The sequence below is a fragment of the Megascapheus bottae genome, chromosome 1, assembly GCF_031878675.1.
Source record: "Megascapheus bottae isolate mThoBot1 chromosome 1, mThoBot2.hap1, whole genome shotgun sequence".
NCBI classification, from domain to species: Eukaryota; Metazoa; Chordata; class Mammalia; order Rodentia; family Geomyidae; genus Megascapheus; species Megascapheus bottae.
This window is the reverse complement of record NC_143509.1, coordinates 67,821,729-67,943,624: the sequence shown is the minus strand read 5'-3', so window position 1 is coordinate 67,943,624 and position 121,896 is coordinate 67,821,729. Positions and strand designations below refer to the sequence as shown.

Below are 121,896 nucleotides of genomic sequence, written 5' to 3'. Positions count from 1 at the left end.
ATACTAATTCAATGCCCATTGTTAGTATTAATTTACCATATTTATGATAACATTTGCTTTATATCTTGTTCTAGTTAATTATATCTCTTTTCTTTTTTTTAATTGTAATTAATAAAAGGGTTACATGATATTTGCCAGATAGAAGGTGCATTAATTCACATACATTGATACCCTTTCACATGTCTTGGTACCCATTACCCTCCCCATCTCTTTTCTTTTTTAACTGAATTATTTTTTTGGTCTAGCTTTGGAGGATTATGTTTTATACTTAGTATTTCTTCATAGTCTCAGCATTAATTGCCAAGGGGATCAACAACAAATTCACTATTTTCAAATGAACAAGTTAAGAACTGAAAAACCCAGAATAACAATGACTTAAATAGGACAGAACTTTATTTTTATGAAGTCTAGAAGGAATAAATCCAGGGCTCTTATGTATATCCTGGTATAAAGGATCAGGTGTCTTCTATCTGACCATCTGCTATTTGTGGCTTCCCATTCCCTAGATGAAGTTATGACACAAATTCTCTTAGCCAGCCAGCCATGTTATTCATGCACAATCAGGAATAGAGAAAGGTGAAAAGAAACATGCCTTGTTTAATGGTCTTTTTCCCCCCAAACATTTTCTTTCTTTGCATTTATATTGAATTTATGGTAACTACATGGCATAGCTTCATCTCATTATAAAGGATGTTTATATCTCCCTGGTCAATAGAAACATTCTCAGTTCCGGAGAGCCTTGCACCTAGCTAAAAACTGAGGAATCAGAAGCTGCATAAAATTTATAGTGTTGCTGCAAGACAGCTTCCAAACAATTAGCTGAGATATTTTGTGTCTAATGAATTTTGAAGAAAATGTAACTTTGTATGAACACTAATAGTGCTACTCTAAACAAGATAAAAGATGGAGTCACTTTTACTACTTTTTTTTCCAGAACTGGTTTACTTCTAATGTCCCTCCTCCAGTGGAAGAACTTCCCTATTATCATTTTCTGCTATAGCTGGGCAGGCACAGATGTCTTAACAGACGATGTGTATTTGCTTGGGAAATTGATATCAACCTAATGTTAATAAACAGCACTGATGCAGTCAGAGGCACTTTTCTTTTCCAACCTACTGCTCAGGTTCATCAATCATTTACTGTATATGCCTCATCATTTGAACAACTGGGACATGCCCTGGAAAGTAATCAGTGAAGTAATGTACTAGGGGAAAGGAAACTCTTTCTACCTAAAAGGGTTAATGCTGGGCATTTTTCAGTGAGTGAGTGGCTAGGTTTAAGGAATAGCTTCTGTTTAAGCTATTCCTTAAGTTTCTCTCATTGCTAGCACATTTTCAAGGTTATATACTGAAAATGAATGTAATATATTCTTTTTTTTTTTTTTTTTTGCAAATCTGGAGGCTTTGAACTCATGGCCTGGGCACTGTCCTTGGATACTTTTTACCCAAGGCTAGCACTCTGCCACTTGAGCCATAGCACCACTTCTGGCTTTTTCTGTGTATGTCGTTTGGAGAAACTGAACCTAGGGTTTCATGCATGCTAATCAAACACTCTATTATTAGCTCATACTCCCGGCCCCAAATTCTGTTTTTAATAGGCAAAGATGGAGAGAAACGGGCTATGGCTTATAATGAACATGAGTTACTATAACATAATAGATGAAAAAAAAACAAAAGATAACTTTGAAAATAGATTTCATCAATGTCATCTGTAAATTGAAAATACTTTTTAAAGCAAATCATGTGTTTCTAATTTTGAATTATTTAAATTTCTGTGATTAAGGCTCTAATTTAGGCAAGCAAATCTTTTTCAGTACTACGCCTTGACCATGGCTATTTGTAATGATGAAAGAATAAAGATATAACTAGTACTAAACTAATTCTAATTCCAACACTCATAGGTGTGTAATTCAGCAAGACATCTTCCCTTAGGACTGAAACTGAACACTAGTGTATGAAGGGACCCAATAAAGCTAGACTCTTATGCAGTAGTGCTTCAGTAAACAAACTCTCCATGCAACACTCCATTTTATTAATAAAGCGAATTTATGCCACCTACAAATATTTCCAAATTATTCTTCATGTAAATCAGATGCTTGATTTTACATCTGTGAAGTATATACTGCTATGTAAAATTTCTATCTGTTCTCATTAAACAAGAAGATAAAGTTCTCAAGACAGAAATCTATTTTCCCTGTTCCAAGATTTCTTTTATAGAATAAGTGAACTCTGGGCCTGAGTGCTGTTCCTGAGCTCTTCAGTTCAAGCCTAGTGCGCTACCACTTGAGCCACAGCACCATTTTTGGTTTACTGGTAGTTGACTGGAGATTTGAGTCTCATGGACTTTCATACCCTGGTTGGCTTTGAATGGCAATTCTCAGATTTCAGCCTCCTGAATAACTAGGATTACAGGCATGAGTCACCAGTGCCTGGCTGTTTCTCTTTTTTTTTTCTTCCTCCCCTCCCCCTCTCTATCCTGCTTTAAGAACTACTTGGTTTTCCATCTCAAATAATTCTTTACCTCCAAATCTAGGAACTGTTTCATCTCTAGCAGTCTCTCAGGATTCTGGGGTCAGAGTTCTGCCTTTGGATAGGAGAGCAAGATGGGGATTTCACCATGTTGAGCTCACTGAGGACCTGACACTGATCAGTCAGTAGATACTGCATGTTTAAATCCCTTTTTGTATGAAAGACCTAAATGGCAACTTTTGGCAGGGATTCTTATTAGCTACTTTTCCTTTGTTCAGCTTAACATGCTTATGTATTATTCCCTTTCAACATTTTGGCTTCTGTCAGTTGGCCACTCCATATAAAATGTGACCAAATCCTTTTTATATGGCCTTTTCTAACACAGGGGGACTTGGTTCACTGTTCTGTCAGAATACTTTTAGCTTTAACATGGTGATTCACTGGGTATTCTACAACTTATTAGAGTAGTTAAAATTGACTGTGGGACAATTCTGCTTAACTGAACTCAAAAGTGTTATCTGTCCTAGGGTTAATCATAAATCATTGTATTTGAAGTCTAAGAAATGGATAGGGCTAGATTTTTGTCATATATTGTATTTTTTCTTTGTCCAGATTAATGAGTCATTACTCTTAAAATAATAGTGAAAGTAATATAGTGAAGATGTAGATGTTTATTACTAAATCACTGTCAAATATTCAGCTACTTACTGGAAAATTAGTTTTTAATAACATTATGAAGCTGAAACTCAATCTCCTCTGTTAACTTTTAAATGTCACTCTATATCAGACTCATAAAAAGCCCTTGTGATGCATTTCCCCTTCTCTGCCCAGCCTCCCCCATCTAACATAAAAAGAACATACAAACACTGGGTCATTGGGGAATTCGAAAACTAAAAACATCCAGCTGGAGAGGGAAGATGCTTTGCTTTATATAATGAATTTTGTAAACAAGGATTTTCTCCACAGTATTTAGGGAATGTTTTAATGAATACAAGCATAAATAAAGTAAACTTCAGTGTCTGTGAATAGGAAGAAAGTCAATACAAAATGATGGAATAAGACTGTGTAAGACAAGTTATTTCTATATTCTAAAAAACCTACAATTTTTAAATTTCATGTTTCTGCTTAATTTACCAACTATAAAATTGTCTTGAATGTAAGCACAAATTATATAACTACTTCGTTGTAACTACTTAAGGAAAGTTCAAACTGAAGTAGTTATAATGAAGTAGCTATATAATGCTTATGTTTAAGTAAATGTTAATCTTTTTCTTTTTTCACTAGTGGCAACTGAACCCAGGGCCTACCTGGGTATTTTTCTGAGCTTTATCCCCAGTCCTATTTTCATAATTGACAAGACTTACTAAAGTATGGATGTAGTATTCCACTTCTCAGGATTTATACAACTTCCCTATTAAATTAAAACTAATTAAATTTAAATAAAACAAAAAATCTAGTTGTTGGCTTGTATAGGCTACATTTCAGGTGTACAACAGTCACACATGGCATTGGACAGTATAGGACTAGAGCAGTGAAATCACTTCAGGAATTTCTAGAGAATAGAGTGGAGGAATGATTAGTATGCAAGGAGATTTAATTTGCAAACCCCCCCCCCAAAACAAAAAAAAAACCCTTCATTTTCCCTTGACCTTTTATTTATTCATTCATTTTTGTGACATTTGGATTTGAATATAGGGCCTCACGCAGGTTTTCTACCACTTATACCATATTCCCAGGCCTCCTTGGAGTATTTGGTTCTATCATTCATTTAGTACTTTATGTCTTTATTCTTTCATTGTAAAGAGGCTTCTACTCTTGAGTCCCATATGTACATGTGAAGGTTTTTCTATATTAAACTAAACACGCATGAATTTCCAAAGAGGAATAAAATGTACTCTTTCAGAACAAGTATTAATTTAAAATGTTTTACTCAGTGTAGTTTAAAAAATTTCCAGAACTGCTGGGCTTGGAGGCTCACACCTGTATTCTTAGGTACTGAGGAGGCTGAGATCAAGGATCAAAGTTCAAAGCCAGCCTGGACAAAAAAGGACCCGAGACTCTATCTCCAATTAAACACTAGAAAAGAGAAGTGGGGTTTGGTTCAAGGATAGGGCAGTAGCCTTAAGCTAAAGAGCTCAAGGACAGTGCCCAGGCCCAGAGTTCAAGCCCCATGATGCACATACATACACAAAAAAATTCCAGAAATGAACAAAATGCACATAGAAAGTCATTATAGCTTTATATTGCTTAATGTAATTAATAGAATATGAAAATATTTTTATGTTTAATTTTTAGAATAAATATAAATCTAAATTTATCAGACCAAATAGGAATATAGTAGAGAAAGCACTAAGTAAATTTAGTGGCTGCAATAGTATAGAGCAGTTAGATAAAAATGTTAATATAAAACTTTTCTTACATGAAAAGGACATTTAACTCACTCTTCAAAATTAAATGCCCTAATTAAGAACTATTTATGAACTAAGTGTACTATTATAATTAACAAACACATTTTTGAGTATGTAGTAAGGGTAGTGGAAGTGGTAACAAGTGGGACACAAAAAGGCATTTTTAAAAATAATTCCACAAATTATTAGGGATAATGCAATCATTTAACATACTAATTATTTACTAATTTTTGTACATTATTTCCTGCCAATTATTCTGTTTTTTAAACTTAGAACTTTATATCTCTTTATTTAAAATGAATACAGATCAGTTTAAATTCAGTGATAGTCTATTTTAGAGAAGAATTATCATAGCACCTCTCTTCTTACTACTAGCAATTAAAATTTATTAATATTTAAGATTATTGTATGAAGATAGATTTTAAAACAAGATAGATTTAAAGAATCTAAGCAATATAAGTAAAAATAATTTAATTATAGTTACACGCCTGATGTAATGTTTGGCCAACGACACTCCACATTTACCATGGTACCCACATAAGATAATACTGACTGGTAAAACTGTGGCTGCTTAGTTTGTGTATGGACATTCTAAGAGGTTTATACAATGACAAAATTGCTTAAGGATGTATTCATCAAAATTTAACCTTGTCATTAAGTGATGATTATAGTTACAAGTGAAAATAAATTAGACACACAAAAGGGAACATTAGAGAGATAGTAATAGTTTCTAGAGAGTAATATCTCAATATATAAGGTAAAGAAAGCTTTAAGCAATAAAGGCCAAAGACAGAAAGTAAAACTTAAAAAAAAAAAACCCTGTATATTCAAAAGAACAATAAGACATAGAGCAAATTAGGATCTTTACTAAATTAGATAATAATTCTTATTATTTTGGAGTCACAACTCATCTCCCCTTACCATCCTATCCACCACATGTTATTATTTAAATATTACAAATCAAATGTTATTAGACTACAAGTTCCAAAGTGCCATAATGTCTATATACTGAGATTCACAGTTTCTGGACTTATTTTTCCACCACTTAAACTGTGGATCATTGCTATCATGTGAGAGTGTTTGTTCAATTCTTCTTGCTGGGCTTTCATCAAAGATTCTTTCTCTTCCAAACGACCTTCTAATTGGGCCTTCTGTACCTCTAGAGAGGAAGCCTAAGGAATTAAGAAATCAGAGATTGAAAGTGAGAAGAAAGACAAAAGCATTTGTTATCATCATAGATTCACAGATATGTATTATATTAAGCCTAAATTAACTATATGATAAATTTAAGTAAAAAATAATCGAAATTGGGGATGCCTTTAAAGTCAATGCTAGCAGTTAAGAATTTGGAGAACGTATTACATAATATGATTCAGAATTACTAAAAAGAGAACATATTAATGTAGGCCCTCTAAAATATGGCATTGCTGTATGCCTCTTCCGTTACTCATGCTCTGTAATATTTCAAACTTTTTCTTTTGCCAGTCCTGGGGCTTGAACTCAGGGCCTGAGCACTGCCCTTGGGTTTTCTCAAGGCTAGAGCTCTACCACTTGAGCCACAGAGCCACTTCCGGCTTTCTTCTATGTATATGGTACTGAGGAATTGAACCTGGGTCTTTCTTCATGCTAGGCAAGCACTCTACAGCTAGGCCAAACTCCTGGCCCCAAAATTCCAGACTTTGAATCCTAGTCTGTTCTCATCTTTCTGATAGTAAATGGGTCAGAAAACACAGACTATAGCAATCACTCAAGCAATTATAATAATCTAGAAAGAGCACTGGACTCAAGATACTGGATACATGTTTATCCCTCAAACTGTTAACCATAATTTCAGACTAAGTATCTTCATTTGTAAATTAGAGCATTCATATTTAGGGATTAGTATATGTGAATGCAAAGACAATTTAAAAATATTTCAGAGAGTTACTTGAAAATTATGTATTTAAACAAATATGAAAAACTATAATTATGTTATCATCTTTATGAGCACAAATAAAGCTATATATTTTCATTAAAGAAACAGAACACTAATCTATCCAAGTTGACCCTTTCACAAAGACTTTAATTTTAATGAAAACTGAATCTGAAGTCTTACCTTAATGCTCAACTCTTTTCTTATCTGTTCTGTTCGGCTCAATTCTTTCCTAAGAATGTCAATGGCTTCATCCTTATCATTCTTTTCTTTCTCTAAGACTTTAATATTTTCTTCTTGTACTTTTGCTTTTTGAAACAAATCTTAAAACAAAAAAAGTCACTAGGTAGTCATTATACTGATATTACCATGAAAAGTTTAGGTAGGTACTGCAAAATGAAAGATAATGATGATGAAGTTTTCCAGAATTTACAAAATAAAAGTCACCATTAATCTCTTCTCTTACAATTGTAGTGCAGAAAACAATCCTCCTTACTTGGCATTTACCCAATCATCCAGAAACAAGGACACACTAAATCCATTAGCACAACGATGCTCATTGCAGCACTATTTACCATAGCAAAGATATGGAACCAACCCAGATGCTCCTCAGTTGATGAATGGATCACTAATGGAATTCTATGCTGCTGTCAGAAAGAACGACATTGCCCCATTTGTAAGGAAATGGAAAGACTTGGAGAAAGTGAAGTAAGCCAGACTCAAAGGAACATAGGCTCAATGGTTTCCCTCATTTGTCATAATCAGTAGAAACCTTGGGCTTCTATAAGGCCATATAGTATGACGCTAAATGAAAGGACCTCCAGGATATAGAAACAAAAGCCATATAATGAGTGATTGTTGCCCTTAAGGTACTATGTTATCTCTCATCTCTTTTGCTGTCCCTTGTTTATCTCATATTATTACAGTATTTCACCTTGTTATCTGATATATTGGATATATGAGTATTTGGTTATTTGAAATTTGAAATCGTATAGGGAAGCGGGGAAAACAAGATGAGGAATGGGGGTGGGGAGAGGGAAATGGGGACCAAGACATGAGAAAGAGTATCAATGTATGTGAAGTAATGCACCCTCTATCTGGTGAATATAATGTAACTCTTCTATTAATTACAATAAAAAATATATGGGAAAAACAAAACAAAACAACCCTCCATATCTTTCCATAGATCCTGTTTAAAGTATAACATACCATAGAAAGAGCAAGGGCAATTGGCAGAATTTATAAGGGTTACAAGAGCCAAAAATTGTAACAGCAATTGTAACAACAACAACAACAAAAACATTTGTGGATCACTTCACAGATACAATATTAAGAAACTAGTAAAGGGCCAGGAACTTTGGGTAGTGGTTAGAGTGCTTGCCTCACATGCACAGAGACCTGTGTTCAATTCCTTAGTACCACATACATAGAATAGCCGGAAGTGGGGTGGCTCAAGTGGTAGAGCACTAGCCCTGAGGTAAAGCCCAAGGACAGTGCTGAGGTCCTGAGTTCAGTCCCCAGGACTGGCAAAAAAGAAAAAAAAAAAAAAAGAAAAAGAAAAAGAAACTAATAAAAGCCAGGCATAATGGGTCATGCCTATTCTCCTAGCTACTCAGGAGCTAGGATAACAGTTCAAAGCCAGCCTGGGCACTACAGAGATTCTTATCTCCAATTAAACACTAGAAAATGGGAAGTGGGGCTGTGACTCAAGGGGTAGGGCAGTAGCCTGAGCTGAAGAGCTCAGGGACAGTGCAAACCCTATAATTGACAAAATAAAAAAGAAAAGAAAAGAAGCTAGTAACTACACTAGGCGCTGGTGACTCACCCCTATAATCCTAACTATTAAGGAGTATGAGATTTGAGGAGTGTGGTTTGGGTCTATGGGACTAATCAGAGTGCAGACAAATGCTAGAGATTCTTATCTCCAGTTAAGCAGCAAAAAATAGAACTAGAGGTGTGATTGAAGTGGCAGAGTAATAGCTGTGGGCTGTGAGCGGAAAAAAAAAAGATAAGGAGAGTTCAAAGCCTCAAAATCAAGGCCCCATGCTTGTGTACACGTACACACACACACATACACAGACACACATGTACAAACACGAGTGCGCGCATAACAAACTAGTAACTAAAAGTTACTTAGCACTGCCACCTGCTGCTGCTATGTTCCTTAAGTACTTTTTACTCTATATTTCACCTAGATTTCAGAGGATTACCTTTTCAAATTGTTTAATTGAATTTTTAAAAACTGCTCTTGTAAAGTGTTATAATATAAAAAAGGAAGTTGTTTAGGAAATAATTTAAAGTTTACAGAGCTGAGAAGTAAAAAAATAAAAAATGAAAATAAATGAATCATGTTCTGATTTTCTTTAAAATAACATATGCTAAACATAGACAATATCTAACAAAGGCTACTTACTTGCCAATTTACATTCTCTATCTACTAACTGGTTCTGAACTTCTTTTCTCTGTTCTTCTTTCTCTATCAACTGGGCAATAGTTCTGAAGAAAGAAAAAAAAAACCAAACAGAACACTGAGTCACATCATTTGTGGCTTTTTGTCCCTAATAAATTATTTTTAAAGTGAAACAATCAGAATTATAACTACCTGTAAAATCTACCCAATGATGTTTTACCTAACATAATTTACAAATTTTAGCAATAAGGACAATATACTAAATAGAAACCCATTTTTATACCCCAAGTAATTGGAATAAAGAATTAAGAGAGGCCAGGAGTATAATCTAGTGGTAGCGGCTCGCCTAGCATGTAAGAAGCCCTGGGTTGATTCCCTGGAACCACATACACAGAAAAAGTTGCATGTGGAGCTATGGCTTAAATGGCAGAATGCTAGACTTAACCAACAAGTACCCAAGGACAGTGCACAGGCCCTGAGTTCAAGCCCCAGGACTGGTGAGGGTTGGAGAGAATGAAGAGATTTTACTTTTCATTTTGTTGCTTGAGTGACTCATTCAACTTCTTCACTGTCTCAATTTGTTTATTCAGAGAATCACAGGTAATCTCTAAGTCTTCATTTTTCTTTTCAGTAGCTTCATTTCTAAAAGGACAAGGGAATGAACTGGCATTATTTAATGCACAAAAACATAGTGGAGAAAAGAAGAAAATAACAGTGTTAAAGAACAGCAAAGTCCCAAGTTTTGGTTGGCTGATGGGATTAAAAGTTATCAAGTAGGGCCGAGAGTTTGGCCTAGTGGTAGAGTGCTTACCTAGCACGCACGAAGACTCAGGTTCGATTCCTCGGTACCACATACATAGAAAAAAGCTGGAAGTGGTGCTGAAGCTGAAGTGGTAGAGCTCTAGCCTTGAGTAAGTCCAAGGATAGTGCTCAGGCCTTGAGCTCAAACCCAGGAGTGGCAAAAAAAAAAAAAAAAAAAAAGTTATCCCCAGGAGTTTGGCCTAATTGTAGAGTGCTAGCCTAACATTCACAATGACCCGGGTTCAATTCCTCAGTACCACATACATAAAAAAAAAGCTGGAAATGGTGTTGTGAGAAAGCCCAAGGATAGCACTTAGGCCCTAAGTTCAAGTCCAGGACTGGCGCAAAAAAAAAAAAAAAAAAAAAGCCAGGCACAGAAGTGGGACTGAGAAATCAAACCCAGAGTTTCAGGCATGTTAGGCAAGCATTCTATCACTAGGCCACACTTGCAGCCTCCTTGGCTGGTTTTAAAGATCCCTACCTTCAGGGAACCTAGAATTACACTTTTGAGCCATTGCTCTTAGCTTCTAAAAATTTTTTTTTTAAAATTGTTACCATACCATTCACTAAATGGGCAAGAGAACTAAAGAGAGACTTATCAAAAGAAGAGATTAAAATGGCAGAAAAACATATGAGAAAATGTTCATCATCTGTGGTCATAAAGGAAATGCAAATAAAAACAACCCTAAGATACCACCTTACCCCAACAAGAATGGCCAAGATATTGAACTCAGACAATGACATTTGCTGGCAGGGTTGTGGAGAAAAAGGAACCCTACTACACTGCTGGTGGGATTGCAAACTAGTTCAGCCACTCTGGAAAGCAATGTGGAGGTTTCTTAAAGAACTGAAAATTGACCTTCCCTACGATCCCGCCATACCACTTCTGAGCATCTACCCTGAACATCATATCCCAAGATATGATAAGGACACCTGCTCAGCTATGTTCATCTCTGCACTATTCACAATAGCCAGGTGATGGAAACAATCCAGAAGCCCTACTGCAGATGAATGGATACAGAAAATGTGGTATGTATGTGTGCATACCAAAAAAGCAGAAGTGGAGTAAAAGCAGAAGTGGTAAAGCACTGGTCTTGGGCAAAAGAACTCAGGAACAGCACCGAGACCCCAAGTTCAAGCCATAGTACCATCACAAAAAAAGGGACTTGAAAGTCATGAAAACAAAGAAAAAGACCCTTCCTTGGAGGGTTTACATCACAGGAGACAAATGATTCTATTATAAATAAATAAAAAAAGTCAACTGAAAAGACCTTTTGATTTCCAACTTTCCTAATGTGCTTGAAGAACAGTGCATTTTACTATGACAAATTTCTTTCCTTCTTTCTTTTTTTTTTTTTTTATGTCGGTCATGAGGATTGAACTCTGGACCTGGGTGCTGTCCCTGAGCTCTTCAGCTCAAGGCTACTGCCCTACCTCTGAAGCCACGGCCCCATTTCCCCTTTACTAGGGGTTAATTGGAGGTAGGAGTCTCACGGTCTTTAGTGCTGGACTGGCTTTGAACGGCAAGCCTCAGATCTCAGCCTCCTGAGTAGCTAGGATTACAGGTGTGAGCCATCAGTGCCTGGCTTAAATTTCTTTCTATTTAAAACAGCAGATTTCACCAGAAAATATTACTCCCATGTTTTTTGTTTTTGTTTTATTAATAAAAGGACTTCAGGGCCAGAGAGAAGAAATGCAATGTGTTCACAATAAGGTCTACCCTTACACAGAAACTTTATTTACCTTTGAAGAAGTTCCATGTATGATTTTGTAAGTATTTCATGTTCTTCAGCCACAGATTCTAATTTTCTATTATGTTGAAAGAGATGTTCAATATCATTCTGTGCTCTTTCTGATTCAAGCTGTTGTGACTTCAGTAAAACACTAAGTTCTTCATTTTTTCTCTCAACTTCTCTAAGCATACCAGCAAGTGTTCGTGCCTAAAGAAAGAAAAAAGCAGCACACTGACTTTCCTATTATTATTTATATGCAGATATGTACCATATAACAATATTTTGGCCAACAACAGATTGTATATTTGATGGTGGTCTCCTATGATTATTGCCTAGTTATATTAAAATTTGCATACCTGATGGTGGTCTCCTAAAATTGTTGCCTAATTATATTAAAATTATCTTACAGATTCAATGATGCCCTCAGAATAATAAAAATTTGCAAGACTATATTCTACAATTTAAAAGGTTTAGCAAATGTTCAATAGTTTAGTATCTACTGGGTTATACATTTTCAATAGTTTAGTATATACTGGATTATAGAAAACAGTATTAGTCATCTATATCTATTATTTGATTGTCTAATAAAACCTAATGCAGGTTAAGTAGTCATTTTTCCAAATGCTGGAAACAAAACGTTTGTTAAGATGATGAGACCAAGGAAAAAAGGTGAACCAATGTAACAGAGATATTCACAAGACAAAATGTTGGAAATGAACTTTACAACTTGGGAAGGGGAGAGGGGAGGGAAAGTAGGAGAAAAACATGGGAAGGAGTAATAATGTTCAAGAATTAATGTGCTTACTACCTTTCCAATGAAACTGTTACCCCTCTATATATCCTCCCCAATGATAAAATTTTAAAAACAAAAACAATAGTGGCCAAGAATTTGGACTAGTGGTAGAATGCTTGCGTAGTACTAACATGCATGAAGACCTGGATTCGATTCCTTGGTACCACATATATAGAAAATGCCAGAAGTGGTGCTGCAGCTCAAGTGGTAGAGCTCTAGCCTTGAGAAAGCCCAAGGACAGTGCTGAAGCCCAAGTTCAAGCCCCAGGAACGGCAAAAACAAAACAAAACAAAATAAAAACAACCCAATAACAAAAACAAAACAACAAGAAAAACAATAAAAATAAAATACAAATTTTGTTAAATTCTTCATGATTTTGGAACATTTCAATGGACTTATCAGTAACAAGGCATCTTGGGAATGGTACATGCATTGAAATACAAAATTCATTTGTTTCCTAAATATGTTAAACAAATACTTTAAATATAGTTTCTTTCTTTCTTTCTTCTCCTTTTTTTTTTGGTTAGTCGTGGGGCTTGAACTCGGCCTGGGCCTTGTCCCCTGTCCCTTGTCTCTTAAGCTCAACGCTAGCACTCTACCACTTTGAGGCACCGTGCCACTTCCAGTTTTCTGGTAGTTAATTTGGAGATAAGAATCTCATGGATTTTCATGCTCAGGATGCTTTGAACCGAGAGAGCCTCATATCTCAGCCTCCTGAGTAGCTAGGATTGTAGGTGTGAACCACAGGCACCTGACTTAAATACAGTTTTATATAATACTTCTAACAATGTTGTGAATAAATAAAAGGGTCATGATGTGGAACTTTCTACTTATGGTGTCATGTCTGTGCTCAAAAAGTTCCAGATGTTGAAGCATTTTCAGTTAGGGACATCAAACTGTGCAATTGTAATTTAATAAATTGTCAACCTAAGGAACGAAACTATACAATAAAGTAGCTCTATATCTATAAAAAAATATTTAACTAAAGGGCACAGTCTTTGATGGTGGCCATTAATACTAAAATGATGTTTGCATATCCAAGTCTTCTCCTTTCAGGTAAGAATTAAAACTAAGGATGCATCTCACAGATGTTTAATCGAACAGTTAAAAAAAATCAAGCTAGCAAAACCAAGGAATATAATCTATAATTAGTGACATGAAATGTCAGACAAAAACTTAATCTTACTCTTTTTATGACATGGAAAAACATTAAATTATCTAATAGTATGTACGATATGTTCAATGTATATAATTTAGAATATTACGGTATACTCTGAGGAGAGATGAGAACAAATTATTCTAAAAATCTTTCTTGTAATATATGGTATAACAGATAAAACAAATGAGGCGTATTAAATGATTGTATATCTTTCCAGTATTTTATAAATATCTTTACTTCATAAAGATTTTAAAGGTAATTTATCATTGATTTCAAAGCCTTCCAAACGCCAGACTTCATTAAAATTAATTACAAATTAAATAATGTTGCGTAGATTTCAATTTTTATCTTCTGGGCACTCAAATTGCTGAAATAATCTTTCACCCATAAAGTACACATCATGTGTATTGAGAATCCTGTCATAAGATCAAACTTACCAAGCACCTATGCCAAAAAGTATATGCATGGAGGTACTGAAACAGTCTCTGACTTCACAACCAGGTATTAAAAATGCTATGATTTTCACACCGTTTGAGAAAGGTTATTAAGAAGCAAGCACACAGAAGAAGGATAGCCAAACTCATTTGTGAGTAAGAGAAAACCATGGTAGGTTCTGGGAAATGGTAATATTGAAACTGAAACCTAAAGATTAAGAGGGAGTAGGAAATGAAAGAAGAAAATGCGTCCTGGATATGACATAGAATGTTCTAAGATGAGAAAAAAGGACAGTATGGCAAGTTTCAGAAAATACAAATATAATCCAATATGGTTGACTGTGATGAATAAGCAGAAATGGTAGATTTGGATTGTGAAATAGTTAGGATTCTTATATACTAACTGAAAGGAAATGTACTCATTATCTGGCATATGCAACTGTAACCCTTCTGTTAATCACCCTTAAAATAGCATGAGGACCTGGGTTTGATTCCTCAGTACCTAAAAGAAAAAAGCTGGAAGTGGTGCTGAGGCTCAAGTGGTTGAGCTCTAGCCTTGAGAAAGTCCAAGGACAGTGCTCAGGCCTTGAGCTCAAGAGTAAACTGGCAAAAAAAAAAAAAAAAAAAAAAAAAAAGAAACAAACAAACAAAAAATGCTAACACAGGGACCCTGGGAATTGGAGCGAGGTAGAACAAAATTACCTTGGCAGAAATGTGTAAAATAGTTGAGAAAAGAGTACTAGAATACAAGTAAGAATAATTTATAGACTACCATGATTGGTACAAAGAAAGAAAACAATGTAACCTATTAAAATGATGGTAAGAACAAACTAGAAAGACGAAACATTTAGAAGGTAAAATTTGTTGGTGAATAAGTGTAATAGATTAATTTTTATTGTTTCTAGGTTTCTCATTTTGAAAACTAAGTAGAAAATACTTAGGAAGACATCTTTCAAAGAAGAAGAATCATTAATTCACTACTCGTTATGCTGAGGATGAAATATTTTACAGCTGTTATGGAAGGCATTTGGTGTGAAGAAAAACAGATTTGAGCTTATAAACATGGGATCATTAGAATTTTAGTAGTGGTTGAAATAATGAAATAAATAATATATGTAATATATAATTCTGAAGACCATTAACACAGAATATTTTTTTTTAAAAAAAGAATATCAGGAAGTAGAGCTGTGCCTCAAAGTGATAGAGCTGAAGAGCTCAGGGACAGTACACAGACCCAAAAACCAACCACAAAAAAAAGGAAATGAAAAAAAGAATATCAACTAGACAGCAAAAATATCAGAAGACAATGACAAAAGCAAATTAAAAAAGGAGAGTTAAAAATAGTAGTAGTAGTAGTTGTATCAAATTGCTGAAGAGAATTTAACTCAGTAAGTGTGATGAGTATGTAACTATTTTGCATGCTTTAATGACATTTATTTACATTTTCTTCTAGTCAGATATGAATTTATACATACCTCGGTCTCAGCTTGAGTTCTTTGACATCGATACTGGGCAATCAGTCTGTCAGCCTGTGCAAGAGCTAGAGCTTTTGCTTCCAAGAGATCTTGCAATCTGCTTTCTTTGGACTATAAGAAAACACACTTTAATTTTCATAGTTTTTTTTTTTTTTTTTTTTTGTGGGTCATGGGGCTTGAACTCTGGGCCTGGACACTGTCCCTGAGCTCTTCAGCTCAAGGCTACCACCCTACCCCTGGGCCTGGGCGTTGTCCCTGAGCTCTTCAGCTATGGCCCTACCCTTGAGTCAGGCCCTACTTCCCAGTTTTCTAGAGGTTAATTGGAGATAAGAGCCTCAGGTCCTTTTTTGCCTGGGCTGGCTTTGAACCTTGATCCTCAAATCTCAGCCTCCTGAGTAGCTAAGATTACAAGCATGAGCCACCGCCCGCCCAGCTTTCATGGTTTTAAGAAACATTAAAGCTTACTGAACATAATTAAAAGAAGCTTGTACTCACGGCTAATGTGGATAGCTTCATCTCATATACATCCATTATATCACATATTCTTATGTCTCTAATTTGATCCCTTACCTAGGTTTTAATAAAATTAGGAATTTGTAACAATTGCAGCTAAATCATCAAAACATACAAATAGCAACAAAAAAAGACAATAGTGTATCTGAAAGACAACATATATTCCATCATCAATTTCCCTACTACAGAACAGTATCTGGATAATATGTGATATGCAAATAATACTTTTTTTCTTTTTTTCTGTGTGTGTGTGTGTCATAGATGGAGCTTGAACTTGGACTGGGAGCTGTCCCAGAGCTCTTCAGCTCAAGGTTACCACCTAAACCCTAGGCTTGGGCACTGTCCCGGAGCTCTTCAGCTACCACCCTACCCTGGAGCCAAGCCCCACTTCTCATTTTCTAGAGGTTAATTGGAGATAAGAGTCTCAGGTCCTTGGCTGGCTTGGAACCTTGATCCTCAGATCTCAGCCTCCTGAATAGCTGGGATTATAGGCATGAGCCACCTGTCCAACATCAAATAATATATTTTAAATCATCTTCAAAGCTGGATGGGTAGGAAGAAAGGAAACTAGGGAAACAAATGAAAGCTGTTAAAAATTGAAAGAATTGGGGCTGGGAGTTTGGCCTAGTGGTAGAGTGCTTGTCCAGCATGCACAAAGACTGGGGTTCAATTCCTCAGTACCACTTACATTCTTTTCAAATTTTCCATACTATCTTGTATATCAATAGATAAAATTTCAGGATAGTATTGCCATCTAAGGGTGTTGAAACGTTATATAATCAGAGGAGACTCTTAGCTGTCTGGTTCCAAGCATAATCCCATCTATAATTGCTATTTATTACTCACCATAACTCCAGACTGAAGTTTCTCTATCAATTCCTCAATATTTAATCCAGAAACATTCTCTTTCAAAAGGGGAGGCGATATACTCTTTATTGATCCTGGATGGCTGTGATTTAATGACTGCAAAGACATTCTCCTGGGCACATGTTCTGTTTCTTGTTGTCTATATGCATTGTTTGCTGCTATACTTTCTCCAAGTCTGAAGAGGAAGTAAAAAACAAAAGAAATAATACAAAAACAAAGCAAAAGGCAGAGCAATGTAGAATTAGGGAACCTAATTCTTTTAGAATGAGTGTTTTTTTTTGGGGGGGGGGGGTGGTGGAAATAGAGCTTCAAATATTCTTGAAAACTTTGGGTCACAATGAAACATTGTTTGGGTAATATCCTAAATTTTCCAAAGTACTCTCTTTTCTACTTATAGTCCTTTAATAATGACATTTTTTTTTTTTTTTTTTTTTTTGCCAGTCCTGGGCTTGAGCTCAGGGCCTGAGCACTGTCCTTGGACTTTCTCAAGGCTAGAGCTCTACCACTTAAGCCTCAGCACCACTTCTGGCTTTTTTCTATGTATGTGGTACCGAGGAATCGAACCCGGGTCTTCATGCATGCTAGGCAAGCACTTTAACCACTAGGCCAAACTCCCGGCCTTTAATAATGACATTTCTATCTTTCGTTTAGAGCACTGTAATCTAGATTAGATTATTTGTACTAAGGACAAAACTACAAGTATTGCTTAGAACAGTTTTCTTATCATGAGGTGCATCACTTTTTCTGATCTATGCCCCTGTTTACCCTTTCCTTTCTTCACTCAGTAAGTTCTAACCAATCTGAGCTCCATTAACTTCCAAGATCAATGAATTGTGCCCATTTAAAGATAGTCTAGGTGTGGGGGGGAGGGAAATGGGGACCAACATGTGAAAGGGTATCAATGTATGTGAATTAATGCACCTTCTATCTGGCAAATATCACGGAACCCTTCTGTTAATTACAATAAAAAATATATATATAAAAAAAAAGATAGCCTAGCTTCTGCCTGGGTTTTTTTTTTTTTAACCAGAAAACATCCTCCTTAGCATTCTTCCAACCAAATCCAACAAAAGATCATCAGATCTTTTTCAAATTTTCCTTTCCTAAGAAAGTTCAATACTAAGTCCTATATAATGCTAAAATTAACCACCCTTCTCCCATAGCATAATATCTTCCTATCTCTATCTTCCTTCCTCCTTTTCTTCCTGCCCTCTTTTGTCTTATCTCTGGCTATAGGACAAATCTTACCACAGTGGATATCTAATATAATTTACTGCCACAGCAAAAAAAAAAAATACCTAGAAGCCTAATGTAGTTATATTCGGTTCTTAAAAATTTTTTGTTAAATGGAAAGACTTGATTAAAAAAAAAACATATTAAGTGAAGTAAGACAGACCCAAAGGAACATAGGCTCGATGTAATCATTAGTATATGTCTAGGATTCTCCTAGCTGAGGATTCAATACTCAAAAGCTAAGTACATATGGCCATATAAGATGAGGCTAAGAGAAATGAACTCCAGGATATGGAAACAAGAGGTTTATCTTTGTGATTGTTGTTGTTAATACTATGTGAAGTTATTTCTTTTCTCTTTGTTTTCCCCCTCATGGTTTATCTCATGTTGTTACTATATCTGACTCTGGTACCAGGTTTATCATAGACATGTTTGTTTATTTGGAATAGGGAAGGGAAGGGGGAAAACAAGATGATTAGGAGGGAATGGGTGGAGGGAAAGTAGGAGAAACATGAGAAAGGGTATCAATGTTCAAGTAATGTATGCACTAACTGACGATTGTGACTCTAGCCCCTCTATACATCACCCAGACAATAAAATACAATTTAAAAAATTGCTAAAAGTTCACTTAAAATAGGAAAGCAAATTTACATACATAAAAAAACTACATATCCATCCACTCACACAATAAATTCACTTAGTAAACTGCTGAAGACAATATCAAGTAAGGACATATAAAATAAATATTAAAGTAAACCACAGAGAAAACTGTCCACAACACATAAAGGGAAGGCTAGGACACCAAGAAAATGGTAGGAAGGCCTTACCACAGAAGCAAATGATGAGATATCCATGTTCATAGGGCTGTAGCTTTCCCTGGGAAGATTTTTTTTTTTTCATGCTAGACTAATAATTGAAGCAAGCAAACCATCACAAAATGTAGTAGCTTCATTATAAACCATAACCTGAGGTTTCTACTTATTTACCCTTTTTGTTAAAAATATTGATATGCTCATGTATTTATAAGCATCTAAAATTTTAAATTCTGAAAAGTGCGATTTGATTAAAAGCTTATATTACAACTACTCAAACCTGCCGTTTGAGAAGGAAAAGAAGCTAGACAATACAGATAATATGAAAATGAATGGGTTTGGGTTTGTTCTAAAAAACTACGAAAATATGTGCCTGTGCAATGACTTGCTTGTTGATCTCTAACACACAGTGAATACCTCACCTATTGCTTCAAGTTACTCAAATCACTTTTAAAAATTCATCCAAATAAATCATTTATATTTTAAAAAGTTAATTAAAAGTAGGCATCTAGTAAACATTTTGCTAACCATGTACTTTAAAAAATTAGATGTCTTTCAAATATTCTTTTAAGTATTCTTTATTATTTGAAATTATGATAGAATAAAAAATTTTGCCTAACCATCTTTTTTCTGATTTAAAACACAAATTTTCTTTCGAGAGCTTTTTATTTTTCAAACACAATATTCAGGTTTATGCAGTTTTCAGAGATGGTTGTCTTGGCAAATGACCCAGACCTGGTCAATGGCAATAATGTTTGATTATTATTATTTTTTTTTACTTATACCATTCAGGAAGAAAAATGCTCTCTAAGGAAAAGCTAAACACATGTTTAGGTGTCCAGAACATACATTAAAAAATGGTGGCTAAGACGAAGAGAAAAATAATACCTGGATAATATATTTAACTACTTTTTGAACTTCTTTTTCCTTGGGTAATAGATATTTGCCTTTTCAGGTACAGGAATCAAAATTTTATTTCATTGTGAAGACAAAATGAAATTTTCACTTTACCAACTTACTAAGGTATGTTGGAAATTACTGAAGAAACATAGCATAATATCCAAATATGACAATAGGTATATTGCAAATGATTACAACTCACACTAAAGCAGGAAAATCTGGAAGTGGAGCTGCTTCCAATAATATCCCCAATCCAGACTGTACTTGCTCTCTGTTATCTGATGTTAAAGCAAAAGCTAATGGAGTTATCAAACGTGGATCCTAAGGAAATCACAAACCACAAAACAAGAGGCAAAAACAATATCAAGTCTCTAGAATAAAGCAAATTCTAAAATGTTTCATGTTTGAATGTATCATTACAGTTTACCTTCTTATATACATTATGATGCGCTCAATATAAGCCATTAGCTTTAAAAATAAATCCAATATTGTCTGGTGAATATATGTACAACTTGGGAAGGAGGAAGGGAAAGTGTAAGAAAAACATGGGAAGGGGAAACAATATTCAAGACGTAATATACTCACTATTTTACGAATGTAACTGTAACCCCTCTATATATCACTCTAATAATAACATTTTTTAAAAAATCCAATAAAAGTTTTAAATATTTTCAACTACGCCTATGTTGGTGATCTTAAATAAAGAACTTATAGGTCCCTGTCAGTGAAGATTTTACACAGCACTATAAAATTGATATCATTGTCAATGAAACAGGTCTACAAATTAACATAAAGGTATCTTTGGAATCAATTCTTTGTAAACACATTCTTAACAAAGAAGGTATTAATATAATCACTTCTTTATAATTAAAATATTAAGTACCTTGTATATATGCAAATATAATTCAGTTCCACAGAACCAGAATATATTTTTGGCAGGTCTTATTTGCAGTTTGCAGTGAAAGAAACTGAAGTCCAAAAAGAGAAATCACTTGCTTAGACTTACATTCACTGGTCATTCAAACTTTGAAAAAAATGTTTTAAATATTACTCTCAAATTGAACATGTGGCTCCTGCCTAAGGGTTCGTTCAGCTTTTGTCTTCTACCTTGTTTATACATTCCTTAAAATCATCTCTGCCAACTCATTAAATGAATGTATTTCAGCAAAACTTAATGAAAATACTAGCTATAGGGCAGGTGTTGTACCTATTAACAGATATTGCTAAACAAATCCTTAACTAGGCCCTAGAAGAAGAGCTCAAACTGAAATGAAGTTATTTTGGCTATGAATCACATAACCAATCCATCTAGTTTTCCAAAAACAGTAGCAGCATAGTTTAAGTCTCCTCTGTTTCAGCCCTACAAAGAAACTGAAGTGATCAATATACTTTTCTTTCATTTCTTGTTCTTCAGCTTCTTCCCTCTCTATAAAGTCCACACCTCAGCTAACATTCTATTCCCAGATTATAGAATAGTAAATAAGGGGCTGAGGTACAGCTCAGCAGTAGAGTGTTTATATCTAGTATGCTCAAGCCATGGGCTTGTACTCTAGAATGCAGCACCTTAGAGATAATAACAACAATAATAAAAAGGACAATACAAACCATTACATCTTTAAACTAAACCTGTCAAGTTAGTCTCAATAACATCTAAGCCTCTTATTTAACAACTATTAGCAAAGTAATATGTGAGTTAGAAATGTTTAGTCTAGTCCCTCTGATCTCAGTGTTCACAATCATGTCCTTTGCTGACCTTTTCTATTTTCTTAATACATTATTTCAACTGACCAAGAAAACCTCTAAAGCAAACACTATCCTCTCCCCAACATCAACAAAATGAACAAACCTGCCAATTTAACAAGAGAACAGGAAGAGCTGGGAAAACAGTATTACCATGAACATTTTGTAATTTGGAATCAATCAGAAACATTTAACATTCAGTTTTCTGTAGCACTATGTAAAATAACAGTACAATGAAGACTTGTAACTACTGACGACAAGATAGCATGTATACACTGTCTTCTAATGAACAAATCTAAGAGAAACATCATTTAAATATAAAATATAAAAACATAATTTACTGGAAACCATTTACAAAGGAAAACTCTTCAATGTATGAAGACTTATTTAAAGCTTACTTGAAGGATTTTGTAGAAGCTTACTTCCATACCGGGAATCAACTGTTTAAGCTTGTTCATCAAGTCAAGAGTTTTCAAAATTACATCAGCAGCAAGTTTGCTATGAGAAAAATCATATTTAAATTAGATAACTCAAAAATTTATTTTTATCTACAACTCTCAAGAAAATAAAAACTACTTAGTTTTTTTAATATATTTTTATTTAAATTAATAAAAGGGTTACATGATATTTGCCAGATAGAAGGTACATTAATTCACATACATTGATACCTTTCACATATCTTGGTACCCATTACCCTCCCCCCACCCTAGTTTTAAAACTCAAGAAGACAAAATATTTCTGTGGAGGAAAAACTGCCAGTGATAAACATTCTTGGAGTTCAAGACTAAAAAGAACATACTAGCATTAACAATTATGGATTATTTTTTTTTTGTATGTGTATGCACACTTGCTGTTTCTGACCTTTGATACTGCACTTGAGCCACAACTGACTTCTAGTTTTCTTGTGTTTGTTTTTTGCTAGTCCTGGGCTTGAGCTCAGGGCCTGAGCACTGTCCTTGGGCTTTCTCAAGGCTAGAGCTCTATCAGTTGGGCCTCAGCACCACTTCCAGCTTTTTTCTATGTACGTGGTACTGAGGAATCGAACCCAGGTATTTGTGCATGCTAGGCAAGCACTCTACCACTAGGCCAAACTCCTGGCCTCAACTTCTAGTTTTTGAAGTTAATTGGAGGGGAGAGTCTCTTGAATTTGTCTATGCTGGCTTCAAACTTTGATCTTCAGATCTCAACCTCCAGAGCAGTTAAGGATTATAGGCATGGGATTCCTGAATAGTTAAAATTTATATAGTGTTCCTTTTTCTACTTTCAAACACAAATTATCTGCTTCAAATGGGTAGGTAAGAATACTGAAGTGAGTATTAAAGGATCCATTAAAACTTAGTTTTAACATTAAAATATTAACACAGACTATCATTAGGAAATAAAAACATATAACAATTAGTACATGAATCATGCTAAGTTATTTAGTATGCTTTGTACCTGAAGCAAAGTATAAAAAGGCAAGAACCCTTGTTCTTGAGAAACACAGTTACTGACAATTATGTTCTCATTAGAAGGAATTGTAGTATCCAATACTTAGCAGGCTGTCAGTGACTATTTATTAGTTGGCCTTAATAATGAGACATTTTTAATGTTTTTTGGAAATCCACCTTTTATGCTTTTTGACAATCCACCTTTATAATGCCTAGCATGCTAAGGGAACAAAATCATTACTGGTAAAATTTTGGCAGTGGAGGGATCACTACTACACTGTTGGTGGGAGTGTAAACTTGTTCACCACTATGGAAAGCAGTATAGCGGTTCCTCAAAAGACTAAACATAGAGCTCCCCTATGACCCAGCAATTCCACTAGTTGGCATTTACCCAATTGTCCAGAAACAAGGACTTACTAAATCCACTAGCACAATGATGTTCACTGTAGCATTATTTACCATCGCAAAGAAATGGAACCAATCCAGATGCTCCTCAGTTGATCAGTGGATCTACAAGATGTGGTATTTATACACAATGGAATTCTATGTTGCTGTCAGAAAGAATGACAGCACCCCATTTGTAAGGAAATGGAAAAACTTGGAAAAAAATCACATTAAGTGAAGCAAGCCAGACTCAAAGGACCATAGGCTCAATGGTTTCTCTCATTTGTCATAATTAGTAGAAACCTTGGACTCTCCTAGAAGAGGTTTACAATAGGGCAAAACCTAGATACATAAGGCCATGTAGGATGAGGCTAAAAGGCTAAATGAAAGGACCTACAAGATACAGAAACAAGAGCCATATAAGGTGTGAGTGTTGTTCTTATGTACTATGATATCTCTCATCTCTTTTGCTGTCTCTTGTTTATCTCATATTGTTATAGTATCTTACCTTGTTATCTGATATCTTGTATATATGTTTATTTGAAATAGGATAGGGAAGGGGGAAAACAAGATGAGGGTAAAGGGTGGGGGAAGGAAATGACAAAAACATGAGAAAGGGGTAGCAATGATTGTTAAGGAATGTACCTTCTATCTGGCAAATATAATGTAACCCTTCTACTAATTACAATAAAAAATTATGCTCAGGAGAAAAAGAAAAGAAAATTTTGGAAGTAATTTATTTTTTTAATAAAAATGTTTCTTCATTTAAAGATTGAAAGTGAAAGGAACAAAAAAGTAAATGACTGAGGTAATGTGACAAAAAAGTTCCCGCTAAGTGCTAGTGGCTCATGCTTATAGCCCAGCTTCTCAGGAGGATGAGATCTTCAAGGTTCAAAGCCAGCTCAGGTAGAAAGAAAAGTCTGTAAGACTCTTACCTCCAATAAGCTACTCAGAAAGCTAGAAGTGGCACTGTGGCTCAAGTGGCAAAGCATTAGTCTTGAGCACCAATAGGCAGCTCCTGATCCTGAGGTTCAAGCCCAAAGACTGGCCAAAACAAAAACAAAACAAAACAAAACACCAAAAACCAAGAAAACAAACAAAAAACAAGAACAATGCTGGGCATCTGCTGTGGCTCACAACTATACTCCTAGCTATTCAGGAAGCTTAAATCAGAGGATGGGGTTCAAGGCCAGCTTGGGCATTAAAGTACTTAGAACTCATCTCCAATTAACTAACAGAAAAGCAGAATTGGAAGGGCCCAGGGACAGCACCCTGGCCCAGAGTTCTGTCCCAAAACTGACAAGAAAATATGTAGAGATCATGTCATACACACACACACACACACACACACACACACACTAATCACACAACGAATCCTAAACAACAAATCAGTTAAAACCTTTCTTAAGCCAGGCAGGTGATTCATGCCTGTAATCCTAGCTATTCAGGAGGCTGAGATCTGAGGATCGAGGTTCATGTTCAAAGCCAGCCCAGGCACTAAAGTCCATGAGAATCTTATCTCCAAATAACAACTAGAAAATGGAAGTGGTGCTGTGGCACAAGGGGCAGGGAGGTAGCCTTGCACTGAAGTCTAGTGACAGCAGCCAGGCCCAGGGTTTAAGCCCCGTGACCAAAATCAAAACAAAAACCTTTCTTCAGAAGTACACAATCTATACAATGAATAATTCATTATGGGGCAGGAGCATGGCCTAGTAGTAGAGTGCATACTAACATAATGAATTCCTCGGATGGATTCCTCAGTACCACATACACAGAAAAAGCTAGAAGTGGTGCTATGGCTCAAGTGGTAGAGTGCTAGATGAGAATGCCCAAGGACATTGCCAGGACTGAATTCAAGCCCCAGGACTGGCCAATAAAAAAAACAAAATTCATTGTATAAAGTCTTGATTTAGATCTCTGCTATTTCTTGAGCTACTCGAATAGAACCAAAGTATTCATCTTAAAGGATGAGAATTACATTTAAAAAGTTTTCCTGCATTTAAACATCTTATAATTTAGATTTTGAATACTCACCACAATTCAGAATCTGCTACTTTGGTTCCAAACCCCAGGTCAATCTTGCCATATGTAAACTGTTGTTCTATTAGAGTGGTACACTTTATAGTAGTCAAAACTTGGGCAATATGCATTTTCAGAGTATCATCTCCACATAGAGGTAAGCTTTGTTAAGATTTACACATATAAACAGATTCTCCAAATCCTTTATGTTTGGTAGTAGTTTATAACGTTCAGGGTAATTTCATACAAATCACTCAACATGGTATTGAGTATAATTACAATAATATATACTCAATGGGGGATTCTAACACTGAAAATGAAGCATGATCAGCAATGAATCTCAAGAAATGGTCTCATACCACAACAGAAAAGATCCTATTATTAATAAAGGGCAAAATTAAGCCAGGTAGTCCATACCTATAATCTAGCTCTTTGCTAGATTATTTATTGGGGTAATGGAATGAGGCCAGCCCAGGTAAAGTGGTGGCATGTAAGTTTTATCTTAGTTCCTAGAAAGTCCAAAAAAGGATCTATCTCAAAAATAACAGGCAAAAATTAGGGTTGCAAATGTGGCTCTATAGTAAGAATATTTCATAAGATCAAGGTCCCAAATTCAAACCAGTATTGATGCCATTCAATGATCAAAGACCTAACTAAGGTCAAGCAGAAATGTCGAGCAATGGTCCTCATGATAGAATCATCTGTGTAAACAATCATATTAGCTCACACACACACAAATCATGCCAAAATTATCTTGGTTTTAAATTGCTCCAATTACTTTAGAATTTGTATAAGATTCTCGTGTTTATCTTGTTTTATTTATTCCCCAGGCCATTCTAATATCAAGCCAGGGTTATGAGTGCTGTAAAGGAAAATGAGATGAAAAAAGAGACCCTCAGAAGAGGGTACACTGGTCAACAGTGGCTCATGCCTGCAAGGCTAGCTACTTAGGAGGCTGAGACCTGAGGATCATGGTTCAAAGCAAGCCCAGGCACAAAAGTCCCTGAGATTCTTACCTCCAAATAAACACCAGCAAATGGGAAGTGGCACTATGGCTCAAGTGGCAGACCAGCAAAATAAAACAAAACAAAGGAGGAGAATTTAAAAGAATGTAGTCTGCCTATTCTTGTTTCTCTGAAATACCAGGAAAGGCAATCAGGTAAGTTTAAGAAATCTTAATGTGGCATTGTTCCATGCCTACAGAGGGACAGCAATGAAATTTTCTACGAATATTTAAATATCGGACTCCTCACAATTTGGAATTAGCAATTGAGAAAAAAAATACACATCAGGGTACATAGGCTGTGAAACTAACTGCATCAAAGTTTCTTGTGTTGATATACTTATCTTTCTTATAATCAATTATGATATTATTTCCTCTTTTAGAATAATCATAATAATCTTCCTCATTTAAAACATGAGGAAGAAAAACCAGATTAAGTCATGACAAATCTAATAACAATTTTTATTCACTGATATACGCTACCTAAAATGGGCAGGACCAATCAGTCCTGCAGTGATAGCTGGCATCAAAAGGAAAAGATTAATAAGGATAATACAAGAGGCATTTTAGAAGATGCCATCAAATGTCAAACTGACAAAAAATGGTGAAATCAGTTTAAAAAGCTTTTCTTTTTTTGGAGGAGATTCTCAGTGGTTTAGTGACTGCTGTGTTAGTTCCTGAGCTTGCTCTTCTGAACAAATCAAAGACAAAAAGAAGAAATTTTGAACGTATCTCTAATGTAGTTTTAAGTTTTACATAGAAAAAAAAAACAAGGGGGAAAAGAAGTCTAGATAACTTCCTAGAAGTTCTTCATTGAGATTTTTTTTTAAATCAAATTTCAGTTCAGTATATGTAACAGATATATATTAAATACAGCGAACTGGCAAGATTGAAAATAAAATGTAATATTAAGGGAAAAGTATACATTCCATTTTTATGACAGTAAAGGATATTTAATAAAACTTCAATAGCTTTGACCATCCGTTCACATTTTTTTCTTATTACAGTCTCATCCAGACTTTGTTCTGTGAACTGCAGCTGATCTAGAACCGCAGGCAGCAGCAGGGTCACAAAACGGTCAGCTGACGAAGAGTTAGCAGTATCTATGACATCCTGGAGAAGGAAACAGCAGGAATGATTAAAAATACAGATGGAATACATAAGACAAAGCAGTCATTATTGAGTTGTGACCTCCCTTTATACTTCTTCTATATACATAGATTCATATGTATCTATGACATACAGCCTAATTTTAACTATGTTCTAAAATCTAAGTGCCAGTGATTGTATATAGATTCCCTTCTTGAATACTTGTTTATTAAACAAGCCATTTGAAATATGATATAAAAATCAATGTTAATAAATTCTTTAATAAAAAAATACAGATGGAATATATAAGACAAAGTGGTCATTATTGAGTTGTGACCTCCCTTTATACATCTTATACTCATTTCAGTGCTTCACTTACTTGAATCCCCTCTTTTAAATTATTTATCTAGTCTTCAGGGGTCTCTATTTTTTTCCCCCCAGTCCTGGGCTTGAGCTCAAGGCCTGAGTACTGTCCTTGGACTTTCTCAAGGCTAGAGCTCTACCACTTGAGCCTCAGCACCACTTGCGGCTTTTTTCTATGTATGTGGTACCAAGGAATCGAACCCGGGTCTTCGTGCATGCTAGGCAGGCACTCTACCACTAGGCCAAACTCCCAGCCCAGGGCTCTACTTTTTTTTCCACTTAAACTATGACTTTACAGACAAGATATTTTTAAAGGACTCTGATTTAAATATTACTGAAAATCATTTCAGTGAAATTTAATAATATAATAATTTTAGGGAAGACTGGGGTAGGCTAAATTAGATAAAATTAGGAAGAACAGCAGAAAATACTAAATTGTCCAAATGGCAGAATCCTATAGACTGGTGATTTCTCATCCTGGCCTAGCATATTGTCTAGTATGTTCCTCTCCATTTTATTAATTTCCATATTTTATCTTAATCCATTTAACAGCTAATAAAAACAGAGGACATCTATTGAGATAGTGACAGACTGTGACTACTCTAAGAATAATATATATATATACATATACATATATATAGTCAAGACTTTACTGATTATTCAGAAACCAGTATATACAACTATACAATGAAATAAGGGAAAACACTAAAAGATTTTGGCAGTAGATACACGACAATCTAGTTCAACTGTTAGTATCAGGAGTTTTCTCATGTATAAACAATTGGAAATTCACGATGGTTATTTTTAAAAACATTAAAAAAGCATTTTATGAAAACTGTTAAGAGTTGTAAGAGTAGAAGAGTCCATTTTCTATTACCCTATTACCTCAAATAGTTCCTTGAACAACTCCAATGTTAAGACAGAACAGTTTTCTGACCCATCCACAGGGTGGCTTAACCAACGAAGAAGAGCCACAGTAGGTTCTAAGGACTTAGAACGGCTTCCCATAATGCTGTTGCCAGAGGAAGATTGTTCAAACATAATCTGACTTAGAACATGGCGCAGCTGAGTTACTGAACAGAAGGCAAGAAGTAACTCTAAGACCTGTACAACATAAAATTTTCATTAAATTTCAAGCTTACTAGACATTAATATACAAAAAATAAAGATAAAAATGTTATACATTTTACTAATGTTCTTTTGTAGCAATTTTCTTTAAAAACACTTTATTTTTAAAATGAAAACATATCTAAAAATTAAATTGGTACTTTGAACACATGCCAAACCCTAAATGTAAAAAATTATCATAAAGCATACTATAAAATAAGATGTAAAAGTGGGTTGGGTAGATGGAGTTCAAGGGTAAAGTGCTTTCTTACTAAACCTGAGGCCCTGCAGAGAAAACAACCACACACATTTAAACAAAGCCAAAACTAAACCAAATCAAAAACAAATCAAAATAAAATTTGCTGAATTTTGCGTGACTGAACACTGTAAACTCATCCATCTATATCTGCACCTATTTAAAGGGTCTTCTGTTTCTCTCGCTGTTTTAGTTTCAAAATGAGCCTTTATATCTTTTTGTTGGATTTCTTTCTTTCTTTTTTTATTGTTGGGATAATGTATAGAGGAGTTCCAGTTACATTTGGCAGGTAGTAGGTGTATTACTTCCTTCTGCTGGATTTTTGCCCTAACCACTTAAACAACAACAACAACAACAACAAAACAGTTAAATGGCATCATTTAAAGAAAAAGTCATGTATTTAGTGGACCCCAAAATATAAATAAAGAGCACAGGTACTAATCTTAGAATCAGCCAGTGTTAAATTAACAGGAATTCCTACAGATTTTAGATAGTCTATATTCACAATGGTCTCTGAACAGTGAATTTTACTTCTTTCCTAATTTTTAATATTATTCACTTTTCTTGTCTTACTAGGCTGGTTTACATCATCAATACTATACTAAACACAAATGACAATCATGTATGCTCTCTTTTATAATTAATCTGAAGAGAAGTTTTCATGATTTTTCAATAGTGATACAGTAAATTTTTTGGTAGTTTTTCTATCAGTGCAAAAAGGTTCTGGTTATTCCTAGTTAATCTTAATCTTAAATAGATACTAAATTTTATCAAATTCGTTCTGTTTATTCCTAGTCAACCTTTATCCTAAATGGATATTAAATTTTATCAGATTTGTTCTTCCTATTTTTTTGTGTTAACATAAAAATTTACATTAATTTTCAAATGTTGAGGCACTTTTATATTCTTGGAGTAAATATTATTTAGTAAAGGAATGCAATTCTCTTCAGTATTACTGGCTGTACTAACATTTTAGATTTAGCATTCTGATTTTCTATGTTCATTTTGAATGATTACAAATTATGATGATATAATTTTCACACCAATCTTGTCAGTCAGTGTTATCAAGGTTATACTGACATTATACTCAAACATTTGTGTCCACCACAATAAGAAGTAAATGAGGCCGGGAGCATGGCCTGGGGGAAGAGTGCTTGCCACGTAAGCACGAAGCCCTGGGTTCGATTCCTCAGTACCACATATACAGAAAAATCCGGAAGTGGTGCTGTGGTTCAAGTGGTTAGGGCATTAGCCTTGAGAAAGCTCAAGGACAGTGCTCAGGCTGAGCTCACGCTATAGGACTGGCCAAAAAAGACTCCAAAAATTCCAAAAAACAAAAACAAAAAACAAACAAAAAACAAACCAACTACAGGATTATTGCTTGTACTGTTCACCACTTCTATCATAAGATTGATTTTAATTACTCTTACATCTTCATTCTCTTTCAGACTTTCTATACTGTTGTAAAGTTTTGACTTCATGTTCTAAATTTCCAATATAGTTTAATTTGTTTAGGTTAAATAGGTTATTGCTATACTTCTTCCACTCTAAGAATTCTTACTTAGCATTTAGAACATGTATTTACAGTCATGCTATAAAATTTAATTTAAACTAGGGATAATTCTCATATTGCATGAGAATTTTAGAACCTGGAGTTCAAAATATCCAAGATATATCGTCTGAGTTCTTCATCTAATGAAAATAATCTAGAAAGAACTCTTGGCAAACCTTAAACGAGAAGGGCAAAGACAAAACAAGCACAAAAGTGAAACACTGTCAAATAACAAACTTGTACTATTTCAAGCCCTCTACAACAGCTAGACTGTTTCTGATAATTCAAAACCATACTGGTTTTTAGACTTTCTTTCCTTCTTTAAATACTCACGAAGGTCTAGTCTAAAACAAAAGTTCAACTTCATATCAGACGAAAACTGAATTCTAGATGGGTTATAGTTATACATAGAAAAGCTACCAAAAAAACATAGCAATTCATCTTTTGACTTTGGAGTACATCTAGATTTCTTAAATCAGATACAAAATCGATTAATTCAATCTAGGTTCATTATGGCTCAGTGATAGCATACCTGCCTAGCAAGCTTGAAGCTTGAGACCCTGAGTCTAAACCTTAATATTACCAAAAATGAAACATTTTATTAAAACAGGAATTAAGCGCTAGTAAAATCAAGATAATATTAAAAGAGTGACAAAGGTAACTAAGACTAGAAGATAATTGCATAAAATAAAATTATATAGCATACATAGCTCAAATATTTACATTTGAATACCTATAAAAAGTAAAAGTCTACCAAAAATACTCCTAGATATTTGAGACACAAAACAGTTAATGAGTGTGAAAAGGTATTAAACATTAGTTATCATTAAGGAAATACATGCTTTAATTATAATGCAATACTAATTTTAAACACCTGAATGATTAATCTGTAAATACTCAATAATGACAAGGTTGCAGAATAATCAAGTCTTCTATGTAAATATGACCAAACTCTTTGGCAGAGTGTTCCATAGTAGCTAATGAAGACATGTAGATTTTGTGACTCAGTAGTTAGAATCCTAGCTACCCAGGCAAAATAATATGGTTAGAAGTCAGTATAGTGATTATCTTTGTAAAAAGAGGTCAGAAAAGGGTACATGTTGATTAAAAAGAATTATCAAAAGGGCTCTAGAGAAACTGTGATGTTTTATTCTAATCTCAATATATTTATTCAATTGCTATACACCTGTTATACACAGTTGTAATATTCACAGAATAGTACGCGGAAAGTCTTTTCTGCACGTTAGTTTTTTTAAACTGTAAAATAAAATATACAAACCTTTGAAGAAGAATCAGGATCTTTTCCATTAAGAAGACTTAATACTTGGTTAAGACATGAAGAAAAGTGTTCATACCTACATTTAAAATAAAAAAGTATAGCATAAATGGTAATGATGGACTATTGATGTACTAAATGGACTTATAAGATAAAAATACAACCTAATCAACCTATTGATTACCATAATCCATGGCTGACGAGAAGGTGGGTGCAATTTATGGTGAATGCTCAGTACTATTAGAAAGCACTGCATTATATATTGCTAGTCCAGATCAAAATTCAGTATTTGAAACATGGTTATGGCTAAATGTGTATGGCTATTGCACCATTTTTTGTAAAGCTGAAAGTTCATAAAGTTGGGAAATACCTATATTTAAAATCTGGTATGTATTTTACCACAGTGTTACATACAGTGGCTTAGACACTTATTAAATACACTTAATTCAGTCATGGGAGTTGTGACATTAATGAGTCATGGAAGTTTTTAGTATGTAAACTGTCTTATATGTTTTATTAGATTGTGAAGGGTACAGGAAAATGCTAATAAGTTACATGGCTATTTATATAAAAAACCCCTAAAAATATCAAGTATTAAGCAGGCTCTTTTGAAATTCTTTAAAACTATCTTTAAGTAGTTGTAAAAAGAAAGTGCAATCTAACAAAGAAATTTACAAATATAATGCACCTTGATCTGTGCCACTCCCTTCAACATTTTCATAAATTAGGCTCTTTACACACAGAAATATCCACAACCATTTTATACAACTCTAAGAGGTACAACTTACATTATTTTCTATGTGATTAGTGCATCTTAGAATCAGAATAATACCTAAGAGAGCAAAGAATTTAATGATGGAAACAGAAAGTGGTAGCACAAATGAAAGAAAAGTAAAACATTATATAACATTATATTACATAATAGAACATTATATGGGTTAATATATGGGATGCTATAGAACAAAATATGATTATCTAGCCTACATTTGCCAGAGAAGACCTATTAGGTTAGGCATATCAGAATTATGACTTATGGGAGGTTGTGGTTTCTACTTATTGTTTCAAATGATTAAACAAAAGAAAAGAATATAGAAAAATAAAGTTGAGAGGTAACTAAGATTCTGGTTTGGAGTGAAAATTTTGTTGTTGTTGTTGATTGTGGGACCTGAACTCTGGACCTGGGAGTTGTCCCTGAATTCGTCAGCTCAAAGCTACTGCCCTACCACTTTAGCCACAGTGCCACTTCTGGTCTTCTAATGATTAAATGGAGATAAGAGTCTCACGGACTTTTTACTGCCCAGGCAGGCTTTGAACTGAGATCCTCAGATTGGAGCTAAAATTTAAAAGCAATAAAAAAAATTTTTAAAGACCTGAAAGTTGAAAACATTTATAACTAAAAGGAAAGAGACAACTGAATAGTAAGTACTGAGAGGGGAAATCAGCTGAAAAAAGGATTTACTATATATATAGTAAGATATATTTATATATTTATATATACAGTAAGATATATTTAATGAAAGAAACAAAATGAAAACAAGGAAAGAACTGAGATAAATAAAAGTAAAAGGAATGATATTGATCAATATATATTGCATTCATAAACTGTCTTATTAAATGGCAACTCCTTTGTACAATTACTTAAAGGTAATTTTTTAAGTAAAGTTATGGAGGAAAAATTAAGCAATCTCCAATCAGATGAGATTTTTTTAAATTTATGTGTAAAACAAAGATAAAGCCATCTTCTGAATACAAGGTAGCAAAATGAAAGTAATATAGGCAATGAAAAGCTAAAACAGGAATAACTGTAAGTAGACTGTCTTAGAAAAACAGCACGATGTTTTCAAGCTTTGATTAGGGAATTAAGTTAGGCTGTGAAACAGTTTATGATCAAATATACAGCAAAATGAGAAGACTTTGCTAGCAGTGATTATTGAGTTTTAGTTTGCATATAGGAAAAAAATACAACAGAGAGATTTAAGCAGAGATTAGCAACGTCTTACTGATACTAAATCAGATCACATTTCTGGTCTCCTAAGAAAGGTATGTCCAAAACTTTTTTCAATGCAACTCAAAGTTATTTAGCACTATCTTGGCAGCCAGAACTGACATGCATAGATAGTAGGAAGCTCAGAGAAAGGTGAGGCAGATATAAGAAGGGAAATTTTAGCGCTATTCCTTCATTTTAGTAGTTATTTCCCTTGTTCTTAGCTTTATTTTTTACACTTGGATGTGGTTTCTTAAAATATTACGGACTGACTTTATATTCTCATACTGCTAAGACTCCATTCTCTCCCAGTGTCTCATGGTAGTAGGAATTCAGTAAATGTTCCTATCTATGGATAATGAGTCAATTTAACTCTTTCAAACTACCTCAGTAATTCTATACTTTAGGACTACAATGTAGCTTAGGCACTGGGAAAATTTAACATGAGATGCAAAAAAAAAAGAAGTGAGTTCTTCGGAAAATAATTACTTGATCACAAGATGTCTGTGTTTTACAGAATGATACAATCGTACTAATCTAAGACTTAAGTGTGTGTGGACACACACACACACACACACACACACACACACACACACACACACCACTCAAGCACCCTTAAAGTTATATTTTAATATTTCAGCTCAGGAAAAGGAAAAATATGATAATAAATCATTACAACATTCCAATTCAGTTTACTAAGAATCAGAAAAATCTAGGTCTATTTTAGTAAAAAAAAAATACAGTTTATTTAACAAATATACCTTATTTTAAAAAAAAAAAAGAAAAAAAATTTCTAAGTTTGCTGAATTGATTCATACCTGGTAAGATAATCAGCAATTTTAGGATTCTTAAGGAGATCCATTAACAGGTCAACTGAATACTTTCTTGTTAGGGTACCATCACCATTTATGAGAATATTAAATATTAACTGAAAAGTTTGATGAATGTTTCGAGCATGGAAGAGCTTAAAAGCAAATTAGGAAAGATGTATTATACACAAAATGTAAAATGAAACCATTATATAGTTTTAAAAAATTCAATGATTTTTAAACTTCAAATTAACTTTATATATATATATATATATATATATATATATATATAAATCATACTTACCTTTTCTCCCACCTCTTCATTTAGTGTCAAACTGGACAATATTGAAAGTGCAAATACAACCACAGTTAAGCTACTGTGAGCTAGAAATGCAATAAGAGTTCGATAAAAGGATTTCACATTGTTCTGAGGGGAAAAAATTAGAAAAAAATTATGTTTTATATTCTGATTTAAAAAGTATGTACTTTAGAATAGATAAAGTCACTAACCATTCATCAACTCTTCTAAACAAATGGTTGTACCTACATGAAAATGGAAATAAGAAGCCTTAAGATTAGTGAGGGAAGGGTTGACTCTGATCAAGATGCATGCCTTGTACATATAAACATACTTATTAAACTGAAACATAGTTAAAATTTTAAGGTAGTTATTTCAGAGTACTTGTTATAATAACTACAGAAAGAAAATGGCAATGATAATGGTTTTCAAATAAAATTTGAAATTTTCTCATCTCCCAATAAATATTTCACAGATGTCAGGCTGTCAACATTCATAATGGAGAATGAGTGCGTATGTAAACACTGCAGCAAAAGCTTTAACATTTTAAGCTGGATGAGGTGATTTACACCTGCAATCTTAGCTACCTGGGAGGGAAGTAGAGGACAGCCCAGCCAAAAGCAGGGTGAGGATACCATCCTGACAATTAAGGTAGGTGTAGTGGTATACATCTGTGATCCTAACTACAAGAAGATATAGGTAGGAGGATCATTGTATAGGTTAGCCCTAGGAAATCTATAAAACCTACCTAAAAAATAATGAAAGCCAAAAAACAAATCCCCCAAAGGGCTCAAACCTAGCAAGTATGAAACTCCAAGTTCAAACTCTAGCACAGAGAAAACAAACATATATTTAAAAGACAAAACCTATCTTAACTCAGGGAATTCTATGATGTAAGGAAGGAAGAAACTATTCAGTCAACTAGAGTGTCTTGTGCTATACATTTTGAGACAACTAGTCTTCACATCTACTTTTTACTATATATGTGGGCTTAGGATACCATTCAAGAAGTGTGTGAGATGCTTACTTTCATATATTACTGATTATAATATACATAGGCTATAATGAACAAGCACTCATCCTTTGTTATAAAGTTTTTAACTTTTTAGAAAGAAAAAATACATGTGCATACCCCTTCCCCCTCAGAGCTCTCTTCCTTTTTATAACACCTTTCAAACATTTCCCTGACACGAAATAGGGTCCATCTGAAAATAAGACAAGGTCAGAAAAACCCCAACAATTGAACAAGTTAAGTAATATTTAGTTCAAATTCTGGATACAGTACAAAGGTTCAGTTAAGTTCACTGCGATCCCTAACTTATTGTAAGTACTAGAATTTGAAACTTAGATACTTGTTCATGAGTCTTTCCAGAATACTTGCACTGCTGCCGGGCACAGTGGTTCACACCTGTAATCCTAGCTACTCAGGAGGCTAAGATCTGAGGATCAAAGTTCAAAGCCAGCCCAGGTACAAAAGGGCCTGAGACTTATTTCCACTTAACTTCTAGAAAATCGGAAGTGGGGCTTGGCTCAAGGGTAGGGCAGTAGCCCAGGGATAGGGTGGTAGCCTTGAGCTGAAGAGCTCAGGGACAACACCCAGGCTGAATTCAAGCCCATGACCCCCCCCCCCACCCTGCCGCCCCTCCACACACACACAAAAGAATAGTTGTACTGCTAACTGTGAAAACACAAGAATGAAGTAAATGAGACTGCCAATAAGATGCCTATCTTCTATTACATATACAATAGCTTTGCAATTCTTGCATGACTATTTGTGATGAATAATGGGATGTTACAGAGGGAAAAGTTTTAGAAAACAGTATGTGTATTGTCTTACAGTCTTCAATAGGAATTCAAGTTATTTACCCATTAGTTTCTATATTACATTTGATGGGTCAGCTGAAAAGTCCTAAGTAAAATGATTTTTAAAGAAAATATGCAAATACTCATAAACATAAAACCAAGTAGAAAAATAAAAAGAAAACTATAAAATATTTTAAATAAACTTCTTACCAAACTCTTTATGTATGTTTGAACAGACAGATTATGACGACAAAGATTTGCCAGTAATCCCAGACAAGGCATTGTTAATTCATCTTCAGAAGATTGACTTATTTTTCATTGGTGTTGTATTTAAAGAAAAATAAAACATTAAAGGTACAAGTTTATTCTAAACTAATCAACATGACATAATAATTTAGATTTTATTCAAAAGAAGACAATTATACCCTAAATAATAATGCATATTTCATATTTGAAATTAAAATATCAATCATTTTGACATTTTTCTACCATAATCTTTTTGTTTCATTCATTGTAGTTACAAAATTAAAGCTACTTAGCAAAAGTTTGTCCTTGAAATCATCTAAAAGGAATAAATCTTCTAAAAAACTAAACATTTATGTAAGAACTCTTTATCATATGATCTTAGTTTAAAAATAGATCCATAAATTATCTGATAACAAATTTGATTGTATACTCACATATGATCTATCAGGAATGTAATTAAGTCATCTATATTGGAACCAGAATGGAAAATTTTGACATTATAAGTCAACCTCTGCAGAAGTTGAATGCACTGAGAATAAAGAAAAGAATTATAAATATAAACATGACAAAATAGTACCTGCTCAGAATAATAAACTATTGTAAATATTTTCAGCATGTCTTCATTTTAGAAGGAAAAGTTAAGAGGAAGAACTATGGTACTTAAGTTTGTTTTTATAACCATAAAGAAAGCAGTAATATATATGCGTATTTGGTTATTTGAAATAGGATAGGGAAGGGGGGGGAAATAAGATGAGGGGCAGGGGTGGGGGGAGGGAAATGGGGACCAAGACATGAAAAGGGTATCAATGTATGTGAAGTAATGCACCTTCTATCTGGAGAATATAATGTAACCCTTCTATTAATTACAATAAAAAGTATATGAAAAAAAAGATTAAAAAAAAAAAGAAAGCAGTAATAGTACTAAGAACCTTAGGGTTCCTGTCTCCAGTTCCACATTTCTACACACTGTATCTCAAACATAGCAGAGTCATTGCGATGGTCTGAGTGTGGCTTAACTGTGTCTAGTCAAGGGTTTACTTTGATTAAAGGCTTAACTTACAGGATAAGGTTATATGGAAATGATGGAACTTCTGGAAGATCCTAAGGGAAGCATAACTACTTTCCAAGTAAAGAAGCTAGCCTGCCTGGCCTGATTTGCTCATGGTTCAAAATCTGATATTCTCCCATCAGTGCTATCTGCCATAATATGACAACATCCAGAAGGGTTTTTTCAGAATTGATTTATTGGCAGATACCATATTCATGAACCTACAAAACTGTGAATAAACTGAATTTCCTTAGGTCCTTACACACAAAGATGATCAGCACAGTAATCACCTCTGTTTACTTATGACAAGAAACTTCAAGGCAGGCTAAAATATTTAGTGATTAAAAACAGTGCCTACCTCATGTCATGGGATACCATCATATATATACTATAAGGTAGTAGTGTGTAAAAAATATCAGTTTAGATATAAATATAAGGAGAAAGAATAGATGTTAAGTGATAGTGTGGTTATGAGTCTGTATACCTGCAAAAATACTGAATCACTGTGGCAAGTGCCGCTCCGACAAACTACTCCTGCTAGCACAATATTCAGATTGTATGTATTCTGAAGGCAGTCTCTAGTTTCGTTGTCTACAGCTTTAAGGAAAACAAAATGGCACAAATCATATCTTTTTCATATACGGTCTTCATAAACAAAAAGGAAATCATTTTAATCCATTTAAACTTATGAAGGAAAATAAAATATAACGAAAACACAAGCATTTTATCAATGTCCTCCAATTCAAACATTCAAATGATTTTTGGATAAAGAATAAAGAAGGAAAAAAAAAACCGTGTTTTAATTTATTTATAGAAATTTTGTTTTCAAAAGAATATACCTGACAGAGTTAGGAGCATAGCCTAGTGGTAGAGTGCTTGCCAAGCATGCACAAACCCCTAGGTCCTATTCCTTGGTACCACATACTCAGAAAAAGCTGGAAGTAATGCTGTGGTTCAAGTGGAAGAACACTTGTCTTGAGCAAAAGTGTCTAAGGACAGTGCCCAGGCCCTGAGTTCAAATCCCAAGACTGGCAAAAATATATATACACACACATATATGCATATATATTATACACACTGTTATGCATATACCTGTAACTCTAGCCCTCAGGAACCTGAGGCAACAGTTTAACCTTGCTTGAGATGCATAGTGAGATTCTGGGTTAACAAAGTAACATTACTACTTAGACTTTTTAAAATTTCTACAACACAAAGTTTATTTACCTAAATAAAAAAGTAACTTAAAAATAATTGAAATTTGAATATATTTAAATGTTGAGAGTGACTAACATCATCACTGTTAGATGTTGTTGAAAGAAAAGTTTGTGGAAGCTGGACAGTGGCTCATACCTCCTAGCTACTCAGGAGGCTAAGATTTGAGGATCCCGGTTCAAAGCCAGCCCAGGAACATAGGCCGAGAGACTCATCTCCAATTAATCACTAGAAAATGGTAAGTGGGGTTGTGGCTCTAGGGGTAAGGCAGTAGGCTTGAGCTGAAGAGCTCAATGACAACACCCAGACCCAGGGTGAGGGTGGTAGCCTCGAGTTGAAGACCTCAGGGACAGGACAGCACCTAGGCCCACAGTTCAAGCCCCACTGACATAGCAAAAAAAAAAAAAAAAGCTTGTGGAAAGCATTTTTTTTTTTTTTTGCCAGTCATGGGGCTTGAATTCAGGACCTGAGCACTGTCCTTGGACTTTTCTCAAGGCTAGAGCTCTACCACTTGAGCCTCAGCACCACTTCCAGTTTTCTTATGTATGCAGTACTGAGGAATCGAATCGGGGTCTTCATGCATGCTAGGCAAGCACTCTACCATTAGGCCAAACTTCCAACCTCATGGAAAGTATTTTTTAGAAAGAAATAGCTAGGGCCCGGGAATTTGGCCTAGTGGTAGAGTGCTTGCCTCACATGCACAAGGTTCAATTCCTTGGTACCACAAGCACAGAAAAAAGCAGAGGAGGTGCTGTGGCTCAAATGGTAAAGCACTTGCCTTGAGGAAGCTCAAGGACAGTGGCCAGGCGCCGAGTTCAAGGCCCATGACTGAAAATAAAAAAAGAAAGATATATAATGGCTAACAAATTTTAAAATGAACTGTAAATTTTATGAGGAATTTATTAAGTAGAAACATAAAAATGTTCATTGATTATAACAGCAAAAAACTTGGACAAACAAAGTAGGAGAATGGCTGAGTAAGTTATGTTTCCTGTTACATGTTATGAAACTATGAAGGTAGCAAAAACAGTGATATGGGGAAGAATGTCTGGATCTTTATACCCCTTATTTATTTGTACTATTATCAACCAACCAATGATCAAAAACTAGTAGTTACGACATAGAAAAATAACTGGAAAGATATGTACCAAACCATTAAATGACATTTTATCCTCCAAATGAAAATGATGAGAAAGGTTGATGGCAATGTGAATAATGGCTCCTAAAGAGGCACTGTGGTATAGGCCTGTAATCTAACTCTTTGGGGGGGGGGCGATGAGGGGGTCAACCTAAAGTAAAAGTTAAAAAAAGCTTAACTCTTAAGCCAGTAAGCCAGGTGTGCTGGCCAGTACCTGTGATTCTATGGGAGGCCATATGGAAGAAGATTGTACTGGCCCTAGTTAAATATACTATCTGAAAAATAAGAAAAAAACACAAAGAGGAAATGGAAAGACTTGGAAAAAATCACATTAAGTGAAGTAAGCCAGACTCAAAGGAACATAGGCTCAATGGTTTCCCTCATTTGTAACAATTAGTATTCATTTAGGACTCTTAGCAGAGGATTACAATAGTTCAAAACCTAGATATATTAAGGTCATATAGGATGAGACTAAATGAAAGGGTCTCTAGGATATGGAAACAAGAGGTTTATCTTGAATGATTGTTGTTCTTAATGTACTATGTTATTCCTCTTCTTCCTTTGTTGCCCTTTGGTTAATCTCATATTGTTACTGTATCTGACTTTGTTAGCTGGCATATTATATATATGTTTATTTGAACTAGGAAAGGGAAGGGGATTAAACAAGATGATTGGGAGGGGGTGGAGGGAGGGAAAGGGGAACAAAAACATGAGAAGAGGTATCAATGTGTGAGAAGTAATGCACCTACTATCTGGCGAATGTAACTGTAACCCTCATATATATTACCTTGAGAATGAAAAATAAAATGGGGGAAAGAAAAGAGAGACAAAAAATTTTTAAAAAGAAAAGAAAAAAACACAAAGGACCTGGCTCAAGAAATGGAAGAAATGGTGAGCCCATCAGCCCAAAGTTAAAAACTCCAGCAGAAAAAAAAAATTAACAGGTTCATGTTATTTTGCCCTCCCTATCTATGCTAGCTAATTTGGTAGCTGCTAGTCTATGTGTGGCTATTTAAATTTAGATTATTGAATACTAAAGATTTAGTCCTTTGGCCTTTTCCAATATTTCATAGGCCTGTTAGCTAAATGTAACTACTCTATTGGACAACACAGATTTACAAAGTTTCTATCACTAAAGAAATTCTATTGTTGAACTGAGAAATGCTGTTCCAGCTTAATACTTCTAGATAATGGGGTTTTTTTTACACTAATTATATTTTGATTTTGTAACTACAAATAAATATTTCACACCTCTTTGCACAAACAAATCAAAGAGAAATTCATTGAGGGGACTATTTAGTGGACATACGAAAGCTAAACATATGGTTAAAAAATAGAAGGAACAGGAGTTTGGCCTAGTGGTAGAGTGCTTGCCTAGCATGCACAAACATCTGGGTTCAATTCCTCAGTACCACATACATAGCAAAAAGCCAGAAGTGGTGCTGAGGCTCCAGTGGTAGAGTGCTAGCCTTGAGAAAGTCCAAGGACAGTGCTCAGGCCCTGAGCCCAAGCCCAGGACTGGCAAAAAATAAAGTAAAATAAAGTAGAAGAAACAGTGTTATATGAAAGGAGACAAGGTGAGCACTCCCCTGACAAGGATGGAAGAGACCCTTGGGCCTGACAACACGCATACGGTTAAGGCACTGCCATCTACTTCATGGAAAAAAAAAAAATAGAAGAAACAATCATTATTTATCAATTCAATGTAGTCTATCATTTCCCTAATAGGTAGTTATGATTTGCTATCTGGAACATTTAATATTGGTATTTCATGTGCACAGCTTTGTTTTAAAATTCAAAAGTAGCACAATATTTTCTAGAGTGCTTTCTATTCTGTAGAAAATGGAATCTTTTGGTATACATTCGCTGAACAATTTTAAGCAACTATATACATGTACACAGACTTATAATACATAGTAATTCTTGCGAGTTCTGCACTTAAGAAATCTCTTGAATGTGAATAAGCAACAGATTCTACAATTAAATCAGAACTTTAAAAAATATTAAATTTATTATCTATCTTATAAAACCTGATAAACAAAGTGCCTTACCTAATTGAGAGAGCAAACTGATAATACTTAAGATGAGTGAAGCACTTATATTTGGGTCTTCAAGTAGCTCTACAAGGCAACTCAAGCATTCACTTGGCAAAATCTGATTTGATGTAAACAGACGTGTCAGCTTTTGTCCAGAAATTACCTGTAAAATGACCATTTAAAATGTGTTAGAGGGGCCGGGAGCTTGGCCTAGGGGTTAAAGTGCTTGCTTAGCATGCATGAAGACCCGGGTTCGATTCCTTGGTACCACATACATAGAAAAAAGCCGGAAGTGGTGCTGAGGCTCAAGTGGTAGAGTTCTAGCCTTGAGAAAGTTCAAGGACAGTGCTCAGGCCTTGAGCTCAAGCCCAGGGCTGGCAAAATAAAATAAAATAAAATAAAATGTGTTAGAATTGGAAATTTACTTTTTTATTCAAACAAAAAATTCAGTTTATTCCAAAGTGTTACTGTCAGTTTTGGAAAATTCACACAATTTTTTTCTAGATTAATTCCTCCATTTCTGGGTAATCAATTGGATTTTAGTTTACTTTCTTTTCCTCCAGCCAATTTTTCATTCTTATACAATCTATACTAGTATTATGTATTATACATTATTCTTCCATTTCACAAGCTAACCAATTTCTGATTATCCAGCAAGATTCATCTTCCTTTCTAAATTGAACACTCCATAAATTCAGATTAAAAAGTTGCACTAAAATATGGACACTAGTCACTCATATTTGTAATTCTATCTACTCAGGAAGCTATGATCTAAGAATCCTAGCTTGAAGCCAACCAGGGCAGACCAATCTGAAACTCTTATCTCCAGTTAACTATCTCTCTCCCCCTCAAAGAAAAAGGAGGTGGTGGGGTAGCTCAAATTGGTACAGTACTAAGTGAAGTCTTGAGTTCAAGCTCTATTACTAGTGTAAGAAAGGAAATTTCCATAGAACCAATGTTTGTTTTAAAAAAGAATTCTAGGCTGGGAGTTTGGCCTTGTGTTAGAGTGCTTGCCTAGAAAGCATGAAGCCCTGGGTTTGATTCCTTGGTACCAAGTATACATAAAAAGCAGGAAGTGGTGCTAGATTCAAGTACAGTGCTAGTCTTGAGCTAAAGAGCTCAGGAACAGCACCTAGGACCAGTGTTCAAGCCTCACTAACCAAATAAATAAATAAATAAATAAATAAATTCTAGTGTACTCATTTCACCTTCTTTCATAAAAGAATATGATGACCCCAAAATAACTATATGATTGCTCATTCTGAAGAAATAAGTTCAGCAACTCTGAGATTACACAGAAAAAAATAGTAATCTAGAAATTACAAAATCATAGCTAGGGTAAGCTATAATTAATATTTTTGAAATTCCATTTGAAATTCCTGTCCTATGATAGGGAGACAGAGACAGAGAAGCAGGAGACAAAAGAGGAGAGAAGAGAGAAGTGAAACAGAAAGATAAGTTTAAAAAAAGGATGGGGAAGGGAGTCAAAACCAGGGCCAGGTATGTTGATGCTTGCCTGTAATCTCAGTCTGAAGAAGTAGGAAGGTCTCAGTCTGTGGTTGGCCCCAGACACCCTATATGAAAAATAATAAAAGCAAGAAGGGTTTGGAGGTATGGCTCAAGTGGCAAGTACAATTTCTGAGTTCAAACCCTGTGTCACAAAAAAATTTTTAAAAAGGCAAAAATAATTGGCAATAACCATTAGTCTTACAAGTGCTTTACACTACATTACTAAGTATCTTTTTGTAAAAAGTGGTTGAGATTATTTTAGAATTAGACTATGTCTGCTGTAAATGCATATTTGAAAAGTAGACTACTTTGGCATCCTTTTAACCTTTTCTTTCCTAGCTCTCTTCTGTTCTCATTCTTAAATTTTTCTTCTATGAATCTAATGCATTGAGGTTCTCAAGTAAGTAGGTGTTTTAATGATATTGTTAGAGTAACAGTTTTTTTTTAAACTGTAAACAACAGATGAAATTACAGATACTAATAAACATTTGGGGTAGTAAACTAAAGTGAGCGTTCTGAACATTGCTCTTTCACCTATCATTAAGGTAGCTCACCACATGATTAAGACATTTTTTTGTTTTATACATAATTTCCCCAAAGGACTATACATAAATCTTAACATCTAGTAATTTTAATAATTATTTAATGCATCATATTTATATATCTAGTAATTATAAAACTTGATACAATATAATTTTTAAAATCTGCTTTACAAAGTTTCCTTTTACTAATAATACTTTATGAAAATATAATTTATTTCAATAATCACTACTTTAATATCACTTACTTTGGCCTTGAATGAGGTACTTTACCTATATGTTACTTACTTTCACCATCATAGTTCTATAAGATGAGTACTATTATTTTGCTTGTAGATGAGTTAATTGAGGCCATGACAATACAGGAGCAAAACTGGGCTTTCTATCCCAGCACACTTGTTTTGCAATCTTTGTTTTTAATCACTAAATTTTCAATCAGTAGTACCAATGTTAGTGCAAACACCATCATCAAGAAACAAATTAGCTCAGCCTAGCTCTACCAAACATAAAATAGACAAGGCTCCACTTTTTCATCCAGTATAGACAGAGTTTAGAAGCACAAGCTCAGAATGAAAAAAATCCCCTTTCACATGATAAACATTTCTGTATCCTCAGAAGTTGTTCTCACACGCAACAATATAAAATTTAAAATTGTATTTCTAAAAGGTTTTATTCCTAAAACTGAACATTCTGCTTATTTTTTGTATCCTGGAGTTTACATGCTCTCTCCTAATTGAGCTGCATGGCGTTAAAGATGGGACAGCTAATACCTTAAGCTTTGAGAGCCTTCGACAAGACAATAAATGAAAAAAGGAAAAAAAAAAAGTGTTCTTAAGAGATGGGTCCCTTGCTGGGTGCCAGTGGCTCACACCTGTAATCCTAGCTACTTAGGAGGCTGAGATCTGAGGATCAAGGTTCAAAGCTAGCTGGGGCAAAAAAGGACTTGAGACTCTTATCTCCAATTAACCTCCAGAAAAACGGGAAGTGGAGCTTGTCTCAAGGGTAGGGCAGTAGTCTTGAGCTGAGGAGCTCAGGGACCATGCCCAGACCCAGGGGTAGGATGATAGCCTTGAGCTAAAGAGCTCAGGGACAGTAGCACAGGCCAAGTTCAAGCCCATGGGGGTGGGGGGAGACAGAGGGAGACAGGGGGAGACAGGGAGAGACAGAGAGAGACAGAGAGAGACAGAGAGAGACAGAGAGGACACCTTAACTATTAATAGCATAAAAAAGCTTAAGAGAGAATGAACATATATTTTATATTCCTTTCCTAGCAGGATGATGTTGTACAATTAAAGGCCATCTTTGTAGAACTTGTTCACCTGTCATTGATACACTAGCTTTTGTCACAGAGTTAATTTAACAAGTAGAATATATTTTAAAATCCTGTTTGATGTTGAGAGAGGAAAATGTGGGAAAGAATGGATGTAATTTTTATTTATCTGAGCTTAATTCTTTTTTGTTGTTGTTGTTCGTGGTTGTTGAACTCTGGTCCTGGGTGATGTCCCTGAGCTCTTTCAGCTCAAGGCTAGAGCTCTGCCACTTTGAGCCATCAGTCCCTGTCACTTCCAACTCTTCTGGTGGTTAATTGGAGCTAAGAGTCTCAAGGTCTTTTGTGCCAGGCTGGCTTTGAGAACCATGATCCCTAAATCTAAGCGTTTAGAGTAGCTATGATGACAGGCGTGAGCCATCCGTGCCTAGCTTGTTTAATCAGACTGAAGTTCATGATAGTTTGATTTTCAAGAACATCTAAGAAATGACAGCATGTGATTAGCAGACTAAACTCAAACAGTCTAAACCAAGAAAAATAATCACTGGGAATAGGGGGAGAAAGCAATTTAATTTAAAACTGTCAACGAAATATTTCGACAAATCGAAAAAAGTACTATTACTAGCAAGGGTGACAGCTTTTTTTTTTTTTAATTGTAAAGGTGATGTACAGAGGGGCTATAGTTAGATAAGTCGGGTAATGAGTACCTTTTTAAAGTAATGTCACCCCCTCTCATTTTCTCTGTTTTTTCCTACAGAGTGTCGAATGAGTAACACTGCTCAATTAGTTCACTTTTGTCCCACCATTTCTGTGCGTCCACTTTCAGATAAAAACAATCAGATCAAAACAACAAAAGGGGAAAAATGAAACAACTCTTGTTCCCCCTTCTTGGAGTTCGACGGACAGTATTTGGTCATAAGCCCGTCGAGCTATTGAGGGTGGTTGGTTCTTAATTCAAACAAAGCTGCGAAACTAACTTGCTATTTGAATTCAAAGCCAGTTCAAAGGGAGGCAGTGCTGAGATTATTTCTAGAGCACAAAACCAACTTTTAGGAATAGCTGTGCATTGTCAAGAAACAGAGGAAGACAAATGCAGTCAACATGTCCCAGGCTTCAGGGTCCCCACCCCCGTCACGGCCTCGGGTGGGGGCTCGGCTACCCGCGACTCCCAGGTCTTCGCCAGCACGGAAGGACAACCCGAGACAAGAAGCGCGGCCCCAGGCGGCGTCCAGGGCGGCCCCGCCTCGGCCGGGCCGGGGGCGAGCAGCGCGGCCCCGTCTCTCCCGGGCCCGGGGGCGAGCAGCGCGGCCCCGTCTCTCCCGGGCCCGGGGGCGAGCAGCGCGGCCCCGTCTCTCCCGGGACCGGGGACGAGCAGCGCGGCCCCGTCTCTCCCGGGTCCTCCGGAGAGCCGAGGTTGACGAGCAGATGAAGCTGTTCGGTCCGGAACCCGAAACCCCTCACCTCCAGATGTCGCAGAAGCTGCGCAGCATTCGCCTCTGACTTAACGGCTTTGTACTGACTGATGGTCAGGAGCAAAGACTTGAGGCAGGCGGTGGAATCCATCGCAATGGGAAGCGGCCCGGTCGCCAGAGCCGCCAAGCCCTTAAGGTGCGCTCAGGTCTCCAGCTTTCACCGCGCTTTTTTTTGACTTTTAGGCCCCGCCTCCCGCTCCTCCCCCCAACCCCTTAGCTCAGAAGCTTCCGGTTCCGGTCAAGCACCGGAAGTTTGAGGCATCCTAGCGGAGTGCTCTCTAAGAAGGGCGGGGTGGGCCCCCCAGAGGTCTTCGGGTCTGTGCAGTCAGGGTGGGAGCCGCCCCCTCCTGAACGACCTCCCCCCACCCCAACCCGCCCCGTTCCATACTCCCCGAGTGGCCGCGAGATTTGGACTTGAGATCTGTGCGGAGAAATCTCGCGAGAGCAGGGCCAGGGCTCCACCTGTGGAGGGGCGGTTAGGCAGGCGCCCGGGAGGTCCTTGTTCATCCGTGGGGCTCTGTTTTCCAGTGGGGAATCCTCGGCTTCCATGCCGGTGGCCCGGGTTTTCGTTTGTGCCTCGTCCCTCCACCCGAGAAATGGTCGGTTCCCCTAGTCTAAGAACGGTGAGGATCTCTGAAGAGAGTGAATCTTGGGGGCCTGGATTTGAAAGCAAGCGGCCTGGGCGGGGCCGCGTAAAAATAATAGTAATAATCATAACAACCTCGGAAGGACGTCCGCCCCCGAGGCTGGGAAATGAGCGTTTCTCCGGGAACAGCCCGTGACGGGTGGGGGTTCTGCAGCTAAAGGTGGTGAGAGCTTCGGGGGGGCCCCGCGGGCTGTGGCTCCCCACGCGCGTCGGGTTTTCGGCAGCCCGGCCCTGAGGGGGTTGATGGTGCACCTGGCACTTGTTGGCGGGGGGCGGTTTGCTCAGAGACGACGTTCCGCTTGTGTCTCGAACGGAGTGAGTCAGTGACTTGATTGGTTGGGAAGCTTTGTGTCTAAAATAATGCTAAACGAATAAAGCTTTGAAGTCCGGTGGTTAAGAAAACAATAGTAAGAAGTAGAATGACCTGGCTCGTTGCAGGAGAAATCCTATGGTTAACTGGACGCAGATGTTTGCATCACGACTTTTTTTTAAAGTAGTTTTTTTTTTTAATCCACGTACAATGATATCTGCAAGTTATGACTTGGTTTGGTCAGTTGTAACATTCAGGTAAAAAAAAAAAATAATGGGGATTCGCCCAAATGGGCTCGTTTATGGGCTTCTCCCATGTTTCAAGTTACTGGACATAGATGTGAGGTGGCTAGGGGGTTGCCAGGCAGGGAGGAAAGAGGGGAAGTATCTGCCCCTTGTAAAGGAACTGTGGGAAAGGGAGGTAGTCTCAAGAGAAAGTATTATTATTATTTTTTTAATCTGCTTAAATGAATAGCACCGTTTGTGATAGCCAAGGGGAACACTGGCCTTTCCCAGCATTGTATCTATGTTCTGTACTGCTTCAGGCTTTTCATAAAGGATGAGTAGAGTCTGTGGAAGATTGTTCACTCAGTAATCCGTTTAGATTCTACAACGTGCGAGGCACTGGTAAGGATGCCAGTAATAGAAGTGTGCAAATGAGATCATGTAGTGGTCTTAAAGACCGATATCGAATTAATCAGTGTAAAGAATCCACTTGACTGTCATAATTGTGCTGTCCGTGTTATAGATGACAGTAAATCGAGTGTTAAGAATGGTAGTGTCACCTATAAAATCATCGTGTTGAGGGTGATGTAAGGGCCATCTTCCTTTGTAAGTCTTGCATTTCAACTTAAGCAGTCACATAATTTTTGCATTTCATTCTGCATGGATATTAATATAAAGTTTATGGTTGTGAGAAGTACTGGCATCTTTAGCCAGTGACACTTGCATATCCTAATCACAGAGCTATATTTTAGATTCAAAAAAAAAAAAAAAGGAAATTGATCTTTGGTCCAGGTGGCTGAAGGAAATCTTGAGCTTGAACACTCCTGAATGCAGTGGTTGGTGATCTGTTTTTGAACTGGTCTAGTCATTTCATATTACAGAATATTCTGGCAACTGAAAAGGCTGTGATTTTGAGAGGAATAAGACTGAAAGTAGAAAGAATGGTTTAGCAGAATATTTACAAAGAATATCCGGGATAATTGAAGTAGAGATAGAAATGTCAAAAGTTGAAATATAAAGTTAAAATTTCAGAACTACTTTTAAGGATGAGTTCACAGGAGTTCGTAACTGGATATGAAGAGAGTGGAATGGATTCCAAGTTTGAAGGTTGTGTGTCTTGAGAAAATATAATTACTACTGAGTTAGTTGATAGTATTCAAATTATAACTGATGGTGAATGAAATTTTATATACTTTTATACCATTCTCATTAAGTTTATTTCTAAGTAGTAAACTTTGTTATTTTGACAAGAATTGCTTTAAAATTTTTTAGTTCTTTAAAAATAAAGGCACAGATCGTTGGTACATTTTAGGACAGCTATTAAAATCTTTTATTCTGGAGATCAGGAATGTGGCCTAGTGGCCTAGAGTGCTTTCCCAGCATGCACAAAACCCTGGGTTTGATTCCTAGCTACCACATATGCAAAAAATGCCAGAAGTGATGCTGTGGCCCAGGTGAGAGAATGCTACCCTTGAGCAAAAGAAGCTCAGGGACTATGCCCAGACCCTGAATTCAAGCCCTAGGACTGGCAAAAAAATAAAATAAAATAAATAACAATAAAAAATAAAATAAATACTTTTATTCTGTATGCTTTTATTCTGTCTTACCTATCTCTGACCTTTAATGATTTCATCTTTTCTGATATTTGTCTCAGATTATTATATTGTAATTGATATAACATGGGAAGTAGTAATGATACTGAATAACTTTAATAATAATAGGATTGAGCCAAAGAATTTTGAAACTTGCTATTTGTTGTTGAGTTGTGATATTTTTATTATGCTTTAGAGTTTGTTTTTTATATATTCATGGTTTTTAATATTTTCTAATTATTACCAAATGTTCACATTCATGCATTTTGTTTTCCTCCTTAAAAATATGGTGGCGGGACCAGGAGTTTAGCCTAGTGGTAGAGTGCTTGCCTAGCATGCACGAAGACCTGGGTTCGATTCCTCGGTACCACATACATTGAAAAAAGCTGGAAGTGGTGTTGAGGCTCAAGTGGTAGAGTGCTAAGCCTTGAGAAAGTCCAAGGACAGTGCTCAGGCCCTGAGCCCAAGCCCAGGACTGGCAAAAAAAAAAAAAAAAAAAAAGACTAGCGTGCACACACACGCACACAAATAGCTCCTAGAAATAAAAGCTGTGCATTCATATTAAAAAAAAAAATGGGGGCTCAGAGTTTGGCCTAGTGGTAGAGTGCTTGCCTAGCATGCACGAAGACCGGAGTTTGATTCCTTGGTACCACATACTTAGAAAAAATGCCGGAAGTGGTGCTGAGGTTCAAGTGGTAGAGTTCTAGCCTTGAGAAAAATCCAAGGACAGTGTTCAGGCCCTGAGCTTAAGCCCAGGACTGGCAAATAATAATAATAATAATAATAATAATAATAATAATAATAATAATAATATTTCAGTGACTCATGTTGCTCCTTTAAATTTTGGATAGTTACAATAACTAATATTTACAGAATATTTTCCAAGCCCTGTTATAAGAACTTTCTATAACAGCCCCATACTGAATTAAGATTATCATCTTTTTATAGATAAAAGTAAGAACGGTGAAGTAATTTGTATGTCATAGGCAGTAATAATAAATTAGAGATTTGGTATGCTACAGATTTAATTTTCTGATGTTTTATATCTGTGCTCTTAAGAATTTTTAGTGCCTTTTCCATGATTTCTCCATTTGTAATATAGGTTATGTGTAACTTTTGAAAGATGACTATGTTTCGTAATTTTTAATGATGGAGTACTGTGCATTTTAATAGTAATTATTTGATTCCTATAGATGAATACACTGGTATATAAGATTAATCCTGATAGCAGTTCAGTCGTATATCTTAGGAGATGTTTGAATTGCTAATGTATCTTTAGTTCAGATAATTTTTCTACTTTTTTAAAAGTTAATTAAAATATTTAGCATACAATGTTTTCTGATTAATCTTGTTAGTATAAAGTTACATGTAGTATTCCATTAATAGTGTTCATGTCTTTGTAGTTTTAAATTTCCCTTTTCATTATAAAATTGTCTATTTTTTTCCTTTGTTGTGGTTTTAAGGGATTTTCCATTTTATTTAACTCTCAAGAACCAATTTGCCTTTTGTTGTTCTTATATTCCGTTTATGTCAGAATTACTAATTATACATTTCCTTTTTAAATTCTGTCCAATGAAGTCTTAGTATATTTGTATTTTTTTTCTAAAAAGTTATTTGTCTTAGGCTAAAGAATCTTTTTACTTACTAAGTTTTTAAAATTTTTTTATTGATATTATGTATATATATATATACACACACATACATATATATATATATATAATTTTTCAACCAACTTCATTCCCACTACTTTGTCTTAACAACCCCCCAAGGGTTTTTTTGCTCTATTTTTCATAAATCAAACAAATTATTTCATCCATACTCACCTTTCTTCTTTGTTATCTCAGTCTCTACTTACCAGTGGCATTTTTACTTCTTGTTCTTCCCTCCTCCCCGCTTTTTTACTGTCTACTAGCTGCATCAAGAAGTTGTGGGGGTTTTTTTCTTCAGGAATTTTAAGAATAGTGCACGGAAGTATCTGCATTTTTCTCTAAAGAAAAATATGTGTCTGCATATATGTATATGTATGAAGTATGTATAAAAATCTTAACCAGATAGGTAAATATATTCCTGTGTCAGCATTTACTGAGTGCCAGTTCTTTGCCAAAGAGGCTAGAATCTATTGGTAAACCAAAGTAAGTGCTATTAGAAAAAAATGGTTTAGGAGCATTTTTATTTTAAAATGAAATGTGAAATACTATAATGCCTTCTATATTTCAATAATAGTCTTGAAGTAAGTAAGCAGCACTTAGGATCATGCAACACAATTTTATGGCTAGTTAGTTCTTTTATCTCTTCTGGAAATTCCTGAGACATACTGTCTTCAGTGCTGAATAATAAGATAAAATGTTAATCTATTGTAACAGGGATTTAAGTCATGTTGAATGAATGAAGACATGAATTAAAATTGTTTACAGAGCTGCAGTTTGTAGAATATTGAATGCTGTAATATGAGAATTACATCAGGTTGTTAACAGAGAGATTTGAGATTTGAACCTATTTGGTCTTATTCCAAAGCCCAGGGCCTTTTTTGTACTTATAATTAATAGTTATGATCAAAATGTTAAGATTAATGATTTCCTAGCAGTCTGGGTTTTTTTATGTTTTCTTTTTTATTAGTCCTTAGGCTTGAACTCAGGCCCTGGGCTCTGTCCCTGAGCCTCTCTGTGTTCAAGGATAGAACTGTACCATTTGAGCCACAGTACCACTTCTGGCTTTTTCTCTTTATGTGGTATTGCAGAATCAGACCCAGGGCTTCATGCATGCTAGGCAGGCGCTCTACCACTAAGCCACATTCCCATCCCTCTATTAAATTTTTTTTATTAATATTAAAAGTTTGAATGTTTTACTTTCATATGTATATGTAAAGTATTTTACCAGTGCAGAGCCCGTTTCTAATTGTGGCCAAGATATGTACACTTCAGCATGTGAAATTATATATTGAGTATGGGAACAAATATTAGAACATTTTTTCTGTCATTAATTTTTTATTTATATTATTGATGCCATCATATAGCTATTAAGTAAACTAATTTTCATGTTTCAATGTATTTTCAGACTTCTTTTGATTCTTTAGGGTTTTGTGACAAAACATTGGACTTCTAAACTAATCACTAGCATGATTGTGTTCATTGTATTGTTTGTTGCTAATAAATCATGGAAATGGTTTTGTTTGTTGTGTTTGTGTCTACTGCCTACTCCAAAATCACATGAGACTACAAGTAATGGAACATATGGAAAAGAACAATTTGTGTGAGTTACTGCTCTTACTGATTTGTTAACAATGACAACTCTTAAGTTTCATTATTTTTTTAAAATAGACTGCAGTAATGTTGATTACTCAGAGTTTTGTGAAGATGTTTATCTGATGGATATGGTAATATGGCTGAGAACCTGGCAAATAGGAGTTGATAACATCCTATTTTCAATGAAACTAGTTAATTCATGTAGTTTTAGAAAAGAAATTGTAACCCAAAGCATAAGCTATCTTTAAAGACTTTATCACTGGTAGTAGGAGAGACAAATTAAATAAAAGAGTCCATTCCCTGTCTGATTATCATTATTTATATATATAATGTCTCAACATTACCCATTTTGCATATTACCTAACTGCAATGATATTATTTCTGTATTTCTGCAGGTATCTCTTGGAGATTGTTTAGGTGTAGCATAATGGTTATCCTTGGCTTTCTACCTACATTTCTAAGAAGCGGTTTTAACAGTGAGATTTAAATACTTTAGAACAATGGCTAATTTATATCTATATTTTTAAGGTTATTTGCTTTCCTTTTCTTTAAATTTTATTGTTGGGGCAATATATAGAGAGGTTACAATTACATTCATCAGGTAGTGGGCGCATTACTTCTCACATATTGATACCCCTTCTCGTGTTTTTGACTCCATTTCCCTCTTCCCAACCTTCCCAATCATGTTGTTTTCCCCCTTCCCTTTCTTATTTCAAATAAATATAATACATACAATATAACAAATATATACAATATACCAGGGAACAAAGTCTATATCTGTATTTTTTAGGTAAATCATATGTACAACCAATATTTATATAGTCCACTTAAAAACATTTGGGTGGGGGGGGGGGGTAAACACAGGGCCTGGACACTGTACTTGGATAGTACGTGGACTTTTTATTCAAATCTAGTGCTCTGCCACTTGAGCCATCATGCCACTTCCAGTTTTTTCTGTGTGATACTGGGGAATCGAGCCCAGGGCTTTGTGCATGGTAGGTGAGCATGCTATCACTAGGCCATGCTCCCAGCCCTTTAAAACAAATTTTATAAAGCCCTGATACTTAGAAGCAAGTGACTAACTTATACACAGTTTAAAATGTTAGATATTAAATTGTAGTATGAACCAGTAAGTCTAGCACAGGAAGAGGGATCATGAGTTTGAGGCCATCCTGAACTATAATATAGATTCTGTCTCAAAAACCAGAACCTTCTCCCTTCTGACAAAATACTGATTTTGTTTTAGGCAAAGATATTTCCTATGTTGATTTGTGAAAAGGAACAATGATTCCAAGCCTCTTCCTCCTTGAGTTGCAAGACAGAGCTAGAGCTAACCTTGATCTTTGTAAAGTGACAAAGTTGAGAAGGAGAGCAGTTAGGTTGATTCAGGTGGAGGCAGAAAAATGTAATCAAAATTTCTGATAACTTATGCAAGATTTTTCAACCATCATTCATCATTCCTAAAGTTTGTCTGAGTAATCTTTTCATAGGACAGGTAAGTTTGTTTTGTCACTGTGTCATGATGTTAAATGTAGTTGTTCAATGTTAAATGGTAGTTCAACTTGTTATACTTTGAATCTGACTTGATTGCCTTAGCCATTTTGATCTTTCTGAATCTCACAAATATGAAAAATAAAGACATTGAATATTGAAGCCATAGAGCACCTATGCAGTGGGCTAGTTTTATCCTTACCCTTCAAATTCTTATCTCAAAATCCTAACCTCCAATGTAGTGGTTTAGGTGGTAATGTCTTTAAGAGGTAAACTAGGTCATGAAAACAGCAGTCAAGACTGATTGTAAAAGAGACCCTAGAAATATCCTGTCTTGTTTTCAGAATATGAAATACAACCAGAAGTAAGCATTCAGTATTTGTTAGGTGCCCAGTCCGTGGGATTTCGTTATTGTACCCTCAAACTACTAAAACAACCTTCCACATTAAAAATAATGACAGTTGCTATCATGCAACAGGCATAACCAGATAAAGAATAGTTTAAATTTTGGTTTAATGGAACTATCCCAAAAATGGCTTGAATATTTCCAGAAAATATTTCACTTTTTTTCTAGTCTTAAACATAACATCTCACATTTCTTCAGGACTTTTATAATACTTATAAGTCTAGCTTGCAGTTCCTGCTTTTGATTCATGAAGTTCTAGAGTATATTTAATTCAATATTGTAGCTTTCTAAAAATATTTCTAAAAGTCTGGTTTTGTGTGCAGTTGCAAAACTATTTTTTGAAGTGTCAAGCCCAAAGCAGGGGAGCTTTTTATCAATAATGGTCTGGGAAAAATGATACATTCATATTATAGTAGGTATATGTCTAAATATGTACACTAAACATTTATATGTCTAAATATGTACACTAAACTTCCAAGTACATTTGAAAAAAAAATTATCCTATTTCTTTCTGTACAGTAACACTTCCCAACACATTAGAGAAACAGGAAAAGTGAAGTAATTTTAATATAATCCTAAACAGTTAAATGTTTATAATGATTAGGATATTTTATAAGTACTATTTATAATTGCATGAAGTAGTTACCTTCATTATCTTTGTGCTTCAGGTTAACAGGCACAGAAAATACTTAGCCTGTTTCAAAACAGACCTATATCTTTGCAGAGTGACTCCAAAGTTCTTACCAGTGATAAACAACAACCTTTCAATTTTTGACATTAATGGCAATTTAAATATCATTTCACTTTCTTATGGACATATTTGTGTTTCTATAAGCTATATACTAACATATGGTATACATACATACTAATGGTATGACTTGTTTTTTATCCACTTAAACTAAGTGATATATGGATAACTGGTACTTGAACTCAGCCTAGGCTGTGTCATTGAGTGTTTTGTTCAAGACTAATATACTGCTACTTGAGCTACAGTTCCATTTTCAACTTTTAGTGGTTAAAGAGAATCTTACAGACTTGACTTCCTAGACTGGCTGTGAACTATGATTCTTAGATCTCAGCATCCTGTGTGACAGGCATTACAGGCATGTGCAGCTGGCACCTGGCTTTGAATTAAGCTTCTTAACTTGTTCATTTAGACCAGGGCAGTTTTCTGCTTCAGCAGATTCTTGGCAATGTATAGAGACATCTTTGATGTTCACAGGTGGCTGACTGGTGGAAAAGCTATTAAAATGCATAAATCTACTTATAACCAAGAATTATCCAGCCTAGAATGTTAATGTACTGATTAAGAATTTCTGATTTAAGGTCCATATGAAAAACTGAAATCTTTCTGAAAAATATTAAATCCATTACATTGAAAAAGCATGAACTCACCATTGTGTTAGCTCTTAAGAGTCAGAATTGGAAAGGAACACTTGTGAGACATCCAATCTGTCACCGAAATGTGAATTTGTTTGTAAATTAGACCTCTCTTGGTCAGATAACTAAATGAAATAGGACTCTGAGTAAGTTTTTATAAAGTGCTCATATACACACAGTTTGGGGAGATTAGCAGTACCACATGTAAGTGAATTATTAAAGAATTATAAATTAGTGCATGCTTGCCTTTAATGCAAATTAGCATCTTTATAAGTGAAGACAAAATACTTATAAATTAAAACACATAAATTAAAAGTTTTTGCTGAGAGCTCAGAAGGAATGATAAGACTAGCATCTTACTATGTATGAAGAATGGAAATACTTCATTTTTGCTAATGAGAAATATCCTGCAGATAAAATCAGTTTGGTAAATGGATAAAGACATTGTAACTTCCACAAGGAACTTAAACTTGCCATCAGATCTACCAACAGGAACCTAAATAAGTTTCTGTGGTGAAACAGTCTCAATTTTAGGAAGACAGTAAACTGTCTCCTAATGACATGAAAGGGTCAGTGAAATTAATCTATAGGAGAAACTAGATTTGCCCACTTATTTTTTTAATCTTGAAAGTCTTTAGTGTCCTCTAGTGTCTTAAATTGTGAGGTATGTTCAACCTCCCCCATCTCCACCCTCCCACGATAGCAATGTTTGGCATGCTACTACTTTTGATTGTTAGGTCTTTGGGCCTTCCTGTGCAAGACTGAAATGAAGGCCGTGAAGTGCTACTGCTGCCATTACAAGTAATGTTTGAATATGTGCTGCTCAACTCCTGGAAATTAGATCTATGTACCTTTCTCCTGGGAAAGTTTATCACAGAGATTATTCCCCAGAGCTCAGTGATCATGGGGGGTTTGATGTCCAGGAGAGTTAACAGTTTTACATATGCTAGTTGTAACCCATACTGGATTTACGAAGATAAGGAAAGAGGAAGCCTATCACAGGGCAGGAAGTCTAGAAGTGTGAACACTGACTATAAAGGAGACTATAAATGGGACTAATTTCAGAATAGTTTTTCTTGGAATACCCAAGTATGTTTTCATTTCAGGAGTCATCTTTTTTAAAGTCCATAAACACTTAAGCTGAAGAGTGTGCAGCAGCTTTTTTTTTTAAACAGCCTACTTAAGAAGCTATGTAGTCATAATTTTAGGAAGAAGTTACTTTTAGACTAAAAGGAAAGAAAATAGTACTGAGTAATTAGTAATGAAATTGTGTGAAGCAGGAACATATATACCTTTATCAAAAATAAATCAGAACAAACTTTCAGAAGCCACTTGGCCATAAGCTTCAAAAGGCTTAAAACTGTATCTTTTTAAAAATTTTCTTTTTGTTGTTGGTGGTGCTTGAACACAAGGCCTAGGCATTGTCTCGGAGCTTTTTGCACCCTACCACTTTGATTGCCACTTCCAGGTTTCTGGTGGTTAATTGGAGATCAGAGTCTCATGGACTTTCCTGTCAGGGCTGGCTTCAAATCTCAATCCTCAAATCTAGCCTCCTGAGTAGCTAGGATTATAGGCATGAGCCACTGGTGGTTAGCAAAAAATAAAATAAAACATATCTATATATAATACTTTGGGACATGGGAATGCTGAGAATTCATTGTAAGGAAATAGCATAAATATAGAAACAGAGATGAGTTTATAATGGATTGTTTTAAACATGAAAGAATAGTAGTTTTAATTGTTCAACCATAAGAAAAGGAAGTCCAGTCAACTAAGCATTGGGTAGCAGTTAAGAATATTTACTAGATAAAGTAACAAGAATCATGTTTTTGATATAACTATTTATGAAAAAGGTGGAGCAGAATATTTTCTTCCAGGAATAAGTATAAAATGTAAGTATAAATACATGTATGCCTGCAAAAATTAATGGGGAGGCAGTGATTATGTTTGTATGATAAAATTAACATTTTCGAGCCAGGAGCTTGGCCTAGCAGTAGAGACCCAGGTTCGATTCCTTGGTACCACATACATAGAAAAAAGCTGGAAATGGTGCTGTGACTCAAGTGGTAGATCACTAGCCTTGTGAAAAAAGTCGAAGAACAGTGCTCAGGTCCTGAGTTCAAGCCCCACGACTGGAAAAAAAAATAACATTTTTCATTCATAGAAGCTTCAAAATTTTAATTGCCATGTAAAGTTTTTATATAACAGAAAGAAACACCTCATTAAAAGTATCTTTTTTTCTTACAGCTTTAAACATCAATAGTAAAAATCATCGTAAGCACTGAGCTAAGACTTGGAAAGGAATATTGTGCAACATGGATTCTCCACAAGAAGAATTTTTAGAGAGGTAAGGGACAGACTGACAAAAAACAGTGTACTCACTACCTTTCTAATGTAACTGCAGCCCTTTTACATCAACCTGACAGTAAAATAAAATAATCATAATTGTAAGAATAAAACCTCAAAGAGAAAAAAACCAACTGAGTTTTTATATTACAGGGACACATTTCGTTTTTCCACATAACCTGCAATGCTAATATAAATGTGATACCTCTGCTTCAAAGCAATTCAATATCAAAAGTGGAGGATATAAACATGAGAAGGGTATCAGTGGTCAAGAAGTAATGTACCCACTACCTGACGAATGTAACTATAACCCCTCTATACATTAACCCCAATAATAAAATACAATTTTAAAAAAATTGGAGGATGTGGCTCATGCCTGTAATCCTAGCTACTCAGGAGGCTGAGGTATGAGAATCAAGGTTCAAAGCCAGCCCAGGCACAAAAGGACCTGAGACTCTTATTTCCAGTTTTCCTCTAGAAAATGGGAAATGGCTCTTGGCTCAAGGGTAGGCTGGTAGCCTCTAGCTGAAGAGCTCAGGGACCGTACCCAGGCCAAGTTCAAGCCCCATGACCCAAGCACACACAAAAAAAGTGGAGGATGTGAAGCAGGTGAAAAATCCTATAGGGGTTATCTAATGGCTAAAGAGCTAAGAAGTGAACAGCATGCAGCATTGTATATTTTCATCAAAATAACATTTTAAAAAGAACTTATATAAACTTACTATGTAAAAAATAGTACTTTTGATGTTTTAATGCTAATTTATATAAACTTCATAACTGTAAAGTAGATGTTCTTTATCTCAGTTTTATATAGCATAACAAAAAGCATGGCACATAAATATGATTTATTTGGAGGTAGGCCAAATGATAATTTCTTCAAAAAAGATAACTTCAGCCTGCCTATATAAAACTAAATAGTAGGTTAGTGTTAGAAGTTTTTTTTGTTTTTGTTTTTTTTGTTTTGGTGGGTCATGGGGCTTGAACTCCACCCTGGGCGTTGTCCCTGAGCTCTTCAGCTCAAGGCTACTGCCCTACCTCTAGGCCTGGGCTTTGTCCCTGAGTTCTTCATCTGAAGGCTACTTACTGCCCTCTACCCTTGAACAAAGCCCCACTTTCCATTTTATGGAGGTTAATTGGAGATAAGAGTCTCAGGTCCTTTTCTGCCTGGCAGGCTTTAAACCTTAATCTTCAGATATCAGTCTCCTGAGTAGCTAGGATTACAGGAGTAAGTCACCACACCTGGTTTTGGAAGTATTCTTAAAAAATATTTTACTGATCCTTGGTGCTCAGGGGGTCTGTATACCTAGACATGGTAATGTAGTCTGAAAATTTAAAAAGTGGATCTCAGCTAGGTGCCCAGGGCTCACGTTCTGTACTCCTAGCTGAGATGGGGTAGACCATGGTTTGAACTCAGCCAGGGCAGAAAAAAGTCTACTAGCCTCTGTCTCCAAATAAATTAAACAAACAAAATACTATGCAAAGAAAAACCCATAGGGCAGGTTGAGGTTCAAATGTTAGAGCCCCACCCCAAAAAGCAAGTGCAGTGGGTAAGAGACATTGACATCAACTCCCAATATTTTTTTTTTTTTTGCCAGTCCTGGGCTTGAGCCCAGGGCTTGAGCACTGTCCTTGGACTTTCTCAAGGCTAGAGCTCTACCACTTGAGCCTCAGCACCACTTCCGGCTTTTTTCTATGTATGTGATACCAAGGAATTGAACCCGGGTCTTCGTGCATGCTAGGCAAGCACTTTAACCACTAGGCCAAACTCCCCGCCCCGGCCCAATAGACACACACACACACACACACATATACACACACACACACAGAATTTATCGGTAGGCAGAGAAAGCACAAAATATTAAGAGATGCTATAGGTATACATAGGAAACAATAGTTACTAGACATTGAGTTTCTTGCTCTGAAGCAAGATTTTGGCATCTAAATATCCTTATAGTATCACAATTTTATTTTAATATGCATCTGGGAATGAAAAAATACTAAATTATGCTGGGAGTTTGGCCTAGTGGTAGAATGCTTTCCTAGCATGCACCAAGACCCAGGTTTGATTCCATGGTACCACATACATAGAAAAAAGCTAGAAATGGTGCTGTGGCTCAAGTGGTAGACTACTAGCCTTGACAAAAGTCCAAGGACAGTGCTCAGGCCCTGAGTTCAAGCCCCACAACTGGCAAAAAAGATCATAAAGTGGAACTGGCAAGTAATATATATATTTGAAAACATTTTGCATCCTCAAATCTTGAAAGGTTTCAGAATATTGCTGCCATATTTTTTTATTCCTTGGCAACACAAGTTTCTCCCTCCCTCTCTCCTTTCCTTCCTTCCTTCCTTCCTTCCTTCCTTCCTTCCTTCCTTCCTTCCTTCCTTCCTTCCTTCCTTCCTTCCTCTGGTCCTTCCTCTTCCTTTCTCTTTTCTTTCCTCTTTCTTTCTCTCCCCCTTCTCACTCCTCCATCCCCTTTCTTTCTTCTTGTACTAGTACTAGGACTTGAACTCAGAAACTTACACTGTCACTCAGCTTTTTCACGCACAGCTATCACTCTGTCAATTGAGCCATACCTCCAGTCTGGCATTTTCCTGGTTTATTGGAGATAAGAGTTGGACTTTTTTCTGTTTAGGCTGGATTTTTAACCTCCAAAGTATCTAAGATTATAGTCACAAACCACCTGCACTCAGCTTCCTTGAGTTTCTTTTTGAAATGAGGTGAACAAATATAAGTCAATTAATATTCTTGTCTTATTGGGTCATATATGATGAGACTAAATGAAATGAACTCTGGGATATGGAAACAAGGTGTTTCTCTTGTGTGATTGTTGTTCTTAATGTACTTTGTTATTTCTCTTCTCTTTTTTTGCACTTATGGTTAATCTTATATTGTTACTGTATTTGACTTTGTTACCTGGTATATAGTATACTTGTTTATTTGAAATAGAGAAGGGAAAGGGGAAAGCAAGATGAAAAGGAATATCAATATGCGAGAAGTAATGCATCTACTACCTGACGAATATAACTGTAACATTATCCCAACAATAAAATAAAATTTAAAAAGTAATAGATTTGTCTTTACCATGTCACTTTTTAAAGGCAGAGTTATATGGTATTGTTTATCCTAGTTTTCAAAAATAGTAGATGGAAATATCTATTGAATGAATAGGTGATTGTAAATTTGATAATACTTACATAAATCAGTATGTTTCTTACTTTTTTTATATATGTATGTGCCACCACACAAAATTGTTGAATCCCTAAATTATATAGAATCCTTTGATATGGTTTCTATATTGTTATACAAAAGCAATTTTATGCATTAAGTTTCCAATTCATAACATTGTTCACTATGAGTCAATATTAACATTAAATTGCATGAAGTTTTTTCTCACTACTATAAGCAGTTAATAATTTTAATATGGTATTCTAAATGTGTATTCAGTCGAAAATATTTGAAAAGCTGAGAGCTAAGTTAAGAAACTCCAAGTGAAAAATAAAATGTTAATGTGATCTTTTTCTATGCCACAAGTTGGTAACACACATCTCTAAATCTTGGCCCTTAGAAGACTGGTACAGGAGGATCAGAAGTTGAAGGCCAGCCTGGGATACATAAGACTTTGACAAAGAGAGAAAAAAACAGACAGACAGACAGGCAGGCAGACAGAGTAACAGAGAAGAAAAAATCTTAATTTTTATTTTTCTTATATACCCACAAAACAATCAATTGTTTAAAGATACCTTTGTCTGTACCTTTGATAGAATATTTTGCTATATTTTGTGCCTATTAAATGGGCAAAGTTTAGACAGGCGAGGTGGCTTACGCCTGGAATCCTAGCTACTCAGGAGGCTGAGATGTGAGGATCAAGGTTCAAAGCTAGCCTGGGCACAAAAGGACCTGAGACTCTTATCTTCAATTAACCTCTAGAAAAGGGGAAGTGGGGCTTGGCTCAAGGGTAGGGTGATAGCCTTGAGCTGAAGAGCTCAGGGAAAATGCCCAGGGCCAGGGGTAGAGTGGTAGCCTTGAGCTGAAGAGCTCAGGGACAGCACCCAGGCCGAGTTCAAGCCCCATGACCACACACACACAAAATAATGTGCAAAGTTATTTTTTTTAATTGGCATACATTAAGGGTTTAGTGAGGACAAGAGTGTGTCCTAGTGGTAGAATGCTTGCCTAGCATATATGAAGTCCTGGGTTCGATTCCTTGGTACCATATACACACAAAAGAACCCGAAAGTGGTACTGTGGCCTAAGTGGTATGAGCACTATCCTTCAGAAAGCTCCAGGACAGTGCCCAGGCCCTGAGTTTGTGCCCCAAGTCTGGGAAAATAAAGAAAAGTGCTACTTTGGCCCTACGTGGTTTGCTTACGCCTGTAATCATAGCTACCCAGGAGCCTGAGATCTGAGGACCATGGTTCAAAGCCAGCCTGGCAAGAAAGTCTGTGAGGCTCTTACCACAAGTTAACCACCAGAAAACTAGAAATGGTTCTGTGGCACAAGTGGTGGAATGATAGCCTTGAGATGAAGAGCTCAGCAACAGTGCCCGGGACTGATTAAAAACAAACAAACGAAGAGTTTAGCATAACTCTTTAGCATTAACTGGAGTCCTTATGTGGAACTTATTATCATTATTATGTTTGACATGCATTTATTTTAAATCTGAAATGTTCAGACAAAAATCCCAATTATTACATTTTTTTATTGCCTGAATGTTTTCTTTGTGAGAAGATTCTTTAATACACATCTGCCTTTCATTTAAAGTAAGGATACTGCTGAGGAGGAGGAACAGCAGATTAAGGAAGAAACGGAAAATAAGGTAGAAAAATCAACAAGTGAAATGGTAAGATCAAGCTTAATTATCATCATCTTTCAACTTTTAGTAAAGGATGTAAGGCTAAATCGAATTAACTTGCCATTAAAAATTCTAAAAAGTCACATTCTTAAGTTAATAAGTAAATTGATCATTATTAAATCTTCCATAGATAAGTGTCAAGGTTTTCATCTAAAACACCAATTTTACTGGAAATCAAAATTAATAAAATTTTAATTGATTCACCCAGAAACATATCTCAAACTAATGCTAATAAACAATTCATTGGGGCTTTCCTATAAAGTTGCTAATTAACTACTAAATGACTGTATTCACTGTATAAATACCAATTTCAAAGATTACTGATTATTCATCTCTGATTGAACCACGTTATTCTTTAAAAATTAAATTAACTTCATTGTTCATGTTTCTATGGGTTTTACAGCTGAATTATCAATCATGCACAGTTATTCCCTTTCATTTAGTCCTAGAAGTTGTTAAAGCGAAGATAATAAAATTGAGGAAAATATTGACTTCAGAAACTATCCAGTGAAACCTTTAAATAAATAATATTCTTTTATGTGTGTGTATTTTCTTTGCACATATGTATGCTTACGATATGTCAAAAGACAAATAAGGTTATTACTCAGTGGTGGAGTGTTCCATAATTTGGATTCATCCCAAGAAAGGAAAAGGAAGGGAAAGGGAAAGAGAGAAGAGAGAAGGGGGAGAGGGAAAAGAGGAAAGAACAAGAGAGGAGAGTAGAGGGAAGGGAAAGGAAGGGAAGAGGAGGTGAAAGAAGAGGGCAAAGGGAGAGAGGGAGAACAGGAAAAATGAAAACAAATGAGATTCTTAAAACTGACTTTTGTTTTATGTTATGTAATCTCCATAATCTAAGTTATTTGATATTTTATTTATTTTTGTTGGTCATGGAGCTAGAACTATGGGCCTAGGTGCTGTCCTTGAGCTCTTCAGCTCAAGGCTAACACTCTATCACAAGTCACAGCACTACTTCTAGTTTTCTGGTGGTTAATTGGAGATGAGTTTCACAGACTTTTGTACCCGAGCTGGCTTTGAACCCAGTCTTCATATTTCAACCTCCTGAATTGCTAAGATTACAGGAGTGAGCCACTGGCACCCGGCTTGATATTTTATTTTTTGCATTTGATTAGTCTCTATATGGTTGGAACTCTGTCACTTTATAAAATACCTTAATATACTGTGAATTATCATTGTGTAAAATTTTAATGAATGGATATGTTACAGGACAATCAAAAAAAGGACATACCTACTGATCTTATCCCTATTAACCTACTATTTGAAATGAAGAAGTTATTAAATGCAATTAGTACTCTACCAAAAGGTGTGGTTCCTCACATTAAGAAGTTCCTACAAGAAGATTTTTCATTCCAGTCTATGCAGGTAACATAATTTGTTTATGGGACAGAAATACAGTCTTTACATGCGATTTTTTAAAACCATATAGTATATGTAGGGTCCTAAAATATTTATCTTATTTTTTATAAAGGACTTCAAGGTCAACTTTGACTACAGATTTTTTAAAATTAACTAAATAGAATAAATTGTGCTAACTTCTTAAGAACAATAGTGGGAAGGTGTTTTATAGCTTTGGACTATACAGTCTAAGGTTTATTTATTGAAGTTTCACAAACACCTATGAATGTTCTGTTGTGGAAAAAAAGAATACTTTTGTTTTCCTCATTCATAAAATGTTGAAAAAAATTCTTCAAAAAATAAGATGAGTTTGCACTCCCACCAACAGTGTAGTAGTGATCCCTCCTGGCCACATCCACTCCAGCATCTGTTGTTATTAGTTTTCTTGATCCTGGCCATTCTAACTGGAGTGAGGTGGAATCTTAGAGTTGTTTTGATTTGCATTTCTTTTATGACCAGAGATGTTGAGCATTTCTTTATGTGTCTATAGGCCATTTTTGTTTCTTCTTCAGAGAAGACTCTCTTTAAGTCTTTGGCCCATCTTTTAATGGGATGGTTGTTACTTTGGAGATTAGTTTTGGAGTGATTCAATTTTTTGAGCTGTTGATATATTTTAGATATGAGGCCTTTGTCTGTTGTATGGTTGGTGAAGATCTATGGAAAGCAGTATGGTAGTTCCTCAAAAGACTAAACATACAGCTCCCCTATGACCCAGCAATTCCACTACTTGGCATTTACCCAACCATCCAGAAACAAGAACATACTAAATCCACTAGCACAACCATGTTCATTGCAGCTCTATTTACCATAACAAAGATATGGAACCAACCTGGATGTCCCTCAGTTGATGAGTGGATCAACAAGATATGGTATTTGTATACAATGGAATTCTATGCTGCTGTCAGAAAGAATGACATCGCCCCATTTATTAGGAAATGGAAAGACTTAGAAAAGATCATATTAAGTGAAGTAAGCCAGACTCAAAGGAACTTAGGCTCAATGGTTTCCCTCATTTGTCATAATCAGTAGAAACCTTGGGCTCTCCTAGCAGAGATTTGCAATAGAGCAAAACCTTGATACATAAGGCCATATAATATGACGCTAAAGGAAAAGACCTCTAAGATGTAGAAACAAAAGCCATATAATGAGTGATTGTTGTCCTTAATGTACTATGTTATCTCTCATCACTTTTGCTGTCCCTTGGCTATCTCATATTGTTACAGTATTTCACCTGGTTATCTGATATATTGTATATATGTGTATTTGGTTATTTGAAATTGGATAGGGAAGGGGGAAAAAAAGATGAGGGGTGGACTTGGGGGGGAGGGAAATGGGGACCAAGACATGTGAAAGGGTATCAATGTATGTGAATTAATGCACTTCCTATCTGGCAAATATCATGTAAACCTTCTATTAATTACAATAAAAAATATATATAAAAGAAATAGGGAAGGGAAGGGGGTAAATAAGATGATTGGGAGGGGTGGGGAAAGGGCAAGGGAGACAAAAATATAAAAAGGGGTATCAATGTTTGAGAACTAATGTCCCTACTACCTGACGAATGTAATTGTAACCCCTCTATACATTTATCCCAGCAATAAAATTATATATATGAAAAAAATAAGATGAAAAATAATATCCAGGGGGGCCGGGAGTTTGGCCTAGTTGTAGAGTGCTTGCCTAGCATGCACAAAGACCTGGTTTCGATTTCTCAGTACCAAATACATAAAAAAAAAAAAGCTGAAAGTGATGCTGAGAACCTAGTGATAGAGCTCTACACTTGAGAAAGTCCAAGGACAGTGTTCAGGCCCTGAGCTCAGGCCAAGGACTGGCAAAAAAAAATGATAATATTAATAGTGATAATATGCAGGGCTAGGAGTTTGGTCTAGTGGTAGAGTGCCTGCCTTACATGGAGGAAGAACCAGGTTTGCTTCCTTGGTACCACATACACAGAAAAGTCAAAAATGGTGCAGTGGCTCACGTGGTAGAGTGCTAGCCTTGAAAAAGCCCAAGACAGTGCTCAGGCCATGAGTTCAAGCCCCAGGACAAGCAACAACAACAACAACAATAATAATATCCAAAACCCCTTAGATTTATAAGTAAATTAAATATTCTAGAGCATATGTTGAAAATTTCATGTTACAAATAGGTTTTCAGATGATACTTTGTACTATCTTCCAACATAGTAAGAAAAGTATTTTTTAAATTAATGAAATTTTAAAATTAAAAATAGGATTTCACTCTTCCATAGCAATAGTTGGTGGTAAGGACAAGACACTATATTTATTTGAACAGGCATCATTGAGAGATGATTAATATTTTTCATGAAACCAAATAAGAACTTTTTAAAAATTAAAAATTCAGACTCTAAATAAAATACTCTATGATCCTACTGTCTTTGATCCTTTTCTAGTTGTATATAACCTAAAATTTTTCATTCTACAAGGGTTAAGAAGGCCATTGATAAAAGAATTGTACTTTTTATATTTAATTAAAAGCTGTCTGAGATAATGTGCAATAGTGGAAATGAATTCTAGCTTGAACTGACTAATGCCTCCATTTTCCTTTATATATTTTCTTTATATATTGGAATTCATGCAGACAGAGCAAGAAACAGAAATTGGTAGCCTTGAACTCAGAGTCTGGACTCTGTTCCTGAGCTCTTTTGCTCAAGGCTAGTTACTATTCTAACATTTTGAGCTAACACCTCCTTTTCTGGTTTTCTGGTGGTTATTTGGAGTTAAGAATCTCTCATGGGAACTTTTCTGCCTGGGCTGCCTTGGAACCATGATCCTCAATTCTCAGCCTCCTGAGAATCTAGGTATAAAGGCACGAGCCACCAGTTTCTAGCTTATATTTTAAATAATTTTAATGGTTTTTCATTTAAGTTAATTCAATTTTTTATGTCATACTGAGGAATCAAATGCAGGGCCTTATGCATGCTAGGCAAGCACTCTACCTCTAAGCCACATTCGCAGTCCTCAAATATTATTTGTATTCAGATTTAAATAATACTGAATAAATGGTTGGATATTTTGACCTATATTTCAGGTGATCATAATAACATCAAAATATAAATTTCAAAACTATTTGTAGATGCTATTTTAAAACATGGTACATTTGTTCCACACAGATTATATATCATTAATAAATAGTATCACTTAAGTCAAGCATCTGTGATTACAAAGCATTGAGCATAGAATGGGCCTAAAAATAAAATATGATGCTTCTTTTCACTTTGCCTAATATAAATAAATTGTAATACATGGTTAAATATGTCTTAGCTGTGTTCCAAAGTGCAGCATAAACTAGCTTGTTGTTTAATATAGGGTCAGAGCTGGAAGGAGAATAGAAAGTGTGAGAAAAAAGTGAGATTAATATTTTCCTCTGAAGTAAAAATTAGACATCTCTAACCTCTACCTTGGTAGGGAAAGGATTGCTATATTGGGTTTCAAGAACTAATTCAGACAGATTTATCAGACTGCTTACAAATAAATGTAAGAACAGTTTATGTAGATGTTAAGATTTTTAAACCAGTTTATCTCTTTCATTTTCTATAAAGGGCATGCATTTTGTGTAATATAAATATTTGTAGTTAACTGTTCTTAGAGAAATTTTTTAACTAAAATTATTTTCAATAGAGAGAAGTTGCAGACAACAGCCAGAATGGAGAAGAAGTTGTTCCTGCTTTAACTTTACGTTTTTTGATAATACAACTAGAAATAGCACTTAGGAACATCCAAGCTACAAATTATACTGTAAGTGTTTTTGCTTTGACAGTTTGAAGTAATAGACTTAGGCAAAACTTTTCAGTGAGAAAACACCATTGCTTATCTATTTATATGTTCTACTTTTCCTCTATAAAATGTTAATTATCAATTTATAGTCTTCTGTCTTGTGCTTTCTGATATAGCTGAGTCTTTGTAATAAATTTATTCCAGTCTCCTTCCCTACAAAATTATTCATCATAAGTACAGAAAAACTTGAATTATGAACATTGGTCTATCTGAAATAAAAATAGGGAGTGTTCATCTTCAAACTACAAGTTAAATATAGAAAGGCAAATGCTGCATAATGTTTAGTTATATGTGGAATAAAAATAGAATCATATTAAGTAGTCAGCAGAGTGTTGTTAACTAGAGGCCAAGTGCTCTGATTTAAGGCAATACTGGTGAAAGGATACATTTCATTTAAACAGAAAGAATACATTATGGTGACAGTAGTTAATAGTAATATATTTCATTCTTGAAAATGCTAAACAACTTTAACTTCTCATCACAAGACATGACATATATATAAGGTTATACATGTATTAGCTTGCTTTAGTAATTTCAGTATATATGTATAAACATATATTTTAAAATGTCATATAATAAATATTTAATTTTTATTTATTAATTTTAAAAGGAAGAAAATACTGCTTCTTTTCCCCTAACTGTTAGTCTCTTCTTTCCCTGAAATTTTTATACTTAGGAACTTCTAGTATAAATAAAATTGTTGAAATGTGTTTATGTCTATGCTCAACTGAGTCTAGATATAATATAATAATTTGTAAGAAAAAATGAAGAAAAATTAAAACTGATGTTAGACAATAAAAGTAAAAGATCAGTTCTTTGCATAACTTAGGGCAGTAAAATAAATTAAGTTTGCATGCCTGTAGAAGATGAATTATGTTATCTACAAAAAAAGGACTAATCTGGCAGCATAAAAACTAGCTACAGACACCAAATTCCATTTATCAATGGTGTACAAGGAGATTTTTAAAAATCCTATTCTCAGATCTAGAATTTTAAAGAGCATTATACAATACCCTAAAAGAGAAGTTGATTTAAAAGTGCAGTGAACTCATTTGTTACTATATCTAACTGTGTTACCTGGTATATTTTATATACATTTGATTATTTGAAATAGGAAAGAGAAATGGGGAAAAAACATGAGAAAAGGGTATCAGTGTGTGAGAAATAATGCACCTACTACCTGACGAATGTAACTGTAACCCCTCTATACATTACAATAAATTTTTAAAAAAACTGCAATGAAAAGGATAGGAATGCCACATACCTAGTTTTCCCTCCATGTAAGAGTTTATAATGTAAATTTCATTATAAAATCTACATTAAGAATTCCCTATAGCATAACTTTTTTTTTACTGAATCAGCAGAATTTATATCGGGGAGTGAGAAAATACATGTGCTCAAAGTGCTGCACCTCACTAAGCTTTTTTTTTTTTAATTTTTTAAGCTGGATATTACTTTACAGATGAATCTATAAACAAAAATGGAAGATCTCTCTCTGTAGCATTTATGAACATAGTTGCTATTGTCATAAGCAATAGCCTACTTCTGTATCCATATGTATCTCTTTGTCCCTAGACACCTTCAAGGAAGGGCAAGATCACCTTTTCAGAAGCTTTTGTGAGTTGGATGAGGTGTATGCACCAGGATCTCTGTATTCATTTGGTTCTAATGCTTGGAATCATATAGACAAGGGAGAAGTTTTTGAAAAGATTGACAAATTTTTTTTTGTCAGTCGTGGAGCTTACACTAAGTACTAGACTGCTTGGAATCATATGGACAAGGGAGAAGTTTTTGAAAAGGTTGACAATTTTTTTTTTGTCAGTCGTGGGACTTACACTCAATACTGGAAACTGTCCCTGAGCTGCTTTTGCTTAAGGCTAGCCCTCTACCACTTAAACCACAGCACCACTTCTGGCTTTTCTTGTGTGTATGTGGTACTGAGGAATTGAACCTAGGGTTAGGCAAACACTCTTCCACCAAGCCACACTCAGCCTTGATTGATAAATTTTGATTGCATGTGTTTTTATTTTCTTTAGTCAAATTGCTCTTCTAGATCAATTTACAAAATGCATCAAAAATGCTTCTTTAGTTATTGAATAACAGCATGATAATATTTACTATTTCTAGTTATTGTTATTATTCCATTATTATTATTTAACTCTGAATTACTGAAAAGTAGCTTGCTATAAATTATTAACTTTTTTTCATTATAGGCACATCAAATTAATATTGGTTATTATTTGACATTACTATTTTTGTATGGAGTAGCACTCACTGAAAGAGGAAAGAAAGAGGTATGTTTTTTTAAAGTAACTTTCTTTAAACATCGAAAGCATACAGTTAGTTTTCTCTTATATTTTTATAATATGAAAATAAATATGAAGAGTAAACTAAATATATTATAAAGCTAAAAACAGAAAACTATTAATAGTAGCTTATAACTTAGATGATTTAACTTCATTTTCTCAAATGTCCTTAATTTACCTTTAAAATATTTATTATTTGTGTGGAACAAAAAGTTATGTAGCCTCATCACTTACATAATGGGCATTAATATGTTTTTTAATATGGTGTATTTTCTCTGGTCTTAATCTTACCATTTGGTAAAATATGAGTTTAACTTCATTCTTTTTGAATGCTACTTTTAGGGTTTGGGCACTATCTCCTACCTCTTTTGCTCAGAGTGCTCTATCACTTGAGCCATACCTCACTTTTGTGAGGACTAATTGGAGATACAAGTCTCATAGCCTTTCCTATCCAAGCTGACTTCAAACCATAATCCTCAGATCTCAGCCTCTTGAGTAGCTAGGATTAAATGTGTGAGCAATCTGACCCAGTCTTACCTCAGTTTTTTGAAAATTAAGGTGAAGTACAAAAAACAAAAATCTTGAAGTCAATTATTTTAATGTAACCTTATTTTTTCCTTTTTATACTTTCTTCTTCCCAAATCTATACTCTTTACTTGGGTTCATAAACTAAATATACAAATATGATTTGTTAGATGAAGTAACATTTTATTTTTCATTTTAAATAAGTTTATATAATGCTATTTTTAGTGATATCTCACTAAAAATATGCTAGACAGTATTTTTAAGCAAGGCCATGCATCATTTTATTCAGCTTTTTTTTTTTTTTGCCAGTCCTGGGCTTGAGCTCAGGGGCTGAGCACTATCCTTGGACTTTTTCAAAGCTAGAGCTCTACCACTTGAGCCTCAGCACCATTTTTGGCTTTTTTTTCTATATTTGTGGTACCGAGGAATCGAACCTGGGTCTTTGTGCATGCGAGGCAAGCACTCTACCACTAGGCCAAACTCCTGGCCCCTTTCAGCTTTTTTTTTTAGAGAGAGTGTCATTATACCTGTTTCATTGTTTATTGCTGAACATCTGTTAGAACTGATGCAGATTTTTACTTCTAAATCTATGTTGTCTGTGATCAAGATTACTTCCACAAAAGGAATTCTATGCACAATCAAGACATCTTACTGGGTTTTTTTTTGGGGGGGGCAGTCCAGAGTAGAAAACCTATGACCAAAAAAAGGAAGAAAACTGCTGTGATTATAAAGAAAAATTAGATTATAAAGAAAAATAATTTATTTCCAGCTCATCAGAAGCTGGGTATAAGGAGGATTGCAGTTGAAACCAGACTAGAGAAAAAGTTAGTGTGATATCATCTTAAAAAATGAACCAGGCAATATTGTATATATGATTATTTATTTGAAATAGGAAAGGGAAGGGGGGAAAAGAAGATGAGGGGATGGAGTAGGGGAGGGAAATGGGGACAAAAACATGAGGAGGGGTATCAATGTGTGTGAAGTAATGCACCATCTATCTGGTGAATATAATATAACCCTTCTATTAATAAAAACGAACCAGACATATTGATATAGGTCTCTAATTCCAGGGATGCAGGAGACATGAGAGAGAATTCCAGTCTGAAGCTGGTTAGGATAAATGAGGACCCTTATTTGAAAAAAAAAAAAAAACTAACCTAAAACAAAAGTGCTGAGAACATGATTGAAATAATAGAGTACTTGCCTAGCAAGCATAAGCTCTGTCCTCCAAGTTCAAATACCAGTACCACCAAAAAAAAAAAAACCCTAAACAAACAAGTAATTGTGCCCCCATAGTCATCAGAAAAACTTTTATTTCAGCTTCCTATTGCCAGATTTAGATATATAGATTGCTGCTGTTATACTTTCATTTGGAAGCATTTATAGAACTTAGTATTGAAAATCCTGAGGTTTTTAGAAACAGATATTTTAATATCAACTATATTATCTCTGTGATCACACACAAGGATGCTGAGATTTAGAGATATAACCAGTAGACTAGATCATCATTAAAGCTGCCTTAGTTTCTTTAATTTGGGAAAGAATTCTTTATTGTAAATACAATATTTGTCACATCTACCAAACCTAGTTGTATGTTATTGCAGGATTATACAGAGGCTGAGAATAAATTTCTGGTGATGAAAATGGTGATCCAAGAAAATGAAATTTGTGAAAATTATATGTCTTTAGTCTATTTTGGTCGTGGCTTGCTTCGGTGTTCTCAGAAGAGGTAAGGATTTTATCAGTGGGCAGATCTTCCTTCTCAGATGGTAACATTATAAAGTAAGAATCAAGCTTAAACACTGTTCAAGGGATCATGACACTTGTACTCTCAAGCTATGCCAGTCTTCTTTATCTTCTCTAGATGATAATTATTCTAATAAAAATTTAAAAAATATATATATATATAAATATATAACCCCCTCCCACAAATTTCCAGGTCCCTGAGATATAGTTACAAGGTAAGGGCTTGAAGTCAGCCAATTAGTCAGAGGTGGTAAGATCAATTTGAGAGCAGCCAGTTGGAAAACACAAACTTTCTCTGCAAAACTAAACTAAAAGCAAAAAAGTGAGACCCTGTAATTCAAATCCCAGTTCCACCAAAAAAAATTGTTTTTGAAGCCAACACAAATTAATGATGATTATAACTATTATCATTACTGCCACCAACTTGTAAGTTTTTTGATATGGTAGTACACACCTATAATTATAACAACACATGTTAGGGACAGAAGGATCAGGAGTTTGTGGCTATCCTAGATGACATAGTGATTTTGAAGATAATGTAGGTCATAAGATTGTCTCAAATTAAGCAAATAAAGGAAATATTTAAAAGATCTAGTACTGGATATTACCTATTTTAAGACAGAAAAATTGTACAGAAACTTACATAGATTATGTATTTAGCCTTTTTAACATCATTCTTTCCTTTCATTTATTATTCATCATAATTCAGAGACTTTGTGGAATGTTGGGAATACAGTGGTTTATAAAATAAACTGTTCTTGTCTTCATGTTGCGGACATGTTACGATACAGCTCTTAACCAAATAGTTAAAATACTCAATTATGAAATGTAATAATAGTAGTCCTGTTAAGCTGTATAGCTGTATGTGTGATCTCTCTCTCTCTCTCTCTCTCTCTCTCTCTCTCTCTCTCTCTCTCTCTCTCTCTTCGTGTGTGTGTGTGTGTGTGTGTGTGTGTCATAGGGCTTGAACTCAGGGTCTGGGCACTGTTCCTGAGCTCTTCAGCTCAAAGCTAGTGCTCTAATATTTGAGCCATAGCACCACTTCTGGTTTTCTGGTCATTGATTGGAAATAAGACTCTCACAGACTTGGGCTTTTTGTGCCTGGGCTGGCTTTGAACCACAGTCCTCAGATATCACCCCTCGTGAGTAGCTAGGATTACAGATGTGAGTTACTGGCACCCCAGTGTGTGATCTCTTTTGTGACTAAATCCTGGGCCTCAGTTTCAGTATGTTTACAGAAGTTGGAATTCTTTAAATATATTACAGTAGAGGTCTTCTGCCTTTTACAGAAAATCCTACGTTGATAGTAGTACCCTGTTAAGGCTCTATATTTGCCCTTATTTGCAGTTTGTTCCACATTGTGAATAAGCCTAGTCCTTAACTCACACCACATAGAAGGATATAGGAGATGAACGTTTCTGTCACTGAAGCCTCTGACTTTCACAATGAATACTAAATTAATAGTTGCTGACATATACCTGACAAAAACCAACCAACTCTACAATCTATCACTGGCCTCCATACTGTTCACACATGAGCAACTTTATAATCTGTTACTATCCCTTTCACTTGTGTACCATCCCAATCTGAAAGTCACCATATTATATTTCATATTTTGAAACACCACCAAAAATTATGTTGTTCCCTTATTGATAAACGAATTATATAGTACCAAGTCCCAACTCAGATAACCTTACCTTCATATATCTTGCAGATATAATGGAGGGTTGCTAGAATTTCACAAAAGCTTACAAGAAATAGGAGATTCAAATGATGAATGGTTTGACATAGATGCTACAGAAGATGAAGATTTACCTACATCTTTCAAAGTAAGAAATTTTTTAAGAATAATATTTCATCTATAACTAATAGACCCATCTTTTGTAAAGTATTGTTCAAAGCAGCTCTACTGTATTCCACAGCAAGCACAGTCCTTTACTGACAACTAGCTGTTTAATAAAAAACAACTCAGATTTTTTTTACTTAGTGCACAATATGAATATAATTTAACAAAACAAGTGAGGTAGCACTGTCACCAGTTTCAAATGACAAGACTATTGCCTTTTTAGCCCAGTAATTCTCATGTTAATGTCAAATTCACTAATTTCACAGAACAAGTTAGCTTTGTATTTTGTAATTATATTTACTAATATTTTGCTATTAAATTAGTATGAATTAAATGTGATGCTCAGATTTCAACCCTTGATGTCAGCCTTCTGCCAAAAGATTGACAGATCTAAAGGAGGAAATTTTAAAAATTCCCAAATGTGAGCACCATTATGTTATCAATAGACTGTCCTAATATCTTTTGTCATCATCAAAGTAGTCATGACTTTAACTTGAGTTACTAAAGTAATTTGCATATTTTAAAAGTTTTGTATTTCTATACCTATCTGAAGAAATCCCTACCTTTCAATTTTGTACTGTTTTTCTTCCACTTTTTAAAATACTTTAATCATCCAAACTTTTTCATTGAATTTTTATTCAATATGAGGTAATGTATATATGCAGTTTGCATTAAAAGACCACATAAGACCATAATTTCTAATTTAAATTCCTGATCCCTATAGGTACCTTCATCTAATCTCTTAGGCATTTTTATTTGAAATTTATCTGTATAGACCAAAACATATAGACCATCATTTTAAAAGCCTTAGGCATTGTCTTATTCTTGTATGGACCTGCACAGTTCAGCTCTTACACTGAGTCACCCCCCCTCTCTCTTTCTCCCCCTCCCTCTCCCCCTCCTACTCCCTTTCTCCCTCTCCCTCTCCCTCTCTCTTCTTTCCCTCTCCCTCTCACTCTATCTTTCTCTTTCTCTTTCAGTTTCCCCCCTCCCCTTTTTCCTTCCCCCCTCTTTCATAGACACACAGACACACACACACACACACACACACACGCACGCACGCACGCACGCACGCACGCACGCATACCTTCCCCTATCTTACCTGTAATTTCAAGTTTTTACTAAACTCTTCGCATGCTTGGAATTTCCTATACCTCTCTGTTGTTTAGAATCCTGTTTCAGTCTCAAGTTTCCTGTTTTGAGATCTTTCTAGTCTCAAAGTTAGGCATTTTATTTATATCTTGTCATGTATAGAATTATAGACTATATAGTTCATTTTTAACATAATGTCTAGTAAGTACTACTGTTGCATTTGTTCACCATTTTTCCGCCATTGGAAATATATTTGTATATATCCATACTTTTGTCTATTGTGGTAATGAATAACATATTTTGCCCTATAATGTGTGGTTCACCTATCACTACAGTGTACAGTGGCCAATTCTGAGTTAGACTTCTTTCCTTTTTCTATGAAATTTGTATCATTCAGTAAGGAACCCATTGATTCTAGCTTAGAGTCTTCATATATATATATATATATAATATATATATTACTTTGGGAAAAGGAAATATGTCTCTTCTAAAATATGCAATATATAAATATGTGTATATATGCATATATTGCTATATACAGGTCCTTCAAAAAGCAATATTACATCAATACATTTTATTTAAATATTGGAAGTACTACCATCCCAATTTATTATTAATTCATGAGAATTCTTTTTATTTTTCAAATCTAGGATCTTCTTAATGATTTTATCAAGACAACTGAGAATAATATAATGAAACAATCCATTTGTAGTTATCTAGATTGTGAAAGATCTTGTGAAGCTGACATTTTAAAGAACACTAGTTATAAGGTAAAATGATTATCTTAATAACTTTAAAGATGTAATTAAAATAATAAAGCTTTGTTTAAATTATTAGATTATTATGGATCAAAATATTATTTGGGGGGTAGCAGTGTGGCTTAGTGGTATAGCACTATGACAAGACATTATATGTCTAATATACAATGTCTTAGATTCTATCTCCTAAACCTACCAGTGAGTCTTTAATTACAGTGGCAATGCTGTTGAAAAGTTGTTTGTCTGAAAAATTAATTTCAGAGTAATTATGTATATTCTATTAAATAATTGGTTTTAATAGTGTTTTTATAACATATTGCTCTGAAGTTGCTCTGAAGTTATGACTTCTGTCTCTTCAATTGTAGTGAAAATGATCTAATTTTTTCCTTATACTTAAAAATGTATAGTTGTGTTTTATAAGAATAAAGATCATCATTCTCAGGATTTAAATTACTAAATAATTATCTCTTTTATGGGCCTTTGAATAAAGGGAAAAATAAACAATGATACTTCTGATTGTTTTGATCTCTGCAGATCAAACTAGACCTCTCTGGCTCAAACAGAATATGGCTGTATAAAAATTACAAGATGAGATAAGAAGTGACTATCAAGCCTGGCTTGGTGACTTGTAATTCTAGCAGCTACTCAGGAAGCTGAAATACAATGTCTAGCTTGGTCAAAAAGTTCTTGAACCCACATCTCAATCAACAAAAATCTGGGCATGCACTTGTTATCCCAGCTAGGTAGGAAATGGAAATAGGAGATCATTGTCCAGGAGAAGGTCAAGATCTATCCAGTGATAATACAGGTATTGATAACTAGGCCTTATAAGGTGCAATGCTTAGGCCAGAGATGATCAGCATTGAGTCTGATGACATGATAATGTAGGTCTAAGTTATTCAAGACTGCTATAGGGTTCCAATCAAATGTATAGCCTTACAGCAATAGAACATTGTATGGTGCAGAGCTTGTTTTTGTACTTGTTTAAATGAAACCAGCAGATAATTGACAAAAAAAAAAAAAGCGCAATAGTAGGACAAAGACATCAATTCCCTGGTATAGCACAGTAGCTTAACAAGCACCTGGGGTCTTTGTGATAAGGTTACAAAGGAGATTCAAAAAATATTGGTAAGTAACTGGAGATGGATGGAGGAAAAGAAAATGAGGTAGGCAGGTAGAAAATTACATGTTTTACAAAAATCGCTGGATTTCTGCTGGGTTGTTTTGTTCTTATGGCATACAGAAAATAGTTCATTGACTTATTGAAGTCTTTTTTTGACTGACATTGTGCTTCTGTCTTTCATGTTTAAAAAGGACACTGAAAGGTCTTCGATGATTGGTAATCTCAAGTGGTAAACTGAGTATGCTTTGTAAAGCCCAACAATTATGGAATAATTATAAAACTGATTTGAGCTTGTATTTTCTATGTGTATAAGTTCCTTTTTCTATGTCAATTGCTTGTTTTATTTTTTTTCAAGGGATTTTTTCAGTTAATGTGCAGTAAAAGTTGCTGTGTTTATTTCCATAAAATTTGTTGGAAAAAATTCAAGAGTTTGAAATATCCAGGTGAAAATGATCAGGTACTATATTTCCTTTTCTTAAGACTGCTACAGTACTTCTTCCTTTTTCCTCTGTTTCTTCCAATTTATTTCTTTCTATTCTCATTCTTTCTTGTCCTTTTCTTTCTCAACTCTACCTGCTTATTTTACAACTACTCATCATTACTTATTAAATACCTTTTTAGAGAATGCCATGCTAGTTTGCATAGTGTAGTGATTGTTTATCAGTATATACATTTTCCTTTAAAAGTTTATACTTAATAATAGAAATAATGTTGCATATTCTCATAAAGGACAGTCATAAACAGTAGAATTGAACGATAAACACTTGGGAAGGATAATTATATAATTTTAACGATAATTTCTATTTTAGGAGAAGACAGTAAGAATAATTTTTTTGTTTGTATTCATTGCTTTTGGATTTAATTATTTATGTTTAGTGTATTAATCATGATAAAATGAGAGGGGTTTTCCAACTAAAATTGCAATAGAAAGTCAAAGTATTATTAATGAGCTAGTAAGTGGGTTCATAATATTCAATTCTATAGCATTTACATTGTGCAAACAACAGTATGATTCTATAAAATAATTGTGATGTAGAATCAAGTGCAGTGGATTTTTTAAAATTGTATTTTATTATTGGGGTGATGTAAAGAGGGGTTACATTTACATTTGTCGGGTAGTTTTGGGCTCAATTTACAAGTTTTATTAAATTAGATTGGGTTATATACTCTGAGACTAATTTTTCTAATTCCTGAAATAAAAATAAAATGATATTAACCTACCTCAAATGTTTGTTGTGAAAATTAACAAATATAAAATGAGTTAACGGTCAGTATGAGCTGTTATATAATCATATAAGCCTTACTATTTATTGTTAATTGGTATATAAATACTTTTCAGTTTCTTTGTGCAATTAATATTGTTCATTTTGAATGAAAAGTAAAAGATAGTAACTCAATCAGACAAAAATAACAAAATCAGAATCAGAGTACTCAATATTTCCATTCTCACTTTTCCTCTGGAATCTTTAAGTTACTATAGAATTTCTGAATTTTTTAAATGCTCAGCTAATTACTATAAACTGTAATATAGCAAATATATTTTAGTAATATAACTCAATAAGGAATTCTATATAGAAATTATTAGCAGGTAAGTAAAGTTACATGTTTTAAATAATGTGTCCCTTGATAGATACATGAAATAGACTGTTTGAACTGCTGATCCTTAAATGTTTACACATCTTTTAGTTTAGCAGCACTTCTAAATTAGTTTATTTAAATATGTTCAGATTGACACAATCCTTTCATTTTATTATTTTTTTCTACTAATAACTAGAGTTTCAGTGGAAAAAAATGTTTGAAAGAGGGATGTCCAGGTGATATGGCCAGGATGCTGCAATGTGATGTACCTGGAATTGTTAAAATTTTGGTGAGTTTTACACTTTTTTCTTGCTTTTCTTCAGGAGGGATACTATTTTTTACTTGAACCAGATTTAATAGACATACTAATAAGATCAAAACAATTCTATTAGTGACTAAGCTCCTTGCTCATTCTACTCCTATAATTTACCTAAATACTAGGTAAATGGCCTTGCTTTTTTATTATATTTTGCCAGTCCTTAGGCTTAAACACAGAGCCTGAGCACTGTCCTGTGGCTTTCTCAAGGCTAACATTCTACCATTTGAACCACTGCACCACTTCCGGCTTTTTCTATCAATGTGGTACCAAGTAATGGAACCTGGGTCTTTGTGCATGTTAGGCAAGCATTCTACCACTGGGTCAAACTCCTGGCCCCTATGTAAGAACAAAAAAAATAGAAAAAACTAGAAATAGTATGCCATGCATATATGAATGAGGAGTGTCATGAGACAAGTATCATAATTGATCTAGTTTTGTGTCATCTAAAGTTAAAAATGATTTTAAACTTTATGAATCTGTTTAAGTCCATACTTATAAAATACTTGTACAGTGCATATACTTATGAAAAATATCTACAGAACATTAAGTAAAATGTACAAAGTAATTATCTTATTTTTAATTAACATCTTGATGAACTTTCAATTTACAAGTAGACAAAAATTATAAATAAAATGAATTTTTATTTCTTACCTTTAAATAATAAATGTAGTACAATATATTTTTCTACTTCAATTTTGGCATTTAAATCCTGTGATGCTAAGTAGAATTACTTTTTAAGGGTAACTCTAGTTGTTATTTGAACAGTATTGTATATTAGTTACCTTCTAATACTTTATTTTATACTCACAATATTTTCATTGTTATTGTCCATTTTCAAATGATAAATCTACATACTAACATTAAAAACATTTTCAATCTGGGTGCTGGTGGCTCACCTCTATAATCCTCGCTACTCAAGAGGCTGAGATCTGAGGATCACAGTTCAAAGCCAGCCTAGGCAGAAAAGTCCATAAGACTCAACTCCAATTAATACCAGAAAACTAGAAGTGGCACTATACTTCAAAGTGGTAGAGTGCTAGACTTGAGTGAAAAAGCTCAGAGGCAATGCTTAGGCCCCAAGTTCAAGCCCCGTGACTGACACAAAAGAAAAAAACTGAACTACTGTAAAGCTGTTTACTTATTTTTTTAAATTATTTCCAGTTTGAAGTTGTGAGACAGGATGAATATATAACCATTGAAAATTTGGGAGCAAGGTAAGGTTGGAATAAAATATATTATTTTTTTCTGAGAATGTATTTTTAGTTGCTTCTTTCTGTATACCACCATTAAATGCATTTTATGTTAATACCACCATTAAATGCATTTTATGTTAATACCACCATTAAATGCATTTTATGTTAATACCACCATTAAATGCATTTTATGTTAATACCATCATTAAATGCATTTTATGTTAATACCACCATTAAGTGCATTTTATGTTAATGAAATTTATGATTTAAATATGTCCATACATATTGCTCAGTACAGGTTTATTATTATTTTCATTCAACTTGGAATGTTTCATAATTATGTGTGTGACATACCCCATTTCTAAGGAAATGGAAAGACTTGGAAAAATCACATTAAGTGAAGTAAGCCAGACCCAAAGGAACATAGGCTCAGTGGTTTCCCTCATTTGTAATAATTAGTACATATTTAGGACTTCTCCTAGCGGAGGATTACAATAGCTCAAAGCCTAGGTACATAAAGTCATACATGATGAGACTAAATAAAAGGAACTCTAGCATATGGAAACAAGAGCTTTATCTTGTGTATTGTTTTTAATGTACTGTGTTATTTTTCTTCTCTTTTTTATCCTTTCATTGATCTCATATTGTTACTGTATCTGACTTTGTTACCTGGTATATTATATATATAAAAATATATATGTGTGTTTATTAGTTTATGTGAAATAGGAGAGGGAAGGGGGAAAACAAGATGTTTGGGAGTGGGTGGGGTAAAGGAAATGGAGATAAAAGCATGAGAAGGGATATCAATGTGGGGGAAGTAATGCACTTACTAGCTGGGGAATGTAACTAACCCCTTTATACATTTCTGTGACAATAAAAAAAATAATATAATGAAAAATAAAAAATAGTGCGTGGGGGGATGTTAACTTGTTAAACATTGGTTACTTGGAAATACTGCTGATTGCCAAGTAATTGGGTGTATTTAAATATCTTCTCAATATGGATTTATAGTTTAATTCTCTGAATTACCAAACATTTTTTTCTTATAATACAGTGTGTTCATTTTCTTATAGTGTAAATCTTTTCTTACTCTTTTTTCCTGGTAACTCACATAGAAAATAAATTTGTTAGTTGGTTCATTTTATGAGAATTTGCAATGTAAATCTAGCAATATCTTTTATATGAAATCTAACAATACTACTTATCTCCTAATTTTGTAATATTGACAATGTGAGATTATGATTGTTGAGAGTTCATTTTTTTCTCCTTTACTTTTGAATAATTTTCTGGAGGAAAGGAAAGGTCATTCATGCTAAGAAATTTTGACTGATGTTGACATTATTCCTCTATTAACTTTTATTCCCACTTGACAGCTATAAGAAGTTGATGTCTCTGAAAATAAGTGACACTGATATAAGACCGAAGATGAGTTTAAAACTTAATACAAAAGGTATTGTATTTTTATATGATTCGGTTGAAAATTATCTTAACACATTTTAATTGTGTTGTAAAGTGTCATATCATTTACAATCATGCATCACTTACATTTGTCATTCACCAGAATCTGGTTATAGCCAGCATGTAGTACTAAGTGTAGGCTCGAACTCAGACAGAAATATCATCAGGTGTATGGTTCTTCTATTCTTTTGTCATCTTGTCAAGAGATATGATAGATCTGCAGCATAGTTGTGATTATATAGTAGGATTTTCTCTAGAAATTAACTCCGTAATTCCTCAGTCTTACAACAGAGTAAACTTAAGTGTTGCCAAAAATGCAAGGAATCAACACTTGAGCCTTAGAATCAAGTAATCTAAATTTTAGGAGTGTACTGTGAAAGGCCCTGTCTAGCACTTGAGTCCTTTATAGGCTTCTGATCCTATATGGAAGAGTAGTTGGAGGTAGTCTTTGCTAGGGAAAAAGGATATCCCTAGCACTAGTCAGCACTTTGTATGGCAACCTAGAAAAGCTCTTTGAGTTATTTACTTTTAAACTTTATTCAACTCCACAGTGAATGTGGAGAAATAATAATAATAATAATAATAATAATAATATTTTATCACAACAGCAAAAGCATACAACAATAAAGCTGCATTTTATGATACTGATACCTTAGATTCATACAAAAATCAAATACCCTCATACACCAAATTATTACTGTTTTCAAATTCTTCTCTATTCTCATTCCTTATTATTACATTTAATTTATAAAATAATCATTACATTTTATCTTTTTGGGAGGTATGAACATAAGGCTTATGAGATCAGTACTTCTCAAAGCTTTGTATGCATTTGAATCATTTGATTTTATTAAAATATAGGTGTCAATTCAGTAAGTAGGTTTGTTATAGAGCCTGAGATTCTTCATGTCTAATAGACTTTCAGGTAGATGTTGATGCTAACACTAATGGACTATGGACTAAAGAATAGCAAGGCAGTAGATTGCTGTGTTTTTTAATATAGATCTATGCTAATATAATATTCTTTTTTGCCGGTCCTGGGGCTCAAACTCAGGGCCTGGTCTGTGTCCCTGAGCCTTATTATGCTCAAGTCTAACACTGTACTGCTGCAGCCACAGCAACACTTCCAGCTTTTTCTGTGTATGTGATACTCAGGAATCCAACGCAGAGCTTCATGCATGCTAGGCAAGACTCTATAACTAGGCCACACTCCCGGCCATATAATATCCATTATCCCTATGCATTTATTAAATTTATATTAGTTAACATGAAGTAATTTTTTTTTAAATTGAATTTTATTGGCAAGGTGATATACAGAAGGATTACAGTTTCATACATGAGGTAATGAGTACATTTCTTATTGAACATTGTTACCTCTTTCTTGTTTTTCTTTCCCTTTCCCTTCCTCCCTCCTAACTACTCTTTTCCCCAAATGGTAAAGTTCATTGCCAGCATTTACATCTTAAGCCACAGTTCCACTTCTAGTTTTTTGGTGATTAAGATAAGTTTTTTGGTGAGATAAGATTCTCATGGACTTTTTCCTTTTTCTCATGAGCTTTTCCCATCGTCAGATCTTAGTCTTCTCAGCTAGAATTAGAGGAATGAGGCACCATATTTTGGCATGTAATTTTTCATCTTATATAATGAGGCAAACATGAAGTAAATTTTAACACTTATTTTCTCAGTCAGACAGGCAAGCTTTCCACCATTGAGTAAATAGTGGACAGAGAAAATTGTGAAAACATTTTTAGCATAGAAAGTTCTGTTAGTGCTGATTTAGTATGAAAGATTAAATGTAATTGTCAAAATTAAGTATACTTATACATTGGCAGCTACTATTCTTGACAAATTTCTGGATTTTCAAAGACCTAGTATTTTTTTAACTTTAGGGTGATGCTCTATGATTTGCCATAGTTCTACTTACAGGTATAGTACCTGAAGCCACATGATGACCAGAGCTCATGTACTTGAAAATATTGTAGTTGGCCAGTCACTGGTGGCTCATACCTAGCTTCCTACTTATCCAGAAGGCTGAGATCTGAGGATTATGATTTGGAGCAATCCAGACAGACAAATTACAAGGCTCATGTTTCTACATAATCAGCAAAAAGCCAGAAGTGAAGATATGACTCAGGTGGTAGAGGACTGTCATGAGTGAAAAAGCCAAAGAAGAGCTTGAATCCCTGATTGCAAGCCCCAGAAACAAAGCAAATAAAAAAGAAAGCAAAACACCCTTGTGTCTTGTTGAAAGGTTTCTGACAGATTACTTTTTTTTGGCGGGGGAGTTGTGGAGATTACTTTTGTTTGAGAACATACTGTTTTTAGAGTTTTTCACAGCTAGATACAAAGAAAGCATGTCACTGGCTGTGGTAAACTATTATAATGTACTTCACTCTTCTGGAATTATTCCTGTCTACAGGAAATTTTAGTATACTATAAGAAATCACATAGAAAAGGAACATTAATGTGAAATGTCTTCACTTTTCAAAATTCATTTTCAGAGGAGATGCCTATCTTCAAACTCAATTATAATTATTTCTATCATCTGCTTCATATAATTATTATTTCTGGTACTGACATTGTCCGGCAAATATTTGATGAGGCTATGCCACCCCTTCTATTGAAAAAAGAGCTGCTTATACACAAGAATGTACTGGAATCCTACTACAACCATCTTTGGACCAATCACCCTTTGGGTGGATCATGGCATCTGCTTTATCCCCCAAACAAGGAGCTACCACAGTCCAAACAGTTTGATTTATGCCTCCTATTAGCTCTCATAAAACACTTGAATATATTCCCTGCACCCAGAAAAGGCTGGAATATGGAACCACCATCTTCTGATCTCTCTAAGTCTGCAGACATCCTGAGGCTATGCAAATACAGGGATTTTCTTCTTAGTGAGATTTTGATGAATGGTCTCACAGAGTCACAGTTCAATTCAATTTGGAAAAAAGTTTCTGATATCCTTCTGCGCCTTGGGATGAAACAAGAGGATATAGACAAAGTGAAGGAGAATCCCATTGAGAATATATCTCTAGATTACCATCAGCTATCTATCTACCTAGGCATACCAGTACCAGAAATCATCCAGAGGATGTTATCCTGCTACCAACAAGGTACTAAATAATTATTTACTTCAGCCAGTAAACCTTCCTTGAGTTGTTGCTCTGTGCTTGGAGAATACTTTTTTCTTTTTTCTTTCCTACTTGAATTTGAAAATTTTTGAGTATGAGAAAATGCTGAGTTGGATGACAGGAGAAAATTAGGCAAGAAAAACACATTTGCTCTTTTAAGGTTTTGAGTAACAAAAACTTAAGTAAATAAGGTAATATTTGGGAGAAGAGCTTTGAACACTAATTCAGTTCAAAGCATTCCAAGCAGTTTTTGCCTAGATAAGCTGAAGAATTTATTGATTGAGTCCCTTTAATCGAGGCTATTTTTGTATCATCAATCTTTCATTTATTAAAGTTATCATTTTCATTTCTATATCTGATTTTTGGTTAACATTCTTGTCACCAGTAAGTCTCCATGTAGGTGATCTGTTTTTCTTCATCATTAAATTTCTAGAGCCTAACACAACTTGATATCCATCATGAGTACTCAATAAATATTAGTGGGTAAGGAGAGGGATGATGACCAAGATAAATCAGATTGCTTAAAAGAAAGCACATATCCATTGGAAATTTCCTTCATAGTGGACAATTAGTTTGTTCTTTGAAGCTTTTGACTAGTAAGAATTTTCTACTTGTTTTAATGTGCCTAAGTTTCCAGTTTTTACCTATTAAGGACTATCAATTTCATTTATTTTTCTTTATATGATAATCTAAAGATCATGCCATATCTGAACTGCATATCTGGTTATTTTTACAGTTATAGAATAAACACTATTATTAATCTTTATCTCATTCACATTTGTAATTATCTAAATTATTTTTTCTTTATATACTATAGGGATTGCTCTACAGTCAATAACGGGTACTCAACGTAAGTATATTTAAAAACAAAATGCTTAAGTTACCATTTAACTTAAGATACTGAGGAATATCTATAAGATATATACTTGGTCAGAAAAATTACGTAATAATATGTACCTGGTTCATGAAAGCTTAGAAAAGCAGATGGTGCTGGGCACGGTGGCTCACTCCTGTAATCCTAGCTACTTAGGAGGCTGAGATCTCAGGATCAAGGTTCAAAGCCAGCCTGGGCACAAAAGGACCTGAGACTCTTATCTCCATTTAACCTCTAGAAAATGGGAAGTAGGGCTTAGCTCAAGGGTAGGGTTGTAGCCTTGAGCTGAAGAGCTCAGGGACACCACTGAAACCCTGGGGTAGGGCTACAGCCTTGAGCTGAGGAGCTCAGGGGCAGACAATGCCCAGGTGGAGTACAAGCCCCATGACCCACAAAAATAAATAAATAAATAAATAAGAACGAAAAGAAAAGAAAATCAGATGGTCAAATTACTGTTGGTTAAATCAATGTAGCATGAGCCTTACTCTGCTTTGGTCTTGGTGCTGTGCCACATAACTTACACAAGGATGGAAATTTAGTTTTTATTCTCATGCAGAAATTTCTACTTCCTTGTTTACTGACTCATCTGTGCTGTTTACTATGGCTTTATCTGATGAACAATCTGTTGTATATACTTTATACCTTTTTTTCAGATGATGGCTTGATACCCTTCATTGACTTAGTTAATTATCATTTTGATCTCAAGCGCGTGGGCTCATGTCATCCTCCCATTTCAATCTGTAAAATAGCTAACTGAGAATGCAAGTATATGCTGCTATATCCAGCCTTTTATTTTCCATTCTTGAGCTCCTAAGAAAATGTAAATTCACTTTCTAAAATTAAAATCTAAGAAAATAACACCATGAGTTTGTTTGGAATTAAATATTGAACCTTCTTAAGATGAAGTTTTGAGGCTGAGTCTTAGGGCAATGGATCATAGTCAAAGAAGAGATCATATAGAAAGGGGGCTGGTGCGCTTCTTAGGAGTAAAAAAAAAAAAATCATATTACGTGAAGTAAGCCAGACATAAAGAAACAGGCTCCATGGTTTCCCTCATTTGCAAAAATTAGTTTATATCTGGAGGATCACAGCAGCTCAATAGCTATATACATATGATCATATAAAATGTTAATCAAAGTAAACTCAAGATATGGAAACAGAGGTAATCTTTTGTTGTTAATGTTGTTTTTAACATACTCTATCAAGTTCCCCCCTTTGCCCCCACCACCACCACTGTTTTTTTTTCTGATACCCTGTGTCTTAAACATTTATCTGATTTGGGGAATAGAAGGGAAATAACAAAATGGTGAAACAAAGACAAGAAGTGAACCAATGCAACAGCAATACTCACAAGACACTAGTTTGGAAATTGCCTTTACAACTTGGAGAGGGGGGGTGTGAGTCAGGTGGGGAGGGAGTGATGGTGGGAGAAAAACAAAGGTGTGTATAAAAATGTTCTACGAGAAATGTATTCATTTCCTTATGTAACTATAACTCCTGTTTATCACCCTTACAAAAAATACAATAACTTTTTTTAAAAAATAAAAAATATATGAAAGGAAAGAATAGTTTTCTAGGGTTTCCTTATGTTTTATATTTATATCTTAAAATAGTACTAGTTGAATAGTAAAAACTAGTTAATAGGGGCAATGCTGAACTCCACTGAAGTTCCATAGTATTTAATATATAGAGTTTACTTACGATCCCAGTAAGGTATTTCATATTAGTTCTTGGTTATTGTGTGCACCTATTATGGATCGTGGATGTTAGATAATGCATCTTCACCTAGCGATCTGAAAGAATAAGATGACTTCTATTTTTTTCTGGTATTTTATTTGTTTGGTGAATATTTATAATCATAAGAAGAGGAAGCTGAAATTTACTAAGCCTTGCATCCAGATTTTGAGTTCTTATCTTTTATATTTAGGTATTGAACTAGAGGAGTTACAGAATGAGGAAGAAGAACTGAGTCCACCTCTTATGGAATACAATATAAATGTGAAATCAAACACTGAAATACAATTGGAAGAAATGAATAAAGATGGAGGCTCAATACCCAGTGAATCTTCAACAGAATCTACTAAGGATCCTCAGGAAGTACATGCTTTTTAAAAAAAAAAAAATATTTGAATTCGTATTTCTTTACTTGTGCATGTGCTATACTTAAATCATCTCAGACAGTCATAGCATTTACACAGAATTTGAAGAGGAATGATTTTTCCCTCTGTATTTTCTAGCGTAATCTTTCTAAATAATCATTTATTTTGTCAACATGTGTTGAACACCAGGCACAGTGATAGATTTCTAAGTACATGTCTTCTTATTGACTAGTAGAAGTAGGTATGGAAGGCTAATAAAATGGAGAGGGAAGTATAGGGGAAGCTTACAGGCATCACTTAAAATGATTGAGTGCCAGCTGTGAACAAGCTGAGGGACAGTATGACATCCCAAGTTCAAACCCTGGTACTGGCATAAAACAAAAGATGATGAGGACTACAGAAGATACAAAAATAAGAGAAAACCAGAACAATTTAATGCCTCTTAATACAGAGGAAGAAGAATTTAAATCATTTAGCATGGAATCTCCATAATTCTTAACAAACATAAAATGCTACTACTTTATAGTCACAATTTTATTTATTTTTTTGTGAGGCTTAATATTATATCCACAGACCTGAATATGTTACTTTTTTCTTTTTTAGGAGTACGAGAGTTTGAACTCATTAAATAATGCACTTGCTAGGAGGGTCTAACTACTTAAGCCATGTCCCATCTTTTCATTTTAGTTATTTTTCAAATAGAATCTTAAAATTACCCCTGGAATTACCCCATCCTATTACTTTTGCCTTCCCCATATCTAGGAAGAGAATCCTAACATGGGATCTCATGAATCTTTTGCCCTTGACCACAATCCTCATGTCCAGTTCTCTTGCAAGTAGCTAGGATTATAAAGATGAGCCACCATCCATGTTGCTCTTTTAAAAGTGTCTTCATCATTTGTTTTTCACATGCCTATGTGCACATGAGCAACTATGAATTTATATACTTGCCCACTAGTGATTTTTCAAGGACAAAGTATTTAAGGTATCAGTAAAAGGAAATATAATTTGCAAGCAAATTTATTGTACAGCTTAAGTCCCATGTTAAATAAATGATTATGGTTTATTGATTTCTGCAAATACTATTGCCATTTTAATGCCTACTGTTGGGTAGGTACCACTGGCACACACCGGTAATCCTAACTACTCAGGGAGGTGAGATCTGAGGATTGTAGTTGAAAGCTAGCCCAGATAGGAAAGTCCATGAAACTCTTGTCTCTAATTAACCACCAAAAACCAGAAGTGGAGTTGTGGTTCAAGTGGTGGAAAAAACCTAAGGGCAGTCCTAAATTCATGCTCCATTATTAGCACAATTTTTTTTTAAGACTTACTCCTTGTTTTAATAAAACTTGCTTTTTGTCCTATCTCTACTATATTTAGGATCATTTTTCAAATCCTTTAGGAAATATAGGACTAAGGTGTGGCTCAAGTGATCGAGTGCCAGCTTAACAAGTGTGAGAAACTGAGTTCAAATCCCAGTGCTGCCTAATATAAAAAAAAACACACAACTAGAAAAATCTATACAATATATACACTTTCCAGAAATATGTATTTAGTGATTTTTTTTAAAAGTTATGATTATATATCAGCAAGCATGTAGGAACTTTTTGCATCTAAATTTTTTCCATTTAGTTTATTTTAAAAAATGATGCGCCTGGAGTTTGGCCTATTATAGTACTTGCTTGGCAACTCAGGTTCGATTCCTCAGTACTACATACATAGGAAAAAGCCAGAAGTGGTTCTGTGGCTCAAATGGTAGGGCCCTAGCCTTGAGAAAGCCCAAGAATGATGCTCAAGCCCTGAGTTCAAGCCCCAGGACTGGCAAAAAAAATTAAAACATGAGATTCTTAATATTATGATGCAATTTGGACATTAGAAAGGAGATCTTTCACACTGTATTTTGTAGTTTTATATCTTCTCAGTTTAAATTATTGAACAGGTTTTAAGATTTGTACATGTGATTTTATATGTGGTAGTCTCACATACCCAATTACTGCTACTGTAGATAGAAATAATTATCTACTTGTAAACACTTAGCTATAACAGCAAAGTGAATCAAATTCTTTACTCAATAGTTTTCTTGGAAAATTTATCATAGATTTTGCTTGTGTTATACGTAGTGACAATGAAGTCTGTGTGAAATTGTATCCTCTGTTAATTATTTGTTTGGCATCTTGTCTACCTGACAATATGCCTAAAAATACCTATTAGATATTCTCTGAAAGAATATGAAGAAGTGTAATTTTCTAGCAAATAAAAAATATTAATAGCAAATATTAATTCCTTTAGCATTGTGACTACTCTGTATTTTCCCTCTCTTTCTTCATTAGGTATTTAGTATTTAGTAATATACCCAAATGGTAAGTAAGTTTTTTGGGAATTAATTAGTTCCTTTCATCACCCACCCAGGAGTAGAGTGAACAAAATGAAGACTTTGAGAAAAAGAAAGAAGGAAACAGGCCTTCAAATCTGGTGGCCCCTGTACAGGAGAGATATTACACAAATGCATAAAATAGAGACTGATATGAATTACTATGAAGTAGTCAAGGAAAGAACTAAAAGGCATATTGAAAAATGATCCGAATAGTACATATGTATCAATGTGAGAAGTAATGCACCTACTACCTGACGAATGTAATTGTAACCCCTCTATACATTATCTCAACAATATTTTTTTAAAAGAATAGTACATATATTCCTTGTGAACAACCAAAGTTCATTTTAACTCATAATCATGTACACTAGAACTAAGGTAGGAAATAGTAATTTTAAATTATAGAAACAAATTAGTGCTGAACTTGGAACAAAAATCAGTAAGTGACGACACAAAGTTTGGTATACTGATAAGGAAAGAGAGCAAGTTATTGAATACAGCATTATAGAAGAGACTTTGAAGTTTCTTATAAACAAGAGATGATAACTATTAATGCTGTAATTTTCTTGTCTTAGTGTATGTTGAATTTTATATGTTAAAATGTCATAAGTTTTTATAGTTTTACTGAAAGCGAAGTTTAGAGAGTTTTAATTCCCTCCCAATTATGATCTTCTAGCACTTCATTTTTCTATAAAATCTTTTTCTCAGCATTTTTACTAGCATCAGTTTGTTTTACAATAAATTTTCATTTTAGTATCTTATAGTCAAACTTACCCCCTCTATCACTCTCATTCACCTATCCCCTTCCCAAACCAATCTCAACAAGCTGTAAGATTCTTAACGTTTCAGTCAGATTTATCTTTTCATGCATATTTCCAATAATCCTGTACCTATGTATTAATAAATATTATATGCACCCATCCCAAATATTCATTTTCTCCAATAGTCACCTCCATTTTCTGTATCAGTGATGTTCCAAGATACATGTTCTGACTCAGTAGTAGATAATATGCATTTAGTGAATCATGAAAGAGAGTATAAATTTAAAAACATCCACAGTAAAATGGATAAAATTTAATTAATAAGATTTATAGTTCAGTTTTATGTTTATGAGTAAAGATATATAACTCAATACATTCAATATCAAGATATAAAAATGAATTTATTTAGTTGGTATCAAAAAGTTGGTGACCTAAATGTCACATCAGTGTAATATGTTGGCAAAGCTAATATAGATTACTAAATTCTTGTGATTGTATTTTTCAGAGTAAAGACTCAAAGGAAGAGCAAATGTAAGTGTTGATTTATTTAAAGTTTTTTGTAGTATTTCTTAAAGTGAGCTTTGTTAACACATTCTTTTTTTGGGAAATGTTCTTGCTAATAAGAAGGACAGGTCTTTGTCTTAATACATTGTTTCGAGTTTACAGAAGACAATGAAAAATTAAGTTACCATTCTTCAAGAATAGACTCACTTTTTTCTCTGGGAGACTACTAAAGAGTTATCTAATGTCAAATGCTTCATTCATAACATGAATGCTGCAAAAAATATTTTTAGATGTGCTTCAATAAATCTAAACTTAGACTTAATTTTAAAGGATGTATCATTGTTATGTCTCACTGGCCCCTTTTACAAATTTGGTTTAACTTGAGGCACTTACCATTTATTTTGATCTTAGTTGTTGAAAGTAAATTTTGAAACTTTTACAGAAACATTTTAATGTCAGAACATCAGTATAAGATATATTTTGCAGTCATATGATTTACAACAACAACAAAAAAAGAAGGTTAAAAAAGAGGTAGAAATATCTAATTGAAGGGATCATTATCCCAACCAATTTGGCCAAGTGGGTATTGGTAACTTTCAAGGATCTAGTTCCCAGGTCAGGAGTTTGGCCTAGTGGTAGAGTGCTTGCCTAGCACGCAAGACTAAGTATGGAGAATTCCTTGGTACCACATACATAGCAAAAGCCGGAAGTGGTACTGAGGCTCAAGTGGTAGAGCTCTAGCCTTGAGAAAGTCCAAGGGTAGTGCTCAGGCCCTGAACTCAAGCCCAGGACTGGCCAAAAAAAAAATTCAATTCCCAAGAGTTGGATATCCATTAAATGATAATAAGAAGATATATTCTTAACCTGAAAGCTATCATTTGTGGAAGACAATTTGTTATCATAGATATAATCTGTTAACAAAATAAAATAGCTAGTCATCTAAGATATTCTTTCACTTTCCTTGGCAGTAAATTGGAACCACTGGATAAACAAGTTTTCTTCCATTTTTTAAAATATTTTTAGGCTCTGACTGTGTGTTATAAAATTAACTTTATAGTGATAAAAAATTTTCATTTTGCTCATTTTCCATATGCTGCATTCAAATCATGATGATGATTAAATCATCCAATAAGAGATTTTTTAAATACAGATAAAAAGAAAATATATATAAATTCACAGAAATGCATATATTGAATTATTAAGTATATATGTGTATATATATATATATCACCTAAGTCTATATATATGTATATACATACAGATATATATGTATGCATCTATATACATATACGTGTGTGTATGTGTATGTGTCATGCCAATTCAGTAAGTATTACTGTTTTTCACATTTGTTTTTTACTACCTTTGACATTGTGGTATGTGTTTAGGTGTTTTCAACCTTCAGTAACATTGTAACTTTACTCTTGTTTATTTCACTTGAACATTTTCCTATATTATCCAAATACTTGTATTTCACTTAAAATTGTAGATAGTATCTTGAGGATCTTTAATAAATACATAAATGCATCGTGCTTCATCATGCAGAAGTTAGTTGTAAGAATGCCTAAGGATACATAATTATTTTTCTTTTTTAAAAAAAAATTCTTTGGGTAACCTAGAACATTGAATTTATGAAAGAATTGTTTATCCAATCAGTTGATTTCATTGCATTTTCCAAAATGTTAGATCACTAAATACCTCACTTATACCTAGTAACAATTTATATAGTGTTTTTTATTCTACAAACATTAGATGTCATTGTTTTTTAAGATGTCAGTATGCTAAAACAGTAAAATATGTCCTAATTATTCACACTATAACTAAAAATACTTCTAGTTATCAATCAGACTTATGAATAAATTCAGAATTATTAAGTAGTAGGCCAACTAAACTAGTAATTTAATTAATACATTCAATTTGAGAAATAAGTACAAAATTATTGTATATATACAATTTTTATTTTTTACTGATCCTTGTTAATGATTCAGTTATTGAAATTTATACTGGATCTATATATTTTTCTGAGACTAAAACCTCTTCATTTTGCAATCTATTTTTGTAATAGTGTAATCAGTGTGATGAATGTGTTGTGATGATGGAATAATAAAGCAAATATAGAAATGCTTGTCAATATTCCTTAAAATACTATTTTCTAAAATAAATATCAATAGTTATAATGAAAAAGTGAACTCTGTGGTCTCATAATTCTTAAATACTGGAATGCACAACTAAATAGATACGGTCTCAAATGTTATTTCAAACATACCAATATTTATTACACATCTTCAGGAGAAAGACAGATGAGGCAGGGAGCCTAGTGATAGAGTGCTTGTCTAGCATATCTAAAACCCTGGGTTTGATTCCTCAGTACCACAAACATAAAAAGAGTCTCAAGTAGTAGAGCGCTAGCCACGAGAAAGCCCAAGGAAATTCTTAGGCCCCTGAATTCAAGCTCCAGTAGTGGCCAAGAAAAAAAAAAAAAGAGAGAGAGAGACAGATGAACCTTGTCCGGACTTTATTTGGGTATGAGTCCTTCTGAAGATGAGGATCTTACGAGACCAGTACAGTGCTACTTTGGGAAACAATAGCTTAGATATAAAACCATGCAAATATAAAATAGAATATCTATCATAATCATAACACCACTATAGCTCAAACATGGTTGAAGATAAGTTGAAAAAGCAAACAAATGTCCATTCAATTGGTAGATACATGAAAGATGATGCAAGTGATATTCAAGAGGATTCTGCAACTGAAGACAAGTTCTATAGCCTGGATGAATTACATATTCTGGACATGATAGAACAGGTAACCACGATTGAAGAAGGTACATTCCTACCTTCCTTGTTAATTTATTTCTCTTTTGAACAGTATGAGTTCTTTTTTTTTAAGATCAGTGGTTTATGCTTTTCTGAAAAAAATAAAAAACAAGAAAAAAGTATAGAGGGATTTTTAAATTGTTAAAAGGTTAAAGGGTCTTAGTTTTTCTAAGACCCTTTGTTCCAGACAATTTTTTTACCAGCCTTGGGGCTGGAACTCAGGGCCTGAGCACTGTACTTGGCCTTTCTCAAGGCTAGAACTCTATCACTTGAGCCACATCACCACTCCCAGCTTTTTTTTTTTCTCTGTGTATGCAGTACTGAGGAATCGAACCCAAGTATTCATGCATGCTATGCAAGCACTCTACCACTAGGCCAAACTCCCAGCCCTATTGACAACTATTTAAATTAGCCTTTAGAACATTTCTTGGCTTTTATCATTAGGCAAAGTTTATTGTAAATATGTAATATGTTCCGGTAAAAGGTTTAGAGCATCACAAAAGGAAATAATGTAAAATAATCCCATTGAATTAAATGTCATGAGAAAAATATTTTTATAAAACAAACTGTACTCAGTTTTTTTGACTAAATCTCATTTTAACCATTTAATGTCCTAGATTTTATTTATTTTTGCAAGTCCTGGGCTTGAACTCAGGGGCTGGGTACTGTCCTTAGGTTTTTTCAAGGCTAGCACTCTACCACTTGAGCCAGCACCACTTCTGGTTTCTTCTGTGTATGTGATACCAAGGGATAGAACCCAGGGCTTTAAGCATGCTAGGCAGGCACTCTACCACCAGGCCATGCTCTCAGATGCTCTCAGCCCTCTAATGAAAATTTCTCCTCCTCCTCCTCCTTCTCCTTCCTCTTTCCCTCTCCTCCTCCTCCTCCCTCTCCTCCTCCTCCCTCTCCTCCTCCTCCTCCCTCTCCTCCTCCTCCTCCTCCTCCTCCTCCTCCTCTTCCTCCTCCTCCTCTTGTTCTTCTTTTTGCCAGTCCTGGGGCTTGAACTCAGGGCCTGAGCACTGTTCTTGGGCTTCTCAAGGCTAGCACTCTACCCCTTGAGCCACAGCATCACTTCTGGCTTTTTCTATGTATGTAGTACCATGGAATCGAACTGGGGGTCTTTGTGCATACTAGGTGATCTACTCTACCAATAGACCAAACTCTTGGCCCCCCTGAAAATAATAGCATATAGTATATACTGACATTCATTGCCTAAGTCTTAGTACAAGCGATTCCCTAGCTGGTATAACCACATTCTTTTAATTTGTATGCCCTATTTGTTCTTTCCAAATAAAGCATTTGAATACATACATTTAAAATAAATTGACATACTTTGAGCTTTGGATATTTATTACATTGAATATTAAATATGAAGACACTGGTTTTTATTCTGTAGTTGGGATTTAATTTACATAAGAACCATGCAGCAGCTGGACATCAGTGGTGCCTAGTAACTGAGGCAGCTGAACTCTCAGGATCTTAGTGCAAAGCCATTTCAGTCAAGAAAGTCCTTGAGAAGCTTGCCTCTGGTAACCACCAAAACGCCAAAAGCTATGGTTCACGTGGTAGAATCATAGCCTTGACCAAAAATGCTCAGGAATAGCACCCAAGTCCTGGGTTCAAGCCTCAGGACTGACACTTAATAAATCTATGTAATACCAACACTGTGTCAGGAACTGAGTTAAGATGTTAAGACATAATCCCAACTATAGTGTTTATAATCTCATGGAGAAGTTAAACATGAAAAGGAGTTGATATAATTATTTAGGCAATTGAGCCTGCCTGAGTTACAATTCATATTCTTGTTTACTTTGTGACCTTGGACAAATTACTTAAAATGATAAAATAAAAATGTGTGCCTTGCTGCGTATAATTCCTATCATAATAAAACAACCACACAGAAACTTTCTAAAAAATGTTAACCATTCAGATAATTTTTATCCAATAGCAGCAGATAAGTTACTGTCGTGTAGTTTAAATGAATACTGTACTATGTGAGCGATTAAGTTGGGATATAAAGCATGAGTTTGAGTTCGCAACTGTATATTTCTTATAAGTAACTAAAATATTGCTGTTTCTATAGGAAAAGAGAATTTACCAATTCATGTGTTTTCACAGGGCTCAACTGGCAAGGCAAATACAGACTATAGCGAAACTGAAAAGGAAAGGGTTGTGCGTCAGCAGCAGCTGTTTAAACTGCACTATCAATGTGAAGTAAGTATTTTTGCCATTATGTTAAAGGAAGTAAGAAATTCTTCAACTGTTAAAGTAATGATTTTTACTTTTTAAAAGAATTGCTTTCTTTTCATTTTTAATAACCTAAATATAATATTCATAATATTTTTCATTCGTCAGGACTTCAAAAGACAGTTGAAAACAGTGACATTCCGGTTGGAAGAAAATCAAATGCAAGTTAAAAAGAAAGACAAAATTATTGCATCTCTTAACCAACAAGTGGCTTTTGGAATCAATAAAGCTTCCAAGTAAGTATAAATGATTTGATAAAAGAGTAATGCTGGCCGGGAATTTAGCCTAGTGATAAGGAGTGCTTGCCTAGCATGCATGAAGACCTGAGTTCAATTCCTCGGTACTACACACATAGGAAAAAAGCCAGAAACGGTGCTGAGGCTCAAGTGGTAGGTTATTAGCCTTGAGCTGTAGAGCTTAGGGACAACACCCAGACAGAAAGCCCGAGGACAGTGCTCAGGCCTAGGACTGGCAAAAAAAAAAAAAAAAAGGAGAAATGCTGCCAGGTGACACTGGCTCACACCTGTAATCCTAGCTACTCAAGAGACTGAAATCTGAGGTTCAAGGTTCAAAGCCAGCCCAGGCAGAAAAGTCTGTGAGACTCTTTTCTCCAATTAACCATCAGAAAACCGGAAGTGGCGCTGTGGCTCAAGTGGTAGGTCATTAGCCTTGAGCTGAAGAGCTCAGGGACAGCACCCAGACCCAGAGTTCAAATCCCATGTTTGGGGGTGTAAGGGCGAGATGCTGAGTACTGCATTTGCCTTAATACTCTATGAAAGATAATGTCTATGTTTCTGTGTGGCCACTAGAGGGCATTGTGACTGCACAGTAGAAATTCCAAAAATTATACTTGCTTAAAAATCACCTATTTTCACATTGCCAACTTAATTATGCCTTATTGTATAAAGTTTTTCATGTATTAACTGAAAAAGTGTGATGATGGTAGAATTACATGACAAAGCTAATTAACTTTCAGGTCATGATTCATTTGTAAAAATGTGATTGATGTGTTCACTGTTTTCTTAGCATACGATAAGTCTGTTTCTCAAACAGACTAGAATCAGTTGAGTGCTTTATTGTGTTTGTTTCATAGAGGTTTTGTGTTCCAAGTCTGAGAACGAGTCAAATATATGGAAGCTTTTCCCAACTTGACAATGATCTTTTCTCATATCTATAGTGAAATACTGAAGATCAAAATTATGATCAACTAAACAGGAAAAAATAAATATTCTCTTTATAATAATCACTGCATCTAATATGTATTAGTTGAAATAATGACATAGTTTATAACAAACTATATTAATAAATAGTAATATTATGACACAGAAGCCATTCAGAAAGCATGATTTAAAATCTTTTGCTAAACCTAGAATGCTATAGAGAGAATAGAAAAGATCTAGGATATGTCTTAGAACAAAGCGTCCAAACCAATTCAACAGTGATGCTCACTAGACACTGTTGGAAGTGAATTGTAGAACTTTGTGTGGAAGGGAATTAATGGGAGGAAAAACAGAAAGAAAATGAGGTAGAGGGTGACAGTGTTCAAAAATAAACATACTTATTACCTGACTTTTGTAACTAGAACCCCCTCTATACATCACCTTTACAATAAAATTTTCTAAAAAAAAAAAAAAAAAGGAAAAAGAAACAAAAAGATTAAGGTATATCCTATAAAATTAGAGAAACATTTGATAGACATTTATGTCTTAAATTTCCTCCCATATTTGTACTTTAAAAACAAAGGACTTGACACTGAAATTAGAAAGATATCTCTAAGTTCAAGATGTGATAAGGGCATAAGAAAACTTCTACAGACTGAGCTGGCTGCAATTACTGATTAAGGAACTCAGACTTCAGGATTCAAAATTTTTTTTGTCCTCTGAAAAGTGATGACCAATCCAGAAAAATATTATCAAAAAAATGATTATATCAGTGCAGATGAGCTGCTTCTCTCCTTTGCCATACAAATAGATCACTCCTTGATTCCTTCACTTTGCTCTCTTGAGACAGTTTCACTGTATACCTCATACTAGCTTACTCCCTTTTCAGTCTCTTGAGTTCATCACTGCTCAACTTTTAATAGCTGACCCCTGAACGCTATGTATTTGAGACTACAAATGGACCACTTTAGAGGAAGTATATGTATACACAGCATTCACTATGGAACATTCCTCAAACATTTATCATATGCCAAATACATCAGAAAAATCTACAATACATATAGAGAAGATTCTATAATGTGGTAAGATATTAATTTTTGAGCTAATGAGTAATATAGATTAACGTGAGAATTGGAATTACATGTAACAAAGAGATTTCCAGGCCCATCAAGATAGTGTAGCCCCTTCTTCCCATTTAAACACTGAATACTCCAGAAGTATGGAAGAAGAAAATAAACTGTCTAGAAACATTGTAAGTTGAGGAGTGAAGTGGGAGTAAGTATCCTATTCCCTCAGATATATCACAGACAATGTGCTACATAAACCTCTAAGGTGGAACTGTCAATAAGCCCTTAGAAAAATCATTCCAAGAAAAGCCTGTTCCCTCTTAACAAAATGATCAGAGTGGTTGACTAGAAAAGCAGTCACACTGCTCCTAAGAAGGGATCTTTGTACATCACCCCAATAATAAAATAAAAAAAATTAAGTAATCTTTTTCTAATGGATGAACTAAAGAATGAAGAATTAAAAATGCTTTTCCATATCATTAAGCTGGGATGCAAAGTAGGGTAACAGTTGTCTCTGGCTTTCTAATCTTTCAGATTATATTTTAGTTGCCTTTTTGTTGGCTAGGCAATAAATCCCTATGTCAGAAGTAGTTGGGAATTAGAATCAGTAACTCAGAAGACAATAAATTGGAAATTAGATAAATTTCCAATAGATCAAGTATAGGAGTCCAGTTACTGTTTCAGTATTAGGATTTTTTTGTTTATACTAGATAGTTAATCTAGTTAGTCCTTTTTAGCTACAGGAAGTACTGTTTTAACTGCTAGTGGGAAACAATTTCCAATATATTATGACTTTCTCATTTGATTAGATTACAACGTCAAGTTCATTCTAAAGATAATGAAATCAAGAACCTTAAGGAGCAACTTTCCATGAAAAGGTAATTTTCCTTTGGTTGGATGCACCCTCTCTGAGATATGTATTTCTCTCTACATTTTCTGGCTAAAGTAGCCATATCCTTTGCCATTCAAACTGGTAAAGCTTGATATTGAACAGGATCAGTAATTGCAATCAGACAGTGGATATAAACTGAAGTGTCCTTGGTACTTTGGGAGCTATATTCTCCTTTCATTTGGGCCTGAAAGCAGTTGGATTGGCCAGGTGAAGATCACAAAACAAATTACTATCCCAAATTAGAACTTACACATTCTTATTCCTTTCATCAGTAATAATAGGTAAACTTATTTTAGGAAATTAATTAAATATCATTCAGTCACCTATTATTTGCTTTGGGTAATTTCTAAAAGTTTATTTCCTATCTAAGCTGTATAGCACAAAATTCATTCTGTTAAAACATAGAGTTTGGTGCTTTAGTTTATTCACACAACTAAATTGCCATCACCACTATCTTTATTTCTAGAGTACTTTTCTTACAAGTTCAAAAATGAACATTTATTTTGCATAGGAGAAGGAATAAAAAACCTTTATACCAAAGAAACTTTGTAGTCATTAAAAGTGATGTCCTGTTTATTCCTCCTTCAGATTCTAGTAAACCTGTTCTACTTTCTGTCTTTATGGATCTGCCTATTTTAGGTATTTTATGCAATGGAATCATAACATGATAAATTCTTTTTACTTATCATAATGGTTTTAAAATACCTCCATACTGTCATATAAAAACTCATTTCTTTCATAGATATATAATAATTTATGTTTAGATATAACTCATTTTATCTTTTTATCATTATAAAAAACTTTTTCCTTTTTTTGCTATTATCAGCAAAATTGTATTGAACACCAAAGAACATTTATCTAGAGAAGCTTTTGCATATGTACACCAAGGACTAGAATTTGCTTGGTCACCAGTGAATTTTACATTTAATATTTTGAGAATTGCAAAAACAATTTTCTAAGAAGCTCTATCATTCTAAAATTAGAAGAATGTATAAGGATTCTAATTTTTCTGCATTCTTATTTAGACTTACTAGATTATCTATATTTACGTTACCTTTTATGTATGAAATGGTATGGCATTCTTGGCTTTGTTTTTCATTTTTCCATTGATTAAATATGTTGATTGTAATTTTATCTACTTATTAATCATCTGTTTATCTTCTTTATTTATACTCAAATTTTTTACCCATTTTGGGAATTGGAATGTCTCGAGTTTTAAGGATTCTTTGTGTGTAATTGTGATCAGAGCTGCATTGTTTCTGTGCTAGGGCTTGAATTCAGACAGGCTTTATGTGGGCTAGAGAAGTAGTCTAACACTGAGCTACATCCCTAGTCCTGGATACAAGTTTCTTTTTAGATATGTTTTATTAGCATTTTCCCCCATCTTGTGGGTTAATCTCTGCATTTTCTTGGTAATGTTTAACATATACATATTTCTTGATTTTGTTTTTTTTCCTTTCAAGCCAATTTTGCACAATATTTAGTCACATAATAATGAGTTCCTTTTGTGTGGAGTTAGTACATCTATTTGAATATTTTATGATTTTCTTTCTTCCCAAAAGCTTTGGACTTAATGATACAGTATTAAAAATAATTTTTGTGGGAGGCCCCTACCATAATATTGTTCTTATTAAAAACAGAATATAACTTGTAAGTGATGAACTTCTGGGACTTGAGTGTAAGAAGAATGAAAAAAAAATCAAGAAACCTATATTAGTCATTTTTCATAATATGCACAATGTCCTTATCTTTTTCTTTTCCCCTCAATCTATAAGATTTGACTCAATAAGCAAAGTAGTATCTTCCCTTTACAATGGAATAATAAGAACCTGGGTAGTTGCTGCTAGGTGTAGTGACTCACGCCTGTAATCCTAGCTACTCAGAACGCTGAGATCTGAGAGATCTGAGGATCACCGTCCAAAGCCAGCCTGGACACTGAAGAGTGTGAGACTCTCATCTCCAATGAACCACGAGGAAAGTGGAAGTGGTGCTGTGGCTCAAGGGGAGTGAATTAACCTTTTGCTGAAGGGCTCAGGACAACACGCAGGCCCAGGGGTAGGGTGGTAGTCTTGAGCTGAAGAGCTCTGGGACAGTATCCAGGCCCAGAGTCCAAGCCTCACCACCAAAAAAAAAACCCAACAACTTAGGTAGTTACTATTGTGGCAATAGCTTTCATTTAGTACTTCTGTACCAGATAAAATGTACTTTATGTATACTGTCCAAATGAATTTTGAATAGCCATTTTTCAAGTTAATACAACATTCTCCATTTTACATGTGAGCAAACTGTGGAATACAAAGAATACAGAGACTAATTCACTAGCTCTGATTGCTTGAGCTACAATAACAAAATACCACTGACACTGGCTTATTTAAAAAAAAATGTACTGCTCAAAGTTCTAGGTTCTGGAACATCCAAGATCAAGGCACCAGTCAACTCAATATGTGGCATTAATCTACCTCCTCATAGTCAGCCATCTTCTCACTGTAACCATTACGCAGTGGTAGGGGCAAAGTAGTGCTTTTTTTTTTTTTTTTTTTTTTTTTTTTTTGCCAGTCCTGGGCTTGAGCTCAGGGCCTGAGCACTGTCCTTGGGCTTTCTCAAGGCTAGAGCTCTATCACTTGAGCCTCAGTACCACTTCCGGCTTTTTTCTATGTATGTGGTACCGAGGAATCGAACCTGGGTCTTCATGCATGCTAGGCAAGCACTTTAACCACTAGGCCAAACTCCCGGCCCCCAAAGTAGTGCTTTTAAGCCTCTTTTACAAGGACACTAACCCTAATCGCGAATACTTCACCCTTTTAACTTTATCACCTCTAAAGGACATCATCAAGATTTGAATTGTGATGGTGGTGGAGGGTAACAGAAGGGATAAACATCAAGTACATTGGTTTGCCCAAGGCTTTACATCAATTAAGATGTGGAACAAAGATTCATCCTAATCTTTGCTGTAATATTGCTAATTCTCTAATGATTGTATTTTGCAGATCCCAGTGGGAAATGGAAAAGCAAAACCTGGAAAGCACAGTTAAGACATACTTAAACAAGTTGAATGCAGAAACTAGCAGAGCCTTAACAGCCGAGGTAAAACAATTAAAAGAGAAAAGTGGGAGAATGAGAGGATGGAGTAAGAGGGAGGTCAATTTTATTTGTATACTAACTGTATAACTAAAGAATTGAAGAAGAAAACAGAAAGTAAAATAAGACTGGCTTATGAGTAAACTGAAATAAGACACCTTACTACCATCCAGGAAAGCAGAGCTTAAACATATATACTTTTTTTGAGTCAGAAGCATATTGCGCACGAGTACAATATTTTACTTAATTTTACTTCAGTGACTCCAAGGAATTGGTCTGTTGTATAGAAGCTACAGATAACTTGGAGAAATTTTCAGGAAGATAAACTCTGGATGTTTTTATGGGATGGGGGGCATTTTGTTTATTTTTATATTTTAAGTAGTTGTACAAAGGGGATACCATTGAATGGTGAATACAAGGCATCTTGGTCAGTGTCACCCATTTCAGCATTCTTACCCATCCTTTCTAACTCACTTTTCTTAATTTTTAGGATATGTATTAAAATAGTTTACCATTTAGCAAAACAGTTTATTTATACAGTGCATCTTGATCTGTGTCATCCTTTCAACATTTTCATCCCCTCCTGCCTACTCCTTCGTATTTTTCTCAATTCTATGATATATACAATAGATGCTTGACTGACTTTTCTCCCTTTTCCATTCTCACTTCATTAGTCTACTCCTTTCTATTCTCTCCCACCCAAGTACCCATTTCGTACTACTTATTTTTTGTTGGACTTTGATTTAGTCTTTTTAGAGAATTACACTATTTATGCTGTACATAGAGTTTATTATACTCCACTTAATTCATTCGTAACTGCTTAGGTTACTACCTAGTATGTTTACTTATAAACTTATAAGTACATTCTAGCTACCACAAATGATTGTACTGATGGCTTTACTGTAGCCTTGTTTGAGGACAGACTTTTTTCTGTTAATGGCCTTGCATATTTTTTTGAGAGTTTACTGATATTAAATAATGGTGCAAATCTTTTTATCTCTATCACTAGAAAGCTTTATTCTAGTAAGCTTTATTTATTTAGAATCTAAGAATTCAACAACCCAATAGTGTTTTCTATAGCAAGTATCTGTAGGTATAGTGCTGGAGTAATAGGTTTAACAAAAGAAAAAGTTCATTTTATATTCAAAGGTAAACTTTGTGTTCTTCATTTTTCACACTTTAGTCAAAAGTTCCTTTCTTTCTTTTCATTCTCAGATAGAAAGTGCATTATATCTCACACTCTGATACCCTTCTCATGTTTTTGTCCCCATTTCCTTTCCCCCACCCCTCCCAATCATCTTGTTTTCCCCCCTTCCCTTTCCTATTTCAAATAAACAAATAAAGGTATATACAATATGCCGGGTAACAAAGTCAGATACTGTAACAATATGAGATTAACTGAAGGTCAACAAAAGAGAAGAGGAATAACATAGTTCATTAAGAATAACAATCACATAATATAAAGCTCTTGTTTCCATATCCTGAAAAGTTCCTTTCTTTTACAATTATTATTAGAAAGTGCTTTCTAATACTTAATATTGTCTAGGAGTTTATTTTTTTAACAAATATTGAGTGATTAGTAGTAAAAAAGAATTGGAGGCTGTACATTTATGAAACAATGTTAACATGGAGGACTGGGCCTTGTTGTGAATTCCTATAATGGTAGCAATTTGGAGGCTGAGGAAAGAAGATTCTGAAATTGTAGGTAATTGGACTGCTTAGTAGTGGGAGCTGCATAGTAAGACTCTGACACAAAAACAACTATAAATATATATACACACATGTATATATATTTATATATGTATATGCACACACACGGATTTCAGTGGTGAGGAGAAACATTGGACTTAATGGTGTCCAGGCCCCATTCAGACTATGTTCATTTGATCTGATTATTTTCTTACCTCTTCATCAAGAAAAAACTTTTTAAAAACTAATAAGATTGCCTTTAAAAAAATATTTTCAGGGCCGGGAGTTTGGCCTAGTGGTAGAGTGCTTGTCTATCATGCACAAAGACCCGGGTTTCATCCCTCGGTACTACGTACATAGGAAAAAAAAGCCAGAAGTGGTGCTGAGACTCAAGTGCTAGAGTTGTAGCCTCGAGAAAGCCCAAGGACAGTGCTTTGGCCCTGAGTTCAAGCCCAGGACTGGCAAAAAAAAAAAAAGAAAATATTTTCAAACTTAATCCTAATGCCCAGGTTATTCCAATTATCGCTTAAATTAGAAACTCTGGATCAGGGCATCATTTTTCCCATATATTTTTATTGTAATTAATAGAAGGGTTACATTATATTCACCAGATAGAAGGTGCATTACTTCACATACATTGATACCCTTTCTCATGTCTTGGTCCCCATTTCCCTCCCCCTACCCCCGCCACTTATCTTGTTTTCCTTCCTTCCCTATCCTATTTCAAATAAACATATGTACAATATATCAGATAACAAGGTGAAATACTGTAACAATATGAGATAACCAAGGGACAGCAAAAGAGATGAGAGATAACATAATACCTTAAGGGCAAAAAATATATATATGGCGTTTTTTTCTGTATCCTGGAGGTTCTTTCATTTAGCATCATACCATATGGCCTTACGTATCTAGGTTTTTTCTATTGTAAATCTCTGCTAGGAGAGCCCAAGATTTCTACTGATTATGACAAATGAGGGAAACCATTGAGCCTGTGTTCCTTTGGGTCTGGCTTACTTCACTTAATATGATTTTTTCCAAGTCTTTCCATTTCCTTACAAATGGGGTAAAGTCATTCTTTCTGATAGGACCATAGAATTCCATTGCGTATAACTACCACATCTTTTTGATCCAGTCATCTCCTGAGGGGCGCCTGGGTTGGCTCCGTATCTTTGCTATGGTAAATAGTGCTGCAATAAACATCGTTGTGCTAGTAGATTTGGTATGTCCTTGTTTCTGGACAATTGGATAAATGCTAAGTAGTGGAATTGCTGGGTCATAGGGGAGTTCTATGTTTAGTCCTTTGAGGAAGTACAGAGCATCATTTTTTTCCATTTCCAAACTTGTATACAAGTTTGAAAAGTAATATCCTTGAGTGCTTATAAAGCCAATAACCATTGAGCAAGAAAATTAAAATTGCAGAATTATATTGACCAAAGAGCCTTAGTGTAATATATCTTGAATTGTCAAGAATCTGAAGTACTAGAAGGATAGGCTGAAAAATAGCTTAAAATGCACATATGAGATAATTGAGGATTTTCACTTTTAAGGAAAATTCCTCAACTTATTTCTCTTTCTCTCCAAAATCTGTAGGTGTATTTTTTACAGTGCCGTAGAGATTTTGGTTTGCTTCATCTAGAGCAGACTGAAAAGGAGTGTCTTAATCAGCTTGCCAGGGTCACTCATATGGCAGCAAGGTAACCTTTCCATCTTCTTCCTGAATTCAGCATGATTTCAGAGGTACTCCAGTGTTTCCATATTGAGCATAATAAGCTCAATATGGTTTATTATGTATAGTACAGCCAACAAAAGGAAATTGAGAAGCCCTGATTCTTTTAAGCCTCAGAAGTAATCCAGTCCCTTTAATTCCTGCATTGTGTTGTTTCTATGGAAATACTGAGGAACAATAAGTAAAACAATAGCTTCTGGAAGATAACTGCAGAAGGACTTTGTTATATCTGTGAAGTACAGCAGAAGTATCAGAAATACGTACTAATACCAGATACAAAATCAGGTAAATTCTTATTGGCAGCTTTTTTTTTCTAATTATTTTCCCTTTTAGTGCTTCATGATAATATTAGAATATGATAAAGCCTATTTCTATGAGATTATCGTAGAAAAAAATTCTGCTAGCCAGGCGTGGTTGCTTATGCCTGTAATCCTAGCTATTCAGGAGTCTGAGATCTGAGGATCACGCTTCAAAGCTAGCCCAGGCACTAAAGTCCATGAGACTTTTATCTCTAACCACTAGAAAACCAAAAGTGGTGCTGTGATTCCAGGGGTAGGGTGGTAGCCTTGAGCTAGAGAGCTCAGGGACAACATCCAGACCCAGGGTTAGGACAGTAGCCTTGAACTGAAGAGCTTAGGGATAGTGCCCAGGCCCAGAGTTCAAGCCTGATGGCTGACACACACACAGAAGGAAGGAAGGAAGGAAAGAAAGAGAGAGAGAGAGACAGAGACAGAGACAGAGACAGAGAGACAGAGACAGAGAGACAGAGAGAAAGGAAAGAAGGAAAAAAAGAAAGAACTTCTGCTCTTTTTAGATTGTTAGGCTGAATAATAGAGATATGGGAATTTTACAGTAGGTAGTACTTTTGAAAATTCATATGAAATCTATTTCACAAATAATAGACCCTAAAAGTCTCAAAATTGTTTTTTCCTGTTTGTTAGACATAAGTTGGTAGAACTTCTGTGTTTGACACTTTACAAAAACTGTAATTTTATTCATTCTCATAGAGGAGATAATTTTCTTATAGAGAGAGAGGTAGTTTCACAAAGGAGACAATTAACCATCTGTGGCTCTGTGGATGTCATGGTTAGTTAGAAGCTAGTTGAAAACCTTCTTTCAGAATGGATTAACATTTTTTAGATAAGGTAATTTTTCTGTTTGGTTTTTCTCTGCTTTCTGACATCGTTCAAGAGATTCCTATATAATAATGGCTTGGTTCCGCAATATGTCCTAAAATATATACCAAGATTGAAAAATCCCAGGCATACTAGAATCCTAAAGAAATATTTTTTATATTACTAATTACTGTGTGTGTGTCTACACGTTATGTACATATGTGTGCACACACATGTGCTGGTTTTGGAACTTGAACACAGGGCCTGAGCACTGTCCCTACACTTTGCCCAAAGCTAGAGCTCTACTACTAAGCCAAGAGCTCCACTTCCAGTTTTTTCAGTAGTTAATTTGAGATAAGAGTTTTTTTCAGGCCAGCTTCAAATGGTGATCCTGAAATCTCAGCGTCTGGAACAGCTAAAATTATAGGCATGAGCCACTATTACCCTGCTCGTCTGTTTTTATCTTCAATACCAACCATTTTTATATATCTTTGACTTTATTTGAGATCATTGATGGGGAGGAATCATTTTCTTCTTTGATATTATTTATAAATATGCTAGAAACGTAATGGAAATTGTTGAAACCCTAAGTGTCATATAAAAACAAAGAGCTTCTTCTGTATCTCCTTGTTTATATCAGCAACCTAGAATCACTTCAATTAAAGGCTGCAGTAGATAGTTGGAATGCCATTGTTGCCGATGTTAGAAACAAGATTGCATACCTCCGGGTAAGTTCTGAAGAGCAAATTGACTCAATGTTACCTATAGTATGTACTTAAGGATGTCTGACATTAAAAGCAATTAGTAGAGCCAGGAGATTAGCCTAGTGGTAGAGTGCTTGCCTAGCATGCATGAAGACCTAGGTTCTATTCCTTGGTACCACATACATAGAAAAAAGCCAAAATGGTAAAGCCTTGAGAAAGGCCAAGGACAGCGCTCAGGCCCTGAGTTGAAGGCCCAGTACTGGCAAGAGAGAGAGAGAGGGAGAGGGAGAGGGAGAGAGAGGGGGAGAGAGAGAGAGAGAGAGAGAGAGAGAGAGAGAGAGAGAGAGAGAGAGAGAGAGAGAGAGAGAGAGAGAGAGAGAGAGAGAGAGAGAGAGAGAGAGAGAGAGAGAGAGTGTTTGCTGGTCCTGAGGCTTAAACTCTGGTACACTTTCCTTCCCTTCTTGGGCTGGCTTTGAATAGTGATCCTCAGATCTCAGGCTCCTGAGTAGGTAGGATTATAAGTGTGAGCCACTGCTACCCAGCCTGAGACTACTTTAATGTAATTTGGTTGTAGACTCATTCATACATATTGCCTGTACATTCTAAACTTTTTTTAAAGAAATGTTTATTAGTAGTTCAAGTCTTTGATTCAAATATTTGGTTTTCTGTAGCCAGTACATTAGCTATCGATTCTTATACACTCTTTATTTGCTTTTTATGGATGGTTTCTAGTTTGAAGCAGAAAATTACAGAAACCCAGGAATTCTCAAAAGGAATTGTGTATCATAGGTCACTATTTCTTATCAACCAACTGTCAATAGTTATTTATGTGTGGGAATAATGATTTATAGAATCATTTGTAGAATTGTACTTGAGAATCTTTTTATAGTATTCTATCAGTGGATAGAAAACTAACTATTCTGCTATTCAAAACTGATTCTTTACATAATTCCTATATTCTTTAAAGTTAATGAATATCCAAAATATATTTCCTCTTCTACCAGACACAGTATAATGAACAAATCAACAAGGTGAAACAGGGCTTTGCCTTGAGTACCTTGCCTCCAGTCCAGCTTCCTCCACCACCACCCAGTCCTGAGATACTGGTAAGAAACCTGACCTTTTTTAAAAAAAATTGCCATCTCCATTTGTTACAGGACACCACACCTATTTTTGATAGGATTTCTAAACTCAATGTACCTTCTGTACCCTATTCAAAATACTACTCATATGTAGTAGCTAAACTTTCCACTATTAATATAAGCTGGCTCCAGAGGCTTTTAGCAAAATAGAATTATTCATTTTAATTTCTTCAAGCCAGATTAACATGGATGGCTGGTAACATCTACAGCTAATAGGAGTTAAACAGTGACCTCCATATCTTGTAGGCCTTTATTCCAAAAGATACTTTCTCTATGAAACATACTCAAATTAAGAGTGAAAATGTACTCTGTGTCATTCATATGCATCCTTTGCTAACCATCTGAGGCTTACAACTGTATAGATACATATCTTTTAAATTTATATTTTGTTGGTTTATTTTGTTATGTATATTTTTGTATATTTTATGTATACTTTCCTAGTACCACTATCGTCTTCTAACATGGACATTGAATATCACCTTTACAAGTCCTAGATTGTTTATTCCACTTGCAAGAAAACATAAGTATCATTTAATCTGACCCTCTTATTTAACAAAGTAGGAATTTGGCATCCTAGGCTACTTGGGTGGGTGAGTAAATGTGGAAGTTAAAGTCTAATTGTATTTTTTCATACCAGTATCTCACTTAGCTTTACTTTTTTATGTATTTATATAGCAAGGTCCCTGTTCTAACACACTTTGTGTCTAATGTGCTTTGGATCTATGTGTCTTACCCGTACATTGAGTGATCTAGAAACTTAGAAGCCTTGATAAATTCATGAAGAAGTGAATTTGACACTTGCTTCCATTTTTAATTTTTCTTTTTTAGATGCAGCAGTTCTTAGGAAGACCTCTTGTGAAGGAACCTTTCTTTAGACCCATCCTTACTGTTCCTCAAATGCCTGCAGCTTGCCCTGGAGTTATTACTGCAGCTGGCCAACCTAGACCTCCCCTGGTAAGAACCTTTTTTGGTGAAAAAGATATTAACTAGCTCTTTATAACTACAGTAGGCTTCCTGAATTAATATCTCCTATTTGTTCATTTGTTTTATGTGATAATGATGGTGATTTGTGGGGATGATGATAATTACATGATAATTGAATGACTACTTCCTGTGAAGTTTTGCTAATGGCATTGCATAGTATTTACTATTTCTTTAACTGACATTAACTTAGTATTTGGAAACAAAGGTAAATGTATCTTTACAATAGTGGATCCTCACAATTACTGTTTTACTTCCATAGCAGGAAATAGTGCAGGCATTTTTAATAGTTTATTTTTAGCAAGGCTGGTAGTTAGATTAAAAAGCAAAATAAAGAAGCTAAGTCACACAAATTATGTCACAAAGCTAAAGAAAATATTATTTATACACACACAGAGTAGAATACACAGGAAGCATAACTGTGGCCCAAGCACTGAAGAATAAGCCTTGAGCAGAAAAGCTCAGGATCAGTGTGTAGGCCCTTAGTTCAAGCTCCAGAACTAGCACAAAAGTAAAACAAGCAGAGGAGAAAACGTAGTGTTTCGACTCTATGAAGGATAGCAAAAAATAGCATCACCTTAGAACATGCACCATAATGTAAATCTTCCTAGTTATAGGCAGTTAGATTTTTATTCAGACCTGAAGAGGAGCAGAGAAATTTAAAATGACCAGAATTATTTGTAGTCTTTGGGAAAAGCTTCATACTATGGTAAATCAGATTTCAAAGCAAAATTCTGCTTCTCACTTATTAGGCTTTATACAAGCTATTTCTCTGATTATTAGTAGTTGCTAGTTTTTCATGATAAAATATAGAGCTTTAGTTAGAAGATGTGAATATAATTACCATAGTAATCAGATTCACACTCAGAACATTCAATTATTCATTTCAGTTAATTACAATATTAACAGCTCTGAAATGGTCATAAAATATGAGGAAAATATTAATGGTTTCATAGCTTAGATGTGTCACCATCACTTGCATAGTATCTTTATGACATTCATGAGACATTGTGTAAAATCAACACTACTAGTAGTATTGTTTGATAGCTTTATTATTTTTCTAATTATAAAAGTTTATGGGTAATTGTAAAAATGCAAATAATGTAGAAATGAAGAAGTGAGAAATAAAAATTACTCTGAATTCTAGACTGTAAAAAGAAAAGAATAAACTAAACACATTCTGTGACAATCTCTCATGCTTGTTTATAAAGATGTATTCTGTAGAACTCAATTGCTCTTCCATAGTATATGTAATCTTCATTTATTTTAGATCTCAAGTTGTTTTAAATTTTCTGCTATTAAAAAATACCATGCAGTAGTCAAGCATCAGTGACTCACACATACAATTCTAGCTCCTAGGGAGGCAGAGATAGGATAGATCTTGTTTGAAGGCTATCCTGGGCAGGAAGTTTCTGAGACCCCATCTCAGCCAAAAGCTAGGCATAATGGTATCATCCTATAGGAATAAAATAAGATCCCATGTCAAGAATAACTAAAACAAAAATGGCTAGAGGTATAGCTCTAGGGCAGAACACCTACCGAGCAAGCAAGAAGCACCAATTTCATAACACACACGCATATGCATGCACATGTGCACACACAAGCATTCATTCTAACCATTTGGGAGTCTAAAGGGAGGCACAAAAATGAAGGAACAAAGGATTAACAAATGCAGCAGTGATACTCACTAGACACGATAATGAAATTGAGCTACATTACTTGTAGGTAGGAATGGGAGGGGAAAACTGGGAGAAAGCAACAGAAGGAGTGACATTGTCCAAAACGCAATATTCTCTTTATCTGGTTTATGTAATTGTATGGAATTGTCTGTATATCACTTTTATAATAACAATAAAAAATTTTAGTAGCTAACAATACATATATTTTTGCATATGCTTATAGTAACAGGCAAGCATGGCTTGTTTTCAAGTGATGCTCAAATCATTACAATAAACAAGAAATATTGTTAAGAAAATAGTCTAAAAGGAGAATGTGAGTATCAGTATTATTATTGTTTTACTTTTTTCTGTAGTATGAAAATGGCATTTGGCATGGAATGCTACTTACTAATAATTGAAGCTGATCAGTCATAACTCTGCTCCTTACAGATGACTGGCATAGCCTGGACTATGCCAACACCAGTAGCAGAAGCTGCCCCTACTGGGACAGGTCAAGGAAGTGATCCCACCATGATGAATTTGGAAAGAATTACAGACAGGCTGAAAACTGCTTTTCCACAACATACCAGGTATCTCAGCTTTTATTTAGTAGACAGAGATAGTATTATACAGTTTTCTATAGTCATAATTGTGCCAATAAAATCTTTCAGAAAAATATAACACATACCAAGAAAAGATCCCAGATATTATGCTAATATTATGTTACTATGGGTTTTGTAAAATGTAATTTACTAAGAAGAGATAATGTTCCAACATATATGGGCCTTAAATAATGGAAAAATAATTCTGAATTTGTTACTGAAAGTATAAGTAGTTATAAATTTAACAATTTTAATGCCACCAGCTACAATAACAACCTTAATAATCTAATATAAAGTAAACACTAATTTTATGCTCTAAGCTATGCTCAAATATCATAACTTTTACTTTCCTAAGCTTAATTTTACTTAATCTTTATAATTTTTGTCAGAGTATAGTTAAATATAAAAATTCATAATTTTACTGTGCTTTTCGTACTCTGACTTCAGCAGAAAGATACTTAATTCTACAGAAATGAAATTTCTTTCATCTTTATTCTTGCATCAAGAGTGTAATTCAAGTTTTCTCTAGTATTTTTATATGAAGATAATTCATTTTATACCTTTTTAAATTACGTTTTTAGGTTTCCTAACAAGAAATAAGAACATAGAACTGCCATATGGATATTATAAATAGATACATAGAAAATGACTTGTGAAAGAAAAAAATTTTTCCTCTTCTCCCTCATCAAAAATATAGATGGAAGTTGGGTGAGGTAGCTCACGCCTGTAATCCTAGATACTCAAGAGGCTGAGATCTGAGGATCAAGGTTCAAAGCCAGCCTGGGCACAAAAAGGACCTGAGACTCTTATCTCCAATTAACCTCTAGAAAGTGAAAAGTGGGGCTTGGCTCAAGGGTAGGGTGGTAGCCTTGAGCTGAAGAGCTTGGGGACAGTGCCCAAGCCCAGGGGTAGCATGGTAACTTTGAGCTGAAAAGCTCAAGGACACTGCCCAGGCTGAGTTAAAGCCTCATGACCCCACTGCATATATATATATATATATATATATATATATATATATATATATATATGCAGACATATACATATATATGGAGCCAGGCATGAGCGGTTCATACTTGTAATCTTGTTAACTCAGGACTGAAATCTTAAGATCTTGATTTCAAGCCAGCCCTGGCAATATGCTGGAAGTCAATCTGTGGCTCAATTGGTAGAATATCAATCAGTCTTGAACCTAAGCTAAGGTGTACTGAGTTCAAGCCCCAGTACTGGTACTCACACATACAAATAAAAATGTCAGTGGAGGCTCTGGAACAGTGAACTTTGAAAAGTGGTAAGTCACATATTGACTAAAATAATTACATATTAATTCCTTTCTCATCTAAGGAATAAGTCTTTTAATCTTTACTTTTCTGTTTCATCTTTATGTGTTTTATAAAAGCAAAACTATTATCTCTAAAAAAAGAAGAATTCAGTAACAATATAGTTATTTAAGAAGGAATGTTTTAGTCCTGGGGGAAGTTTGAGAATTGTAATATAAAAACTTCAGTATATTATCAACATTATTTCCTTTATCCACTGATGATGACTAATGATAAAATAGGATAATCACAATGGTATACTGCAATAAAATTTATGTGAAAAAAACTTCAGTATATTAAAAGCTAAATTTGACTTTCACATTTGAGAGTGAGTTCTTAAAAACAAAGTTTAAAACAATAAAAATGAAGTTAGAATCTGGGAAGAAAATTCATTACACATGCTACATATTGAACACAGTAGAAGTTACATTTGGTTTAAGATAAATGAAGATGGAACTAAAATCATTTCTTTCCTTCTAATCTAGAATGCTACATACCTATTTTGTACCTTGTTGGAAGGACACATTTTCAAGGTAGTGCAGGGAAAAAATCACCATTCCTTTTTAATATCTTCCAGGAAAGAGCTTACAGATTCCTTACGAAAGTTGAAGGATACCCATGGGAAATCTTTATCTGGAATGACATTTGATGAAATTGTTTACAAGATTTCCCCACTAATTGATCCCAAGAAATCTCAGGTAAAAAAAAAAAGTATAAACAACAACAACAAAAAACTATATTTTTCAACTCTTACCTGATATGTGGCCATTTGAATTGTGTCCATGGTATTATAACAATTAATAAGCTCTAATCATATTAAAACATTCATTAGCTATAACTAAGTCAACAACTTCCATTTGGAAATGATAGAGGAAATCTTTTATAATCATTTTAGAATAAAAGTAATCCTTATGAAATTTTCTTTAGGTTACTTTAAATCATTGTAAATTCAAACTTTTTTCCTCATAATTTGGAAAAGTTAATTTTAATCAAAAGAACATGCAGATCATTGTTATCTTTAGCTCTGATAAGTATTATCATTTTTTATGACATAACATGAATCCGATTATTTACTCTTTTGCTAATTTTCATTATATGCCACTGCATTTCCATCAGTTTACCCTGTTTTAGAATAGTTCTTAAAAACAAATACAATATTTTCATTTCAGAGTGAAGGAAAATCAGCGCCAAATGGTAATTCTGTTTCTCCCAGCCATTCTCCATCACAACCTAGTACTCCTCAAACCCCCAAGCCAGCCTGGAAGCCTCACAGTTCACAAGATTCTTCCACATGGGAAGGAGCCAATAATTTGGTGAGATAAAAATGGTTGATGGGGAATGCAAAGGGTTGAGGTTTTAGAGAAAGAATACTCATTTATCTGACATTTGAAATTGTAACTCCTCAGTACAACACCTTAATAATTATGATGTATTTTTTAAATTGTTGATAACATTTATATCTGAGAGGAAAAAGTAAACTAAATTTATTCCTCTTCCCACTTAGGATGATGAGGATGAAGAAGAGGAACCTTGTGTGATCTGTCATGAGAATCTATCTCCAGAAAACCTTTCAGTTTTGCCTTGTGCGCACAAATTCCACTCTCAGGTAAACCTTTTAAACTTGTCCTGCTAGTATTTTTTATTAATTAGCTGAGCAAGATTTGTATTGCCTTACTTAACATCATTTACTTGTTTAATCATGCTACGATATGTGCTATGTCACAAGTTCTACTGGGTATAACTGCACTTTACCTTCTGGATACCACCTAGAAACATTTATTGCCTTTTTCCATATACACACAGTCATGATTACACTGTCATTTCTCAGATCTCCACACAGGAAAAAAGGATAACTTGAGATTTTTAAAAACTACATAGTTCTCTTGAATAGGTCTAAAAATGTTCATTAGTGTTACAGTTTACTGGCAGAATTAGCAATAGAACTGTTTCTCTGACTTGTCATGAATTCTACAGTGTCATTGGTCTAATGATGACCTCATCATTATGAAACATAAGACTTATCCTATCAATCTTATCCATGTTCCTGTACTTATTTTCTTCTTTCTTTTTTCTTTTCTTTTCTTTCTTTCTTTTTTTTTTTTGCCAGTCCTGGAGCTTGAACTCAGGACCTGGGCACTATCCCTGAGCTTCTTTTGCTCAAAGCTAGTGCTCTACCACTTGAGCCACAGTGCCACTTGTGGCTTTTTCTGTTTATGTGGTACTGAGGAATGGAATCCAGGTCTTCATGCATGCTAAGCAAGCACTCTACCTCTAAGCCACATTTCCAGCCCATTGATTTTTTTTTTATTTCTGTTTTGTTTGGTTTTTCTAAGGATTAATTTTCTTAATATTAGAAAAAATACAAAACTGGCATATCATTTGTTTGTTCTGGACATTTTTTTGTAAAGGCTGTCTATCAGCCTTTTTTTGGCTCAAGACTAGCACTTCACCATTTGAGCCACAGCTCCACTTCTGGCTTTTTTCATACTTAATAAGAGATAAGAGTCTTATGGGCTTTCTTACTTAGGCTGGCTTTGAACCATGACCCTCAGGTCTCAGCCTCCCAGGTAACCTGAGTAGCTTGGATTACAAGTATGAGCCACCAGTACCCATCCCCTCACTCTCCTGTTTAGGAAGAATTGTTAGTCATTTTTAAAATTAAGGTCCATAAATTAGTTGAAAGGTTACAGTTACTAGCTATATTGATCAGCAGATCTGGAGCAGGTGCCATGGTTGTTGCAGGTGGTTTGGCAATCCACTGGGTATAGCTTTTATATTTATCAGAAACATGTAAGTTGATAACTCTGGTATATAGAGTGACAGCTGCCTCTGCTAAGCTAAGTCTGAAACTCTGACATGAATCATTTTGCTCCTTAGTGCATTAGACCATGGCTGATGCAACAGGGGACATGCCCTACCTGTAGACTCCATGTCTTGCTACCAGAAGAATTCCCTGGTCAACCCAGCCGACAGTTACCCAAGATCTGATACAACACAGCTGGCTATGTAAAGGAAGCTCAGTTTTCAGACTGGAATTTAGTTGAGCTTTTCATTTTTATGAGCTGATTGTATAATTGGTATAAAGCTCTGTGTTCTTCAATATTATGCTAATTAGGCTAGCCAGTTACATCAAGACAGTAGCCAAAGATATTAAGACAAATCTTGAGGACTTATAAACTGAACTGAGGAGGCTTAAAAAATGGAATTTTAATAGTCACATATTTATTTAGTAGGGTTTATTTTTCTTCTGTGAACATGGTTCCTGTTAGTATATTTCTTAGAAGATCTTTCCTAGTCATTTTTCCCTTCTACTTGTCCCTTACTTTCTGTCAGTATACTACATTTTATCATCAGAAAATAAATTTAGGAAAAACAGAATAATAGAGAAAAGTAGGAAAATTCCACAGATTTCAGTGTTTTGTAACTTTTAAAACGAGCTGCAAAATATAAACAAATTATTTAAATTGCATTTCTGTCTTCCCTATTCTTTTTTGTCCTCTTAAATATGTGACCATGAAGAGAATATGAGCTACTTGATGGTGGAGACCATGCAGTGGTATGCTGAAGCTGGCTTGTAATGGCTTGTGAGAGGTGATTGTTTAAGTTGCAGGTATTTTGCAAACCAATTGTCCAATTATTGGTGGATTGAGATCTGCCACAGTGGAGTGTTAATATCTTAGAAACTGGTAAATGCTGTAAACAAATATTTCTTTCAGAAGCTGGTTCTTAAACATTTACTAGCACACCACTAGGCATTCAATGTATAATTAATATTCTCAGAAGAAATCAGGAAGTAGTTTTTTTAAGAGTGGAGGTATTCATATGCAAATTAAGTCTCTTGCTGAGTTGAATAATTGAAATTTTTATGTTTATCTCTAAATAATTATCTGAACATTAATAATTTGCATTTTGGATGAATATATTTTGTGGGTTTAAAAATTTCCAATTTCACCTAATTTTTTGTGGGTAAGGGGGAAACTTATATGCACTTGGCTTTTGTGACAAAATGGATAACCCACTAAGTTAAGCTTTGTATTTATAGCTTATCACTCAGAACTTTAATTCTTAAAGGTGAAAACCTACTTTAAAATAACATTGTGTAAATATTGTAAGTGTTGTACATGTCTATTAATTTCAGAACTGAAATAATTCAGAGTTACATTGTAAAACAGATATTCCTTATTTCATATTCAAAATATTGATCTCATTACCTTTTGGAAAAGAATAAATGTTTTCTGATTCAGCAGCTATTTATCTGTATATTTTAGTGTAAATGTGTTTTAAAGTTACTTTGAATCCTTATTTAAAATTTCTACTTCTGTAATTGAATATTAACCTTTTTCTGAATTGAAAATAGACTGGAAAATGTAAAGGGCAATAATGAAAAACAGTAGTATTCATTTACATAAAATACCCAGAACATACCAGAATTTAAAATGTGCAGGGCCTTTGAACACCAGCTTACCTAGCACCCTAAAGTCATGGTGATGTAGAACATTACCTTGTAAAATTTGTTCATGTTTACGTCTTGTTTCCCAGTTCATGTTTATAGGTGCAATTTCATTTTTATGTAGAATACAATAAATGTTAATTAATTGAACAACTATTGTGTCTCTATTTCATCCTACATGTACCAGAAACTTCAAATTTGTTTTGGGTATCTATTTCTATTTCTTACGCCTAAATTAAAGCTTTTCTTCTGAAGTTTCCTTCTCTCAGTCTTCCTAGGATTGTAGAGAGTTAATGTCTCTCTGGACTGGACTTCAGTTTAAAGAAATGTTTTTCTAATTTAAATTTCTATTTGGAAAACTAAAACTTTCAGCAGTAAGGCTGTTTCTAATTGTTTGCTTATTAACTAATATAGTACTTGTAATTTCTTTCAGATTTTTAAGTGTTTTTCATAGGTAGATAATCCTTTAGTGCAACGTATCCTAGATCATATACTTTAAATATGTTCAACTTACTGTATGTCAGTTTCATCTCAATTAAGATGCTTTAAAGGTGAACACTAAATTCACGTAGCAGCATGATCATTCTATCCTGAGGATACATTCATCTACTAAGACAGACGAAGACAAATCTCACCACCATATAGTTGACTACATATGGGCTTTTCTACTTTTCTACTAATCTAAACAATGTGATAGAATATCTTATATGTGACTTAGCCTCCTGAGTTTCCTGAGATTCCTGAGGCCATTGACAAAATGGGAGCTAACAATTTGAGAGGTTCTGAAGCGTGGCACCTGAATTGACTGTAAGACTCTTATTTCCAATTAACCACCAGAAAATCAAAAGTGGTGCTATGGCTCAAGTGGTAGAACCTTAGCCTTGAGCTCAGGGACAGTACCCAAACCCAGAGTTCAAGCCTCACAACAGACACATAAAACACCAAAGCCACCAAAACAATGACCAGTAGCACTCACTTCCTGTCTGAATTCTGCAGAGGTTGTCAGCTGCAGATATAATACTTGGAAATGATTCACAGGGATCAGTGCTTCTTAGTAGCCTTGATTAGCAATGCTAATTCTAGCATCTAGGTTATACACAGCTCCTTAGCAGATAAATAATGCCATTATTCTTCAGCTCTCATGTGCAGGTATGTCTCACTCAAGAGGAGCTGAGATTTATGGGCCATATAATTTAGAATTCTAGACCCATAAGTTAATACTTCCCAAATGTCTTTTTTTATCTCTTTGGGAATGACAAATGGTCAGATTTCTGGCACAGCTCCCTGTTGTGTTATTGAGTCTTTTTGCTTCTGATAAAGGCTTACTCTGGCAGATTTACTGTCATGTGCAGTAGAGAAATAATTGATTTGGTATAGATAAAGAAAAAGGGTAGATTCATGCCAATGACGAAACAATGTTTTTGAACTGTCATTTCTTGTCATAGATATGATTTATATATTGCTATAGATGACTTAAATATTGGCACTTCAGAAAATAATACTTAAAATGTTTTAATAGTTTAAGTTTTAAAATATTTTAATTACCTAGCCATTAAATATAAGAAAATTTGATTCTATATGACCATGAATCCATTTAATTCTTTAGTGGCCCTCCAATGAACCCACTAAGAGGAGATTGGGAGGTGTCTGGGTTTTTATACTTCAGTCTACTCTTAGAATTCATTGAACTTGAACTATTCACATGAGGAAGGGTTTATAAAGGATGCAAAAAATTCACAGAAGGAAAACTTTCAACTTTTTAAAAGACACTTATCTTTAAGAATCAGATTTTTAGGACCGGGATGTCTGATGATTGAGCTGTCCTGTTGGAATTCTGTTAACCTAAAAAGGCACTGAAGTCCCAACATACGAGAAGCTATAAAGAAGGAAGGAGACTGCACTGGGAAGATTTGAACCCAGGGAGTTTTGTTTCCCATAGGTTCCCAGATAATATAATAGACTGAACTTGGAATTCTCTTTTGTATTGGGCATGATTTGAGAGAAAATATAAAGTGAGAGCTTTAGACTACACGTGCACCATTGACTTTCTTGGCCAGACAGAATAATAGATGAATACAGTCATATGAGTCCATGTAAGGCCAGCAGGGAAAATTTTCCATCAACATGCAGAATTATGAAAACCAGTAAACCACTGAGGCATGGTCACTGTTTGAAATGGGTGGTTATAGAGAAACAGTTTAAGCAACAATGTAGCATTACTTTTAAAAAAGAAAATCGAGACCGATTAATGTCAGTCTGTCTGCCAAGATTGTAATTGAAATTGTACTTTCAAGATTAATACTCACTAGGCTTTTATCTGAGGATCATGATTCCAAACCAGAAAAAATCTAGAAGTAGT

General features: G+C 34.7%; 2 protein-coding genes and 1 pseudogene across 7 annotated transcripts; 2 read left to right on the top strand and 1 right to left on the bottom strand.

The window, feature by feature from the left end:
- Window positions 1-5,726: 5,726 nt before the first annotated feature.
- Cip2a (cellular inhibitor of PP2A) lies at window positions 5,727-47,803 on the bottom strand. The gene is made up of 21 exons (XM_090346873.1): window positions 47,488-47,803; window positions 42,727-42,874; window positions 38,810-38,922; window positions 37,712-37,806; window positions 37,242-37,338; window positions 35,235-35,357; window positions 34,940-35,085; window positions 32,141-32,216; window positions 28,832-29,050; window positions 27,448-27,607; window positions 25,507-25,648; window positions 22,057-22,156; window positions 20,121-20,239; window positions 16,953-17,148; window positions 16,089-16,163; window positions 15,594-15,704; window positions 11,743-11,939; window positions 9,727-9,840; window positions 9,202-9,284; window positions 6,972-7,111; window positions 5,727-6,048 (listed from the first exon to the last, which is right to left on the bottom strand). The coding sequence occupies exons 1-21, from the start codon at window positions 47,587-47,589 to the stop codon at window positions 5,878-5,880; spliced, it is 2,727 nt and encodes a 908-aa protein (XP_090202999.1). The 5' UTR covers window positions 47,590-47,803; the 3' UTR covers window positions 5,727-5,877.
- Window positions 42,231-42,369, top strand: LOC150069383 (U6atac minor spliceosomal RNA; annotated as a pseudogene).
- Dzip3 (DAZ interacting zinc finger protein 3) lies at window positions 47,468-119,682 on the top strand. 6 transcript variants are annotated; one of them, XM_090346842.1, is made up of 31 exons: window positions 47,468-47,634; window positions 59,037-59,136; window positions 63,898-63,976; window positions 65,213-65,368; window positions 69,043-69,159; window positions 71,412-71,492; window positions 73,634-73,758; window positions 75,490-75,604; window positions 77,364-77,483; window positions 78,950-79,051; window positions 80,369-80,461; window positions 81,653-81,705; window positions 83,058-83,134; window positions 85,644-86,261; window positions 87,097-87,129; window positions 89,081-89,250; window positions 92,893-92,918; window positions 95,597-95,696; window positions 97,826-97,921; window positions 98,063-98,190; window positions 100,991-101,059; window positions 104,061-104,157; window positions 107,434-107,537; window positions 109,325-109,412; window positions 110,393-110,494; window positions 111,359-111,484; window positions 113,620-113,759; window positions 115,665-115,785; window positions 116,257-116,400; window positions 116,592-116,693; window positions 117,965-119,682. In XM_090346842.1, exons 2-31 carry the CDS (start codon window positions 59,105-59,107, stop codon window positions 118,073-118,075), a joined length of 3,525 nt encoding a protein of 1,174 aa, XP_090202968.1. In that variant the 5' UTR covers window positions 47,468-47,634; window positions 59,037-59,104; the 3' UTR covers window positions 118,076-119,682. The 6 variants fall into 6 exon arrangements, with proteins under 6 accessions (XP_090202968.1, XP_090202980.1, XP_090202961.1 ...); XM_090346854.1 differs by lacking the exon at window positions 47,468-47,634 and adding an exon at window positions 47,958-48,121 and having other exon boundaries at window positions 118,607-119,682; XM_090346835.1 differs by lacking the exon at window positions 47,468-47,634 and adding an exon at window positions 47,958-48,121.
- The last annotated feature ends 2,214 nt before the right edge of the window (window positions 119,683-121,896 follow it).

Bases quoted from the DNA above. Each gene is read 5' to 3' on its own strand.
- Dzip3 (XM_090346842.1), top strand. From the start codon at position 59,105: ATGGATTCTCCACAAGAAGAATTTTTAGAGAG. The intron at 71,493-73,633 runs GTATGTTTTTTT...ATGTTATTGCAG, and splicing joins CTGAAAGAGGAAAGAAAGAG to GATTATACAGAGGCTGAGAA. The intron at 107,538-109,324 runs GTAACCTTTCCA...TGTTTATATCAG, and splicing joins GTCACTCATATGGCAGCAAG to CAACCTAGAATCACTTCAAT.
- Cip2a (XM_090346873.1), bottom strand. From the start codon at position 47,589: ATGGATTCCACCGCCTGCCTCAAGTCTTTGCTCCTGACCATCAGTCAG. The intron at 29,051-32,140 runs GTTTGTATATTT...TATGTTGTACAG, and splicing joins ATCCTGATTCTTCTTCAAAG to GTCTTAGAGTTACTTCTTGC. The intron at 27,608-28,831 runs GTAATAGGGTAA...TTCCTTCTCCAG, and splicing joins TGTTCAAGGAACTATTTGAG to GATGTCATAGATACTGCTAA.